Source organism: Spermophilus citellus (assembly GCF_964194105.1).
Source record: "Spermophilus citellus genome assembly, chromosome: 1".
NCBI lineage: Eukaryota > Metazoa > Chordata > Mammalia > Rodentia > Sciuridae > Spermophilus > Spermophilus citellus.
Genome location: NC_138182.1, coordinates 23980816 through 24124994, shown reverse-complemented (window position 1 = coordinate 24124994; position 144179 = coordinate 23980816). Strand labels below are relative to the sequence as shown.

The window sequence follows — 144179 nt, the reverse complement described above, 5'->3', positions numbered from 1 at the left end:
CCAAGACTAAAAAGCTGAAAAACACTGCATTGGTCTACATTCTATGCCACTACTATGTTACTTGACTCTGCTAGAGCAAAGCCAGGGGTGCCATTGGTTATTCCTGAGATGTTCTCTGCCCCCCCCCCCACCTTTTTTTAGAAAACTTTTGACTAATTTACTATTTGGATGAGTCCTTGACCAAAATACCATGTTCCCATAGTGATCTTGGCTTTTGCAAAATTTTCTATGAATATGGGCTCAGGATTATTTCCATTTTCCTTTGTGAATTCAGGATAAGTCATACTATAACTTTGCTGGATTACCTCAGGATTAAGGTTTTGAATTTTCTCCTTTGATTTGTCCTGTTATTATTGCTGATTTTTCTTCAATATTATTCTGTCAGGTTCTGAGATTTTTAGTAAAACTACTTATAAACCAACCAGGTCAAATTTTATGGGGAATCAGATAAGGAACTAGCATTTATCAATGCTTGTTAAAATTTATCTCAGGAGCAGTTTTTAAATAAGATTCACAAAAAGTGTCCTCAAAATAGTCAAATGAAATAGGTGAGCAATTAAGCTTCTATCTGAGTATATTATAAAATTTCTGCTGACTGGTCCTGTATCTTGTCTCTACCTCTGAGCTATCATTCAGGTATTTGGCTATACTCCGACAGAATAATAACAATCTGTAGTTGAAATAGTTGGACTATAGTACTTGCTGATAAAAGACTAAAACCATTTTAGCCATTAGGAAAATTACTCTGGCTGAAGTTTCATATTGCCAGAATTTTTAAAAATAGATCTTTTTGGGGAAACTTGACAATAACCATTATAATGAATCATAATGACATCAAAATATTTCTGCAAAATATTTGATATAAAATGCTTTTAAAATTTTTAGCACCTGGCTTGCTGGCGCATGTCTATAATCATAGCAGCTTAAGAGGCTGAGACAGAAGGATCGTGATTTCAAAGCTAGCCTCAGCAGTGGCGAGTTGCTAATCAACTCAGTGAGACCCTGTCTCTAAATAAAATACAAAGTAGGGCTGGGGATGTGGCTCAGTGGTTGAGTGTCCCTGAGTTCAATCCTTGGTACCAAAAAAAAAAAAGTTTTAGCACTGGAATTTGTAGCTGATATATAAAATGTAATGTGAAGAACATGTGTTAGATATTAATGCTGCTAATTTGTACTATGCTTCCAAATTCTATAGATGCAACTCTACTGCCAACTGTTCTCTTCAAACTGGTTTTCAAATATTTTTGGTGCTTCAAATTTAGTTTCTTTACTATCTGAAACTGATTCATGTGCATGAGATTGTCAAGGTTTAATTAAAATTGATAGAATTTTATTGTAGTTATCTTGAAGATGCTTGAAACTGGGAAGGAAATGATAGGAAACTTCTGGGGCTGTGGTTAGATTACTTTGGCAGAGTGAATTTCAAAAAATTATATGGCAGGTTTCATAAGGATAGGAATTCTGTCATAGGCTTAGCACTTATTGATCAGCTAGTATGTGACAATCAGTGATCTAGTGCTGGAAATACACAGGGAAAAATATCACTGTATTCTTGAAGTTTATGTTCTAGTGAGGAAAGACAGATAATAAATATAGTAATAGGCAGGGTGTGGTAGATCACACCTGTAATTCCAGTTACTCAGGATGCTGAGGCAGGAAGATCGAAAGTTCAAGGCTAGCACTGACAACTTGGTGAGACCTTGTCTCAAAATAAAAACTAAAAAGGGCCCGGGATGTAATTCAGTGGTAGAGTGCCCTTGGATTCAATCCCTGGTACCACAAACAACAACAACAACAAAATTAAACAGGCAAAAGACTTTTATAAAAGATATACAAATGGCCAGTGAATACATGAAAAGATGCCTAACTTTATGAATAACTGAGGAAAAAGTCAAAACCACAGTAAGATACCACTTTAGCAATAGTGACATTATGTCAAAAAGACAACAATAAATGTTTGCAAGGGTATAGAGAAAATGGAGCCCTCATATGCTGCTGGAGAGAATGTAAAATCACGCAGCCAATTTGGAAAATGCTTTGGCAATTTGTGAAAAGGTTAAATGGTAGCTAACATATGACTTAGCAATCTCACTCCTAGATAAGGTTTTTTGTTTTTGTTTTTTAACTAGGGATTGAACCCAGGGGCCCTCTATCACTGAAGTACAGCTACATCCCTTTTTATTTTTTATTTTTTAAATAAATAAATAAATATATATATATATATATATATATATATATATATTAGTTATAGGTAAATATAATATCTTTATTTATGTATTTTATTTTACCTTTTATTTTATTGAACCCAGTGCCTCATGCGTGTTAGGCAAGTGCTCTATCACTGAGCCCCAGCCCCAGCCCTCCTTTTTATTTTTTGACGGGTCTCATTGCTGAGGCTGGCCTTGAACTTGAAATCCTCATGCCTAAGCCTCCAGAGTCAGGATTATAGGCATGCACCCTTGCACCTTATACAAAGATTTTTATATGAATGTTAAGAGCAGCAACATTCATAATAGGCAAAAAGTGGAAGCTACTCAAATGTCAATCAATTGGTGAATGGACAAACAAAATGTAGTATATCCATATAATGCAATATTATTTGACAGAGAAAGTAATGAAGTACTGAGATGTATAAATAAACCTCAGAAATGTTATGCTAGTGAAAGAAGCTAGACACAAAATAAATACTGTATGATTCTACTTCTATGAAAAACTGGAATAGATAAACATACAGACCAGGAAGTAGATTCGTAGTTGTCAAAAGCTAGGATGAGACAGGAATAAGGATTGACCCTGTTCTCTATAGAAACCAGAAACATGACCATTTAAAAAAAAGAAAAAAAAGATTTTTTTCTTCACAAAAAGCTCTATGTGTAACATTTATTCATTAACCTTTTATTAAGCAATTCATTGCCTGTCTCCTTGATACCAGGACCCATTCCTGAGATAAGAGCAAAGTCCATTCCTATAAGGAAATTATATCATCTCCAGGGAGACAGATCCTAACCTAGTAATTAGAAGATTATTTAACAATACTTTTCATGTGTGCCTGAAGGACCAATGTGGCTCTGAGACCATCAGTAACATGATCTTTAATCAAGGAGCTCAGGAAAGACATCCCAGAATTGGAGGCATCAAACAAGGAGAGAAAGAGAAGAGCATGGGGCACACAGAGCCAATACATTTTGAATTGTTTCCTGGAATAAATGATTACATCCATACCCATGAGCAGTCTTCATTTATTGGAGAATACAAAATTGTCAAGTTGGCCTGGGATTGTAGCTCAGAGGTAGAGTGCTTGCCTAGCATGTGTGAGGCACTGGGTTTGATCCTCAGCACCACATAAAAATAAAAAATATAGGCATTCTGTCCATCTACAACAAGAAAAAAAATTGTTTTTAATTGTCAAGTTAGGGGCTAGAGTTATAGCTCAGCAGTAGAGCTTGTATCTGTGAGGTACCGCATTCCATTCCCAGCTCCACTTATAAATAAGCAAATAAAATAAAGGTCCATCAACAACTAAAAAAATGTTTTAAAAAAATTATCAAGTTTTTCTTTTTTAGGGGTGGGGTGGTACTGGGGATTAAACTCGGGGTACTCAACTACTGAGCCACATCCCTAGCCCAACTTTTTGTATTTTATTAGAGACAGGGTCTCACTGAGTTGCTTAGTTTCTCGCCATTGCTGAGGCTGGTCAAGTTATTCTTATTGATCAATGATATGTGGAATAGGAAAAAAACAAATTTCTATAAAACAGAGGCAGATTTTTTAAAATAAATTTTTATATAAATAATAAAAGATAACTTTCAGTTTTAGTAATAAAAAAATTTCTAGGTTGTTGATCATCTTTTTTTTTTTTCCAGCAACAACAGAAATTTCATTAAACCCAGTACAGACATAATTCATCTTGGAGTTCAGTGATATGTTCAAGGAATCACTGAACTGTAATAGTAGACAGCTACCATAATCTCTTTGCTTGCTACTTCACCAGTGAATAACAACTGCAGACTCCACAGCTTCTGGTGAAGGCATTTGGCAAATTCTTTTCACAAACAACACCATCAGGATTGTTTCATCCTATTTTTCACAGCAGTTGTCTCAAAACCTGGGACCTAAATGTTCATAAAACAAGGGAACACGAGATGGACCAAGAGAGACTCTCCTGAGACCAATGTTACAAAAATTCAGGCAAGCAATTCAGGAAAGTGGCCCGTTCATAAGCTGACAAAAATTGAACCTCTTGAATACAAAATTCCAAGTATCAGAAGTAAAAAACAACAAAACCAGGGAGTTAAGCAAAAGCTATGTGACTTACTCTCTGAATGTAGAATCACTGTACTTAGCAGAAGATAAAGGGTGAATTGCTATCCAATCTGCGGTTCACTGTCCCCAAGTACCGTTAGAAGTTAGGGACAATGCTAAAGAAAAAAGGACAGGCATCACCAAAGACCCATCAAGCCAAGCCAGTGGTTCCCTCCATGAGGGTGTGGTCTCTCCACGATGTCAGAAAAGACTAAAACCATAACTGGGATTTGCCACACTGGGATCCTATGGTTTTTCTGATGTGGTCAATCATCTTTTATTCTTACTGGTAGGTGTGACACCATTTTAATGTGTACCTTTCCTATTTTGTTTATATGTTCATGTACTTGACTATGTTTAGAATGAAATACAGAACCATAAACTAAGGAAAATATATCTTTCTGTTCAACATGAAGCACACTATACTTCTTTATGCACTTTTATACTAAGTCAGGCTGGAGACATAGCTCAGTGATAGTACACTTGCATAGCATGTGTGAGGCCCTGGGTTTGATGCCTAGAACTACAAAATTATGATGATGATGATGATGATTATGAAGAAGAAGAAGAAGGAGGAGGAGGAGGAGGAGGAGGAGGAGAAATCATTCAGAATAGGTACAAATTAGGGTTTTATTTGTTGGTTGGATAAATGTGTAACCTACAAAAGTACTGCTGTGGTTTAAATGTTTGTCCCACAGGATTCATGGGTTGGAAACTTAATCCCCAAAGTCATATGTTAATGGTATTTGGAAGTGGGGCCTTTGGAGGGAGGGCTCTGTCCTCATGAATGAATTAATCCACTCAGGGGCTAATGGACTAATGGATCATCAAGGAGTGGCTTTGTTATACAAGCATGTTCTCTTGGCAAGTTTACTCTCTCTTACCATGTGATGCCCTGCACAATCTGCTCTGGACAGCAAGAAGGTCTTCCTGAGGTGAGGCTCCTTGATCTTGGATTTCCCAGTCTCTAGAATTATAAGGAATTTATTATTTTGGGGGGAGTGGGGTTTATCAGGGGTTGAACCCAGAGGATGGCATTCCAGCCTTTTTTACTTTTTTTTATTTTAAGATAAAGTCTCACTAAGTTACTTAGGGCCTTGCTAAGTTGCTGAGACTGGCCTCAAACTTGCAATCCTCCTGTCTCAGACTCCCAAATTGCTGGGATTATACCACTGTACCCAGAAGAATTCATTCTTCATAAATTACCCAGTCTCAAGTATTCTGTTATAGCAACAAAAAACAGACTAAGAAAAGTACTAATCCTGGAGTCCTTTTCAAATGGGTGAATTTCCTGCTTTAGTTCTTCCTTTTAAATTGCGATAAAATTCACATAACATAAAATTCACTATAGAAACCATTTTATATAGTTGGGTTTTGTTTATTTTGAGAAGGGGTTTCACTCTCTTTCCTAGATTGGGCTTGAACTCCTGATCCTCCTGCCTCAGCCTCCCTGATAGCTAGGATTTCAGGTACATCCTATTATACCTGTAATCTGCCCTAGAACTATTTTAAGTGTATAGTTTTGTACTATGTAAGTTCACAAATTTGTGCAACCATCACTACTATCAAGTTCCAAAACATTTACATCACCCCAAAAGGAAACCCTGTACCCATTAAGCAGTCATTCTCTACTGTCCTCACGCTCCCAAACCCTGGAAACCACCTATGTGCTTTCTGTCTCTTTTGGTTTGCCTATTCTGAATTTTTAATATGAATGGAACCATACTATGTCCTTTTTGTTTATCTGCCTTCTTTTTTTGTTTTTTTGTACCATAGATTGAACCCAGGGGCACTTACCACCGAGCCACATGCCCAGCCCTTTTTAAATTATATTTTATTTTGAGACAGGGTTTCTCTAAGTTGCTTAGGGCCTTACAAAATTGCTGACGCTGGCTTTGAACTTGTGATCTTCCTGCCTCAGCCTCCAGATTTGCTGGGATTATAGGCATGTACCACCATTCCTTAGAGAATGAATTAGGATGTACTCCATTCTGCTCTTATTTTTTGGAAGAGTTTGAAAATGATTGGTGTTAATTCTTTTTTTAAACCTTTGATATAATTCACCAGTGCAGCTATCTGTTCCTCACCTTTTTGGGGGAGTTTCAAACAGCAATCAAATTTCTTTACTTATTAGATTTATTAAAACTTTCTATTTCTTCTTGAGCCAATTTTGGTACTTTTTGTATTTCAAAGAATTGCCATGTTTTGTCTAGGTTCTCTTATAATTTTTTAAAAATTTCTATGGTATTGTAGTAATGCCCCCACTTTTATGTCTGATTTTATTAATTTGAGCCTACTTTCTTTTTATCTTGGATATTTACATGAAAGTTTATTCTTTTTTTTTCATCTTTTCCAAGAGCCAAATTGTTTTCCTTGATTCTCTGGTGTTTTTTCCATTTTGTTTATCTCCGCTCTATCTTTACTATTCCATCCTTCAGCTTTTGTTTAGTTTGCTTTCATTTATCTAGTTTCCAAATGTATACAGTTAGGTTATTGATTTGAGATTTTTATTTCTTTAGCATCTTAAAATAATTATAGAGGTCTTCTTTTTTAATATAGGCATTTGCAGCTATAAATTTTCCTCTGAGGATTATTTAGCAGTATCACATAAGTTTTAGAGTGTTGTGTTTTCATTTCCATTCACCTCAAAGTATTTTCTAGTTTCTCTTGTGATTTATTCATTGACCCATTCATTGTTTCAGAGTGTATTGTTTAATTTTCACATATTACTTTCCAGACTTTCTTCTGTCATTTATTTCTAGTTTCAGTCCATCATAGTCAGTGAAGATACATGTTTGATTTCAAAAAATTTTAATTTTGTAATTGTTTTGTGGCCTAACCTATGGTCTGTCTTGAGGAATGTTTCATATACACTTGAGAAGAATGTATTTTCTTTTTGGGGATGGAGTGTTCTATAGATGTCAGGTCGAGTAAGAATAGGGTGGTGTTTAAGTTTTTTTGTTTATTGGGGAATCTTTGGTCTAATCATTCTGTTATTGAGATTGGTATATTGAAATCTCCAACTATTACTGAAGCTTACTTTTTTTGTTCATTATACAAAAATAATGGAGGCAAGAAAACAGTGAGATAGTATATTCAAGGTGTTCATAAAAAAATACTGCTAAATAAGAGTTGTATGTCTAGTGAAACTTTTTAAAAATAAAGGCCAAATAAAGACGTTCCCAAGGTAAACAAAAACTGAGAGAATTGTTAGAAGACCCACCTTATAATAATACTGAAGAAAGTTCTTTAGACTGAAAGCAAGTGACCCTAAGAGTAATTCAAATTTATATACACATACATAAATAGTGGTAAATATAATTAGGTAATTATAGGTAAATGCCTATTTCTTCTACTTGATTAATTTAAAAGAATATTATACAGTTGTATTGAAAGGGCTACCCACAGAAATGCATATTGGTTAATAACAGCATAAAGGAAGTGTGTGGGGTCAAAGATATATTGAACTAAAGAAATTACACCAGGTGGAAACAGAAGTCCACGTGAACTAGTGAGGAAAACTAGAAATAATAAAAAAGAGGGTAACATGACAAATTATAAAATATATGCAAGTGTGTGTATATGTATTTATACCTTTTCCTCTCTAAGCTTCTTTAAAAGACATAAAATTATATAAAGCAATAATTTAAAAATGATGTATTACTGGGTTTGTAATATACATAGATAGTATAAATAAGTTCGTATAAATCAAAAGGAGATTTGATTAATTGAGATACATATGGTAATATAGCTGGGCACAATGGTGCATGCCTATAATCCCAGCAGCTTGGGAGGCTTAGGCAGGAGGATCATGAGTTCAAAGCCAGCCTCAGCAAAAGTGAAGCGCTAAGGAACTCAGTGAGACTCTGTCTCTAAATAAAATACAAAATAGTGCTGGAGATGTGGCTCAGTTAATTTAAAGCATATTCTTTGTTATATGTGTCCACTGAAGTCTCTAGTCCATTAGCTTAGTGATCATCTAGTGGTTTGGCACGGATTTCCTTAAATGTTTGGAGCTAAACAAAACAAAAAGCCCCAAAGACAAATGCATCCTCTTTTCAAACTGGTCCTGTGTTGGGGTACACCAGGACATAGCCAGGTCATTTACTTCCTGCTAGTAGGGCCTGGAGGTCAGCCAGCAGTGAGAGCTCAGGGTCTTCTTAGGTATTTTCTGAGCATGTGTCCAGCTCAAGGCATGCACGTGGCTTCTAGATTCCCTGGAATACAAGGGAGCCTTTCAAAACATTTCTTCCCTGAAATATGTCCTTCTCTAGCCTTTTTCTCCCCTGGATTTTTAGTGTGTTTATTCTTTGTCCAACTGTATTCCTTTGCCACAGGAAGCAGTAAGTAATACATTTGCCTCTAAATGTTTTTGACAAATGTCACCCCGAAAGTGACCTCAACCCTGGGAAAGAACCAAGACAAATGAAGGCCCTTGAGCACATCCTTCATAGAGTTGTCCAGGTCAAAACATAGAACCATAATACCTTGAGAATAAGATCTGTGTTGTCCCTGAACCAGAAAAGTGGGCTTCTGTCTTCAAGTCTGCCGCTGAGTTGTTCAACTGGGAAATAGTAACTAGATAAATTAAAATGCCACAGAGCTCTCTAGCTTTTTCTCTCCGTTAAGCTTTCCTTTGGCTGTTATAAGTTTTGACTTAGATTCTAGAGTTCTGGAAAAGTTCTGAAAAAGTTCTGAACTTGACCATTTTTACAAGCTTATTCATTGCTTTTGTGGAGATACAAGATTTTGAAGATCTCTACTCAGCTATTTTTGCTGGTATCTGTACTAAGGATGGAGTTGTGTGTGGTATCATCCAATAAAGGCACAGTAGCATCTGATACCCATCTCATCAGATTTGGTTGAGAGTCTTGTGTAGTAGTGCACTCTAATAGCCAATAACCCAACAAGTCCACTTGCATGTACCCTACAACTTCCACACATGTGGATAAGGAGACATCCATGAGGACATTCATAAGAAGACAGAAATTTTGTTTTTCTACCCTTTCTAAAAATATTGGGTGCAAAGGTCTACATCTTTGGCCCTTTGCTGAAGTCACCTAGGAGTTTAGTTATATGAATTATTTCCTTGTGAAGTACTTGAGAAAGAATAGAGTTTAAATAACTACTCATTCTTTTTTTATTCTGGATAATTTTAACATATCATCTGACTGGCAAGTCACCTCTAATAAAATATAAACTGAAAATAGACTTTTTTCTTCCTTGTCTAGACTACTTAATTTTGTTTTCCTTTGTGATTGTCTAGTTCCAAAAGGAGCAACATAGTGTGAAATTTGTGGGAAGGATGCTATTCAGAGTTTCATTTTATTATGAAGTATCCCAGTGAAAACTCAGCAGAAAGAAGGTAGAAATTTCTAGAAGATGCTAAAAACTTTGAAAAATGGAGAATTCATAGACATGATTTCTCTAAAATCAACTATTCAATTGGGTTAAAATTGAACAAACGAATGAATGATTGAATAAATGATCGATTTAATGCATCATTAATGAATTGGAAATAATTGACTATGTCACTTGATCCTAAAAATATTCCTCCAAGGAATCATTAGCACTATTTGGAAGATTTTTGAAAAATGATATCCAAGCCCCAGTTAAACTGAATTCAGAAAATCTGGGAGAGGGGCTTAGCCATTAGAATTTTTTAAAGCCCCCAGATAATTGATTTTAAAGTATAAGAAGTCTGTGAAACACAGTTCTATATATTCAAAAGTGAGGCTAGAAGACAGCATTACCTGAAAGTTGTTAGAATTCAGAATCTTGACCACAAGCTGGACGTACTGAATCAGAACCTGCAGTTTAGCAAAGTCCCCAGGAGATGTGTATGCATGATTAAAGTCTGAGAAACACTGGATAGTCAGAGTTGCTTTTTATCCTGTGTGGCACTTCAGTACATTTGGAGATAGGTCTATTCCCCCGCCCTTTTTCTTTCTTTGTTTGTGATAGGATTGAACCCAGGGTCTTGTATGTGTTAGGCAAATACTCTCCCACTGAGCCATATCTCCAGCCCCCTGTTTTTCTCTTTAAGATTCTTGTTCGAGCTTTAGCCTGGAAGCAGCTCAAATCACCATTTGGGTAGATCCAGTCATAATGAAATAATTGAACATCTGTCTCCCACTGGGAATAGTTTTTCCACTTAATCCTGACCAAGAGTGAAGTGGTGAGCATTCTATCCTTCTGCACTGCATCCTGCATCTCGTCACAGGACTTTGCTCTGAACCCATTTTCAAGTCCCAATGCTTCAGACTCTCATACTACTTGCTTTCTAAACTTTTTTTTTTTAATTACAGAAAACTTCAAACACATATAAATTAGACCAGTATAACATACATGTACTAATGACTCATGTCTAGCTTTAGTAACTACCATTTATGGTTATTTCATCCATGCCGGCACCCACTTCCTCCTCTTCTAAATTATTCTAAAGCAAATTCCAGTTATCAGCTCATTCCATCTCTATATATTTTTGTGTGTATCTCTTAAAACAACCAAAATATCAGTATGACAATTTGGGGGTGGAATACTGGAGATTAAACCCAAGAGTATTCTACCTCTGAGCTACATCCCCAACCCTTCTTATTTATTTATTTATTTATTTTTATTGAGACAGGGTCTCTAAGTTGCTGAGACTGGCCTAGAACTTGTAGTCCTTCAGCCTCAGCCTCCCAAGTAACTGGCCATTTTGACAATTTAAAAATTTCACAAAAGTTCCTTTAGTATTGTCAAATATTCAGTTACTGATCACATTTCACTTGTCCTGTGATTATTTTTATCTGTGTTTTAGATCTCTTTTAATCTATAGGTTTCTTCAAAACCTTTTGCTTTCTTGAAACTTATTTGTGAAATAAACCATAGTTTGGATTTTGCTGATTCTAACTCTATGATGTTATTTAATATGGTCCTCTGCCATCTCCATTTCCATAGACTCTTAGTCTGATAAAGATCAGGAAAAGCAAACTTATTAAATGTTAACAGTAGGACTGGAGATGTGGCTCAATGATAGAGTGCTTACCTAGCATACATGAAGGCTTGGGTTTGATGCCCAGCACCAAAAAAAAAAAAAAAAAAAAAAAATTCTGAGCCAGTGGCACACACTTGTAATACTGCAACTTGTGGGGCTGAGGCAAGAGGAGCCATAAGTTCAAATCCAGACTCAGAAACTTAATGAGGCCCTAAGCAACAACCCTGTCTGAAAATAAAAAAGGGTGGGGTATGTAGCTCAGTGCTTATATGCTCCTGGGTTCAATCCCTGGTACAAAAAAATAATAATAACATTAACAGCCCATTGTATTACAACTCCTTGGTAGGAGAGTAAGAGAGGTGCTACCTTCAGGAAGAGATCAAGTGAGTTGAGGCTGCCAAGTTCTGGTTAGAAAAGGGTACACGGTGGAGGTCATGATCATCATTGTCAAGCAGGGTGATATAGAAGATAGGTCTCAAAATGGCAAGGAACTTCCTCTTTGCCTCACCTCTTGCAGTCTCTGTTCCAGGTTTACTTTGATGAAACCATAATACCTGAAATTCTGCTTCCCAGGTATACGTTGAGGGAGGAGCAATGAAACAGCAGGAAGGTACTATGGAGCCTAAACCACCTGCTCCTGAAGTTTGTGGTTTCAGACCTGCCAGAGCTTGGTCTCATCACAGGTGTTCCTTATCACATCCTGACTAATCCATCATAAGTCAAAAATATCATAAGTGAAAAATGCAGTTAATCCAACTAAACAACCTACGGAGCATCACAGTTCAGCAACATATCACACTACAGAACGTTGTTTAGATGCATTCATGATTGCAGGTCTGACTGGGAGCTGTGGTTATGGGAGCTGTGGTCACTGCTGTTGGCCAGAATGGTAAAAGAGGATGGGACCACATAGCAGTAGCCTTGGAAAAGATCCAAATACTGAATTCCAACTACAGTGTCTACTAAATATATATTGCTTTTGTATCACTATAAAGATGAAAACTGTGATTTGAATCACACTGAGGGAAACACTACCCCAAATATGGCACCTTGGCATTTGCAGAAACAGAAGAAGCAACCACAGAAACTGAAGAATTTTCCTTGCCCCTTCTCTCCTGAACTGTCCATACACTTAACTAACTTACCATTTTTTTTTAAGTGGTGCTGGGGTTTGAACCCAGGGCCTTGGCCATGTGAGGCAAGCACTCTAGCAACTAAGCTATACCCCCAGCCCTTGGGTTCTCATTTCTGTAGAAATTAAATGTTACATAAAGCCTGGAATGGTGGCGCACACGTTGTAATCCCAGTGGCTCAAGAGGCTGAGACGGGAAGATCATAAATTCAAAGCCAGTCTCAGCAACAGCAAGGTGCCAAGCAACTCAGTGAGACCCTGTCTCTAAATAAGATACAAAATAGGACTGTGGATGTGGCTCAGTGGTTGAGTGCCCCTAAATTCAATCCTTGGTACCCACCCCCCATCACCAGCTAGCTGGGCTGGGGACCTATGCTAGGTTCACAAAAGCTGGCTGCATCAATAACTTAAGAAAATGGCAAAGAAAGCACGCAAGCACACAGAAAACCTTTTCAAAATCTGGGATGACTTTGACCTTAGAGGTTCATTGGAAAGACAGAGAGCCACCTGAATTCTTTATTTTTGTAGAGTGGAGCCACAAAGCGAGGTTCAATGGAATATTCGTTCCAAATAAGGCAAGGTGTCAGATTTCAGGGAGTTGAGTCTAGCTTCATGATGTTTTATGGTCAGTAGATTGATTGACATCTTGGCAAGTCACACCCATCTCAGGAGCTGTGTGGGAACACAGGCAGAGCAAGAGGAAAGAGGACTCAAATGTTGCATGGCCCAAAGAGCACACAACACCAGGCCAGTCCTCCCATATGCTCAAGTGCCCATAGCTCACACGCACAGCCCATGGCTGGCCCACAAACAAGACCCCTAACCCTGTAAAAAAAAAAAAAAAAACTTAAGTAAATCTGTATGTTTTTCTGTTGTTAATCTGTCTTTCATTGTAAAGTCCTCAGCCATGAACCTTGTGATGGGTGAGGGAAAGATACTTCTTTTTCTCCCTACAATATCATTCATACTTTACAATGAATGTTGCTGAGTATGTCCACGTCACAATGGGTAGTTTATGTCAGCCAGTCATTTGTGGCTTAGGGTCAGATATTCAGACTCTGTTAAGTCCTCTAACAACCCAGGGCTGCTTTTCAAGTGGAAAAAAGTTAACCAGAGAAGAGATCATAGCTTTTTTTGATTACATTAGACCTTGCCAGTGTTCCTATAAAGCACTTCTGTTTCCCAGACTCTTCTACCCTATGGGTTCTTTTGGTCGACTTGCATGTGATGCAGTCTGGACCTGTTTCAAAGCCTCTTTGTACTCTATGCCACTCAAAAATGGCCCTGTAAATTGCCCTGGAATCAAGTTGGAGCAGCAACCAAAATATGGTTTAAGTTGCCTCTAAAATTCAAAGAAACCCAGTAAACATTGTGCCTCCTACATGATAGGTGGGGAAAAGTGCCCCACTTTTAGAAAGAGATCCCCACAGATCACTGGACCTCAAGAAATGTCCTCAATGTAGGACCTCTTTGGCATGTGTGTGCTTTACCAATGGACCTGAGGTACATGGTCCTTCCTGCTCACTAGATCCAATCAGCATAAGGCCAGCAGCATAATGGACCAGTGTGATTGTAAAATATCAAGATAAACAAATGCTCCTCAAAATTATGACAGAAGGAGTTGATTTAGCCCTGAGGCATGACAGTTAAGATATATTGTTGTCCTTGACACATGAAGGCAAACTTCCTTTAGTTATTCCTGCTGATAGAGGGGATAATAAAAGCATTTTCTAGGTCATTAGCTGCAAACTAGGTGCCAGAAAGTGTTGCCTTTAGAGCAACCAACCCTCAGTATTCCAACGGAGAGAAATCCAGAGTAATAAACACATAGTCTCTCTTGTTTACCTACCACCTTTCAGTTTCTTTCTGGTACTTGCAATTTACCAAACCCAGCTGGAAGTCAATTCTTCAGTTCAGACTATGGGACACAAAGCAAATGTAGAAGGTGGAGATTAGTCAGGACATACAAATGGAAAACACCACCATGTTGGTATTAACATAGCATATTTAATAAATAAATAAATAAATAAATAAATAAATAAATAACGTATCTGTGTTCATTCTCCAATGCTGTGGAGAACAATTCAGAAGAGGAAAATTTATTCTGGGCTTACAGGTTCAGTCCCTGGTCGCCAAGTTCCATTGCTTTAGGCCTGAATAAGGCAGAACATCATGGCAAAAGGGTATGGTGGAGGAACTGCTTAGCTTATGGCATGCAGAAAACAGTAAGTGAAGCCAGAGATAAAATATAATCCCCAAGGGCATGCCCCCAGTGACCTATTTCCTCCATCCATGCCCACCTGCCTAGAGTTACCACGCAGTAATTCATTCAAGTTATTAATCCATTAAGTGGATTAATCCACTGATTAGGTTACAGCTCTTATAATTTCATCTCTGAACATTCCTGCATTACCACATGAGCTCTCAGAGAACATCTCATATCCAAACCATAACAATAATAAAATGGAAAAATGTGTCGGGCACTGTGGCGAATGCCTGTGATTTCAGTGGCTTGGGAGGCTGAGGCAGGAGGATTACAAATTCAAAGCCAGCCTCAGCATCTCAGCGATGCCCTAAGTGACTCAGAAGACCCTATCTGTAAATACAATATAAAAAGAACTGGGGATGTGATTCAGTGGTTAACAACTCCTGGGTTCAATTCCCATTCCAAAAAATAAATAAATAAAAATAAGTAAATAAATGGAAAAATGAGAGAGAAAGAGAGAGATATTCTTCCTAGACTCAAGTCTGCTTACCTCTCAAAAGCAAATACTTGAGAGACAAGAGTGGGAAGGAAATCAGCTTTATTCAAGGGGAAGCATCCTGAGAAGATGAGGGGATATTATCTCAGAGGGTTATCATCATAAGGAGCTCAGGTACACAAATGGGCTTTTATGGAGAAGAAAAGAGGTTAATGGGGTAATACAGAGGAAGAGAGTCTGCTGAGTCTCACACCTAAACTGGAAAGCCATCTCCATCACTCAGGGGATGTTTTTCTTTCTTTTTCTGGAACATCCTTGTGGTAACAATTACCTTCGCTTCCTGGATCAGTCCCTATCATTCTTTGGACAAACACACTTTCCTGCAAATCAAATATTATTCCACTTTTAATTAAAGAACAGGATTAGCAAGTCCTTGGCCCACACTTTGATGTTATCTGAAGACCATCAGATGTTCTAGGTTCTGAAAAACTGAAGGAAGATTACGGGTTAGGAGGTCTTAGGACCAGTGTTTCCTCATTTCTTTTGCTACAATAGATGTCTCCAGCAGTTAGTATCTCAGTCATTGAAAGGTCATTTTGTTTAGAATTGCAATGTTGGGTAAGGGAGTGGGGGGAAACAAGGATTAACTTTACTTGGGCCAATTTGCAAAGGAAACTAATCCAGAACTTGGTGGCACAGGACAAAATGGTGAATCCCCTATTGCTGTGACCATGTGGGTGCTTCCTGTTGGAAAGCAAGTTGGGCTCTGGACATGCCCAGATTAAAACCCCAACATTACCACTCTCAAGTTGTGTGACCTTGCCTTAACCTCTCTGAGCTCCAGTTTCCTCTCTTCTTAACTGGTAAGGACAATGCCTATCTCTGAGGTGTTCTGGGAAAATTAAGGAAGGTATTATATGTAGGCATTTCCAGCAGAAGTCCTTTCACATGATGACTCCCACATCCTTGGAAACAAAAGTGACAGTGGAGGGAAAGTCTCTGGTGAACAGGGTGTCAGCTTTCAGAGGCAACTTGTTTGGGCCTCTCTTCCACTTGTTCCTTGTCAGTCCTGCTCCAGGAGCCATGAGGAAGTTCAGGTCCCACTCTCACCTTCCCAGGAACAGCACACTTTCATGTGTTTCTCCCTCAAGCTGGAATGCTCTTCCTCCTTCCGGTTCTACACACACACCTCCTCTTCCCCCAATGTACTACCAGTTCATTCTTCAGATCTTAGCTTAGACACCCTTTGTGTGTGTGTGTGTGGGGGGGGGATATGATATAGAATATTTTTGGTCTTTGTCCCTGTTCTTGTCATGGAGCTTCTGAAACACTTGGAGTTTTCTGAATGATAGGAGGCTAAACGGAGGGTGAAGTATTATTATTTTTTCTTTTCTTTTGGTACTGGAAATTGAACCCAGGGGCACTTTACTACATTCTGAGCCCTTTTTATTTATTTTATTTTATTTTTGTGGTGCTGGGGAGCAAACCAAGGGCCTTGTGCATGCAAGGCAAGCACTCTACCAACTGAGCTATATCCCCAGCTCCCCTTTTTATTTTTTATTTTGAGACAGGATCTCACTAAGTGGCTTAGGACCTCACTAAATTATGGAGCTGGTGATCCTCCTGCCTCAGCCTCCTGGGCCACTGGGATTAGAGACATGTGTCACCACACCAGCTAAAGTGTTAATAAAACCTTTGATAACACCTGAGTTTACTCTAATAAGGTGACTAAGCGTGGGCCCTCTAGATGGCTTCAGTGTGAGGCCGGTCATTAGAAAGATCAAGTGATTGAGGATTAGAGGGTTGTAACTTTCAGCTCCACACATCAAACTCCAGGAAAGGGTGTGGGAGCCCGGAGATCAGTTATATAAAAACTCTTGGACAACAAGATTTGATGAGGGTTGGGGCTGTAGCTCAGTGGTACAGTGTTTGCCTAAGCATGTGTGAGGCACTGGCTTTGATCTTCAACACCATATGAAAATACATAAATATAATAAAGGTATTGGGTCCATCTACAACTTAAAAAAATAGATTTGATGAGCTTCCAGGCTATAGAATGCATGGAGGTTCCTGGAGGGTGCGTGGAAGGAAGCCCAAGCCACCTCTCACAGCCCTTCCTCCATGCATTCTTCACATGGCTGCTCATCCTTTGTCATATCCTTTATAATAAATCAATAAATGTGTTTCTCTGAGTTCTGTGAGCTTTCCTAGCATTCGTGGGACTCCCTATTTACAGCTAGTTGGTCAGAAATATAGACGACACCCGCTAGCTGCTGGTGTCTGAATCTTTCAACTTGTGGGATTTGACTCTGACCCAGCTAGATGGTGTCAGAATTGAATTAGTCCTAGACATACAGCTGGTGTCTGCGGGAGACCTGCTTGGTGTGTGGGAGAGACCTCCATACATCTGGTGTCAAAAGCATTGTGAGAGTATAATATTGTCACAGGAGGAGATACATACAAATTCTCTTCTCTCTCTTCCCACACACACACACACACACACACACACACACAATCGGAACCAGAAACTCTGGGGAAAACAAATGCCCTGTAAGAAAGTCAGAATCTGAAGCTAAATAAAACCATGTTATGTTGAGTTAAATATAGAACTTAGAAAAAATGTTCTATTTAATCATGACACAGCCTTAATAACATAGAATACTTTCCCTTTTCTATGGTTTCAGTCACATCACTTTCTGCAACAAACTCATGGACAAAGCACAACAGACTTAATTATAGTTAAAGAACAGAATGACGATGCAAGAGCAGTGGCACAATTGAATGGAAATAGAGAAAGGGGAAGAGAGGTGGAAAGCCCTGTAGATGCCACAATGTCCTCCTCCTACAGAGGCCATCTGGAAAACCAAGCAGGGGGAGTGGTTATCCCTGGGAAGTGGGGTTTGTATAGAAGGAAGGAGTTTTATGACCCAGCCCCTGGCTGGTTGTGATGGTACATGTCTGTAATCCCAGCAGCTCAGGAGGCTGAGGCAGAAGGATCGAAAGCTCAAGGCCAGTCTCAGCAATTTAGTAAGGCCCTAAGAAATTTAGTGAGACCTTGTCTCAAAATAAAAAAAATAACCAGGGTTGGGAATGTTGCTCAGTGGTTAAGCCCCCTGGGTTCAATCTCTGATACCAAAAGCAAAACAAATGTCCAGCTGTAACAGTGGTCCACTTTATGCTTTGAAAATAACACTTGCCGCTCTGCCACTACAACTTTTATTTATTTATTTATTTATTTATTATTACAACTTATTTTTTAAATGGGCATATTTCTTTCTCTTCCTCACTCCCTGCTCCTCCCTAAACTCTCCTCCTCCCTAGTCTCAGGGGAGACCTTAAGGTCCATGTTTAGCATCTGGATGGCCATCTTAAGTGACAGGTGCCATTTTAAGAAAAATTTCACTTTCCTGCCCATTTCTGAGAAAGGCTCACCACTCCCTCATACTAACCCCACCCTTAACTGACAACATTGGTACCCTCCTGACTCTAATCCCTGAACCTGCCCCATAAAAGTCCTCAACCCCAAGCCTGTTTTGCCTCTCTCCCTGTATGGAGAGATGGCCTTTATTTGTCAGCTCTGACAAATAAACTCTTGTGTGTATCTCTGTCTGGTCTCCATCTTTCATTTCTCACTCGCCTGTCTCCCAGATCCTCTCTTTCCTTTCAAAACAGGATTACCTTTTTTCTCCCTCCTGAGGCAGAGATATCTGTCCTTGAGTACACACCTACCATAGGAATGAATTAATCCAGACTTTGGGGATGGTACTAGAAGATCTCAGAAATGACTATCTCCCAGGGGCTGGGGCTGGGGCTGAGGTGGGGCTCAGTGGTAGAGTGCTCACCTAGCACATGTGAGGCATTGGGTTTGATTCTTAGTACCACATAAGAATTTAAAAAACAAAGGTATTGTGTCCGTCTACAACCAAAAATAAATGATTATCCCCCAAATTAACAAGTGAATTATCACTCCAGCAGAGAACCTGAGGAATGTAGCCTTAGAGTCACCTCTTGGGAAGCCTGATGATATGCAGAATCACAGCCTTTGGGCCAGGAGTCCCCTATGTTTCTCCTTTGCTACCAAAGCAAAACACCTTCTTTTTCCTTTTTCTAAAAACTGTGTCTTCATTATTGGATTGGCATCAGGGACAAGGACTGAGCTTTCAGCTACACAGTCTCTGGCTTCTCCAGTGAGTCACCATTTACCCTAAAGAAGCCAGACTCTCAGCTAGCCCTGCCTATTTTGAGATCACAGCCATACATTCCAATTTCTGCCTCACTTGGCTCTTTCTGTTTCTGTTTTATTTTAGGTCCTCATAGTAATTATCTTGTTTGAGTCATGACATATCTTTTCTGTTTTCTCTTCGTGTCTTAGTTTATTTTGTGTTACTATAACAAATTATCCACGCCTGTATACTTTACAAAGAAAGGAGGTTACTTAGCTCATAGTTTTGAAGGCTAAAAGTCCAAGCCCCATCTAGTTAGCCTCTGGTGAGGCACTACTGGCTGCATCATAACATGGCAGATGGCATTACATGGTGGGAGCAAGTGCAAAAGAGATCATATGGAAAGGGAAGAATTGAGAGAGAAATCCTGAAAGCCAAACTCGCTTTATAGTGACTGGATCCAATGGTAACAAATTCTGTCCCAGGAGACCTAACTCACTTCCCCAAGATGGAAATTATTCCTTTCCCAGGCAGTGCACCAAGACCTAATTATCTCCTTTAAAGTCCTACTACCTCATACCATTACATTGGGGAATGAAGCCTCCATATGAGTTTTGGCAAGAACGAACTACATTCAAATCAAAGCACTTTTTAAATTTTGCTTGGCATTGCTTAATGTTTACAGCAGATGAAATGTCATCTTGACTGGAAGGGCACTCTATTACTTTTATAATTTAAAAAATCATGAGATAGAAAATGCATTCCTCTCTACTCATAAGATCTCTTCTGTGATGTGCGGACATTGTTTGGTTATTATTTTCTGTACACATACAAACCCCAAACTTACCTTTCAAACCAATATAGTATCTCTTTTGTAAACTTCGAAGCATAGTTACCCCATGCCAAAAAACATCTCTGAATGTGCTCTCCTCCCTGGGGTGGGGCCTAGGGGATTGTAGGGGCAGGGCGCAGGCATGGGAAGAACAACCTGGATATCTATGGTTTTCGTTCCTTGGCTCAATTTCCCTCATGGAATAGCTGTGTTATGCAGTATTTTAACAGCCAACCCCACCAGCACATTTGTCTTTCCATGTTACCTAAGTCACTTTTTTTTTTTTTCTCTTTTTTTGCAACATTGGGGATAGACCCCAGGGCCTCCTGCAGGCTCTACCTGTGCACTTCCACTGGTCCACACTCTTCTCTTCCACTTCACTTTTCCTTCTCTTAGTTCCTACTGGAGATAACAGTTGATGTGCCTCCTGCTTCTCCTCCTCCCCCTCCCTCTGTGACCGAGTCCTTTCTGTAGCAGGAGATCATTATTTAGTCACCCTCCATCCATCTCTTTCCCTGGCTGACTCATGCCTGTTCCTGAATGGTGATTGTTTGGAACTATTAGTCATCCTGGTGGCTTTTCTTTGAAATCTTTCTCAAGTCCCTTACATTATCTTTAAGCCACAGCTATCAGAATGGGAAACAGACTCAGCTGGGCATTTCAGAAGAGCTGGGGACATAATCCTTTTTATGATTCTCAAAAACACAGTAAGAAAAATAGTTGGCAAGTCTGCCTTAGCAAACAAATAAAGAAATCTGGGGTTGCCCTCAAGTCTTTGAACTGTATAGTGTTTCTCGCTCAGAGCCAGTTTATAGTCCACTAGGCTGTGTTGAGGAATGCTGTTTTCTTCCCTAATATCTATGCTCTCCTTTGTTCTAGACACCCAATTATTAGCTGGTCACATGACCACCCAGATCAAAGACTAGTTCCTACCCACCCCATTGCTGGATATGACTATGAGGCCAGTGGAATGTTAATGGAAGTGTTGGACATAATCACAAGTTATTTGAAAAGGCCCATTTTTGCACAATCTCTCTTTGTGTGTGTGTGTGTGTGTATGTGTGTGTACAGGGGATTATACCCAGGGCACCTAACTACTGAGCCACATCCGCAACTCTTTTTATTTTTTGAGACTCGGTCTTCCTAAGTTGCTTAGAACCTTGTAAGTTGCTGAGGCTGGCCTCAAATTTGTGATGATCCTTTTGCCTCAGCCTCCCAAACTGCTGGGATTACAGGCATGCTCCAATGCACCAGGCCACAATTCTCCTTTTTACCACCTGGTAAAGGGCAGGACTATAGCAGTCCAGCACTAAGAGGCAGATGCAGAAGGGGCAATGAATAGAACAATGGAAAGGAACCTGGGTCCAGAAAATCATGTACCCATGATAGTAGCCCTGAACTGCCCACTTTGTGACTTCCTTTATGTGCAAAAGAAATTTCTGTTTTTCTAAACTGCTGGAGGTTGGAAGATTTGGTGTGTGTGTGTGTGTGTGTGTGTGTGTGTGTGTGTGTGAGAGAGAGAGAGAGAGAGAGAGAGAGAAAGAAAGAGTGAATGTGTGGTAGGTGAGTATTTGTTTTTCATGCAGCAAAACTCAATCCTAACTGATTCAATGAAGTTTTGTTTTACTTGCTAGGATGATGAAGATATGAATACCTATCTGGTTATGCTTCTCTTTCCTCTGTGTATGAATAGCTGAAGTAGACCAAATTCTACCAAGCACTCTTTCTGCCTTCTCTTACTAAACCTTGTCATAAACCTATGATATCATTTAAAAAAAAAAAAACAACAGTGATTTAACCGAGGGGCACTTTACCACTAAACTATATCCCCAGTACTTTTTGTTTTTTATTTTGACACAGTTTTTCTCAGTTGCTTAGGACCTCTCTAAATTGCTGAGGCTGGCCTTAAATTTGAAATCCTCCTGCTTCAGTCTCCAGTCACTGGGATTACAGGTATGGGCCACTGGCTGCTCTTGGAGGTCAAGTCACTCAGAATTTGCATCAGGGGTAGCTGACTTCAGTGCTCACCCTCTTGAGTCCACACTAACTTTTTTTGAGGGTGGGAGGGGACTGGGGTTTGAACTCAGGTGTGCTGTACCACCTAGATATACCCCTAGGTCTTTTTATTTTTTATTCTGATACAATGTCTTATTAAATTGCTGAGGCTGGCCTTGAATTTGCAATCTTCTTGCCTCAGCCTCCTGAGTAGCTGGGATTACAGATGTGCACTACCATGCCTGTCCACAGCGTAACTCTTTTTGGACACTGATCCTGTTCCCCAAAGACCTATTGAAAAGGCATTAATGATAGCAATACTGAGTCCCTACTATGTGCAGGTACTGCAAAGGTACAGAAAGCAAATTTGAGAAAGGCTGGCTGAATGGAGCACAGAGAGAGTACATGAAGTAGTAAGGATCTTGCACGTTCCCAGCACCTTTCAGTGATGTTGGTTGGTCCATTTTTCCTCCTCTTTTTTTTTTTTTATTGTGATTGATAATTGAATTCTTTTTGAAGTTCAGTAATCCAGAACTCTTTTTTTTTTTTTTACTTTTGTCTAAATTATTCTTTTAAATTGCTTCATCTGAACTTTCCCTTTGTTTTATGTTGACAATTTTTGGTACCATAACAATCTCATTCATCACAGGCTTATACTAATTCTGGAAAGCAGTTATACTGAAGTACATCTTGTCTTATTGACTCACATCCAAACTCACTATGAAACAAAGGGATATGCAGTATAATAAAAAATACAGTAATTTATCAGCTTTAGGATAACATCTGAAGGAATTATGGCTATAAATAAAGTTAAATGATTAAAAGATTTTTTCAAATATCACTTTCCTAAATAATGGGCTAACATTAAAAAATCATCCCTTTTTAGGAATCCCAAAAGCCTTTAGAAAATTTAATACTCAATAAAAACTGCTGATGGCCATAGAAACAACTCTTGTCCTCTTTACTTTTTAGTTATTTTTAAACAGGAGATAACACTTTTCTATTTCCATTTCAAACTATGGCATGGTGAACATTGTGTCCAAATTAGACTATCTTTCCCTGAGTATCCATCATAAATTTTTGTTTCTATGTGATTCTCAAATATCAGGCTCATCATCCTTTTAATTTTGTCTTATGGATGGAAATATGACTCAGAACCTAGTCTAAATCCTACATATTGTAACTTTGAACCAATATTTTTATAACATAATTTTTTTGTAAAGAGAGAGTGATAGAGGGGAGAGAGAGAGAGAGAGAGAGAGAGAATTTTTTAAAAAATATTTATTATTTTTTAGTTCTCGGCAGACACAACATCTTTGTTGGTACGTGGTGCTGAGGATCGAACCCGGGCCTCACGCATGCCAGGCGAGCGCGCTACCGCTTGAGCCACATCCCCAGCCCCTACTTTGAACCAATATTTCAAATTAGATTCTGAGTCATTTTTTTCTTATTGATGCTTTGTGAGAAAACAAACAGCACCAGTTTCAAGGTATAAGAACCATCTTTATAGGAATATAAGTTGCACAAATGATAGGTTATGAACTCCTCAACTAATTCTTGAATATAGAATCTAGATAGATAGTTTCTATAGTACTATAAAATACTATAAGAAAAAAATTTTTTTTCTACTCAGGAGACTGAGGATTGCAAGCTTGAGACAAGCCTGGACAATTTAGTAAGAACCCTGTCTCAAAATAAAAATTAAAACCAAAAGGGCCAGGGTCTGGGGTTGTAGCTCAGTAGAAGAGCGTTTGCCTAGCACGTGTGAGGCACAGGTTTAGATTCTCAGCATCACATAAAGATTAATTAATTAATTAATTAAAGTTATCATGTCCATATACAACAAATATATATATTTATTTATATATATATAAAGGGTTGGGACTGGGGTATGGGCCAATGTTTGAGCACTTGCCTAGCATGTGCAGGGTCCTGGGTTCAATACTCCCAAAATGCACACACACACAAGGGCTGGGATGTTGCTCAGTGGTAAAGCACTTGCCTAGCAAGCCCTCAGTTCAATTCCCAGTATGGGGGATGGGGTGGAAGAAACAGTTAAGAATAAAAGCAATTTTAAAAGAGACAAAATAGTTTTGTTTACAGAAGATAAAAATAAACCTCTATGGCAAAATCTTGGCATACCAAAAAGAAAAGGCAAACTATAAATTTGCAGAAATATTTAAGACAAAAATAGCTCACAGAAATAAAAAACCCTAGGACAACAGAAGCATGAGCAAAGATTACAGATATGCAATTCTCACAAGAGGAGTGCAAATTGCTAATAAACATAAAAGTTACTCTCACAAGCAAAAAAATGCAAATTGAAAATGCAGAGTGGTTTTAAATCTATTAGCAAAATTTAAAAAAATAACACACTGTTGATGAGAAGTGATGTGAGTGGACATCTGTCTTTGTCCTTGATCACAGGAAAATCATTTCAGTTTGTCACCATTACAGGACAGAGGCCTGCCTCGAAACTGAGGCAACATGAAGGACTCCCTTCACCCCAGTTCTTGCAATCATGCCAGAATGATTTCAGATACTTAGTTCAGAGAAACAGGCATGAATTTATTATAACAGATGGGAAAAGGGGAAGGGGACACTCTCAAGGGAGAGAGTGGGTTCCCTCAGAGAGGAACAGGACTATGTGCCCCTCCTGCTTTCCAGTTTTATTGAGGGGGCGGTGCCCCAGGGAAGTTACCAGATAGTACTGCCCAGGTCCACCACCTCTTGATTTTTGACTGACAGCAGGATGACATCAGACTTTCAACTCACAACTCACAGTCACTTTGGCCCATGCTGACTGGTTCTAATTGGAACCGGCTCTTACAGATGCTATGGTTAGGGATAGTTATTCTTATCTCCTTGAGTTCTGGGATCTGTTCTGTGTAAGGGTCACAAAGTTCCCCCACTTCAGGATAACTTGCATTCTTTTTATCAGCATTTCATCCTTCATTTCTCCTGCAGATAACAGGTTGTTTGCTGAGGAATGTAACACATCCTGTCAACTTAAGCCAGGCAGGGCTGCAGATAAATTGCTTTTTAAAAGAGGAAGCATGTGGGGGCAGCACAGTGGGCCCGGTTTGTAGAATTATTCCCTTAACTTATGTTCTCACTGCTGTGTCTATGCCCTGTCATCAATATTATCATGCTCCAGTAGGATAATTACAGTTGACAACAATTAATGAAATATTTCCAAGTAGTTAGTAGGGATGGTTTTGAATGTTCCCAGCACACACACACACACACACACACACACACACACACACACACGATATATCCTTGAGATAAGAGGTATCCAATTACCTGGATCTATTCATTACATACTGCATACATGTACTGAAATGTCACACTGTAGCCATAAATATATATGATTATTATAAGTCAATTAAAAATAAATAAATAAATATATATATATATATATATATATATATATATATATATATACACACACACACACATATATACATCTTAAAAATGCACCATACTGCCAGGCATGGTGGCGCATGCCTGTAATCCCAGCAATTCAGGAGGCTGACATAGGAAGATTGCAAGTTCAAGGCCAGACTCAGCAACTTAGTGAGATCCTGTCTCAAAAATAAATAAATAAATAAATAAATAAATAGGGCTGGAGATGTGGCTCTGTATACAGTGCTTGCCTAGCATGTGTGAGGACTTTGGTTCAATCCCTAATACCTCAAAACAAAAGAACAAACTTCAGGTCTGGTGGAAGAACTTGCCTTCAGAATCAAGGAGACTAGGTAAATGGGTGTAAGGTGATGGGCCTTGGGAATTCTGATCAGAGATGTGATGTTGTGATCAGAAATGGAACTGAAAACTCAAGTTGCAGTCACAAGACCAGAAATCCAGGTTTTAGGGAGAAAGGGCTAGAACAAAACAAGAAGAAAAAAGAGAGTGAGGGTCATCATTGAGGAAAGGCAAACAGAGAGGAGGAAAGAACACACACACAACCTTAATAAGAAAAAAAAAATATTACAGTATGGAGGTCAATGTAAGCTCAGATCTACCATGAAACCCAGTTCTCTGAAGCAGACTCTCTTTTCTTTCCTTTTCTTTTCTCTCCTTCCTTCCTTCCTTCCTTCCTTCCTTCCTTCCTTCCTTCCTTCCTTCCTTCCTTCCTTCCTTCCTTCTCCTAGACATTGAACCCAGGACCTCATACATGCTAGGCAAAGGCTTTACTACTGAGCTACAAATCTAACACTTTTTACTTTTTTTTTTTAGTTGTCAATGGACCTCTCTTTTATTTATTTATATGTGGTGCTGAGGATTGAACCCAGTGCTTCACACATGCTAGGCAAGTGCTCTACCACTGAGCCACAATCCAGCCCCCATTTTTTACTTTGTATTTTGAGAGAGGATCTTGCTAAATTGTGAAGCTGATGTGGAATTTGCAATTCTCCTGCCTAAGCCTCCTGAGTAGCTGTGATGACAGGCAGGCACCACCATGCTGGACTAGCAGCCCTTTTCTAAGCAGAGAAAAAAGATGGGAAGGAAGTGCACCAAAACATCCAGTGATTTTGTCTGAACGGTGGGTTATGGGTGACTCTAACTTTCTTCTGTATGTCTTTTTATGTTTTCATATTTTTATAATGGCACAGAAATATTTTTAAGAAATTCTGACTTCGGGAAATCAGTTTTTTATTTGTCCTGCCAAATTCAGTAGCATGCCATAAAGAAACAAGATAACCAAAAGAAGGAAAAGATTTCAAGGTCTTTTAATCTACAGATCAATTTTTAATTGCTCCATAAATGGGCTTTTCCTCCAAGTCTTCTCAGTGTACCACAATCACTTATATTGATATAAGAATGTTTTTTTAACTGTTGGATCAGGTTTGGCAGTCAGTGGGTAATTTTTTTCCTTGATATCAGCTTTTAAATTATTCATTCATCTGAGATCTGATATTCTATAGCACAGAAGGGTGATTGTAATTAACAATAATTTATTTGCATACTTCAAAATAGCTAGAAGGAAGGATTTTGAATGTTCCAAACACAAAGAAATGATAAATGTTTGAGGTGATAGATATGCCATTGCCTTGATTTTATCATTGCATATTGTGTGCATGTATTAAAATATCACAATATACCTTAAAATATGTACAATTATGGTGTGGCTTTTAAAAATAATAAATAATAAAAAATAATAAAAATCCATTCATCCATTCATTCACTGTTTCCATTAAATGTTGAGGACCTTAGAGAGATGAAGTTATTCTATGTGTCCTATGTTCAAATCCCTATGTGGTACATACTATGGGAACATTTACAAGCAAAGAAAAGCAAAAGTCTTGGAGGAACAAGAGAATATTTCTGCACGCGATATCAAGGTGTACTTAGTACAGCTGACATTTGAACTTCTTCTTAAGTAAATGGAATTCCAACAGGTAGAGAAGGGATAATGCCAAGATCTCCCTGAGTACCTACTTCTGGTTCCTAGTAGGTGTTCCATAGATATTTATTTAATGAACATTTGTGAGCAGGGTAGAGGGAAGAGACAAAATAACTAAATTCTCAGAGGTAAAGAAACAAGGTTATTCATACAAAAGCTCATTGAGCTGGGAATGGTGGGACACGCCTTTAATCCTAGCAGTTTGGGAGGCTGAGGCAAGGAGGATTGCGAGTTCAAAGCCTGCCTCAGCAAAAGTGAGGAGCTAAGCAACTCAGTGAGACCTTGTCTCTAAATAAAATACAAAATAGGGCTGGGGATGTGGCTCAGTGGCCTAGTGTCCCTGGATTCAATCCCCAGTAGAAAGAAAGAAAGAAAGAAAGAAAGAAAGAAAGAAAGAGAGAAACAAAACAAGCTAGTTGACTCTTGCCAATGGGTAAGCACTTAAAGAGGAACATTTAGAAATTTAAACTGGAGGGGGCTGGAGTCGTGGTGGTAGAGTGCACGTCTAGCACGTGCGAGGCCCTAGGTTCAATCCTCAGCACCACATAAAAATAAAATACAGGTATTGCGTCCAACTCAACTAAAAATAAACTATTAAAAAATAAATTTAAACTGGAAAATTACAATGAGTCAAGATTATGCTAGACTAAGAAGTAGTCAGTTAATTGATAATCATAATAGTGCATTGGAAATAGTAACCTGCTGTTCTTCAAAATCAATGAGATAGATCAAAGTGGAAGAAACAGATTACAAATCCATTAAAAGAATTAAGAAAATGTACATAGGGATTGCATATTTGACAATGTGGTTTATTTCAGTGTGATAATAATATTTTGGCTATCTTTTAGAGAAATATAAGGAAATATCTATAGAAAGACAAACTGGATGTCTGGATTTGCTTTGAAATCATCTTGGGGGTTGTGAGGTAAGGACAGAAAAAGACTGCTACATAAGGATACATGCTCAGTCTGGGGAGTGGCAAAGGAATGTTAATGATGATGAAATTGTTCTCTGTGTTGTCTGGGAGTGGCAGTTAAAAAATTATATGCAGGGGCTGGGGATGTGGCTCAAGCAGTAGCGCGCTCACCTGGCATGTGTGCGGCCTGAGGTTCGATCCTCAGCACCACATACAAACAAAGATGTTGTGTCTGCTGATAACTAAAAAATAAATATTAAAATTCTCTCTCTCTCTTTAAAAAATTATTAAAAATATTTTTTAAAAAAGCTATATGCAATTATAAAAAACTATGAATTTTATGTAGAAAAACTGCATGATTGATAGATTGGGTTTATTTTATTATTCTCCAATTTTTTATATGCCTCAAAATTTCCATAATAAAAAATAAAAGAAAGAAAGAAAGAGAGGAGGGAAGAAATCTATTGCAATCTTGAAATCAGGAAAATTATTTAAATTACAGTGGTGGCCTGGAATAAAAAGAGACAGATTAAGAGTGACAGTTTTGAGGCTAAAACAGTAAGGTTCTGCCTCTTCAGAACACTAAACCCAGCATCACAGAAACGGGGCTCAGTTCCGTTGATCCAAGCAGGAAAAGAAGAGAGCACAAAAGAATTCATTCCACTTTTCTCCAGTCCAATTCCCATTTTCTCCAACCAACTTCATTGTTAGCATCAGAAGGTGCCCACTTGATATTTTTATCCATTGGCTCACTATTCCATCATCTGTCTCTTGAGGGAAAAAAAAATGACAAGGAGAAATTTTCTTTGATGTACTTTTGGTTATAAGTTTGAGACTTTCTGGGACTTCTTAATAATACACCCAGAAGCAAAGGTATTTAGAGCTCTCCAGGACGGGACCTACTTGCTAAGAAATCTAGCAACGAGATTAGTGTTCTGCTTCTGTCAGAACTATGTCCATGGAACATATCATATTGCCATTTTCAAATCTATAGAGTTCTGTTTTTATTTTAATATGTATTTATTATATATGTAGTTTTTCTGTATATTTGATATCCTGGTGGCTAAAACAAATCATTATTGGTGGCAGTTGGTATAAAAGTTAAGAGAATTTCCATGGGAAGGCTGATTGACCTTGACAGTATATAAATACAGACAACCGATTCCAAGGTGGTGTGAATTACATCCCAGGTTAGGTTCAAATGGGGTTGACATGTGTCAACCTAGAAAAAACAATCAGAGGAGAGGTTCCCCAAAGAATAATGGTGTTTATTTAGGAATAACATTGCAATGGGAATCCCAGAGCACTGGCCATGGAAACACATGAGCTATTTTAAAGTATGGGTGCATTCAAAGGGATTGGGGCAAAGGGAAGATTTTGAAGACAAAAAAATGAAGATGATTACATCACATAATTTGTGTGTGTGTGTGTGTGTGTGTGTGTGTGTGTTATTGAAAATTGAACCAAGGGTCTTGCATATGGTAAGAAAATGTTACTATTGAGCTATATCCCCAGCCCTTTTTTTTTGGGGGGGGGTGTACCAGAGATTGAACTCAGGGGCACTCAACCACTAAGCCCTATCCCCAGCCCCATTTTTTTGTTATTTTTTGTATTTTATTTAGAGATAGGGTTTCATTCGGTTGTTTAGCACCCAGCTTTTGCTGAGGCTGGCTTTGAACTTGTGATCCTCCTATCTCAACCTCCCACGCTGCTGGGATTACAGGTGTGTACCCTCGTGCTCAGCTCCTAGCCTTTTAGTTTTTTTATTCTGACTTAGGGTCTCACTAAGTTGTCCAAGGTGGCCTTGAACTTGAGATCTTCCTGCCTCAGCCTCCCAACTGACTAGGATTATAGGCATGGACCATGATGTCCAGCTCACCAGATAATTTGAAACAATAATCCTGGACCATTATTAATAGCAAGAATGGCCCTAATCCCAGCTTTAACTGACAGTAGTTGGCAAATATCCTTGTAGAAGTACTTTTATATAAGGTCATGGTGGCTTGTATGTGAGCTTGTGGTCTGGCAGTCTTTTTTTTTTTTTCTTTAAGAGAGAGAGAGAGAGAGAGAGAGAGAGAGAGAGAGAGAGAGAGAGAGAGAGAGAATTTTTTAGTTTTCGGTGGACACAACATCTTTGTTTGTATGTGGTGCTGAGGATTGAACCCAGCCAATCGCATGCCAGGCGAGCGAGCTACTGCTTGAGCCACATCCCAGTCCTCTGGCAGTCTTTTGTGATAGTTATTACCATACAATCATGAGTTAGAACTCTCCCTCCATACCTTTGTAACCTTACTTACTTTTTTTTTTTTTTTTGGTTTGTTTTGTTCTGTTAAGGTTGACACAAGTGACTATTTAAATTCTGACAACTTTCACATTTCTTTCATATCACAAAGATACTCTGACTAGTTGAAAGAACACATTACCAGAGGCAGCTCTGACCTGGATATGAATAGCTTCCCCATCCTACCTCAAATGAACATTGTTACCCAGCATCCATTTCTTGATTCTTTCTTATAACAGAAAATTTGATGTGCTTGGGTGGCCCTCATCCCTCAAACAGCCTCCTGCCTTGAAGGAGCTGACCCTTCAAGGAAACACCCTCCTGAATCTTTACCAGTGATATGTTCAGAAATAAATTTCTCTTTCCCTCACTTAAATGTAAACTGCATGAAAATTTGTTCAACTATTTCCCAAGAACTTTGTGCTAGTACCTGTTCCTACTTAATAAAGTATTTATAGATTCATTTTGTTTTTCGTTCATTTTTAGCAAATATTCAATGAGTGAGTGTCTACTACATGTCAGGAATTCTTCTGAGTATTGGAGATACAAAAAATATGTAAAGCTCAACAAGTCTAGCAGGAGTTGGATACAGTAGTGCATGCTTGTGATCCCAGTGACTCAGGTGGCTGAGGCAAGAGGATCACAAGTTGAACTGAGACCCTGTCTCAAAATAAAAAAAATAAAAAGAGCTAAAGGGTGATAGAGCACCCCTGGGCTCAATCCCCAGTATCAGGACAAAAAAGAAAAGTCTAGTAGGGAAGAACATAAGACAAGTAAACAAATGTCTAACAGTGCACTGTCATGAAATTACATATATAAAGGCTGAGGGGACTCAGAAGGTACAAATCGTTTTCCCTGAAGGACATGTCAAAGATTTCTAGAACTTCTAACATTAGAGCATATTGTGAAAGATGAGCAGAGATTTGCCAAGTGAAGAATGGGGCAAATACAGCTTGATCATGTAACCTCTTTCCCAAACCAAAACACTCTGGAGAGCGAAAGGAACTATTAATAATTATACTGGACAACAGGTAACATACTGTTTTGGGCAAACCAAGTCACATGATCACTCTTGGCAGAATAATATGGAGACAGGTGGAGAAAGGTGGAAACACCTAGGGAGACCTCCAGTGTGCTGGATTGAGGAGCATGGTGCATAGGAGGAGGGGTGAGGCTGGAGTGGGGGGTGGGGAACTATTCTGGCTGGCAATGGTCCTCGGGCAATGGGGACCTGTGGAGGATTTTTGAAGGGAGGGGGCGCCATGATCAGATTTGCACTTGGGGACAATAGCTCTGCAGGACTAGAGAGGAGCACCGGGCAAGAGGATTGTGCAATGGGTCATGGGTGGTGGTGGTGGGTGGATCTCAAGCATTATGAAGGTGAGAATTCAGAGGAAATTCATACACCAGGCCCCCCGAGGTGGAATCTACTGGACTGCAAAGAGATGGGGACCTGAAGGGAAGAAAAGAAATGAATGATACTAAAAATTTCCAGCATGGTGGCTTCTGCTCTTCTTCCTCTGAGCTGGTGACAAGTAGAGAGTGACTTTTGCTGTTCTGCTGTCTCAGAGAGTTGACAGGGATCAGATGGAGGAAACTGAATCTTTCAGAAAGGATGTGGTCAATTCAAAAACTCAGTCACTTAATCGAAGGGGTCAGTCCTGAGGGAAAAGAAGGAGTCAAGGTGTCTGTCAGGGAGCAGGAAGGTCCAGGAACAAGAAATATGGGAGCAGATGGGCAGGGAAGCAGGTATCTGAAGACTGGGTTTATGTTGATTCACAAACACAGCTCATGTATTTACATCTTCTGCACCTACAGAGCCACGATTCAGAATGAAGCAGGGGTTAGGGACAGATACATGGAAGGATCAGAAAGACGTGGCTCCTAGAAGGGAGAAGTAGACTGAGGTGATAGAAGAAGTGGGTCTATTAGCAAGTCCAAGTACTGGAAGTAACTGGTGTTCTGAGTACCCAGAGGAGGAATAAAACACAGTATAAATTAATAAATTAGCATTCTGTTTGGTCTACAAGTCCCTTGTGAGTTTTTTAAGATTTTATTATTTTTTATAATAGAATTTCATAATACTTATCATTTTATCTAATTGTCAATGTACAAAGTCAGTGGTTTAAAATATATCCTCCATGTTGTGCAACATAACCAGTATCTACACCCTGAAGTCTCCATCATCCCCAACAGAAATTCTGTACCGATTAAACACGAACTTCCCATTCTATGCTCCCTTCAGCTTCTGGTAACCTGGATTCTACTTTCCATCTTTATAAATTTGATTATTTTTTAAAATTGCTTAATAACTTATTTATTTAGTTATTTATTATGTGGTGCTGAGGATTGAATCCAATGCCTCACACATGCTAGGCAAATGCTCTACCACTAAGCCACAACCCCAACCCTAAATTTGACTATTTTAGCTCTTTTGTATAAGTGCAATCAAACAGTATTAGTCTTTCTGTGTCTGTCTTATTTTACTTAGCATAATGTTCTCCAGGTTCATTTATCATGGCATGTGCCAGAATGTTATTTCTTTTAAGTAAGTACTGAATGGGTAGAACACATTTTGTTTATCCAGTTATCCATCCCTGGACACTTGGGTTGCTTCCACCTTTTGACTATTGCGAAGATTGCTGCTTCAACTATGGTTATACAAATATCTCTTCAATTTTCTGCATTTAATTTTTTTAAATATACCCTCAAAATGGAATTGCTGGAACATTTGGGTAATTTTATATTTAACATTTTTGGGATCATCATACTGTTTTCCATTGTGCATCATTTTGCATTTCACCAGCAATGTACAAGGATTTCCATTTCTTTTATCCTCACAACTGGTTTTTTTTATTATTTTTATTATTATTTCTGTTGTTATTCTATAGCCATCAGAGTAGATCTTTGTGAGTTTTCATTAGAGTTAAGTCTGTCTCCCTTGTAACAAATGTGCTTTTTGATAAAAGAAAAATTGAGTTTCAGGTTTGATGACTGAGAATCTGACTCTGGACCCTTTGACATTTCTGTGAGGCCCACTCTGACCTGGCCTCTCTCTGTGCCATGGGTACACAGCATCAGCAAAATTATTTATGAAGGAGTTTTCACTGATGAGTCCTATTACACTTTTTACATATTATATGTTGGTAAGTCTTAAGTAGGGCACTGTGATGATAAATGGGAGAGCCGAGAATAGACCCCAAGGAGACTCAATTTAGATCATGTTTCACCATTTTACAAAGTTGTTCGTAGATGTTAGCACCAAATGAGTGAACTGGGTGCAAACTTCATGAATCAGCACAGCCTTTATTCAGCAGTGGAGTCATGCCTCTGATGGACCCACTTTCCTGGTGGAAAATGAGCCATTGGCCAGAGGAGGAGTCTGTGCTTATATAGGTTACACTGAGAAGTGACTTAATTATTGACAGAGCATGTCAGTTTGGGCACTCAGGAAACATGTTTGTGAGAATTTGAGATTTGTTTTTACTGGGCAACATTTTTACTTGGGGAAGAATGGAGAGTCTGAGATCAGCGTTCAGTACTTACCTCTTCCCTTGAGGAACCCTGACAATCATGAGGTGAACAGACCTTTTCCACCCCATGCTACCACAGGGCCAAAGCAAGAGGGCCAAGTAATGTGAAACCTCTGAATCTGTGAGCTAAAGTAAATCTTTCCCCCTTATAAGGTGATTATCTCAGGAATTTTGTTGTGATGATGGAAAGCTAATATAGGCTTTAACTTTTAAATGCTTTACTTTTTTAATAAAAGTAATACATTTTCAATATGAAATTTTAAACAAAAACGAAAAAACAAAAAAGAAACGGAATACCTAACCTCTATAATTCTACACTCCAGAGGTGATCATCATTAACAGTAAAACTCATAACCCTCCAAATTTCAGGTGTAAAATTATACCTATTATCTTACATGTTATCTTGAATATTGCAGAGAGGAGTGGCTATGTGTACATGTGTCTCAGTCTGCAGCAGGTGAGTTTGAGAAGCAGCCCTGGAATTGAGCTGAGGGGATTTTACCTGAAAGTTCTATTGAAAACAAACAAACAGCAAACAAAAAACCTGGTATAATCTGTCATTTGTGTTTTCACAAAGTTTGTGCCAGAAAGCAGATATAACTGCTCCTGTGTGTAACTGAAGTTTTTTTTTTTAAAGTAATTTCAGAGAAAATTGGGAAAGACTAAAGCAAATTCCCCTAAAAACAAAACCACAATCAAGAAAAGGTTAAGATGAGAAGTGTTTATAGGACAAGTGCTCTTCCTCTGTTGAGAAAAAGGCAGACACAGGGCTGCTCTGTGTTCAGTTGGTGGGCGTATGATCATATGATCTTCTGATGGACTAGTGATCATTGAATCTCTTTTCTGATTGGATCTTGAGGATGAAGCACTAAAAGCATGAGGATAAAGAGAAATTTCTGGGTGCACTTCCTTTCTTCCCACCTTTCACTTCCCCCATGACTTCTTCCTTTTGGCAGCATAAGAAAAAATAACCCATGACTAACCCTTTTAAAGGAGGCAAATCAATGCTTGCTCTTGATTCATGTGTAAAGAGACCGCAGTCTTTCTTTACTAGGAGAGTCAGAGCCAAGGAGGGCAGAAGATTAGAGCACGAAGAGTCCTAAAGAAGGAATACTCCTGTCCAAGTTCACGTTCAACTTAGGTAGAGGGAAATCAGATATAAACTAGGTTCACACAGATAAGATATATTCAAAAAGAAAAAATTATATTCAAAAAGCTTCCAGTAGTAATTTTAAAATATTGTCATCCAAATATAGTTTTTAATTTTTAAAAATATTCCATTTACCTAATCTTTAAAAGAGTTATACATTCATCTGTATGGTTCAAAATTCAAAAAGTATAAGAAAGAATCCAGTAAAAACTCTTCTTTACATCTTGTCTCCTAGTTTACCCACTCCCACAATCTTGATTCCAGGAAATCAGCATTTGGAACATCTCGTGTATCTGAAAGTGTTTTCTGTCTGCTAACTATATTTTGGAAGTTTTGTTTTTGTTTGGTATCCGTATGCTTTTCTATTTCAATAGAGTATTTTGAAAGAAAAAAAAAAGAGAGAGCCATGACTATTTCTCACAACTGAGGATGGAGCTTGAACATTTTAGGAAACCCCAAGGTAGTACACTGCTCCTCATGAGTTGCCCTTGGTAGGCAGATGAAGGTCAAGTGGCCAGGAGGCCTTGTGAGTATTGACATGAAATCTCAATATGAAATGCGGGAAAAATCTACAACAAGAATGCCAAACATAAGGTTCAACTCTGCTGAAGCATATAGAAAAAAATTTTATTTGCTCTGGAGTTGGACATACTTACAGCGTAGGTGTTTATCAATTTTGACCTCATTCAGTAACAAGTGTTTATTGAGCATTTGATATTCTTTCCCAGACTTCAGGCACAGAGCTGTGTAAACAAAAAGACAAGCTCCCAGTTCTCATGAGGTTACACTTAGGAAGGGGACCAGGCAAACAGGCCAGGCTGGATGTCTACCAGGCTAGTGGGAGAGTGTTCCAGGAAGAAGGAACAGGCAGTATAAAGGCTCAGAAGTGCCCTCATCTTGCTGATATTTGAAGAATAGTAGATGAGAGGAGAGGGGTATGCAGTAGAGGTGGAGGGAGAGAGAGGAGGGGGAGGGCTGGGAGTGTTCTCAGTGGCAGAATACTTACCTAGTATATGTAGGCCCTGGGTTCCATGCCCAGCACTAGTAAAATGGAAAAAAGGAGGAAGGGGAGGTGGTTATGGTGGGTAAGATGCTCTAGGATGTGGCAGTATTTTTGATGATCTAAAATTTTAGAAAAAAATTACTATCTTCTCTGAACCCTTTCATAAGTCATCACACAGCATTATGACTGTAAATCACACAACTGACTCTCATCTAATTGAATTTCTCTCAACTGACTAAATAGCTTGACTCTTTCAGGAAACCCCCAAGGTGTCACAGGACCCTTTCAAGTTGTGTACTCATCATCTCTTTTCAACTAATTGACAAAGTTTTGAAGGTAGGACTCTTGTTCCTTAAGAGTCTGCCACAAAGCCTTCATGTATCAGAGATACTCAGCAGCTATTAGACTAAATAAATATAATTCTAATTTACATTGCTGAATGATTGAGGCCCCCAAGAATTGAGTTTGTGGTCAAGATTATCAACCTGTTTTGGCTTTTTCTCTCTTCCCCTCTTGTAACAGTGCCTACTTTTTTTTTTTAAGAGTGCCTAATGAAAGCATTTGAAAAGGTCAAATCTAAGGTCAGCCACTTTTGTGGTACTGGAGCTTGAACCCAGCGGTGCACTGCCACTGAGCTACATCCCCAACCCTTTTTGAGATCACTAGCCTTGAGCTAGTGCACCATCATATCTAGCAAATTCAGCTACTTTTGAACCTGTTCTAGATAGTTGAAATGACTGCATTATCTTTATCAGTATCTTTTTGGTCTCCTTTAGGCAGACTTTGTTTAGTGAGGAGGTAAATAACAGAGAGAATATTCTAGTTTATATTTATGCTCATGAGAAACAAGGTTATCTCCACAGTGATAGACCTATTGCTTTGGCATCTTTTTGAAATTCTCTGTAATGTTTAATCTCAGCAAATTGCAAGATTAGGACTCCAGATTGTTATAAAAAACAAAATACAAGGAAAGAGGTTGAAGATAGGCAAATTCCTCCACTTATTACTGGTGGATATGACAGTGGAGACCCAGAGACCATAATCTTTGCTTGTGTGGCTGTGGATCAGATTGTCCTCTTGATTTTCCACACTTAGGTCCACACACTTCATGAAAGACACCCTGTGATACTGCCAAAGACATCCTACACTCCTTACAGTCTGGGTTCTGTCAGGCAGCTTTCTTTCTTCTGGGAAATCACAAGATCCCCCTCTCCACCGTTCATCCTGTTCTTTCAGATTATGAAGCTGTCCTCATCCAGTTGGTCTTGCAGGCAGAGATAGTTTTCCCCTCTTTCAGAGCTGACAGTACTTGGTTCTTCTTTTTCTCCATTTTCTCTTTTTTGTGCTACTGGAAATTGAACTGAAGGATACTCTACCAGTTATCTTCAGCTCTTTTTATTTTTTATTTTGAGACAGTGTCTCACCAAGTTGCTTAGGACCTTACTAAATTGCTGAGGCTGGCCTTGAACTTGCAATCATCGTATCTCAGCCTCTGGAGTTGCTGGGATATTATAAAAATTGAGGGACAGGTCTGAAGGTAGATAAAATGGCTCTTAGTTCACTGTCCATAAAAATAATCTGTCCGAGTGGAGTGAATGGTGTCCTTCCTGAGGGCACAGATTTCTCTGTTCATCAGTAGATGATCAGTAGGTATTTTTAAACCACATTTTAGTTTTAGTGTTAAATACAGTATGAAAGAGGGTCCTTGACCTTCCTTTAGGTGAACTATGAGACTCTGGTGTTTTTATTATTATTTTTGCACTGGCGGGGATTGAATTCTGGACCTTATACATGCTAAGCATGTGCTTTAAGGCTGAACCATACCTCAGTACCCATCCCTGCCCTTTTCTTCTCTTTTTCACATTTTCTTTTGTTTCTTTTTATTTATTTTTGTAATACTGGGGGGTTGAATCCAGGGGTGCTATACCACTGAGTTATATTCTATGTTTTTTGTTATTTTTGTTTTGGGACAGTCTCAAGACCAGATTGCCCAGGCTGTCCTCGAATGTGTGATCCTGCTCCTCAATTTCCAAGGTGCTGGAATTACAGGTTTGTGCTACTATGTCCGGCCCAGCTCTGTTCTTTTAAATCTGTGTTTAAATAATGACAAAATTTGGGGCTTATTGGCTATATGCCATCCTGTCTAGCCTGTGTGAGGCATATATCTCTTGTGCAGATGACTTGACTTTACTTGTCTGAACTAAGATAGCCTTAAAAAGTAAGTAACTAGCCTGGCATGGTGGTATCCACCATCCTAGTGACTCAGGTGGCTGAGGTATGAAAATTGCAAGTTCCAGGCTAGTCTCAGCGCTTAAGTGAGACCCTTAGCAACTTCATAAGAACATGTCTCAAAATAAAAAATAAAAAGAACTGGAATGTAGCTCATTGGTAGAGCTTCTATGAGTTCAATCTCCAGCATGATCCCCACCTGCCAAAAATAAAATGAAATACAATAAAATGTTACTAAATTGATTTAAACCAATTCAAAAAAGTGCTGCTGTTTTGATTGACATTTGCTGGATGGCTAGATGATATTAGTGCAATAAAGAAGGTTGATTCATTCAGTTCTCAAGAGGCAGAGTAGAGAAGGGAAGAGCCTATGAGTTATACAGTTGGAGTATCTGGGTATGGATCCTGGCCCTGTATTCTTGGGCAGTGCAATGATGAATGTCATACTCCTTTGTATATAACAAGAGCATGAAATGATAGATCTAAGGTCATCTTTTGGGTTACATTTATGTATCTAAGAGATTGATTAGGAACCTGGCAAATGGCAGGGACTCTGAAGGAGCAAACTGGCAATGTGAAGAGTGTATTTGCCCTCCCTGACTTTTAAAATGTGGACTTTGCCCATTCAAAGCTTTGCACTTTGCACTAGTGTCAGGCACTATTCTAAACATGTCTCCATGATTTATCCTCTAACACAATTGTTACCCTTCTTTTCCAGATGAGGAAATAGAGACAAAGAAATATCTACTTGAGTATATTTTCTAGATAAAGCCTGATGTGAATCCTAAAGGAGTCAGTGAAGAGCATAGAAACACTGGGACCAAGTCCAGGTAGGCTATAGAAATCTTAGATGTAAAAGTCCTTGTCCAAACAGGAGGAAGACAAGAATGAGAAAGAATCTAGTTGGGTAAAGCTTGTGAATCTAGAGAAGAAAACAAGGAGCAAGCACTCTATTGACCTGAAAGTACAGTGGTGAAAACTAGAGTACTAGCTTACTGGCTTGGTTTCAGTGGTAAAGAAGGAGGGCCCCAGGCTTCTATGGGGGGAGGAACCTAGAGGACCAGGCAGCATCATGTGACTTCACTATATTTAATCTGTATTTTTTCCTCAGCCAAGATTATAATGGAATCACTATGGAAACAGCATTCATGTATGAGAAATCTATTTGTCACCCAAATTTTGTTTGAATATTTTGTTTTTTTTTTTTTTTTTTGAATGCTTTGAACCTATGAGGTGAGGCATACCTGGTTTTGGAGCTTTGTCTGAATTAGACCCTCAAATCCATATAAATGGGGGAATCCACGGCTGGGACTGTACCTCAGTGGTAAAGCGCTTGTCTTGCAGGTGTGAGGCACTAGGTTAAATTCTCAGCACCACATATAAATAAATAAAGGTCCATCGACAATGACCACAAAAAAGCGTTTGGGGGAGGACCCAGGAAAGCACTCTACCACTAGTTCATTAGTCAAAAACATGTTTCTAATATAGTGGCTTATGAAGTTACTCTACTATTTTGCAAATAGAAAAAAAGGATGAGCTGCTAGACATGAAAAACAAGGTGCAATGATGAATTTTGTAAAAGAGAAAACAAACTGCATCTACTAGCTAACATTGCTTAGGTATTTCTCATAGGAGCTTCTCATCTCTAGTAACATCGTTATCAGCGCTGGTTAAGATTTTTTCTTACTTTGCAGCTATTTTAAATTTATGACCAGCAGGCAGGCAGGAATGCAGGATTCATCCTCCACCTCCAATTCCATTACTTTTCTACTTCGAAAATGTAAACATATATACATATATTCCTTTTCATTCGATTACTCTTAGAATTTCTAAGTTTGGGGGATCTAACTCAGATGGTTTACCCAAATTATGTAAAAGGAAAGAAACCAAGTGTTTGGGACATTTCCCCTCACCCCACCTAGAATTATCCAGGTGACGGTCTCTGTTCTTTGTGTCGGGAGCAGGGTCTCCTAGCTCATGGCAGGGTGCTGCAAGTCAGTCCTTTCCAGGGTTTCCCCTAGTCGCAGCACAACGCGCCTACCCACAAAACCCCTCCAGCAGCCAGAGCTCTGCGGGAGCGGAGACTCTAGGACCGCGCAGCGCGCGGGAGTGAGCCAATGCCCATCCTCGGCACCGCCCCCGACACGCAAAGGGGTGGGGCCGGGCCAGAGTTCCGCCGCTCGCGCACCCAGGCCTGGGAGGCGGGCGCCGAGCAGTGGGCGGGGTCGTACGCTGGCCAGGGAGGGGCTGGAGTTTTGTGGCTGCAGCTACAGAACCGCGGAGGCGGGCACCGACGGGCGGGTTGGGCAGTGCTGCCGTGCAGCGCAACTGCCGGGCTTTAGGGCCTCCGCGGAGCCCACTTCCCGGCGCGCTGGGCGGGGTGTGCGGCGAGCGGCTTCGCGGGCAGGCGCGGGCCCGGAGGCAGCGGCTGCGCCCTGCGCCGGGGCGGAGCCGGGGGCGGGCGGCCGGCAGGCGGGGGCTAGGGCCGAGGCCGAGAGTGCCTGAGCGCCGGCGGCTACGACGGCAGCGGAGGCCCAGCAGGCTCTGTGCGTGGGTCCGCGGCGGCTCGGGGTCCGCCCGCGGGTTGCGGTGCGAGCGGGGGGCCCGGCTGCCCTCCTCCCCCGCCCGCCGCCGCCGCTGTGATTGGGTGGAAGATGGCGCTGGGCGGATGGAAATCCTAATGACAGTCTCCAAATTCGCTTCCATCTGTACCATGGTAGGTGCGGCGGGAGGGCGGCGGGGGTGGCGCGGAGCCCTCGGTCCGGCGGCGGACGACCCGGGTTCTTGACACTCGGGGCGCTGCCTGAAGGGCCTAGCGCGGGGGCGGTTGGACTGCGCGCCGCGGGCGGCGCGGGGGATGAGCGGCCCGCGCAGCGGGGGAGGGGAGGGGAGGCGGCCGGGGCGGCTCGCGCGTGGCCAAGAGGGGAGATCATGCTGGACGTGGCGGGGGCCGGCTCTGGCCTTTGGGAGCTCCGGGCCAAACGGCTCGAGCCTTCCCGCGGCGCACCAGCCGGCGGGGCGCGGGGTGTGTGCGCGCCCGTCGGAGCGCGGCCGTGGGCCGGGGTCGCTGGAGAAGGGACGCCGAGCTGCGCGTCTCCATTTCCGTCTGGCCGAGCGCCCCGCGGGGAGCTGCCCCTGGCGAGTGTGGGGGTCTGCGGGCAGGAAGGAAAGGTCTCATTCCTACCCGGGGAGGGGACGGAAGTCAAGTGCAGATTTCCTCCACGCGCTTCTGGCTAGGCGGAGCCCCCGACCCCATGCTGGGGGAAGGGGGTGTGTGAGAAGGTGGAAACTTTTAGTGCTGTTGAAATTTTCTCTATTTTCTACTCTCCGAAAGGAACGAGCTCTCGGATTTCCAACTTGTGTCCAGGTGGCAGTCTTGTCATTGGAAATCCACGTTAATCTTGAAAAGCAGCGTTAGCTTTCCTGTCATTTGTTTATTTGACTACACCAGACTCCTACGTGTGAGGGACTGACTGTAAGGGCGATTGTATTGTTTTATTTAGGACTTTTAAACAGACTTTAGGGGGAAAGTATTAATGCTCCTTAAAAGTTCCGAATTAAGCAAAGTGTGGGTGGATTTAAAACTTGTTTTTGTGCTTGGCCAGACGATCACTGTTTTCCGTACGTGACAGATTCCTTTCATTAGATCTTTTATGTAGGGATTGTAATTTGAGTCATCACCAGCAAAAAGTTATTCTTTGCAATGTGGGCCTGGTGTTATGTTACTAAGACTTCCAAAATCATTTTCATCTCTCTTCACCCTGTTTCATATAGGAGATCCCCAAGCAGTTTTCCATCAGAGCGTGGTACATTTTATATATTTAAGGAGTGGTGATTCAGATCGCAAAAGTGTGCTAAAAGCTGATTGTCTACGACATGCTATGGAACAATATTAAAAATGGCTGAAATCAGGTGGGCTTAAAATCTACAGGATTAAAGAAGAATGAATCATTGAGAATCCATTTCCCCATGTGGATGATTGTTCTTTCTCACAATTTACATTTTAGGAAAGCATTGGTATTAAGGGGACTCTACTAAAATAATTTCTCAGAATTGGGCTAATTATTTTTAGAAATCGTAGTTATTATTGATTTCGAAACAGATGTAATGATTAAATCTTTTAACAGTGATAATTTTGCCAGATTGCTGGGCTACACAGACTTTGTGGGGCATAGTTCATTGTCAAAGTCTAGGGCTTTAGGAGTGGTGATATTCTTTACTATTAATTCACTTACACAAAGATATGAAGTATTCCCACAGAATGGCACAGACTACTGATGCAGAGGTGGTTAAGGCAGTTTCTGCTCTTACTGTTTACATTCTAGTTGAAGGAGACAAACAATATTTAAATATGTTAATAAATATAATCAGATTAGAACAAGGAAGCATAGAGAGATTTGCCAATGCCACACACTGAGTAAGTGGGATTCTCATCTCAAGGATGTCAGACTGAAGCTCTTTCTAGGGCTTCCACTCAGGTGCATTGATTAATTGCATGCAGTGTGTATTTTGTCACTGGCAATACCGAATTTTCTGTGCCTGGTCAAATGAGATCATTCCAAAGATACTATTAAAATTGGTTATATCCTTTCATATTTAAATAAATTCTAATGCACTTCCAGAATATGGCTAAATATCTCAAGGTAATTTGAAGTGTTATTTTCTAAAGAAAATTGCCATCCCATCTTCTAAGAATTACAAAGTCAAGAAAAGCAAAGATAATTACTCTGTTCTTTTGTAGATGCTCTGTGCTAGGCTTGGAACACTTCCCATCCGTAGCTGGCCAGTTTGTACCTGTCTTTTTGATCAGGTTGTCTTACCTGAATAATTCTATCTCTATTTATCTGCTTCTGTAGTTTCACAGTATCTTTTGTAATTTCATACTTAATCTTGTAGTTTTTTTGCTTCTTTCTATTATTATTATTATTGTTATTATTATTTTTTTTTAAAGGGAGAGAATTTTTTTAATATTTATTTTTTAGTTTCCGGCGGATACAACATCTTTGTTTGTATGTGGTGCTGAGGATCGAACCCGGGCCTCATGCATGCCAGGCAAGTGGGCTATCGCTTGAGCCACATCCCCAGCCCTGTTATTATTATTATTGTTATTATTATTATTTTGAGATGGGTCTCACTGTGTTGCCCAGACCTGACTTGACCTTGTGAACCCAAGTGATCTTCTCACTTCAATCTTCTATGTAGCTGGAACTATAGGTGTGTGCCACCATGCCTGGCTTCTTATCTCTTAGATTGTTAGGGTTTTAAAGTAAAGGACTGTCATTTCTTTCTGCAGTTTGATCAGGAGCACTGCCTTTTGCATATAAGAAAAAAAGTTCTCCAAATCCTTTATTTCACTTTTTGACATCCCAAAGTGAATGATTAGTAGGGGTAAGATTGAGTCAGCATGTGGAATAGAGAAGAGAGGCTGGGCTTAACAAAATTATACTTTTCAGAGAGTCAGCAGCTGTGAAAACATTTAGGGTGAGTTGAAATTTAATTCTATAAATATCAAAGTTTACATAATTTATTCATTTGTCAAAATAAGGTATAGGGCATGTCTACAATAAACACCTTAATTGGATAAGGTAACTTAAAAATAAATGTCTATCTGGCTTTGGTGGTGCACCCTGTAATCCCAGTGATTGGGGAAGAAGCTCAGGAGAATTGCAAATTGGACACCAGCAATTTATCTGGGCAATTTCTTGAGACCCTGTCTCAAAATAAGAAGCTCCAAGGTAGAGTGCCCCTGGGTTCAATCTCCAGTACCAAGACCCGCCCCCCATCCCCCAGTGCTTTTGATGTGTCTTATTCTATATCACTGGTATTCTGCTTACATGTGAAATTAGTAAAATTCATTTTTCTTAACTTAGTATTATAGCCTGACCCAAACAACTGACTATGTTTAGATTGTAATGTGTAATTTGTAAAGGTACCTCTTCACATACATAGACATACAAGCCTTTTGTATGTCTACGAGGTAGTATATTTTCAGTTTCATGTAATGTTTGTTTTACCTTTTAAGTAGTTTCAGACTTCAGGGCCTGGTTCAGAGTAGCTACCGAATATTTAGTATTATACTTAATTGTGAAAGAATGGGAAAAGTGGTAGAATACCTGAAGAGGGGCTCTGGTTTGAAACTGAGGAGGAGGTAGTAGAATAGACTTTGGTGACAGTGGGTTGTCCATCATGGCTATTACATGGAGACTGATACTGCTTAATATTAGCTCCATAGATGATATCTCTGACTCTGGTTGTGATTGTCTCTTCAGCTTTGGGTTGTTGGAGTCCTGGGTGGGAAGGACTTGTTGTGGAAGGAGTTGAGTATGAGAATTCCTTATAGGAGGTTGGTCAGATTGTCACCAGCTGGCCCACCCCTTGTCACAAGGCAGTGAGATAGACCGTTAGGAACTGTGGTGTTAATGAGGCCAGGCCACAAGGTTAGGTGAGTTTGACAAGTTGTATTTCTGGAGGAAAAAAACCCAAAACCAAAAAACAAGAAAATTTCCCTGTGTCTAGCATAGTACCCTATAGGTGACTTTAAACTGCTTATTGAAGAAGTCCCAGATTAAGCTGGCTATTTGCCTTTTCTTATTGCTTGAGTCTCAGCCAGGTAAGAGACTTTGTGGTCGGTGCAGTCTAGCATCATTCCAGAAGAAAAGGTGGAAACAATGCTCGTGTTTAGTCGGAGGGGAGTATGGAGACGAGGGGGTTCTCAGTCTCTTGTTATTATAGTCAGAATATTGTATTAAATAATAAAATTTTATCTATTTTTTATCTATTTTTGGCTGTTTTTCCTGTAAATGTTAATTTAAGAAGGAAAAAAAACTGTAAAAAAATAGGGAGTTTTCTGTTATTTAAGTGATTGGTTAAACATTTGAGTATGCTGAGGCTTATCGGAAGGAGAACATTCAGAAAAAGTATTGCAAATGTATTACTTAAGCCTTCTGATGTTTTAGCTTTGGCTAAAATACACTTTGGGTCCTTAAAATTTCTCATTACAAGCCTGGTGTCGTTGCACAGGCCTGTAATCCTAGTGGCTTGGAAAGCTGAGGCAGGAAAACTGCAAGTTCAGAGCCATCCTCAGCAACTCAGTGAGGCCCTGTCTCTAAATAAAATATTAAAAAGGGCTTGGGATGTGGCTCAGTGGTTAAGCGCCTCTGGGTCTAACCCCCAGCACGCGCTCCCCCCATCCCCCCAAAAAATCTCATTACAGAAAATCCAGCAAATAATAGGATAAACAGTGCGAAAATCACCTATTACCTTCAGTATACTTTCTTTGTTAAAAACACTTAATTGAGTTTATACCCTAGAAACAGTTTTACATTGTTTTCTCCTTAAGAGATTGTCATGTTCATTTTAAAATTTGTTCAATTTTAAGATAAGCATGGAGAGTTTGATAATATAAAATGATGATATGGTAAGATTATTAACTCAGGCATAGGGATAGGGTGCTAGCTAGGTCATTGACATGTCATGTGTTTATAATTATTAGAGGGTAAAGTTATACAGTTAGTAGAAATGAAATTTAATATTAGATTTTTTTCCTATTTTAGGCACTTATTTATCACAAATAAAGGTAAGACTATTGGGATCTAAAACTTAATTGTTGAAAAACTACAGTATTCAGTGTCATACTCAGTTATGTGTAGTCTGCATAAATATAGTCTTCATATCATCTGGCTTTACTTACTTTCTGACTTTCTCCTACCTCTGGCTAATCTTTTTATAATAGATGAAAAGAAGGTTAATTATCTACTCTATAAAAAATCCATGTTCTCCAGTTTTAGCCAGATTTTATCACAACATATCTTATTGACTTGTTTGATTCTAAGCTTTTGAGCAAGTCCCTAAAGATCCAGTCTACTTTTTGTCACTGATCATATTCCTTTTCTTCTTGCCTGTGAAACCATATTTATTCTGGCTGTCTTGAACCTTGTTCTGTCTCAGGATGGATTTTTTTTAAGCATTTGTATACTTTGTATAATTCCTTTTCAAAAATTTTAATTTTTTAGATTTAAATAATTTCATTTTGTTTTTTTTCTTTCAGTAACCCTATTCCAGAAACTTAGATTTTTTTTTTTTTTTTTAACCTGGGATTGAACCCAGAGGTGCTTAACCACTAAGCTACATCCCCAGCCCTTTTTCATATTTTATTTAGAGACGTGGTCTTACTGAGTTGGTTAGGGCCTGGCTAAGTTGCTGAGGCTGGCTTTGAACTCTTGTTCCTCCTGCTTCAGCCTCCTGAGCTGCTGGGATTACTGGCGTGCACCACCATGCCTGGCTAAATATAGTATTTTATTATGTGTCCTGCCTTATGGTATAATAAAAAGAGCAGTTGGACCAGAAAATAAATTCTAGTCCAGATTTTGACATTTAGATGTATTTGGGAAAATCTTTTAAAACTGAATTGGTTTTTCCTCATTTGTGAAATACAGGGATTGAACTAGACAATCTTTAATTACTGTTCTTTTATTGTTTTAGATATGAAATTCAGTTCTTGATTCCTTGAAAGTTTATAAATGATTATTAATATATTGTTCTCATTTTGGGAACTCATGTTTTAGATAATATAAAGTGAGCATGGAATTAGACATAGTTAATGTGTATTAAGCCTAGTTTCCCAGTTTCTTTAAAGTTATTGAATTTTTGGAAAATTACAATCCAAAGTGAATGTATGTATTTTCCTTTAAAAACATTTAGTGAGGGTTGGTGATATCATCATTTTAGTCATTAAGACTAGACACATAGCTGTTTACATGTTTTGACAGCCTTTTTTTTTTTTTTTTGCTAATACCACTTAAGGAAAAAAAAAGATTTGAATTGGTTTCCTTTTTTGAGACTCAATATTTTATTCCCCTCCCTGTGAATATGGACAAGTTACTTTTCTGTGCCACAGTTGCCTTATCTGTAAAATGGGGATAAAACAATATGTAGTTAATAGGGTTGGCCCATGGATCTTATTATCATTACTCTTCTGAATTCATTTGTTTCCTTTTTTGGATTTGTTTCCTTTTTTTGATGTTAATTGCTGGCTCAAAAAATGCTGACCAAAATCAAAATTTGTTTTATTTATAAGATAACTTCATTTTTATTATAAGAAGTATTAATTTATTAGTATATACCTCTAAGGAAGCACTAACTTATTTTGAAATTAAGTATTAAATTATTAAAGCTAAGAGTGTAATTGATTATCTTTTTATGTTTTGATAGTTTGTAGAAAGACATCTGCTTTATTTTTCTGGGAACAAAATATAATTGGTCTAATTTATGACATTCCCAAACATATTTTAAAAATTAGACAATTTGGAGCCCAGGAATGGTAGTATATGCCTTTAATCTTAGACACTTGGGCGGCCGAGGCAGAAGGATCCCAAGTTTGAGGCCAGCCTTGGCAAGTTGGAAGCCAGCTTGGGTAACTTAGAAAACCCTGTCTGAAAATAAAATATAACAAGGGGTTGAGGTTGTAGCTTAGTGGTAAAACACCCTTGGGTTTAATCTCCAGTACTTAAAAAAGAAAGTTTAGGGTTTGGGGATTTAGCTCAGTGGCAGAGTGCTTGCCTAGTATGTACAAGAAAGCCCTGAGTTGGGTCCTCCACAACCTGAAGGGAAAAAAAAAGTTTAGACAATTTGGGAATACTGCTTTTAGAAGAAGTCTTATTTGATGATTGATTTTTCCCTGTGCTGGCGGTTAAACCCAGAGTTTTGTGAATGTTTTTAGCTTTTGCTGTGCCACTGAGGTACATACTCAGCCCTTAATTTTTTTTTACTAAGTGTACACACCAGTTTTTTGGTCATTATTAGAACTAAAAGTGTGTATGTTTAAGTTAGCTTCATACTTTATTCCCTTTAAGATTTTCCCACTATTTATTGTGGACTTATTAGTAGACTTTATTCCTATTGTTCCCCTATCCATCATCCTTTACTGGAATAAACATTAAAAAAATTATTATTTTTTAGTTGTAGATGGACACAATATCTTTATTTTATTCATTTATTTTTATGTAGTGCTGAGTATTGAACCCAGTGCCTCATGCGTGCATGGCAAGTGCTCTGCCACTGAGCCACAACCCCAGGCCTCAAATAAATATTTTGTTGGTTGGTTTACAGACCCTTAGTCTGCTCTTAGGTATCTTGTCTAGAAACTGCTCTCTTCCTGTCTTCTGGGTTGGAAGAGGGTGATTTAAACGTCTACTATATACATCTTAAGGCGTTGGAAGAAAAATGTGTTAGATACAAAGAATTAAGGGGTGCTAAATTGAAAACTCAGAAAGGCATAGTCTTGTGGAAAAACTTGTGAGATTTGTTCACTTAATATCTCATGCATATAATTTGTATTAGAAGGAGGTACAATAGACAATTTATGTAAATAACTTGTTTTGAAGGAAAAACTATTAGATCTTTGATTTCACAAAAGACAATCCAGAAGATTTAATAGTATGTAGGGTAAGATATTTTATGTTGACCATGATTTTAGTAGATGCTATAGCTCCTTTTAATCTTCACTTCATTGGATTGTGCTTTTCTGTTGTTTCTGTACAAGAAGAACCATTGCTTTTTCTAATTTAAATTTGCTTATATTCTCCATTTGTAGTGATCCATATGTCTTAAGCTGTCAACCACTGAAAATTTATTTCCACCTTAAAAGAAGTAGACATTTGTTTCTGTGAAAATGGACAGATGTTCTTATTGAAATGCTTCATAGGTGCAGGGACCATTCATGCATTTTCTATTTGTAAACAGTGGTTTCAGTTGTCACAACTTCCAGTGGAGTGTTGTTGTCTTTGATTTTATTTTAATACTACTTGTTTCAGTGATTAATAATCCTCTGCCTAACGACAGCAGTTGACTGTAATTTTTAGCCAATAGTTTTTTTTTTTTTTTTTTTTTTTTTTTGTTTGTTTGTTTTTTTCCTTTCCTTTTTTGGAAGTGAGTGCCTTTCTTCTGTAAGGAATTTAAGGAAGTACTAGTGGAGACCTACTTTATATCAGGGTGTATATAGGTTCTTATAAAATGACTATGATAAGCTCTAGTCTTAAGGAGCTTACCATTTAGTGTGTCCTGAATGTGTTACACTTGCACTGAGAAAGTAATCCTCTTGGCCCCTGGGCAGCCAGGTGGTGTCTGGGTGGATCAGAGATCCTTTCTGCCAGTCCCACTTAATGACAGCTGACTTATGTGTATATTCTTGTGGGCTCTACACATATTATTTTCTATTCAAAGTTGGCCAAATTAGGTATTATTAGTCTCACTTTCACAAAATGAAATAACAAGGTTAATGCCATCCTTACATAAACTAGTGATAGGGTCCATATTTCTTGACTCTCAAATCCATTGTGATATCTACTAGCCAAAATGTTGCAGCTTTGATGGTTGAGATACAATTGTTTCTTTTTTTTTTTTTAAATTTTTTTTTTTAGTTGTCAATGGGCCTTTATTTTAACTATTTAAATGTTGTGCTGAGAATCAAACCCAGTGCCTCACACATGCCAGGTAAGTGCTCTACTACTGAGCCACAACCCTGGCCCCCAATTGTTTCTTTATAAATGAGAATTTGGGAATTTTTATCCCTAACTTAGCCATGTGTGTGTGTGTGTGAGAGAGAGAGAGAGAGAAATGGAATAATGGAATAATACACATTATTATAATGTAATATATGTAAAATATATAGCATATGTGTAATTATATAACTATATAATATGTGTAATATAAAAATATCGTAATATAATACATAGTATTATAATTAGTTCAATTATTGAATAATAATTTTCCCATTATCCGGTGAGATGATATATGTAAAAGTCCCCCCCTTTTTTTTAATCATTATTGGTAGAGTTGCTTGTCCTTTTAAGGGAAGGATTAGAGGCATGCTAAGATATCATGGATAAAACAACTCACAAGTTATCTTTGACAAAGTGTAGTTAGTCAATTTAAAGATTGAAATATGAATATTTTAATCATTCTGGTTTAGATGCTCAGGTAGTTGATAAAGCAAAGTTTTAGATTATCCTTTAAAGAAACACCTCTGCCCAGTACTGGAGACTGAACCTGAACCCAGGGGTTCTCTAAGTACTTCACTATATCCCCAGCCCTTTTTATTTTTTATATTATTGAGATAGGGTCTCACTAAGTTGTGAGGCTGGCCTTGAATTTGTAATCCTTCTGCCTCAGCCTCCTGAGACACTGGGATTACAGGCGTGTGCCACTACATCTAGTTAAGAAAAATCTTTTTGGCTATGTTAGGAATTTATGGTTCAAAGAACTGCTGTCTTTTTTTAAATTCCCTTTTAAGGACGGTTTCTATTGGTTTGGTTCTCATTCTAATATACAGTTCTTTGCCAAATTGTTTATGCTATGAGGAAGCAGTTAACTTTTGATGTCAGCAAACTCTCTGTACTTTTATTCTAGTAATTTTTTTTTTGAAGCTCTAAAACTGTAAGTATTTGTGCTAATATTTGAAGTATTGGTCTGCCTGGTGTTTTTAGGGATCCTTGAAAAGAGAGCTTTCGTAATTCTTTCAAATTAAAAGGCCTTCTAGGCATAAGTAAGCAATAAAATAAGTCCTAAGATCAAGGAGAAAATAAAAGCTTTCTGTTCTTTGGAATGGAAAATATGTTTATAGTTTGGGATTTTGTAGATTAAAGTATGTTTTGTATGCGATTATCTTAGTTTAAAAAGTTAGCCATTATAACTTTTTAGAATTCCCCCCCCCCCCCCCCGAATATTTTCCCATGGTTTTTCTTTGCTGAGGTTGCAAGGATTTGTGTGTGTGTGTGTGTGTGTGTGTGTGTGTGTGTGTGTAGTTTGCTTTATGGAAATATTAATTTGCAGGATGATTAAAGATGGTACCTTGGAGGAAGCAGCTAGTACTTTGAAGTTTGCATAAGGAAGTATGTTTTGGGAGGGCGTTCTCTTTCTGTGAAGCAATGTTATGTTTAGAAGGTTTCATATTTAATGGCCCCAAGGAAGAAGCCTTGGTTCTTCTAGGAACTAGTAAGGAATTAGGATCAGATGTTTTCACCATTCAATATTTGATGGACTTAAGGGTGTGACACTGATAATTTCCTCTAACTGATGTAATCAGGGTTATTTGGGGAATGTGAAAAAATTTGGAATACTTTGGAAAATGTCAGAGGCTCAAAACTGGACATAAGTAACCAAAGCCAAAAATATTGTCTTTTGATTATGCTAGACAATTTTTTTTAGATTTGCATATGCTTCTTCAAAAAGAGTTCACTTTTTAAAAAAAAATTATTAGTCTCATTTGGTTTTTTTTTTTTTTTTTTTTTTTTTTTTTTTTTTTTTTTTGCATTTTTAAATTGGAGGAGGCTTCTCTCTCTCCTATAGGGAACCCAACTGAACAAGGACCTTCCCTGTTCTATGACTGAGTACAGAAGGGTTTTGACTTAATCAACTTTGCCTGTGACTGAAAAGAAGCAATTTTCAACTTCTAGGGTTTTTTTCCCTCAATAAAAACCAAGCCTTATCCTGATAAGCATACTTGCTTATTTGCATCATTGTCTTATTTGAAGTCATCACAGGGGTGCCCTTTAGCTAAAAAGATGTAAGTGTAATCTGTAACTATTTTTGTTCTCTATGTAGTTTATTACTTTCTTATTGTTCCCTCTCATTATTATTTTCTTATTGTTGAGGTATAATTGCCAAATACAATTGTCAGTATTTAAGGAATTGTGTTTTAAGGACTTGCTCAGGTTACTGCTCCTTCTAAGCTTTCTATTGTTCAAGAGTCATTATTGCCTTATATCCTTTAAGCCTTTTTTGTGTTTGTTACACTTTTTTTTCACCCTAGTTGTTTGTTGACTTAATAGCTTCTTTCTTCTATTCTTTTCTCCTCCCTCCCTCCTTCCCTTCCCTTCCCTTTCCTTCCTTCCTTCCTTCCTTCCTTCCTTCCTTCCTTCCTTCCTTCCTTCCTTCCTTCCTTCCTTCCTTCCTTCTTTTTCTTTCTTTCTCCCCCCCCCCCTTGTGTTATTTTAGCACTTTAGTGCTAATAGTCTGGGTCTATTGTGATGTTCTTGATTTTTTTTTAAAGCTAATTACTCATGTTGTCATTAACTGATTTTATAAAGTTGAATGTGACTTCTGTAATTTTTGGTTTTGCAAGATACTTAGGGATCTAACATTGTGGTTACTTGGTGGTACTGTTGCTAGTACTTCACCCATTGAAATCTCACATAGTCCAAAATAAAGGCATAGAAGGATTTGCCCTCTTAAACTATTTCATTTAATATAGTTCTTGAAACACTGACCAGCACAATTAGATGAAAGAAATGAAAGGGATACACATAGGAAAAGAAGAACTCAAATTGGCACTATTTGCTGATGATATGATTCTATACCTAGAAGACCCTAAAAGTTCCACCAGAAAACTTCGGGAACTAGTAAATAAATTCAGCAAAATAGCAGGATATAAAATCAACACCCATAAATCAAAGGCATTTCTGTATATCAGTGACAAATTCTCATAAAGGGAAATGAGGAAAACTATCCCATTTATGATAGCCTTAAAAAAAAAAAACCTTGGGAATCAATTTAACAAAAGAGGTGAAAGATCTATATAATGAAAATTACAGAACCCTAAAAAAAGAAATCAAAGACCTTAGAAGATGGAAAGATCTGCTTTGCTCTTGGATAGGCAGAATTAATATTATCAAAATGACCATACTTCCAAAAGCACTATACAGATTTAATGCAATTCCAATAAAAATTCCAATGGCATTCCTCATAGAAATAGAAAAAGCAATCATAAAGTTCATCTGGAAAAATAAGAGACCCAGAATAGCTAAAGCAATCCTTAACAGGAAGAGTGAAGCAGGTGGCATCACTATACCAGACCTTAAACTATACTACAGAGCAATAGTAACAAAAACAACATGATATTGGCACCAAAGAGAGTGGTAGAACAATGGTACAGAATAGAGGACACAGAGACTAACCCACAAAACTATAATTAGCATGTATTAGACAAAGGTGCCCAGAATATGCATTGGAGAAAAGATAGCCTCTTCAACCACTGGTGCTGGGAAAACTGGAAATCCATACGCAACAAGATGAAATTAAAGACCTATCTCTCACCATGCACAAAACTCAACTCAAAATGGATAGGACTTAGGAATACAACCAGAGACCCTGCATCTAATAAGTTTCTTCTCAGCAGAAGAAACAGATTATCTGTGTGGTGAATAGAGAGCCTACATCTTGGGAGCAAATCTTTACCCCTCACACATCAGATAGAGTACTAATCTCTAGGGTATATAAAGAACTCAAAAAGCTAAACACCAAAAATGCAAATATCCCAATAATAAATGGACTAAGGATCTGAATAGACACTTATCAGAAGAGGATATATAATCAATCAACAAACATATCAGTAAATGAATTCAGCAAAATATATATTGGCATATATATATATACACATACACACACACAGTGGAATATTACTCAGCAATAAATGTTCATCATCGCTAGCAATTAGAGAAATGCAAATCAAAACTGCTCTTAAGATTCCATCTCACTCCAGTCAGAATGGCAGCTATTATGAATACAAACAATAATAAGTGTTTACTAGGATGTGGGGAAAAAGGTACACTCGTACATTCCTGGTGGGACTGCAAATTGGTGCAGCCAATATGGAAAGCAATATGGAGATTTCTGGGAAAATTGGGAATGGAACCACCATTTCACCCAGCTATCTCTCTCCTTGGTGTATACCCAAAGGACTTAAAAAGAGCATATTACAGGGACACAGCCACATCAATGTTTATAGCAGCACAATTCACAATAGCTAAACTGTAGAGCCAACCTAGATGCCCTTCAATAGATGAGTGGATAAAAAAAAATGTGGCACATATATACAGTGGAATATTACTCAGCAATAAAAGAGAATAAAACCTCTCTGCCATTTTGGGGAACAATCCACGTTTAACATCAACTCTGGAATTGTATGATGACAAGATCAGTTTCAGAAGTAGAGTAGAATTAAAAAATCAATTAAATTATCCATTGTATTGTTAAATAAATATGTGACATCTGATTACCTTGGAAATAATACTTATTTTTAATCCTACTTCTATTTTTGTATGAGAGATTAAACCAGGGGTGCTTAACCACTGACCCATATCCTCAGCCCCTTTAAAATTATATTTTATTTGGAGATGGGGACTCACTGAGTTGCTTAGGGCCAAGCTAAGTTGCTGAAGTTACATTTGATCTCCCTGCCTCAGCCTCCCTAGTTGCTGGGATTACAGGCTGGCACCACCATGCCCAGCTTTAATTCTACATTTTTAAAAGTTTATTTATTTACTTGAAACATGGTCTCACTGTTGCCTAGTCTGATCATCTCTTGGACTCAAGTGATCCTCCCACTTTAGCCTCCCAAGTAACTGGTACAGGTGTGTGTCACTGTGTCCTTGTACTTCACTTACTTTAGAAAGTACAAAATTGTGTGGAATAAAAAAATCCATCTACAGAGGTGAGGAGCAATCCTTTCCAAGAGGTAATTGATTGCTAAGAGCCACAGCCAAGTAATATGATGCATGGCATTTTTGGTTGAAAGGTGACACCAGCAAGCCATTGAGATGATATGATTATGTTAAGATCTGCATTCATATGGATATTGGACTCCTGCTGTCCACCTCGGCCTGCTAGGGGACTCCTGGAGAGTTCCCATTGGTTGGGGAAGTGTGGTAGGAGGGAATTCCGGAGGAGGGACTTCCTGTTGGGGTCCGGTCCGGGAGCGTACAGGGCATTGGCTGGCGGCAGTTTCAAAAATAAAGTTTGTTCCTGCTTGAGTGGCTCGTGATTTTGTGCCCAGCCAGACTGCGGCAATTGATAGTAAAAGTTGGGGTATGTATAGGTTGCCAGACATTACCTGTGCATACACAAATGCATCCCTACCCCCCAAATAAAATCAGTTCTGCAGGTTTATTTGCAACTTGCCTTTTAAACTTAATGTATAGTGGATTGTCTATGTCCAAATTTTCCATTTTATAAAAACACCAGTCAAATTGAGTTAGAGCCAAACCTACTTATTTAATTTTAACTTGATTACCTTTGTAAAGACCCTGTTTCCAAATAAAGTAACATTCTGAGATACACTCATACATTGCTGGTGGGACTGCAAATTGGTGCAGCCAATATGGAAAGCAATATGGAGATTTCTGGGAAAATTGGGATAAAATATTCTGAGGTACTGAGGGTTAGTTCTTCAAATTATCTTTATTAGGGGGTACAATTCTCTAACATGAGTGGAGCAGTCAGGTCCGTTATTACAGTCAGTATCATTGATTGTTCATTAAGTAGGGTTGTGTTCTAGACATTATAGATGTGTAGCTATTTAAGTTTCAGTTCACATGGCTTGAAGTGTAGTCTGGGAGACCAGACTCATCCATACTAAGGTAAACAGTGATACATACTTAGTATGCTAAGGATTCTGACTTTTTTTGAGTGAAGCCTAGATTAATGGGAGAAAGCTTGTGGAAGTAAGTAGGAAGGAAAACTTGTTGCGATTTCAGAGGCAGTTTGAAAGAAAAGGAGGAAGGGAAAGGCAATGGAGAGAAGGTAAGAATGTGAATTAAAACAACTAACATGAAAAAAAAGTTAAAATTACTTAAGTAGTTTGATGTTTGGTAATTTTGAAACTTGTTAATTACACTTGAGCAAAAATCTATAAAGGTCTGACAGTTTGAAAAGAGGAATGTATTCTTAAAATTCACATTCATAACCTACAGAACTGATTTTGCTAAAATGGGTTAATGAAAAGTGCTTTAAAATACTCAACTTTTCTTTCTAAAGTAATCACAGGGAAAAAGGTCTGTTGTGGGAGGCCATCACAACATGTGACCAGCATTTTCCCCTCCTGATTGGTTTGAGGCACTGTCTGTCACCCCGGTGATCTGGCCACTTTTAAGTAGCTGAAGGCAGTAGCCCTGATCTTGAGAGGAGTAAAAATGCAACCAAATGTGTCTTCATGCATAGGCGTGCCTTCCTACAGCCCCATGCGTCAAGCTACGCTAACCTGTTCCTCTGTAATACTACCCTCTTGCCCAGTTTGGGATAGAATGTTCCACGGAAATGCCCTTGGTGTGTCCCCTTCTCTTACTGTGCACTTGGGTGTGGCCTTCCTAGATGTCAATCAACCTGCTGACAACAGATATCTTGCAGCTAGACTCAGCCCCTTGAAACCTGACCCCTTGCCTCATTTGAATGGCTTCTGCTCAATAAAAGGGGTCAGCACATGCTTCCTCTCTTTTTGTAGACTCTTAAGATCAGAAGAGCCGTTACAGCACCCCCCAAAGAAAAAGGTCTCTCTCTCTCTTGTGGTTATTTCAGTCCAGTCCAGTTATTTCGTGGAGTGACCCTGAGTGTTTTAGTAGCGATCAATGGGACAGTCTATAAAGTCTTAAGTCTGTGTCAGCTAGGGCACTTACGTTTTGTAGCTTAATATTAAAATCTATCAAGTGAAAAGGGAAGTAGTTTTCAAAAAAAAAAATGTATTTAAAAAGTCAAAACATCATTACTGTGGGTCATTTCATTAGTAAAAATAACTTATGCAGGATATATTTTTGTAGTGTGCTTGCTGTGACCGAATCAATGTGATTTGTTTCAAACTGCTTTATTATTTTTTACCCCAAATGATAAGTGCAAAATCTATGGAATGGGCCCATTTTCTAGAAGAGGACACATAGAAAAATTGAGTTTAGGATTTGGCCTGAAATCTATGTTCAGTATAGTGCTTTTGCCACTGGGCCTCACGGCTGCTAATGTAGATATAAACACTTCTAAACCAGTGTCATTCACTCATTTCACTCTCCACTTCAGTCCCTCCCTCCCTCTTTTCTTTCTCTCCCCACTCTTTCCTTTTTCTCTTTCTTACACACACATACACAATTTCTTAATACCCTTGGATTTTTCATCTTTGTTGAAATTACTTGACTAGATCAATAGATTGTATTGGTTGGTTAGTCCCTACTTTTTTCTTTCTTTCCTTTTTTATTTTTTGTAGTATTGGGGATCAAATCCAGGACCCTGCAAATGCTTAGACAAGTGCTCTACCACATCCACAGCCCTAGAATCTCTCATCTTTTATTACATTTATCTTTTGAAAAAATCAGAGTGTCCCATAGTTTTTTCTATTTTCTGCACATTGCTGATTTCATCCCTTAGTTTAACATCTTCTCTCCTGTGTATTTGGTGTAAACTGGTGGAGGTAGAGACTTAATCCACATTCCTTGATTTTTGTTTGTTTGGGGTAGAGGAGGAACAGTAGTAGTGAAAAAATAGGCGATGTGTATTCCCTATTGCATCACGTTACGGCAGTATGTCTTCTTTTTATAATGTTAAGGTGACAGGCATTGTCAGCATGTCTTTTCTATTACGTAGTCCCTGGCAGCCCCTGGCAGCGGTTCACCTAGTGGTTTTTTGCAGCTGTTGATGATGATTGCCTAGATCCAGTATTTCATTAGTGGTTCAAGATAACTGCTTTTATAGGTTTTTATTTTTTTAAATTTTATTTTACTAAAAAATTTTTTGAATAGTTGTAGATGGATGCAATACCATTATTTTATTTATTTTTATTTGGCTCTAAGGATCAAACCTAGTGCCTTACATATGCTAGGCAAGCACACTATTGCTGAGCCACAACCCCAGCCCAGGTTTTTATTTATTTAAAATTTAAAATTTTTAAATTTGTTTTAAGTAATTATACATGACGGTAGAATGCATTAATGCACTTTGGTATACATAGATGGAATATAATTTCTCATTTTTCTGAGTATACATGTTGTAGAATCATTGGTCATGTAGTCACATACATACATAAAGCAATAATGTCTGTTTCACTCTACTATCCTTCCTATCCCCACATTCCTCCCCTCTTCTCCCATCACTTCCCTCTACCTAATCTAAGGTAACTCTTCTCTAGTGTCTAGCCTCCCTTATTGTCAGTTAACATCTGCATATTAGAGAAAATGGCCTTTGGTTTTTTGGGATTAGCTTATTGGCTTATTTTGTTTAGCATGATAGTCTCCAACTCCATTTACTGGCAAATGCCATAATTTCTTTCTTCTTTAAAGCTGAATAATGTTCCATTGAGTATATATACCACATTTTTTTTTATCCTTTCTTCTATTGAAGGACATCTAGGTTGGTTTCATAGTTTAGTTATTATGAATTGAGCTGCTATAAATATTGATGTAGCTGCATTACTGTAGTATGCTGATTTTAAATCCTTTGGGTATAAACTGAGGAGTGGGATGGCTGAATGAAATGGTGGTTCCATTCCAAGTTTTCCAAGGAATCTCCATACTGCTTTCCATAGTGGTTGTACCAGTTTGCAGTCCCGCCAGCAATGTATGAGTGTACTCCCCCCCCCCACCCCGCCACATGCTTGTCAACATTATTGTTGCCTGTATTCTTGTTGAGTGCCGTTTTGACTGGAGTGAGATGAAATTTTAACATTTCTCTAATTGCCATAGACGTTGAACACTTTTTTGATATATTTGTTGATCAGTTATATTTCTTCTCTGAAGTGTCTGTTCAGTTCCTTAGCCCATTTATTGATTGGGTTATTTGTTTGATGTTAAATTTTCGGAGTTCTTTATCTATCCTAGAGGCTAATGCTTTATTGGAGGTGCATGTGGTAAAGATTTTCTCCCAATCTGTAGGCTCTCTTCTCACATTATTGTTTTCTCTGATGAGAAGCAGCTTTTTAATTTGAGTCCATCCCATTCAGATTTTTATTTATTTATTTGAATATTTATTTTTTAGTTGTAATTGGACATAATACCTTTATTTCACTTATTTATTTTTATGTGGTGCTGAGGATTGAACTCAAGGTCTTGCACATGCGAGGCAAGTGCTCTACCGCTGAGCCCCAATCTCAGCCTTAGGTTTTTATTTAAAAAAAAAAAATAAAAATTTAATGTACATGTATTATTATATTTGAAGTTATAGATATAAATTTTGCATTTGCAGAATATTTTCATAGTTGTATTCCTGAAATAGGATAATACCTCTGACAGTGACTCTTTTGCCTCCCTCTTAAACTTATAAGAGCCTTGTGATTACATTGGGCCCACCTGGATAATCCAGGATAATCGCCCCAAATCAAGGCCATTTGATTTTAGCAACCTTAATTCCTTTTGTAACCTTAATTCCTGTTTGCCATGTAACATAACATATTCATTAGGGATTAGAAGGTGGACATTTGGGGGTGGTATTATTTTTCTACTATCACAATGTGTGTACCATTTTTAACTTTAACAAAGAAACAACCTCATATTTGATGTGGAAAATTGATTCCTGATCTGCCTGTAATGAATTTTGGGCTGTAGTGAAGGAACTGGGAGGAAGTTGAGTGGATTTGTGAACATGCAGCTTTTGCACTAAGTAAATGTTAAGAGGTAGTTATCTGTTCTAGTTATAGGAGTAATACAGTGGGAACTTTTACTTCAAGTACTATTAACATACCACCACCAGTTATTACAAGAGAGAAGTAGGGATGCAGTGGAGCAGAATCTTCAGGAAAATTAGCTACTAGTTCTTCTGTAACTATTATAAATAAGGAAATTCAGACTTTGTAGCATGAGAGGTTATGAAAATGGATAAATGGGTTACACCTATATTGTATGGCTTTTGTTCAACAGAGAATATGTAGAATTTTAAGATTTTAAGATTGGATCAAAACCTTTCATAGTTTAGTAATCATAATGGTAGTTTGGTTTCATTAAAATATAATCTGTGAGGTTTAGAGAGGAAACTTTAAATTATGCCTCCTAAGGAAGAAAGGACAGGAAAGGGTACCTGAGCTATGCAAAATAGAAGATATGGAGATTGCTGTGGGACAGGAGAGATTTTATTGACTAAATATAATATCAATGGGGCTGGGGATGTGGCTCAAGCGGTAGCGCTTGCCTTGCATGCTTGCGGCCCGGTTTCGATCCTCAGCACCACATACAAAGATGTTGTGCCTGCCGAAAACTAAATAATAAATATTAAAATTCTCTCTTTAAAAAAATAATATCAGAAGAAACCCTTAATTTGAGGAATCTTAAAAAAATTTTGTTTGTAAGTTGTTAAATAACTGTCATAATTAGATTTTGAAATCTCAGTAAACTTAGGAGAAATAAAGCCAGACATTTAGAGACTTTAATTCTTTTCATTTGCTTGTGAGTCTAGAAGAAAATCAACAGAGCAGGAGAGGCTAAGAAAGAAGAGACAAGTGTCTGAACTGTGCTGGGTAAACAAGAATGGTTCTTGTTCCTATGGCTGACTGGGACATGTTGGGGAAATGAGATTTAAATTCACATCCAGCAGAGAGCAGTGCCCAAAAAGTGTGGGTATAAGCTTCATGAGGGTGGTCTATGGAATGGAAAGGTTGAACAGTTAATTCTCAAACATTAGCAAGATCTGTAATCTAATGTTTTAATTAGTGGATGGTAGCACACCTTTTTACTGTTAAAAGAAGTGAAGGATCCAGTCTTGTCATTCTCATTTTTTTTCTTCACATTTTTTTGGAGGGGAGTTATTGGGGATTGAATTTAGGGGCACTTGACCACTGAGCTACATCCCAAGCCCTATTTTGTATTTTTATTTTAGAGGCAGGATCTCACTGAGTTGCTTAGCACCTCGCCTTTGCTGAGGTTGGCTTTGAAATCAGGATCTTCTGCCTCAGCCTCCCGACTGCCATGATTACAGTGGAATTGCATGCGCCACCACATCCGGCCTCCACATTTTTTTTTTAATATTTATTTTTTAGCTTTAGGTGGACACAATATCTTTATTTTATTTTTATGTGGTGCTGAGGATTGAACCCAGTGCCTCACGCATGCTAGGCGAGCGTGCTACTATACTTGAGCCACATCCCCAGCCCCTCCACATTTTTTTTTATTGGTGCACTATAGTTGTACATAATGGTGAGATTTATTGTTATATTTGTATACGCACACAACATATGATATAATTGGGCCAGTATCATTCCCTAGTACTTTACCTTGTCCTATCCATTTTTGGAATAGTTTATCATTTTTAGATTTACAGAATTTATTATTTGAGACTAGAAAGTATTTTGTTACTTTGTATATAATTGTATGCATTTATGTATGATATCCATTTTGTGTTAAACAACTGTAAATTTATATCAAAGACTTTAAAGTGAATTTTATCTTTGAACACTATATATTTAAATGTTGAACATCAAAAATACATCAAAAGAGACTAAGTTCAGGCATGGTTGTGCAGGCCTGTAATTTTAGCAACTCTGCAGGCTGAGGCAGGAGAATCACAAATTCGAAGCTAGCCTCAGCAACTTAGATCCCGTTTTAAGGTGATGCAGCTTAGTGATTAAGTACCCCTGGGTTCAATTCATAGCATCAAAACAAAAATAAAAAAACTGAAACCCAAAGTTGACATATATATTTTTTCTTTTTTTAAATTTATTTTTTAGTTGTAGTTGGACACAATACCTTTATTTCATTTATTTATTTTTATGTGGTGCTGAGGATCAAACCCCGGGCCCCGTGCATGTTAGGCAAGTGCTCTACCACTGAGCCACAATCCCAGCCCCATATTTTTTCTTAAAATTGCTTTCCTGAGATGTAATTAATATATCATACAGTTCACCCATTTAAGGTACACTTTAATGGTTTTTAGTATATTGATAAGAGTCAATTTTAGAACATTTTTATCATATCAAAAGATACTTTATAACATTTGACTATCATCTCTTCTGCACTCCTTCCTCTTTCCCTTTACTTTCCTGCTCTAGGCAACCACTTACAAACAAGTTTAGATTTTCCCTGTATTTATTTTCTGACTTCTTGCTTTCATTTAGTGTGTTGTTTCCAAGGTTCATTATGTTGTAACATGTATCAGTACTTCATCACTGTTAATGGACCAATATTTTATGGTCTATATTTACTACATTTTGTTTAATTGTTTGTCCATTAATGAACATTTGGGTTATTTGTACCTTTTAGTTATTGGGAATAATGCTGGCATGAACCTTGGGGTGCAAGATTTTCTGTGAATGGTTTTCTTTCTTTTGGGTATGTACTTAGAATTGCTGGATCATATGGTAACTCTGTATTCAATCATTTGAGGATCTGTTTTGTTTTCCAAAGAAGCTACACAGTTCCTGTCAGTAGAATATGCATATTCTGTTTTTTTGTACATCCTTATGAGTGTTTATTGTTATCTGACTTTTGATTCTAGCCATCCTCTTTGGTATGAAATAGTATTTTGTGGTTTTAATTTATATTTCCCTAATGATTAATGGTGTTGAACACCCTTTCATGTATTAATTGGTCATTTGTATTATTTTCCATGGAAAAATAATCTATATATTTGTCTCTTTTTAAATTGGGTTGTCTTTTAATTGTCTCAGTCCTGGGGATTAAACCTGGGGGTTTTACCACTAAACCCACACCCCCAGTTCCTTTTATTTTTATTTTGGTACCAGGGATTGAACTCAGGGGCACTCAACCACTGAGCCACATCCCCAGCCCTGTTTTTTATTTAATTTAGAGTTGCTAAGCTCTCATAAGCATCTCACTGTTGCTGAGGCTGGCTCTGAACTACTGATCCTTCTGTCGTAGCTTCCCAAGCTGCTAGGATTATAGATGTCTTTTTAAATTTTGAGACAGGGTTTCCCTAAGTTGCTCAGGTTGGCCTCAAATTTGAGATCCTCCTGCATCATCTTTCTGAGTTGCTGGGATTATAGGTATGCACCATCATACCATCATGTCTGGTCTCCATTTTCTTTCTTCCTTCCTTCCTTTTCTTTTCTTTTCTTTTCTTTTCTTTTCTTTTCTTTTCTTTTCTTTTCTTTTCTTTCTTCCTTTCTTTCTTTTCTTTTCCTTCCTTCCTTCCTTTCTTTTCCCTCCCTCCCTCCCTCCCTCCCTCCCTTCCTTCCTTTTCTTTTCTTTTTTCTTTTCTTTTCTTTTCTTTTCTTTTCTTTTCTTTTCTTTCTTCCTTTCTTTCTTTTCTTTTCCTTCCTTCCTTCCTTTCTTTCTTTTCCCTCCCTCCCTCCCTTCCTTCCTTCCTTCCTTCCTTCCTACCTACCTACCCACCCAGGGTGCTTAACCACTGAGTCACATCCCCATCCTTTTTTATTTTGAGACAGGGTCTCACTAAGTTGCTTAGGTCCTGGCTAAGTTGTTGAGGTTGGTAGAATTTGCAATCCTCCTGCTTCAGCCTCCTGAGCTGTTGGAATTCCATTTTCTTTTTTCAGGTGATCTTTTAGGGGGTTGCTGTAAGAATTTACTGTGTACATTTTAACTTATTTGAAACAGATTCATTCAGATACTAGTTTAATTCTAGTAGTATATAAGAACATTATAGGTTTATTCTTTTGCCCTCCTTTTAATGGTATTGTTCTTGAACATATAACATCTGCTGTTATAAACTTAATAATACATTCTTGTGATTAGTACTTCACTATTTTATTTCTGTGCTCACTACCACCCACCTCTTCATGCTGTTATTGGTAAACATCTTACAGATTACTTAATCTTTATCTGAAATGCTTGAGACATAAGAGTTTTGATTTTATTTTTTGAATTTTGAAATATTACTATTTATACAATGAGATATCTTGGAGGATGAGACCCAAATCCAATATAGAATTCATTTATGTTTCATATACACCTTATGCACACATTCTGAAGTTAATGGTATACAGTATTTTTAGTGTGTTTATGTTTTGCTTGTGAACTCATCATATGGGTCAGGTATAGAATTTCCCACTTGTTAAATCATGTTAGTGCTGAAAGAAGTTTTGGATTTTGGAGCACTTTGGGCTTTGGATATTCAAATTAGGGTTGCACAATCTGTAACTATTACTACATTTCTGTATGTTATAGTCTATTATATGCATCTGTATTATACATTTGATTTTTTAAATCAGTGAAGAAAAGAAAGGAGAAAAAAAGTGTGGTGTCTTTTATAATTAAACACTTGTTGTTACAGGTGTTCTTTCTTTTGGGGATGGTGGTAACAGGGATTGAACTCAGGGCAATCCATGACTGAGCCACATCCCCAGCCCCATTTTGTAATTTTATTTAGAGACAGGGTCTCACTCAGTTTCTTTAGTACCTTGCTTTTGCTGAGGCTGGATTTGAATTTACAATCCTTCTGCCCTTGCCTCCTGAGCTGCTGGGCCCTGGGATTACAGGTGTGCCAACCATGACCTACAGGTGTTCTTTTTTGTTTCTTTGTTTCATGAGGACTTGAATTATTGAAGTTATTTCTGGCCTGAACAATTTCCTTTAGTATTTCTTGTAAGATGTGTCAGTTATTTTCTTTTTTTTGGGGGGGGGGTGGTCGGGAGAGTCTTCATTTCACATTTAGATTGAAATCTTTGTCAGAATTAGTAGCCTTGATTAACAGGTTTCTTTGAGTACTTTGAATATCTTACTTTGCCTTCCAGCTACCTTGGTTTTTGCTAACAAGTCAGCCTTTTGTCCTATTGGAGTTCCTTTGTAAATGATACACCTGTTTCCTTCAAGAGTTTCTTTTTGGGCTGAGGATGTGTAGCTCAATGGTGGAGCACATGCTTAACATGAGAGAGGCCCTAAGTTCTGTCCTCAGCATTGCCCTCCTCCCTCACCATTTTTTTTCCTTGTTTGACTTAAAATTTTTATTATCATATGTCTTATTTATTCTCTGTGTATTTATGACATAATATTCTTAAATTTTGGTACTTTTTCAATTGAAAGTTTTTTTATTTCAACATTTCATTTATAGCATATTAACTTTATAAGTCATAATGATTAAATTAGTTGTTTTTTTAATGTTTCAGCTGAGAATATATTGCTGTAATTAAATATTACAAACCTTTACACAGAAGACATTTTTAGGAAAATTTAAAAAAAAAACAACTAAGATGAAGTGGTAGTATGAATTCCTTTCATGTCTTATTGTTGTGCCTTTAGGTGATAAGCACTGCTGGCTCTTTCAAAAGAAGGTGGCTATTGAAGTGTCAGGCTGCATGGAGTTTATGTGGTGGCGTATTGGTTTCCTAGAGCTTCCTGAAGGTATCATAAACTGGGTGGCTTAGAATAACAGAAATTTATTGTCTTCAATCCTGGGTGCCAGAATTCCAAAACCCAGATGTTGGCTTGGCTATGTTATCTCTGAAGATGCTGGGGAAGGATCTGCTCAGGCCCTTTCCTAGTGTTTCAGAAGCCTCAGACATTCCTTGGCTTTAGATGGTCTGTCATCTTCTGCCTTATGTCTTGGCTTCCTTTGTGTGTTTGTGTCCAAATTTCCTAGTTTTCCACCAGTTCCATTGGATTGGGATTCGCTCTTTTGACCTCATTTTAACTTGTTTATATCTATGAAGATTCTGAAATGGATACATTGTGAAGTTTTGTGGGTGAGGACCTCAATGTATTTTTTCCCAGTGCCAGGTGCACAGTTCCGCCTGTAATAGATGGGTTAAAGTAATATTGCCATCCTTAGTCCTTTTAGAAATGGGGTAGGGAACTAAGGAACTTTACCTTTTCAAGGGGAGTAGCAATTGGTTTATTTAGGTATCTTTTCATTTTTATGCTACTGACTGTTAAACCCAGGGCCTTGCACATGGTAAGCAAGTGTTTTTTATTGTACCTAGAGACAGGTATGGCTGAGTTGCTCAGGCTGGCTTTGAACTTGTGATTCTCTTGCCTCAGTCTCTTGAGTAGCTGAGATTACTGACACACACTGCTGTGCCCATCCTAGGTAACTTTTAAACTAAATCATTTAAATATCTCTCAACCCGCTTAACAAATTTAAATTTTGCATTGGAATTTAGCAGTGGTGGAATTTACACTTAATTTTGCATTAATCTTACAATGACTGTCATTTTCTGGAAGTGGATGTAGTTAACTGGTTGATTTTTCTCCTTAACTTCTCATTCCTTTCCCTACCTTTCCTGTAGCCTTTTTCCAGTGTGATACTTTCTTCTAGTTACATGGATACTTTTAAAGAAATTGTAGTGTTTTACTGTTATCAAAGGAATGCATATTTATGATAGAAATGTGTGAAGAAGACTGTATTTAATCAGTCACTTTTAACCTTTATGTATATTCTTTTTAGCTTTTCCATACATGGCAAGCCTAATTTTTAGAACAAAATTTGGGTCATTATATATTCTTTTTACCATTTTTAAAATTATCTATAGATAATTTAAATAAATTGTAATTGGTATTACTTTCAAAATCAGACACTTTTTGTGGATTCTGTAATTGCTTAGGACCTAAGACTTTTTTTTCATTGTTTCTCATTTTGTTAATTGATAACAAAAATATAGCGTTTTAGAATTAGAGTTTTGTTGTTAAGGGACCTTGGGACAACTAGCCCTCAGTGACAAATAAGTGTTATAGGAGAACTAAATCTGAGGTCCTATTTCAAGAGTGATGAGCAGATTCTGAATGAACTCTTTTTGCATAGTAATTTAGATTGAAGTTATGTGGGAGCTGGTTTATGTTTAAGTTATTATTAATTTGTCTTTCCTTTTGAAAAGCTACTAAACCAGAATAACAAGCTTTGGAAAAAAATGGTTATGCAGGAAGCCATCAGCTAACAGGCTGACTTCCAAAGATTGTTGTTTTGAGCTTATTACTCATTTTCCATAGAAACAATATCTAAATTTAGCTCCTTTGTCAAATGGACAAGGTACATTTTATCACTATTATTCCCTTTCTTCAACATTTTTATGGGGGGAAATTGACTCTTAGGGGCTTGCCTTGCCATAAGGAGAAAATGTGGCCGAGAATTTCATGTCTTTTGCCACATGTCCTTCAAGAGGGAAGTTCACTAGGAAAGACATACTTTGGTAGTTATTTGAGGAGAAGGAAGGGAGGGAAGTGTAGTGAAGAGTGCAAGGTCTGTGTTTGACACACAGTTTCAAGACCTGTGTTCAAATTTCCCTCTGCCATTTGTTAGTTATCATTGTGGGCAAATTATCTTAACCTCTTTGACTTTATTTCATGTATAAAAGGGGTCAAAAATAAAATTGCTAACAGTGGAGTAGTTGCTGTGTGCTTGATATTATTCTAAGCCGTTACATGTATTATCTAATTTTTTTTTAAAGATAGAGTGAGAGAGGAGAGAGAGAGAGAGAGAGAGAGAGAGAGAGAGAGAGAGAGAGAGAGAGAGAATTTTTAATATTTATTTTTTAGTTTTCGGCGGACACAACATCTTTGTTGGTATGTGGTGCTGAGGATCGAACCCGGGCCGCGCGCATGCCAGGTGAGCGCGCTACCGCTTGAGCCACATCCCCAGCCCTGTATTATCTAATTTTATCCCCAGAACAACCTTATGAGGTTAACACAAATAACTTAAGAAAACTGAGGCACAAAAAGGAATTTCCCTAAGGTCACACGATGATTAAGCTGATTAAGCTCGTAGAGCTAGGATTTGAATCCCTATGGTCTGGATCTAGAGTGTTTACATATAACAGTCATGCTCTGCTGATTGTCCAAAAATATGCTTTAAGAGTTATTGGGATGAATAAATAAATGAGTGCTCTATGAAGGCAAGGGCTCAGTTTAGTAAATGTCAGTTTCCTTCTTTAGCTCTTTAATTCTCTGCTAGGAACCCTGTATTTTCATGCCTACTACATACCCGTCATTACAAACTGTGAATTCCCTGTATTAGCAGAAGGTTTAACAACATCTTAACCTTTCTTGATTTGACTACTACATACTACCATATTTGTAAAGATGAAAATCCTGGGTGAAAATTTAGGGCAGTTTTGGAGAAGGGAGGACATGGGAGTGTATGGTAGCAGTATCACTTTAAGCCAGAGACTTTTATCTGGGGACTGAGTGCCTTTTCTGTATTTTTGAATTGTATTTACTTATCTCTTTTTCTTCTGTTCCAATGAAACATTTTAACCTTTAGATTAAAAGATATTTGAAGAGGGAATTGAATACTAAGGAATGAATTGGTGGGTAGTCCCTAGATGAGTCATCTGAAAGTAAGGGCATATTTCTATATAGCAATTCCATTTTCTTAGTCAAAGAAAGTAATTTACTAATATCATTTAGTTGCCCCAGTTGTTGTGGAAAAAAAAAAAGTCTTCTGTGGTGTTTTTCCTTTGAACCACAGCCCAGTCAAGATGCATGCTTTTCATCTGGTTGTGATGTCTCTTTTTAAATATAGAGCAGCCTCTTAAGTTTTCTCCACAACAGTGACTTTTTGAACAGATGGACTGGTTATCTCTGAATAACCCTATCTGAACTTGTCTGAATGCTTTCTTATAGTGTATTCTACTTTGTTTCTTTTTTTTTTTTTTTAAGAGAGAGTGGGGGGGGGGAGAGAGAGAGGGAGAGAATTTTAATATTTATTTTTTAGTTTTCAGCGGACACAACATCTTTGTTTGTATGTGGTGCTGAGGATCGAACCCGGGCCGCACGCATGCCAGGCGAGTGCGCTACAGCTTGAGCCACATCCCCAGCCCTACTTTGTTTCTTTATCCTTCTATATGCTGTAAAAGAAATTAGGTCTAAAGGCTTGATTAGGCTGAGGTTAAATAATTGTGTGAGAATGCTTGTCAAGTGATTCTGTGAATTTCAGATTGTGGAACATAATGGCAGTTGTATCACTATGTGGTGCTGAGTTTGCTAACCCAATTAAAGTGGAACCAACCAGATACCTTCACTGTAAGTTAAATACTTTGCAGTTGCCAAGAATTCTGAGAGATTTGTCAGTTTGTTGATATCTTGTTCCTCAGTGCACCTGTTGATGACTAGGGCATTTTTTTAGTTCTTTCATTTGGGCTTGCAAAATGGTATATTTCTTACTCTGTTATTTGTTCCATATTTATTAGTAGACATTATTCCATAAAGAACTTTGTCTTGTTAATTGGGATTTAACCTTAAATATTTCATTCTCTAATTACTAGTTTTTGGAACAAGGAATTGGGATTGATACTCCCTACCATTGGAGTGAATGATTTCCCCTTTATTGTTGTTCTACTCTTCTCTGTTTTGAATGTTCCAGATTTTTTTTTTTTTTTTTTTTTGTACTGGGGATTGAACCCAGCATGACTTTACCACTGTGCTACATCCCCAGCCTCTATTATTTATTTTGAGACAGGGTCTCACTTAGTTTCTGAGGTTGGCCTTGAATTTAATATCTCCTGCCTCAGCTTCCTGAGTCACTGGGATTACTGGTGTGCACTTCCATGCCTGGCTGGATTATTATTTTTTAAGTGTTATAATCCACTATAGTTGGTTTGATAATTAATTTCAATCATGTTACAATCTTTTTTTTTTTTTTTTTGGTAGTACTAAGGATTGAATTCAGGTGCTCTATCACTGAGCCACTTCCCCAGCCCTTTAAAAAATTCTTTTTATTGTGAGATAGGTCCAGTATGGCTTCGAACTGAGATCCTCTTGCACCAGCCTTCCAGGATTATAGGCATGTGGCACCACATCTGGCCATGATCATTCTTTGTATATGCTCAAGTTATTCCAGGTTTTGTGAGTGGAAGCCCCTCCAAGTTGGCTACTATGATTTTGTTAATTTTTAAAAAAAATATATTTTCAGTTGTTGATGGACCGTTATTTTATTTATTCATTTATAGATGGTGCTGAGAATCGAACCCAGTGCTTCACAGGTGCTAGGCAAGTGCTCTACCACTCTGCCACAATTTTGTTAATTTAATTTTGATTTTTAGAAAAATTGGAAGGATAATAAAAAGAAATCCCCAAATATCCTTGGCCCGAATCCATTGGTTGTTTACATTTTGCTTTGCAAATGTATGTTTGATTTTATTTGAACCATTTGAGAGTAAGTTGGATAACTATGTCACCTTATCTTGAATTCAAGCCCCGGCACTAAAGAAGAAGAAAAAAAAAAACACTCCTAAATTCTTTACCGTGTGTTTTCAAGCAACATGGATATTTTCTTTCATAAACAGTATTATTTAAAAAATCAATACCATTATCTAATCCATAGTCCATTTCTAAATTTAGTCAGTTTCCCTAGTAATATCCAAAATCAAATGAAAGATTATTATGCAGTGTATTTGACACATTTTTAGTGTCCTTTTGTAACCATTTTTGAGCTGTTCTTGTCTTTGTCAACTGATCTTTCTAGAGGTGTTCAAGGCAGTTATTTTGCAAACTGTTACTGAAGTTAGGTGTGGCTGATGTTTCTTCATGATTAGAGTCAGGTTATGCCTAGTTTTTCTTTTTAAAGCAGTGATACATTTTACTTGAATTTTGGAGGGGATACTTCTGAGTCTGATTGACATACTGTTCTTTATTAAATTTCATTTATTTTTAGGAGTTTCTGTGTCTCAGTTGATATATTACTGAAAGAAAAATTTATTCCTTTATTTGTGCATGTATTTATTTATGTCAACATTGACTTATATTTTGTTCAGTGGATTACGACCCATTATTGTTATTAATTTTGATGTTCAAATTATTCTTGGTCAGTAGACTTCAAGTTGGTTCCTGTCCCTTTGCCAGGCACTTGTCATTCTTTGAGTACTTCCTAACTTCTTGTTCTGGATGTGCCCATTTCTATTGGGGTATCATGGTTAATAGGCTGTTTTAGTGGACATAGCAAGGAACTTTTTCTTTTCCTTTGAAGTGAGTTCACCATCATAGTTGCAAATTGAATTAATGTTAGAGGTTTTTTTCCTTTTTTCTTCTTTGAACATTAACTTCTATCTTTTAAATTGGACTAGCTACAGAAAGCTTTAGAGAAATTTTCGTGTGGCATTAATGAAGTTAGTGATACTGTGTAGTTTTAGTTTGTTTTGGCTGGATATGCTGTCAACCTGCTTGGATATAATTGTGAATAATGATCTCAAGAGCAGATGAATATTTGCAGTTTGAAAATATGAATTTCAAGTTAAAAATCTTTGGATTTAGTATATCTAGATATTGCTTTATTTACATGTGAAGAAGGACTAACAATCAAATTTATTGGGATTCAAAGTGTTACAGAAAAGACTTCAATCTCTAAATAAAATACAAAATAGGGCTGGGGGATATGGCTCAGTGGTTGAGTGCTTTGAGTTCAATCCCCCCCTACCCCCCAAAAAAGACAAGACTTCAGTTTTGTTATCTATAAAATTTGGCTGTTACCTGAAAAGATTACATTGAGGATAGAATTATTTAATTTTAAGATCATGTATGTAAAATTCTCAATATAGTCCTTGGCCCATCATAGGTTCTTAATAAATGGTACTTATTCTGTTAAAAATGAATATTGTGCTTATAATCATAATAAGTATGAAAATATTGTTTGATTAATAAAATATCATATTCTAAAACTTGACTTCCTTTGTGTTTTCATAACTATACTGATTTGAAAATGAAGATTTTACATAAGTAATCCTCATGAGTTTTCTGAATAAGTAAATGTGTGTGACAACAGAACATTATCAGCCCTCCTCAAGCTTTCCCCATCACTATGCACCATCTTCTGTAACAGGTCAGTGTGTGCATTATTTTTATTTTTGCTCTATTATGTCCTATCCAAAATGTAAAAGAATCCGTTTTCAAGATGAGAATTGCATTAGATAAGAAACTTGAAATGGGTTTTGTAAATAGCTTATTATGTTATATAGTGATTTTTAATGTAAGTATTCCAGTCATGTATTTTGTAGATAGGGAATATGCTTAATTTGCATTGTATCTATTACAGAGTAACCACTTGGACCTTTTTTGATGAGCAAGAGTATCTTTTCATTATCATCTGTTCTTTAGTTATGAACAACAAAGATGGAATTATAGTTTCCTTGCCTTTTTTCCCCCCTGTAAGGATAAGTCATAACTGTCCTTAGCACATATAAGCCATGTAAATACATATGTGAATCAGTCGAGGCAAGAACATTTAACACTTGTATGTGACTTCACCTGCACATTTATTTATATTCCCCCTCTGTGAAAGAGCTTTGGGTGCGACTTACATGCATGAAATTTCTGTAGAACTCTTTCTAAAGAAATGTCAAGTATTACAAATTGATTAGTAACTATTTATAGAAGCAGTTTTATATAAGTATGTAGCATAAGTTGTAGGAAACTTACAATAGTCGCAGGCATATTAGAGTATGTTGGCATTATAGAAAGAAATCACTCCTTTTAGACGTAAGGTAAGCTGTGACTATGTAGAGAGCTTATAAGTGGTTCTGCATCTTAGGTATTGTGTCTTGATTTGTATGTTGAACTTCTTGCCCAAAGAAACCATAAATCTAGGAAAAGTGCAACAAAATGTTTCTGAAATATTTATAGGTTATGAAGTGGATGCCATAGGAATAAACTGAAAATAACTGGATGAAGTTGCCTAGAAAGATAATGGTTAATATATAGGATATGATTATAAGACTGAGTGGTCATGTGATTTATTGTCTAAAATGGGGCACTTTGGGAATGCAAAGCCATGCTTTGAGTTATGTCATGGCAATTGGTGCATACTGTTCAGGCAAATTGGAATATCTGGTTACCGTGTTAGTGGGTAGACATGAATTTCTCTGTCATCTCCTAGAGCTCTAGAGTTAATATGTCTTTAAAATTTAAGCAAAGGAAGTAATAGTAGCATAACACTACACAAATTATGGCAAATGTGAATCTTCTTTTTTTTTTTAATTGGTTGTTCACAACATTACAAAGCTCTTGACATATCATATTTCATACATTAGAATCAAGTGGGTTATGAACTCCCATTTTTACCCCAAATACAGATTGCAGAATCACATCGGTTACACATCACATTTTTACATACTGCCATATTAGTGACTGTTGTATTCTGCTACCTTTCCTATCCTCTACTATCCCCCCTCCCCTCCCCTCCCATCTTCTCTCTCTACCCCATCTACTGTAATTCATTTCCCTCCATGTTTGTTATCCCATTCCCCTCATAACCTCTTATATGTAATTTTGTATAACAATGAGGGTCTCCCTCCATTTCCATGTGATTTCCCTTTTTTTCTCCCTTTCCCTCCCACCTCATGTCTCTGTTTAATGTTAATCTTTTCTTCCTGCTCTTCCTCCCTGTTCTGTTCTTAGTTGCTCTCATTATATCAAAGAAGACATTTGGTATTTGTTTTTTAGGGATTGGCTAGCTTCACTAAGCATAATCTGCTCTAGTGCCATCCATTTCCCTGCAAATTCCGTGATTTTGTAATTTTTTAGTGCTGCGTAATACTCCATGGTGTATAAATGCCACATTTTTTTTTTATCCATTCATCTATTGAAGGGCATCTGGGTTGATTCCACAGTCTAGCAATTGTGAATTGTGCTGCTATGAACATCGATGTGGCAGTATCCCTCTAGTGTGCTCTTTTAAGGTCTTCAGGAAATAGTCCGAGAAGGGCAATAGCTGGGTCAAATGGTGGTTCCATTCCCAGCTTTCCCAGGAATCTCCATACTGCTTTCCAAATTGGCCGCACCCGTTTGCAGTCCCACCAGCAGTATACAAGAGTACTCTTTTCCCCACATCCTCGCCAGCACTCGTTGTTGTTTGACTTCATCATGGCTGCCAATCTTACTGGGGTGAGGTGGTATCTTAGGGTGGTTTTGATTTGCATTTCCTTGACTGCTAGAGATGGTGAGCATTTTTTCATGTACTTGTTGATTGATTGTATGTCCTCCTCTGTGAAGTGTTTGTTCATGTCCTTGGCCCATTTGTTGATTGGGTTATTTGTTTTCATGTTGTCTAATTTTTTTGAGTTCTTTGTATACTCTGGATATTAGGGCTCTATCTGAAGTGTGAGGAGTAAAAATTTGTTCCCAGGATGTAGGCTCCCTATTTACCTCTCTTATTGTTTCTCTTGCTGAGAAAAAACTTTTCAGTTTAAGAAAGTCCCATTTGTTGATTCTTGTTATTAACTCTTGTGCTATGGGTGTCCTATTAAGGAATTTTGAGCCCGACCCCACAATCTGTAGATCGGAGTCAACTTTTTCTTCTATCAGACGGAGAGTCTCTGATTTGATATCTAGCTCCTTGATCCACTTTGAGTTGACTTTTGTGCATGGCGAGAGGAGGGGATTCAGTTTCATTTTGTTGCATATGGATTTCCAGTTTTCCCAACACCATTTGTTGAAGATGCTATCCTTTCTTCATTGCATGTTTTTAGCTCCTTTATCAAATATAAGATAGTTGTAGCTTTGTGGATTAGTCTCTGTATCCTCTATTCTGTACCATTGGTCCACCCGCCTGTTTTGGTACCAGTACCATGCTGTTTTTATTACTATTGCTCTGTAATATAGTTTGAAATCTGGTATCGCTATACCACCTGATTCACACTTCCTGCTTAGAATTGTTTTTGCTATTCTGGGTCTTTTATTTTTCCATATGAATTTCACGATTGCTTTATCTATTTCTACAAGAAATGCCATTGGGATTTTGATTGGCATTGCATTAAACCTATAGAGAACTTTTGGTAATATCGCCATTTTGATGATGTTAGTTCTGCCTATCCATGAACAAGGTATATTTTTCCATCTTCTAAGATCCTCTTCTATTTCTCTCTTTAGGGTTCTGTAGTTTTCATTGTATAGTTCTTTCACCTCTTTTGTTAGGTTGATTCCCAAGTATTTTATTTTTTTTGAGGATATTGTGAATGGAGTGTTTTTCCTCATTTCCGTTTCAGAAGTTTTGTCGCTGATATACAGAAATGCCTTTGATTTATGTGTGTTGATTTTATATCCTGCCACTTTGCTGAATTCATTTATTAGTTCTAGTAGTTTTTTTGTAGACCCTTTTGGGTCTTCTAGGTATAGAATCATGTCATCCGCAAATAGTGATAATTTAAGTTCTTCTTTTCCTATTTTTATGCCTTTAATTTCTTTCGTCTGTCTAATTGCTCTGGCCAGTGTTTCGAGAACTATATTGAACAGAAGTGGTGATGGGGGCATCCCTGTCTTGTACCAGATCTTAGAGGGAATGCCTTCAATTTTTCTCCATTCAGAATGATGCTAGCCTGAGGCTTAGCATAGATAGCTTTTACAATGTCGAGGTAAGTTCCTGTTATCCCTAGTTTTTCTAATGTTTTGAACATAAAGGGATGCTGTACTTTGTTAAATGCTTTTTCTGCGTCTATCGAGGTGATCATATGGTTCTTATCTTTAAGTCTATTGATGTGGTGAATAACATTTATTGATTTCCGTATATTGAACCATCCTTGCATCCCAGGGATGAATCCTACTTGATCATGGTGCACAATTTTTTTGATGTGCCTTTGTATCCGATTCGCCAGAATTTTATTGAGGATTTTTGCATCTAGGTTCATCAGAGACATTGGTCTGTAGTTTTCTTTCTTTGAGGTGTCTTTGTCTGGTTTCGGAATCAGGGTGATGTTGGCCTCATAGAATGAATTTGGCAGAGCTCCCTCTTTTTCTATTTCCCGAAATAACTTGAAAAGTATTGGTATTAATTCTTCTTTAAAAGTTTTGTAAAACTCCGCTGTATACCCATCCGGTCCTGGGCTTTTCTTGGTTGGAAGTCTTTTGATTGCTTCTTTTATTTCATCTATTGATATTGGTCTGTTTAAGTTGTGAGTATCCTCCTGACTCAGTCTGGGCAAATCATATGACTTAAGGAATTTATCGATGTCTTCACTATCTTCTATTTTATTGGAATATAGGTTTTCAAAATAATTTCTAATTGTCTTCTGTGTTTCTGACGCGTCTGTTGTAATATTGCCTTTTTCATCCCGTATGTTAGTAATGTGAGTTCTCTCTCTTCTTCTCTTCGTTAGTATGGCTAGGGGTCTGTCGATCTTATTTATTTTTTCAAAGAACCAACTTTTAGTTTTGTTAATTTTTTCAATAGTTTCTTTTGTTTCAATTTCATTGATTTCTGCTCTGATTTTAATTAATTCTTGCCTTCTGCTACATTTGCTGTTGTTTTGCTCTTCCTTTTCTAGGGCTTTGAGATGAAGTGTGAGCTCATTTATTTGTTGGTTTTTCCTTTTTTTGAGGAATGACCTCCAGGCGATGAATTTCCCTCTTAAAACTGCTTTCATTGTGTCCCATAGATTCCGATATGTTGTGTCTGTATTTTCATTTATCTCTAATAATTTTTTGATTTCCTCCTTTATGTCTTCTGTAACCCATTGATCATTCAGTAACGTATTGTTCATTGTCCATGTGATGTAGGATTTTTTCTTCCTTCTTTTATCATTGATTTCCAGTTTCATTCCATTATGATCTGATAAAGTGCATGGTATTATCTCCACCCCTTTATATTTACTGAGGGTTGCCCTATGGCATAATATATGGTCTATTTTTGAGAAGGATCCATGTGCTGCTGAGAAAAACGTATATCCATGTGATGATGGTTGATATATTCTATATATGTCAGTTAAGTCTAGGTTATTGATTGTGATATTGAGGTCAATAGTTTCTTTATTCAACTTTTGTTTGGTGAGAGAGGTGTGTTGAAGTCACCCATGATTATTGTGTTGTGGTCTATTTGATTCTTGAACTTGAGGAGAGTTTGTTTTATGAACGTCGCAGCGCCATTATTTGGTGCATAAATATTGATAATTGTTATGTCTTGTTGGTGAATGATTCCTTTTAACAGTATATAATGTCCTTCCTTATCTCTTTTGATTAACTTAGTCTTGAAGTCGATTTTATTCGATATGAGAATGGCCACCCCTGCTTGCTTACGAGGACCGTGTGCGTGGTATATTTTTTCCCAACCTTTTACCTTGAGCCTGTGTATGTCTTTTCCAATCAGGTGTGTCTCCTGGAGGCAGCATATTGTTGGATTTGTTTTTTTAATCCATGTTACCAGCCTGTGTCGCTTTATTGGAGAGTTTAAGCCATTAACGTTTAGAGTTACTATTGATATATGGTTTGTACTTCCTGCCATGTTGGATTATTTATCTCTTTTTTTTTTTTTTCTAATTTAGTTTGTTTCTCCATGATTAGCTTTCCCCCCGTCCTCTGTCTTTACCGAGGCACTTCCCGCTGATGGTTTTGGTTATTGTTTTTCATTTCTTCCTCGTGTAGAGTTTTGCTCAAGACGCTTTGCAATGCTGGTTTTCTGGCTACAAATTCTTTTAGCTTTTGTTTATCATGAAAGATTTTTATTTTGTTGTCGTATCTGAAGCTTAATTTTGCTGGATACAGAATTCTTGGTTGGCATCCATTGTCTTTCAGTGTTTGAAATACGTTGTTCCAGGATCTTCTCGCTTTCAGCGTCTGTGATGAAAAATCCGTTGTTAACCTTATTGGTTTACCCCTAAATGTAATCTGCCTCTTTTCTCTTGTAGCTTTTAATATTTTCTCTTTGTTCTGTATATTGGATAGCTTCATAACAATGTGTCTTGGCGTTGGTCTACTGTGATTTTGTGTGCTCGGTGTCCTGTATGCATCTACAATTTGTATATCTGTTTCCTTTTTTATTTCTGGAAAGTTTTCTGTAATTATTTCATTCAGCAAGTTACTCATTCCCTTGGCATGAATCTCTGTGCCTTCCTCTATCCCGATGACTCGTAAGTTTGTTTTTTTTAAGTTATACCAAATCTCTTGGATGTTTTTCTTGTGATTTTTTACCAGCCTATCTGAGTTGGCTAGACTCTTTTCAAGATGATATATTTTGTCTTCATTATCTGACGTTCTGGCTTCTACTTGCTCCACTCTGTTAGTGATACTCTCGATTGAGTTTTTAATTTGGTTTATCGTTTCCTTCATTTCTAGAATTATTGTTTGATTTTTTTTTATAATCTCTATCTCCTGATAAAGATGCTTAACTTCTTCTTTTATCTGTTTATGTAATTCATTTTCAATGTGATCTTTAAGGTTCCTTTCCATCTGTCTAAGGTGTTCCTTGAGTTCTTTATATGGCCATTTTTCTGATGACTCCAGGTCCTCCTGAATATTTAGGCTGTCCTTCATTGTTTGTACTCCTTTTCTTCCTTGCTTTTTTATGCTCATGATACTTCTTGTTCTGTTTGACTGCTAAGTTACTGTTTACTCTTATAAATTTATTTGATGCTTGGGAGGAGAGGTATTAGAAGGGAAGGGAAGAAGTCACTAAAGAGAGTGAGTGTAGGCAGGTAGAATTCAAGAAAGGGGGAATAAGAAAATTGAAAAGAAATGAAAAGACAAAAGAAATAAAGTGAAAAAAATAAAGTGAAAAGAAAGAAAAAATGAAAAAATAAAAATTTAAAACCAAAAAATAAATTATAATGATAATAAACAAATGGAAATTAAAGTTTAAAAAATAATAGTAATAATAATAGAATAAGAAGAATTAAAAAAATTGAAACCATTAATAAGAAAGTTGAAGAGCAACAACAACATCAACAACAAAAAGTGAAAATAAAATTAAAAAAAATACCAATAATAATCATTAAAAAAATAATAATAATAAATGCAGTCATAGAGCTCAATTAACTTCTCTTCCAGTAGGTGGGAACTGGGCCAGGCTTCTCTTCTTGATGGGTGGGAACCAATCACTGTTCCTCAGCTCTTCTTCCCAGACTGTGCGGGTCTCCAATCCTGAGTGCCTAGGGCCTTGTGGTTCCTCAAGCCAGGCCCCGCTCACCTGTGAAGCTCGCCACAATACTGGCTACACGCCGGGTCTGCTGCTCCTGGGAGCCCTGTTTCTACGGATGCCTGGGCACACCCTTTCTGTTTGCCTCCCTCAGACCCTAAGTTTGTAGGGCTTGGGGCTGAGGACCCCCAGCGAATTTGTTTGCCCTCAGGTAGCAACTCCCCTGGTAGCTGGTGCAAGGGACCTCTATTGTCAGCAGAGGGATACCCTGGGTCTGACTATCGTGCTCAGTTGGCTTTTACCTCTGTGAGTTCAGGTGGGCCGACTAGTTATTTCAGCGGGATCATTAGTGCTGAGTCACTAGAAGCAGGCGAACCAGAACTAGAATGCAGCCCAATCCGGGCTCGGTGTGTTCTGAGAGGGGCAGACTGTTCCGCCCGGGATCCCCTTCAAGCTCAACAGTGCCTAGTAGTTCTGAGCGAACAGTATTTTGACAGTTTACTTCTCCCTATGCTCGGGCAGCTGAAGGGGTTAGAGACTTGATCTCTCCGCGTCTGCCGCCATGTTGGATCACTTAGATTTTAAATTGCCACTCGTCTTATCAGCTGTTCCATTTAACTCGGCAGCTCACTCGCGCGGTGAAGAGTCTGCTCTATGGTGCTCCGTGGGAAGCGGCGGCGGCAGCGCGGTGGCGGCCCAGCTGTGGCCTTCGGGACCCCCGGGGAGGGGGTGCGGGCTGGGGGAGGGGAGGCTGCGCCTCGGGCCCGCGCGGGCCGGGTACTGGACACGCGGGAGAGCGGGCGGGGTGGGGGAAAGAAATTGAGATCTAGATTTAGGGACGGGGGGGGGGGGGGAGAAGCAAAGCGGAAAGGCGGAGAGGAAAAGGAGAAGGGGCTGAGGGAGCTGGGCAGCTCAGGCTGCAGCCTTACTGCTCGCGCTGAAGTCGTGATGGACTCACTCCACCTTGGCTGGAGTCGTGGCGGATTCACTCCACCTAGGCCCCTTTCTTGACATGGTGCTGAGTCTTTGTTGACAGATCTCCTTTAATGATCTTTACTTCATCTTTTAAGACGCGGCAACATACACTGTGGGCGCGGCGGCGCGGAGCACGGAGTGGCTTACTCACTTCCCGCCGCCATCTTCCCACCTGCATCCTCATCTGAAATGTGAATCTTCTTACCAGAAAACATGTGTTTATAAGTAAATGGATTATTGTCTTATTATTGTATGCTTTATATTATCACAGTTTTAGGGACTTAAGCCAAGTCACACTTATAATATTCCCCCCTCCAATATTGGGGATTTGACCTCAGGGGCATTTTACCACTGAGATATACCCCCAACCCTTTTTTATTTTTAAGACAGGGGTCTCACTAAGTTGCTGAGGCTAGCCTTAAACTTTATTCCTCTTGCCTCAGAGTTGCAAGTTGCTGGGATTACAAGTTTATGCCACCTTGCACTGCACACTTTCCAATCATAATGTAACTATTAAAATTAATTCTTTAATTTAGAACAAAATTTTGAAATGAATCTGAAATAGATAATTGATATTTAGATTTCTTTTGTAATATTTTGGAAAGTATTGGAAATTGTTTCATGAAGTAGTATCAAAATGAAACCAGCTTTGCTATGGGGTGAGTTTCTGATGAGATTGGTTTAGCATCAGGTACTCCTTCTGTAAGTGTAGCTTAGAGATATTTGTTAAAAAAAAAAACTTATTTATATGACTTAGACAATATGAAGTGATATTTTGCTTGTTAAATGATCATGTTTTATAAGAATTTTATAAAATTATTTATATTTTATAAGAAGTATGTTAAAAAGCAATCTTAGGCATTTTATGTAATTATACATAAGCCATTCTAGGGCAGCCTAAGCAGGTACACATGCCATCTTGTAAAATTAATTCCATGGAAACAACAGAAAATGTGATGTGGGAGAGTGGTGAGGATGGTGTAACAGAGCTAGAGATGAATGATGCTATCAACAGGTCAGATATTTTCGAGAACTTCTCAAGGGACTGAGAAATAGTAGATAGGATTAAGAAGACTGGTGAGAGCAGTAAAAGTTACAGCAGGAAAGAAAACCAGTAAGCCTCACAGTTGATCCTAGTCTTCTCATGAGCATTAATGGGAGCCTAAATTTGGTTTTTGACTAAACCTATAGATGCAGCATGAACAATTTCACATGTAAATGTTATAATTCCTGAATATATAAAGAAGTAATTCGGAGGTGGAGTTTTAGGACTAGTAGAAGAAAAGGTGGATGTTGTCATTTCCTTTGTTTCACATAAGAGATTTCTTAATACTGTATAAGATTAGTATATCTAGCTAGAGATTTAGATGTGTAGCCACTAGACGTTCCCAAATAATACTGTGCCCAGTAATACCTAATAAAATTTTCGAGGTGGCCTGGAAAGGAGAGTAGGAAGTGCACGCACTGAGTTTCTCACCTTACAAAGCTGTTGACTGAGTTGTGTAATCTGCTAAAAGTTATTATAATAATTATGGTAAAACCATTAACCAGGTTGTCTCAGGGGAAAAGGACCTTTAAAGGAAGGAGTGATGAATAATATTTTGATTTTTAAACTTTATACCCTCTATGATTTAATTATTTTTAGGTTGTTAGATTGCAGTATTTATATAAATAAGGTCTTGTTCTAGTACTTATAACAACTGTTGACAGGGAGCTAATTTCAGATTTTTACATGGGTTAAAGATAGAGTCTTTTTTATTTTTTATTTTATTGGTTCTTTTTAGTTATATATGACAGTTGAATCCATTTTTTATATAATTATAAAACACGGATATGTCTTATTCTAATTAGCACCTACTCTTGTGGATGTACATGATGGTGGAATTCACTGTTGAATTCATATATGTACATAGGAAAATTATTTTCGAATCATTCCTTTTCCTGTCCCCCTTCCCTGCCCTTCATTCTCCTTTGTCTAATTTTCTGAATTTCTTAGAATCTTTGCTTTATACCTACACAGCACAGTTCAACAAGATACTTTACTATCTTCTGGAATTTTCCCTTGTGTTGTTCAGTTTTGTTAAAATGATCACTTAGAATATTTTAAATGACTAATATTTCTAGTAATACCTTTACATAGTGTCTTAGATTTTATAGTACTTTCACATTCATCATGTGATTTCCATAACAACAGGATGAGGTAGGCAATTTAGTTGTTTTCCTAGATTACAAAGTGAAGAAACTTAAGACTGATGAGTAACTTGCCCAAAGTAAGTGATTTGTGAATTGGTGATAGTTTGGAGGCATACTCCTGTTTCATGCTCAGCCACTTGTTCCATAATGATTCTATTCCTGCTCCAGGCTTTTCCTGACCTGAAACAGCTGCAGTCTGTCTTACTAGTTTGTTTGTTTGTTTTTTTTTTTTTTTACTTCGACTTGAATACAAATTCCAGAATGTAGGAAGAAATCAGTGTCCCGTTTTAAAAATGAATTTTACCACACATGTTACTGCAATCTGAAAATGCCTCACAGAGACATTGGATATCTCGGCCATGTTATTTTCATAGGTAGGCTAATACTTATTCCTTACCGTGCAGAACTGATCTTTTCTCATTATGTAGGTGCCTTCTGGAATTTTCCTGATATGCTTGTTTTGAATTGTCATGGTTTGCTGAAGCAAAGCAGTACAATTCAAATATTGGTTCCAGTGATTAATCTTTTTTAGCTTGTGGTGTGGTAGCAACACTTGACCTCATCTGAACCTTGCACATGTGGTGTTCACCCAGGAAATTTTGGGTTTTAACACGTGAGTTGCTTTCCAGAAGAACAGTTGATGAGGAAGTATGTTCAGCTCTTGTGTTGGGAGCCCAGTGTAACACCCTTTATTTTTTTGTTTCTTGGGGTTTTTTGGTGGTGAAATATGTGAAATAAGTTTGCCAGTTAACCAGTACAATTTATCAGGTTATCTATTTCTAAAATGCTTTTCATTATCCTAAAAGGATATTCAGTAGTATCTCCTTATTCTTCCCTCCCTGGAAATTCTGGTAACCTCTAAGCTCTTTATTGACATTTCCTGTATGTTCATGTGGCATTCTCCTGATTTCCTTCAGAGGTACTTTTCATTAGACCCCCCCCCCCAAAACACTATATTTTGCTGTTTCTTTATATGTTTTGTGATTTGGGCGGATGTGGGTGTGTGGGGTGGATGGATAAGAACTGGGCAGTTTGGATATTACAGTGTGGTAACTCTGGAAGTCAGACTGTCTTCCTACTCAGTTATTGCTTTTGAGGGTTGAAGTTCCCTGTTTGTATAATAACTTTTTCAAATTAATTTGCAAAGTTTGAATTCCTTGTTTTGGGTGGTCAGTGAAGTTTCTGTTTTAATATTCCTGATTATCTTCTGACCTGATGAAGATTTACTTAAATGCCTGTCCCCCAACCTCCCTAAAAGAAAGACAAACAAAAGAGAAGTTGTTGCAGCGCAGGATGTTAGAAACTTAGGCAGGCATCTATGCTGTTCTTCCAGGCCACTGCGAGACAACAAAGTACAAAACCCTAGATATTGGAGGGCAAGGTCCTCGCCGATTTCCTTGGCACTAGGCAGCCAGCCACTCAAGGGGGTAGTCCTGTCCCCACCTCCGTAGGGTAGTGGCACTGAGGAGTAGGGGTGGTAACAGATTTGTATAGATGCTCTCTTACCTTTCCCTCCTTCAGCACCCTTCTGGGTGTTTGGTGTCTGCTTCAGTTCCCGAGTTCAGAACAGCTGATTTTGATGATGTTTTCAGCTTAATGGTTTTGGTGTAGGAACTGACCTTTGGAGCTTCCTATTCTGTTTTCTGTGATGTCACTTCAGCCTTGAATTATTTGGATGTGACTACACTTGGTGGCAACTGCAGTCAGTTCTTTTCTCTTTCCCCACCATTGTTTGAAAGGTGGTGGTGGTGGTGTGGTGTGATTGTTCTTCAAGGAACTGAAACTACATTGTTGTGGGAAGTCCCTCATAGGACTTGCCTAGCACCCTTCACAAAAATGATGCACAGCTTTAGAGTGACACTCAGTTTCTGGGATGTTGACCATGTAGTTGCTCAAAATCATCTTTACTTGTGCAGAACTTAAGTTGGTTTCCATTCTTTCCGTTGTATAGCTGGAAAAATGGTTAAGAGTTAACCAAATTTTATAGGTCAAGGAAATTGAGACCCGGCAAACAGAAGTGGTAGTGATGATTCCTTTTTTCTTTCTGCTTTACTCTGGTTTACTATATTAAAAAAAAAAAAAAGCCAAAATAACTATTTTTAAAAAATTGTGATAAGAATTAAGAACTCTTTCTGAGACAGCATTGTGATACATTATGTATTTGAAGCATGTGGAATATTTTTATTATTTGACAAAACAGTATATAAGTTTAATGATAATTTCACTTTAATTAGATTGGCCTGGAATTAGCTTTTGGAATCTGGGGTATGAATTTGGCAATCTAAGCCAGTCAGTAATTTACTTTGCCACTTTTGATTTCACTTAAACTTAATAATAATACTTTGTATTTGTATAGTTATTTTCTTTCCAGCAGTGGGAGGTACTTTATGAATACATTATAGGAGTTGGGAAAAGTAGAAATGTTCGTGTTTTCTTAAGTGGAACAGAATTAAACACAGGTTTTCTGATCGAGCATCCTCAGTCAGGTCAGTAACCCAGACAGGTTTCCAGTGGGTATACCTGATAGCCATCCAGGATTCTTGTTTTCTATGATGTGGAAGCATTATTTGGTCAAACTGTCAAATATGATTATAAAGGTTAAAATGATGAAATGCTGGGGCTGGGGCTGGGGTTGTGGCTCAGTGGTGGAGTGCTCACCTTGCACCACATAAAAAAATGAATAAATAGAAAAATGAGGGTATTGTGTCCAACTACCACTAAAAAATAAATACAAAAAAATGCTGAAATACTACTTGTAACTTGTTCATCTCTGTTGAGTAGGTAGAGTGCTTGCCTAGCATGTGCAAAGCCCCTGGGTTCAGTCCCCAGTATTGCAAAAATCTTGTCCATTCTCTGCCCTAGGTAAAGTACCAGTAATACATTTCAGGTACTAGCTATCTATTAAGAGTATTATATTTTTGGAGAATGGTTTTGGTATTGATAGAAGAACAGGATTTGTAAATTTCATTGTGCACACTCAAATTGTTAAGTGTGTCGTTACGCTAAGTTTGGTCATAGTTGAGAATTTTCTGTTATTTTAAGCCAGATATGAAGGGTTGGCAGAGTAATTTTTAGCAAGCCTGATATTATTAGTACTTACTGACAAGGGTAAAGGAAAAATCTCCTTTAGGTAGCTCATTGTCTCATTGAGGATATTTACAGGTCAAAAACATGTTTTTTTTGGGGGGGGGCGTGAGAGCACCCAGTTAGTGTTTTTTTGTTGTTGTTGACGACTTTGATATAATTTCAGGATACACACACATATTTTCTATAACAGATATGGGGGTTAGGCCTTCTCTTTGATTTTCACCTTTTCCTCACTTAAGAGATACAAACTTATTTCTTGAAATGTCTTTTATACTTTGGATTCATCTCTTTTACTACCTGCATTTGCTTCTTTGTGATGTTTATGCCCTCATACCCTCATTGGCTGCTTCCTGTACTCCAGAACAATTCTTAGTTTACCAAGGTTTCTTGCTTTTCTCACCTCTGGGAAGAGTTCCTGCCTGATCAATATTCAACTTGGAATGACAAATTCCAGCTTCTAAAATGTGACTTGAAAAGTGAAAGTGGAAAAAATATATTGAATCTCATGTATTTGTATTAAACAACAACAAAAACTCTTTGGTAAGAGTTTGTCATAACTTTAATACAACACAAGAGGAAATATTACTAATAATTTCATTTTCTAGATATTATAGGTTCATGAAATTTTTTTTTTTTTAGTTGTAGATGCCTCACACATGCAAGGCAAGTGCTCTACTGCTGCTACACCCAGCCCCATTATTTTGTTTTAAGCATTTTTATTTCTTACTGAAGTATATTTTCTACATTCGTAAACAGTATATACTGAACCCACTTAACTTCAAAATATGTCCTCATGGTTACCTTTAGAAAAAAATTTCTATCTTTAGATGCGGATGTTTGCAGGCCAGGAAATTGCTAAATTAAGGAAATAAGTTAATTCCAAAATAAATTATTTTCTTGCAAACATCCATGGTTATTAGTTTGCTTTGGTATAATTTATATCTTAAGTGGCAGAGTTAAAGCTAGTCCATTGTATGTTTTTCATGTTTGACTGTATAAAAATTATTTATGAGAGAACAGCTGTCTCCTATATTACTTCCTTTTTTCCCAGTTGCAGATATTATCTTAGGTTTGCCAACAACATTTAATATGTAATTTTTAAATTATCAAAACAATAGACCCAAGGTATGCTTGCAGTTTTAACTTGCAAATTGCAAGTTCACTTGATTGGTGATTCTTGGTATGGGAAGAACCAGGCCTTTATGTTTTCAATAATTCATAAACTAGGTAGATTTAAGGAGGTACACACAGCATTACACAGTTCTTGCTGTTGGCTGACTGTGTCTAACACTGTGATACTGTATCCTGACTTCATTCAGGACTTGTTAATGTTTTGTCTTTAATAGACTGTCCAACATTTTATTATTGTTTTAACGAGGTGGGATGAGCTGATGGATTCACATTTTGATGGCAATGTGGGAATGGTAAGACATAAGGTTGTGTGTCTGAGGAAACCAAGGTTCTGACCAGGACCAGACTCAAGCCTATAGCTTTGCCAGGTTACTATCATCCCTGTATAACACTTGTATAATGGATCAGTTCTGTCATGGAATCTTTGTTTGGTAAAACATTTTCCTTCCCTGGTTACCTGAGGCTTAATGTATGCTAGGCAAGCATCTGCCACTGTGCTACATCCTCTGCCCTTTTTAAAAATTTATTTTGATGTGGATGAATTACTGAGGCTGGCCTTGAATTTGGAATACTCATGCCGCAGCCTCCCAAGTACCTGTGAATACAGGTGGGCACCGCAGCACCTGGCTAGACATCTCCTTTTTAAATTATTTATATATTTACTTATTTATTTTAAAAATATATATTTATTTTTTAGGTGTAGATGGACACAGCACAATGCCTTTATTTTTATGTGGTGCTGAGGATTGAACCCGGGTCCTGCCCGTGCTAGGCGAGCGCTCTACCGCTGAGCCACAATTCCAGCCCCTAGACATTTCCTTTTAAAATGAAACTTCAGTAGTAATGTTATATTGACAGGAATATTGACTAAAAAAAATACTTCCCAATGTTAACTTCTAATTCTTAAGCACACCATTGATTTTTTACCTTAACTATTGGAGACTTTATGTTTAGATGTTTTATGGTTCTTTTAAAAAATCTGCTTAGAGGCCAGAGATGTGGTTCAGTGGTAGAGTGTTTGCTTAGCACGCACAAGGCCTTGTTCTGTCTTCAGCACTAGGAAAAAAACACAATCTTATGACAAAACCAAAAAAATCTGCTTGGATTATTTCTTGTTCTTTCTTAAACTGAAGGTATAACTCAAGAGTGTCCCAGTTCCATGCTGGGATTTCCTGTTGTGATCCAGGTCTTGGGTGGGCCTCATGTTTTAGCACCTGTTTCCTGTACTTCATTCCATTCAGCTGTTAAAAGAGACACTAAAAGTCACTGGCATTGAAAAATATTCTTAGTGTGAAATTTGTATTTGCTGATTACTTACGTTCTCCTGGTTTCCCATCACTTTGTTTTTTGGTTTCTATGGATTCCTTCTTTTGCTGGCTTAATTTTTTTTCAAAGTTTCATTTTGTTTTTGTATGTTTTGTTTTCATCAGGAGGTCAGAAGTATGTAATTGCTTCTTCATTATGAATTCTGTAACACTAATAGGTATTAAGTCTAAAATTATCATTTGCCTAAGTTACAAAAATAGGAGCAAAACAATCAGAAAAAAACAGATGTCTTCTCTGTGTCATGTTCTCAGACAAAAACCAAGGAATCCTGCTAGAGCAGGGATTCTGCATACCACCATTTTTTAATCTTTATCCCAGTTAAGAATAGCAGATTTCATAAGCTATTGTTAGTTTTGGTGGGGTCATTCATATTTTTAAGTGTGGAGATGGAAATTATTCAGAGCCTTTTCTGTTGAATGTTTATTTGTTCTACGCTCATTTTAAATCCAAGGGTGCTTGATTGCCATTATTTGACATGATGAAATTTGTCAGCCTTAAGTGAAATCCTTGAAGAATTTGTTTGTAAACTTTTCTAAGATGTTAAAAAGTATACAGCAAGGGCTGGGGATGTGGCTCAAGCGGTAGCGCGCTCACCTGGCATGCGTGCGGCCCGGGTTCAATCCTCAGCACCACATACCAACAAAGATGTTGTGTCCGCCGAGAACTAAAAAATAAATATTAAAAAAAAAAAAAGTATACAGAGAAAGTTTGGTTTGGCAGTTGATTTCTAGCAGCTATATCTATTTTAGTGTTAAAAACACTTTTGAAAACCACTCATTGGGCTGGGCACGGTGGCGCATGCCTGTTATCCCAGCAGCTCAGGAGGCTGAGGCAGGAGGGTCATGAGTTCAAAGCCAGCATCAACAACTGTGAGGAACTAAGCAACTTAGTGAGACCCTGCCTGTAAATAAAATGGAAAAATGGGGCTGGGGATGTGGCTCAGTGTACAAGTGCCCCTGAGTTCGATCCCTGGTATCCACCTCCCCCCCAAAAAAAACCCACACGAACTCATTAGAAACCAGATTGTTTAGCATAATCACTTTCAATTAGTGTTAGGCTAGAAATTGGAGTTATTATGATTATTTTGACAGAGAAAATTTTGAATATATTCCATAGGAATGCTTCTTTTGTCTCTGGAGTTCTGGGCCAGGGAGGACTCTGACTTTGGGAAGTCTCAACAGACCAGGCCTGACCACTTGCCTTAGAAATCAAATTAAAAAGTAATGAAGTAGGGCTGGGGATGTGGCTCAAGCGGTAGCGCGCTCGCCTGGCATGCGTGCCGCCCGGGTTCGATCCTCAGCACCACATACCAACAAAGATGTTATGTCCGCCGAGAACTAAAAAATAAATATTAAAAATTCTCTCTCTCTCTCTCTCTCTCTCTCTCTCTCTCTCTCTCTCTCTCTCCTCTCTCACTCTCTCTTTAAAAAAAAAAAAAAAAAAAAAAAAAAAAAAAAAAAAAAAAAAGTAATGAAGTAGGGAAGGAGTTCATTCAGTATAGCCACACTGGAAAGACAAGCGTAGACCAAGTGTCCTTAGCTCTGTCTTTGGGGGTGGATTTAAATAGGGGAAGGAACTAAAGTGGGACCAAGAAGTGTGCACCCTAATTAAGCAGTCTTTATCAAAACTGTGGTCTGGTTCATAGTTTTTCAGGTCTGGTTCTGTGAAGTCCTGATGGCTTCTGGGTAATGGCTCCAGGGGAGTCATTACCACTTGAGGGTGCAATCTGGTTCCCATCAGAGATGGGAAATATTTAGGGGGGTGTTTCTCATCATGGAGAAATTTGCCTGAAAGGCTCACTTTTCTTGGAATCTTGAAAATATCTTAGTTACACTTGTCTCAGTGTCTTCAATCTAGAAGAGGAATGAGAGAAGCTAGATAAATTTAGGACTAGTTAACATTGTATTACCAGTTTTTAGAGACTTCTAAGTGATTAACACGTGTACATTAATTGTGTTAGGGTGGAGAGGAGACAGATAAAATGAAGGCAGAAATGTCAAGCTTTTGTCCTGCTTTTAGTTACCATCATACATCTCTAGGCCTGAGTGAACAGTTGGTACTTTAGCAAAAGCAGCCTCTAAGAAGGTCCCTATTATACTTTGCCTTTGCAGAAATCTGTATAGCAGCAACATTACCATAGTAAGGTGTAGTTTACTGTGATATACTTAGTTTAGATTTATAATAAGGCAATTTTTTTTTTTTCTGTTTTGATCTACTGTATTCCCTCTCTCCATAACTGTAATCCATGAGCTGTTGAATTGTGTTGCTTGGCATGTACTGGCTAGGATTTCCCTAGAGTTTTGTGTTCATTATAGTCGTCTTCAGAGGCATTGATAAATATGCTGGAAAATAATAGAATATTAGATTAGAAGGGACTTTTAAAAAATGACATAATCTTTTAATATCCTGAATAGTTTTAGTTGTGAAAATCTAAATTTGTATACAGGCTTTTTTGAAAACCTGATAGACTTGGAACTGAGGGTTTAGAAAAATCACCGAAGATTCTTAAATCCAGAAAGATTAAATGACGGTGATCTATAACTGTTTTTATTTTTGCATTCTTGGCTTTCTCTTTCCAGCCTTCTGAATTGGCTTATGGTTCTGCTTTGTTGTTGGGATTTCGGGGCAGTACAGTGATGATAACTCTGGGACCTCTGTGCTAGTGCTTGCCAAACCAAGAAAGGGTCTTATTTTTTTGTTTTATGGCTGCCCCCCCCCCTCTGTTTTTTGTTTTTTTCTCCTGTTATTTCTTAGCTTTTACATAGGGCAGATTAGATTTATTAGTGTGATTATATATCTGGGAAACTGAGGCACAGTGAAACTAATACTTGACCCATAGTTGAAGCTGTGAGGTTAAGGATGAAAGTACATGTAGGTACATGTATATGTAAGTACAAATGGACATCTGGGGCGATTAGAATACAGAATGTGTTGCTGGAGAAATAATGTTCATGTCATTCTGTTCTTATTTCATTTTTATCCATTATATCTCATCCTACGTATGGGACACTATAAAACCTTAAATTGAGCAATTTCATAGGTGTCTTATAAAAAAGTTTTTAGGTTTTTTATAGGTGTCCTATATCTAAGATGGTGGGACATAATAGGTTAAGGGTCAGAAATGCTTTCCTAAGGTGTGTGTGCTGGTATTTTGTTTTTCTAGAGCGATTGAGGGTGTATTTTATTTATTTATTTTCATTGTTTTATTTTATTAGGCAGTGAAGTTAATACTTGATGTTTTATGTAATAATAGTTATACATAATAGCTGAGTTCATCCTGACAAAATCATACATGCATGGAATCTCACCCATTCCATTTCAGTCTCTTCTCTCTCAACCCCCTCCACTCCACTGCTCCTCTTGCTCCTCCATTATTCATTCTTGATTGGTGCTTTCTACACACACATAAAGGTGAAGTGCCCTGGGGCATTTATATCTACACATAACATAATTTTGTTAAATTCACTGTGCATTTTGAAGTGTATTTCATATGATAGTTCCTTCTATTTTAGTGGGGAAGGGGTTTGACTTATTCAAATGAATAATATTATCAATTTGAATTTTTAAGAACAGGTGGTAAAAACATGGGTTTATTGATTATTTTCTACATACATTAGGAAGTTTTGTGGCAAGTGCTTGAGCTGTCAGGAGTGGAAGGGGAGGACTTAACAGCATTCCACCAGTTTTGCTCAGTGCATTTTGAAGTTGGTTCTAATAATTGTAGTTGTTATAAAATGTGAACTGATACCCAGTTTTAGAAATAAATTGTATTCATTAACTAGTGATTATATCAAGATTTTTACATAAAACATCAAGATTTTACGTAAAACCAAAAGTAATTTCTAAATTCAAAATTTAAGATGTTATCCTTTTATATAACAAGTGCCTACCTGTTAGCTGAAGGATATTAGAGGAAATATTTTGGGTGGGACTTGACCACCAACTCATCAGGTACCTTTAATCCATGCTTATTTTCAGTCTGGACCTGTCAGGAAGTTGACGACAGGTGCCTAACAAAGGTTTGGGCTTCCCTGGTTCAGAAGCAAGCTCAGTAAGGAAGCAGCAGGTGTGAGATTCTGAGCACTGATGTGTTGTTAACCATGCTTAGTGAGTGGAGAAGGCAGGTTGTGTGTGCTGGGTCTATATAACTCTTTCAGGTGTCATTTGTAGATTTTTTTTTTTTTTTGCGGGGTGGGGGTAGGTTTGTATTTACCTGGTAGTATGCTTTCTTGGGAGTTTTCAAGATAAATGTATCTAGAGTTTTCTCATTCTCAGAATTGCTTTCATTTCCCTTTCAAACTTCTTTGAGAGTCCAGGTAGTGGTATTCATATGTGTGATTATCTAGACTGGTGCTCTTGGCCCTGGTTCTTCCTTCTCACTTTCACAAGTTCTTCGGGGACCTCAGGTGCACAGAACTGAGTTGATCCTACTTTTAAGGCCATGGCACATTGTGGAAGATTCTTTTATTGGATTTTATTTTATTTTTTCCTTCTTGTCCTCCATCTCCAATTCCATGTCCCATTCCTCTTCTAACACGCACTCAGATGTGTTGAATGTGTGTAGATAGAATAGTGTTTTGTTAATTTTTAAAATTTAATTACATTCTTGAAATTTATTCATATACGTCTATGTAAGTCTATTTTTTTTTTAATTCTGGCTTTTCCATGTAGTATGTTGTCAGATCTTATAAATCTCTTTCCCCAATGGTTAGTTCTTGAGTCATAAATGATATTGCAATCAACATTCTTGCTACCTTTGACTCTGGGTGAAAACTTCTCAGTTAAAAACTTATTAGCCTACAGAATTGCTAGCCCATTGCATAAGTGCTTATTTCATTTCACAAAGTTTCAGCTCTTGAGATGGCTACTATCAAATTCTGCTCCTGTTTGAATACATGATTCAGTAGGAGCTTTCATTCATACTTAGAGAAAAGGAACACATTAGGAATAAAATTCCTTGACTGAGGTTTTGGTTTCATGGCAAAGTTCCTGTAAGCTAGTTTTCAGTCATATTAAAAACCATTATTCTTCTCTTCAATATCATCCTTTATTTTCTTTCAATAATGTGAGGTTAGTATGATAGGAGAATAGATGCAGTCTTTTAAAGGATATCTCTGTAATGCCTATATGATTGGACAAGGTTATGGAAATGCTGTAAGTACTAAGATTTTTTTAAAATTTTCATTTTACAGGGCGCCAATGCCTCGGCATTAGAGAAAGAGATTGGTCCAGAACAGTTTCCAGTAAATGAGCACTATTTTGGATTAGTCAATGTAAGTATCCATTGATACTTAGCTTTCAGAATCATGTTTGGAAGCCAGTTAAGAAATAATGAATGTTCTTCATAATTTATTACAGAAAAAATGATGATTGGTATTATTAGAATTTTATGCCAAGAGACTTGATTTACAGTTGTAAACTGATGAATGGAAAGGAAAGTTGCCTGAAATTTTAGAATAGTTTCTTGTTAGCTTCATTTTTCCTATTTTGTGAAAAAAGTTTCTCGTAACCAAACTTGCATCTATAGTGTAGACCAGGTGACCTCTTGATTTTTTTTTTTTTGAGAATTATTTAACTAGAAATAGTATACATGTACAGGTTCATAAATATAGCTATGTAAATGCCTCCATGCGTCCAAAGGGTATTTGTTAGTTTACTTCTGGCATAACCAGTGCTAGCTAGATATATATGAAGGTGCAAAGTAAAGGGAAAGTATGCATTCCTATCTTTGTGGTAATAATTGTAATTATGCATTATTAAAATTCTGGAAGAACTTTAGAATTTTTAACTTTGAATGTTGTTGATTCTGAATCATTGGAGATTACCACATATCTGTTATATAATTGTTGTGTTAGTTTATTTAATACTGTTGTATATCCTGTTAGGTGGAGCCATAGAGAATGTTTTAAAAATTACCAGTTTTACTAAAACTGGTAATGGGTTCTATTGAATAAGTTGGTGTTTCATTAAATATGAGTATGTAATTAGGATGTGTATGAGATGAATTTGTCTTGGAGTTTCCCTCTTGCTTTGGGAATCATCTGCGTGTGCTTTGTGTATAGAGTTTGTAAGGAAGGGCTGGGGATGTGGCTCAAGCGGTAGCGCGCTCGCCTGGCATGCGTGCGGCCCCGGGTTCGATTCTCAGCACCACATACAAACAAGGATGTTGTGTCCGCCGATAACTAAAAAATAAATATTAAAATTCTCTCTCTCTCTTTCTCTCTCTCCCTCTCTCTTTAAAAAAAAAAAAAAAAAAAGAGTTTGTAAGGAAGAATCCACAGTCCCTATCCTTCTTTCCCCTCCACAGAACACGCTGCTCATTACTCCTAGCTGGTTCTTTTCTAAAACTTCTTGTAATGTTCTGAATAAAGTGCTTATACTGCTGCCCCTCCCCCAATAAATATATTGATTTCAGAAATTTTGTTCTCTCCTCTACCTAAAATTTCACTATCTTCTTCTATATGTTTATATAGTAATTTTTAGTTAAACCAGTGTTCAGTGTTTTTTTTTAAATATTTTTTGGATGTTGATGGACTTTTATTTCATTCATTTTATATGCGGTTCTGAGAATTGAATCCAATGCCTCACACATGCTAGGTAAGTGTACTACCATTGAGTCCCAGCCTCAGCCCCAGTGTTCAGTGTTTGAGCTAAGTTATACATGATTGTATTTTCTTCCCTTTTGAATGACTTTGTTTTCTTAGAACCTAGTAATCCGTACTTTATTTTTCTATGTTCTTAATTTTTGTTTGTTCTTCCCAAAGTCATCAACAGAACTAAAATATACAAATAAAAAACCCACCACCGCTGAACAGTTCTCACCACCAGTTTACACTGAGTCCTACCCACCAGATAAATTCTCAGTACTCAGATGCCCTTGCTCTGGATCCTTCTGTCCTGTTCCTGCTGGGTGGACCCTGTGCCTGCTTGGAAGTCTTTTCTCCCACTCTAGATGTTCCCTGTACCTTTTCCTTTTTTCTTAGATTCCCTGTTTGCCTTTTTGATTTTCTTCCTTGCTTTGTAGAACACATTCTGAAATCGCTTCTTTAGGAAATATGCATGGGAGATAAACTTTGATGTAATGTATATTTAAAAATTTTTCGGTTATTGTTATGGCTAGGTATGGATTCCCAGAATTTTTAAGGTATTACTTTTGCTTTTTGGCTTCTTACTGTCAAAAGGTCTGATATCATTCTGATTCTTGATGTCTTCTGATTATGACTTTTTTGTTTTAAAACTTCTTGGGGCTTTTAGCATTTCCATCATCTATAATATTTTATAGTTTGATGATGTGTCTGTGTCTCCCTCCCCATTATTGTGATGAGTATTTATGGTCCCATTTAGACTAAAGACTCATTTTCTTCAGTTCTAGAATATTTCTGATACTATTGTTTGGCTGATTTCCTCCCTGTCAATATAATTCCTTTGTGCTTTTTAGATGTCCTGTTAGTTGCATGTTGAAATGTTTAGACTTGATTTCTCCAGTTGCTTATTTTGCTCCCATTTTGATCATTTGCCTTTTTGTTCTACATTTTAGATAGTTTATTCTGCTTCCCCCCCCCCAACTCTGCACTTTTTATTTCTTAGAATGTTACTTTTATTTTTTAGTGTTTTGCAAAGGTGATGTTATTATTTTTCTCTGGATATCATTGCTGAGATTTTTGTTATGATTACAGGATTATTCTTGAGACCTCTGAGCTTTTCCCTGTTTTAAGCAGTTTTATTTATTAAGCTTTCCATAAGTTTTATTCATGTAGAAAAGTGCTATTCTGAGAAGCTGATTGGAGGCTTTGTGCATTAGGTTGGTGCTTGTTCAGCATGGGTTTCACTCTAGGGTAACTTCCTAGCAAAAAGGGCTTTAACAACAACAACAAAAAAATAGCTCCTGAGCTACTTTGTCCCCTTCCCTTTTCAGTACTAGAGACCATTTTTCTGAGGCTTTCTTCCCCTTCTGTTGGGAGGATTCCTCCACTATATGCCTAGAAGTAGCTTAATTCTAGGTTTTATTAATACTCTTTGCTGCTCAGTGTGTCTCTCTGCCATCCTCTGTCATGGAACCGAAAGGCTCTTGCTCAGCTTCTGTAGAGACTAAACCTACAATTGTCTTCTGCGGCACTGAAAGAAGGTTTAAAGTGGATTTGTGTTTTTAAGACACCTTTCACTCCCAGTTCCTAAGCCTTCAAGTGTCAATCTACTTTCTCACTTCTCTCCCCCTTCCAGGCACTTGGGATTCGTTTTCCCTCCTGTCTGCCTTCTACTGAAGTTTGCTGACCTCTGTAGTCTGTAGTTGTTTTCTTTATTGCAGTCTTTGGACTTTTGAGTTTTTACCTAATATCCCTTTACTATCATTTTACTGGGATTTCACAAGGAGTAGAGTTAAGTGATATGGTTTAAAATTTCTGTTATTTAACAAGAAGTCTGGCCTCTACTTCTAATGTTTAAATTGTTCATGCTTACAGATATGCTTATGAACAGAACTGTCTAGTGATCAAAAGTCTTATTTAAATTCTGGGGATGGCAAAACCCTCTCATTATTATTTCCCTGTGACTAACCACTTTTATTAGATTTAGACTCCAAAGCTAATATGTGTTTTAAATTGTACTAAATCCTATAAAACTCTTGTTTGAAATTTAATTGCAATTTTAATAGTGTTGAGAGGTAGGATGTTAAGGAGGTGACTAAGAGCCTTCATGAATGGATTGTTGCCCTTACTTTGGGAGTGGGTTGGTTATTGTGGGAGTGGGCTAGTTGTATCCTGATAAAAGGGGACATTTGGCCTCTGTCCTCCCTCTATCTTGTGTACTTGCTTGCGTTTTTGGCCCTCAGATGATGGAGCATGGAGACCTTTACCAGACGCTGGCACCATGCTTGGGTTTCCCAGCCTCTAGAACTAACAAATAAACGTCTTTTCTTTATAAATTACCAGTCTGTGGGATTCAGTTATAGCAGTAGAAAATAGACTAAGGTAGTATCCCAGAAGAGCTTATTTTCTTTGGAAAGAAATCAAATAGAAGAGCTTATTTTCTTTGGAACAAGAATACTTTGTATAACAAAGCCTGTTTAATTTTCTCCCATGTAAATATTTCAGTTTTCTTCATTTTATACCCAGCTATTTTTTTTACAGATAGCCTGAGAACAAGTAAAATCAATCTTAGAAATAATTAGATAAAATGAGTTCTAAGCTGATAAAATATTTTTCTGCTGTTTTTAACATATGAGCTCAGTATCACTGATGATCAGTAGTACTAGTACATTCTCATTAAACTGACATTCAGTAATACTAGTGTTAATTACATAAAATAAGGATTTTGTAAAAGGCATCCTTTTTATTACTCCCCATGGATCAGTCTATACAAAGGGTAGTGTTTGTGTGTTTCCAAAAAGCCAAGTAATAGTAAAACCAAGAGAAGCAGAGGGAATAAAGTTAGGAAGAGACAACCACCAGAGGAAACTTGATTTTCTTCCTCAGAGAGATTAATTTCATTTCACGATTTTTTTTTTTTTAAACCAGGAATTGAACTCAGGGGCACTTGACCCCTGAGCCACATCTCCAGCCCTATTTTATATTTTATTTAGAGACAGAGTCTCACTGAGTTGCTTAGTGCCTTGCTTTTTCAGAGGCTAGCTTTGAACTCATGATCCTCCTGCCTCAGCCTCCTGCGCCGATGGGATTACAGGCATGTGCCAATATGCCCAGCTGATTTTTTTTTTTAACAAAATATAATTTCTGGTTTTTACATCTTGTTATTGTACAAAATCCTGAGATCTCTCAGGACCATCTATTACAGATGGATGAGTGCCTTGAATGTGCTCAGAAAGTAACTAGTCACCAGAGGACATGTGCTGAAGTGGTAGTGGGATTAACTTTGATTTATACTGTCAGGCTTCTTTGCAATTGTGTTCTTTGCCTTTAACCATTTCTCTATAATAGTCTTTAAAAATTTTATCTTTTTAGTCGTAGGTGGACACAGTACCTTTATTTTATTTTTATGTGGTGCTGAAGATTGAACCCAGTGTCTCACGCATGCTATGGGAGTGCTCTTTCTCTGAGCCACAACCCCAGCCCCTCTATAAGTCTTTATTTTTCTGCTTCTGAATTATCGCCATGTTCTTTCTTCTCTTACCTATCCCTTTATTTGAAGGTTATCACACTACTTAACTCAAGGTTATAACTTTTTTCAGGGGAGAGTGCCTTAGTTAAATCAGAGGTCAACATTTTAAGTCATTTTCATCCTGTCCTTTTACCTGTCTGCCAAATGGCATTATAAACAATAACTGTATGTAGGTACTTTAAGAAACTTTGTGGTTGATCTTTTCTAACAACTGGATTTTGTTAAAGTAAAGAGTATATATATTTGTTTCATCAATCTGTTAATATCTAATTGTACATTTCCAGGCTTAATTTCTTTTATAAAAAGTATATACAGAAAGGTGGTGTTAAATTTGCCTGATTATATCCCTTTTTTTTAGCCAGTGAGTGGTAGGATCACTCAAAAGCATTGCCTTTGGGAACTTTGGGAGCATGCATTTGGGCAGTTTTGTTTTGTTTGGTTTTTAGTGGAGAGAAGAAAAGATAGTTATAGTTCAACTGACTTAGCATAAAATTAAATAGTGTTACTATGAGCATTAATGACAACCTGTTTTCCTTTAGTTTCAATTGCATGTGTTTTTATCTGGGAGGAATATTTTCACAGATAATAACTTTTATGGCAGCTAATTATTTTCTCCAGCTAATTCTTAATGAGTAGTAGTTCCTATATCTATTACTATTATTTATGTCATACATAGAGTGTAGTTTTCTATTGGTTTATCTAAGTTTTTTGGTACTGGGGATTGAACCCAGGGGCACTGAACCACATCCCTAGCCCCCCGACCTTTTAAAAAATATTTTATATAGAGACAGGGTCTCACTGTGTTACTTAGGGCCTCACTGTGTTGCTGAGGCTGGCTTTATACTTTTGATCCCCCTTCCTAGCCTCCTGAGCTGCTGGGATTACAGGCGTGCACCACTCACTGCTTATCTGTTTTCTATTAATATATTCAAATATTCATTAATATTTCTAATATTATTGGAAGTCAGAGAATAGAAATAGTAGTTTGGCTTAAGGACCTTTGGATAGGCAAAGGAACCTTTTCTGGCTGTGAAACATCCCCCTTACATGCCAGTTGTTTATATAGTTCTCTAAAGTTTTTGAAAACATTGCTTTAATCTGATAAGTCAGATTGCCTCCTTGTATCTGGTTAGTACTTGCAGACATGCTGTATGATATTTTGGTCAAGAATGAACAGCATACAGGTCAAGGATGGATGTTATTTATGAAATTAGTCCCAGGAGATTATAATGCAGCTAAAAAATTCTATTGCCTACCTAGCTACATCTGTGATATAATGCAGTACATTGCTTACCCATCCATGGTGATACTGGTTTTAACCAACTTATTGGCTGCACTGCTAACAGCATAAAAATGTAACCCACTATGTGGAAAATATAATACTTGATATTAAAAATAAGTTGACTGTTAACTGGTTTATGTACTACTACACTTTTAGTCATAATTTTAGGATGTAATCCTACTTAAACAAAAAAGTTGACAGTAAAATAGTATGCTGGATTTTGCTGGCAGCAGTCTCGTACATTTTGTTTACTTTGTCTCTTGATTGCATCAAGAGGCAACATCAGATGATTGACCTGCACCATCAGGGTCTGTGTTAAGTATGTTCTTTGGTGCTTGCATAGTGACAGAATCACCTGGCAGTGCCCTTTGCAGAATATATCCTCTGTGTTAAGCAGCACATGACTGTGTTTTAGTATAGTTGGCAGAGTGATTTGAACTATTTGAATACCCTTCTTTCATTGTTTTACTGTATAGTTCTTTATTATAATATTCTCATCCAACTAGGTCCCAATATATATGTATATGTATCTGTGTATGTGTATGTGTATGTGTGTTGGTCTCAGTAAATTGTTTTGTGAGGCTCCTATGGAATGTCCTCCTCCCTCCCAGAGGGTCTTTTGATTTTCTTCCCAGACCATGTTATAAAAGGCCATTTAACTTGAATTCCTCCTAGTCACTTGTTGGAGCAGGGTTCATTATGGAGGAGATAGAGAAATAAAATGAAGTTTTCTATTTGTGGTTATAAAGTTGATGAAGGAAATGTCTCTTGATTTCTTTTTTTTTTTTTTTGGGGGGGCATTGAGTTTATTCTCATCTAGTTTCTCTCCACAGCCATAGCCTACTTAAGATTTAGGTTGTCAGAGATCACAGAGAGTACCTGTATCAAACTCAGTGATGGATTTCTTGTCCAAGTATTCTGTCTGACTAGATTGAAATGTCACATCTGTTGCAGGGTCTGTGAAAGGGCTTGTGATGAACAGCCTGACGGAATTTGCATGGAGAAGTCAGTTTCCACAAGAAAGCATGGGGCAGCAGAATGAGTATGGGGTGAGGAGTTGTTCTTGAGCATACTGAAAGCCTAATTTTGGATCAGCTGCTCAAGTTTGGTCCACTTGGGTGAATTGAGAGTGGTGGGTTGGGGTCCAGCTTGGGGACAGTGGAAGAAGTTGCACTTCTTCAAAAGTGCAAAAAAAGTGGTTCCTATAATAGTTTTTAAAGGTCATACTGTTAACATGATGTTTAAATTGGTTGTCTCTAAGTGAAGTAAGATGAACCATTGGGTGTAGGAAGAAAATTATTAAGTTTCTAATGTTTGTTTTCATCTACAAATGATAGCTTAAGTTTTACTAATCAGACCACTGTTTTAAAATCTAAAACCCATGGTTTACAAACAAACATCTCAGTTTGATTACTCTCATTTAAATGTTAATTAGTAGAAATAATTTTTTTAAATAATAAATTTAAGATAAAACTTTAAATGTCATATATATATATATATATAGGTACCCAGGATTGAACTCATGGCCACTCGACCACTGAGCCACATCCCCAGCCCTTTTATTTCTATTTTATTTAGAGACAGGGTCTCATTGAGTTGCTTAGCGCCTCGCCATTGCTGACACTGGGATTACAGCATGTACCATCACACCCAGCTGATTTAATCTTAATTATACTCTTATATTTAAACATACGTAGTATAGTAGTACATAAATATTTTATAAATAAATACATTGTATTAGGGATATGAGCTCAAATAATCTTTCTGGTGGAGATATGATAAAAATATTTGTGGTGGTGTAATTTTTAAGATTTGGAAAAGGCAATTTGAAAGGATGAGATTGTATTCACTCATCAATTGAAAAATCAGTAGTCAGAAGCTGAGGATGTAGCTTAGTGGTATAGCATATGCTTAGCATATGCAAGACTCTGGGTTCAGTCCCAGGCACCCTGTCCACCTTAAAAAGATCAAAAAAGAAAAGAAAAGGAAGAAAGATGAAATGCCTAGAACTTGAGAAGAGTGGCAGCTTTTACAATTTACTTCCTCTGATTTTAAACGTGGCTACATCTTTGTTCTTCAAACCAGCTGAGATAACAAAGGATAGGTTTCAATTCTAAAGCTATGTCTTGTTTAGAAATGAGTAGAAAGAAAATCATTCTATACCTTTTGCACAAAAGCTATACATTTGAAAGATTTTTAGTTTTCAGGAACTTGAATGAAAATTAATATTAAAAAGCAAGGCAATTAAACAAGTTTCAAAATTATTAAAAAGACCGAAAGTTATCTAATTCTGGAGAAATAGTAGTTTCATTCTTTTTCTTTAATGGGATTAATTAAAGTAAGTAAAAGAAGACTATAGTAGTGGACTTAAGGGAATTGATTATAATATTACCTATTGCTTTATAGTCAGATCAGCAGGTTGTATGGACAGTAGTGCAAGGCTGACTTCATTAATCTGTACAAAATAGAGATTCCTTTTAATTTTTTCTTTCCCCACTTGTTGCTTATATTTTATGGGTAGATCATTCTTCACTATCATAATAGTTCTGATATAACTTTGAGTTGATATCTTTTGTTTTTATCTACCTACTATAGGAGTTAATGTTAGATTTCCCTATTTCCTTTTCTTTAATAAAGATGCCCAGATTATGGAAATTCTATCTTTTAAGACAGAACCAAAGTTTGTTGGTCATTAGATTCCTTAGGTTTATAATGTAAATGCTAAAAATTTTCAGATGAGCTTATACTATAAAATGGAAAATGGTAAATTAACTTTTATAAGCATAGATTCTTTTTTAAAAAATTGTTTTAGTTGACAGTGGATCTTTATTTATTTATGTGGTGCTGAGAATCGAACCCTGTGCCTCACACATGCCAGGCAAGTGCTCTACCACTGAGCCACAACCCAGCCCTATGAGTATAGATTCTATTGTAGCTATGCTTAGTCACTGGGGAAGCTTTATTGAAGTAATCCGGAGTTACCTGATCACCAATATCAGTAAGTTAGGATCACACACTTCTTTTAACCTTTCTCTAGAAACCCTTTACAGCATCTCTCTCTGAAACCAGTGCTTTGTTTTTTTTGTTTTGTTTTGTTTTGTTTTCCATTTTATTTTTTTTAATTTATTTTTTATTTATTTATTTTTTTATTGGTTGTTCACAACATTACAAAGCTCTTGACATATCATATTTCATACATTAGATTGAAGTGGGTTATGAACCCCCAATTTTACCCCAAACTTTGTTTTGACTAGCAGTGTGAATGTGAAGTCACACATTCTCATTGGGTCTCATTCTCATCTGGAGAGGTCATGCTCTCCCAAGTGTTTTCAAAAATGTCAGTAAGTCCTGCTTTCATTTGAGATTTCTATTAATACTGTACTTCTTACTGGGGTAGAGAGGTCTATTGGTTTAATATATGTGGAAGAAAACGTGTTCAGACAGGAGGTCATTGGAGATGCTTTTGAGGTTTTTTTCCCATGGAATTATTGGCTGTGCCTAGTTTCCATCTTCCCTCTGAATTTAGACTAGTTGTATCTTACATTTGCTATGAATTTGACACACGATGATACAGTCTACCTCAAAGATTAAACACTTAGTGCTCGCCTACTTCGGCAGCACTTACACTAAAATTGGAACGAGACAGAGAAGATTAGCATGGCCCCTGCTGAAGGATGACACGCAAATTCATGTAGCATTGCTTATTTAAAAACAAAACAAACCACTTAAAATCATTTTTTAGAAACAAAAGGCGGTGAGTAATGTGAATCCCCATATAAACCCATCAATTTAGCTTTAATGCTTACCAGTATTTGGCTAATTTCTTTATTCTCTTCCAGTTATTTCCCCCAAACCTTCAAGAAGAAGAATCCTAGTCATTTATGTCATTTTGGGCATAAGATTTTTTTTAAATTATGCTCTTCCAACTGATAGGGATGCTTTAAAATTGTAACCCTCTCATTCTCATATCAAGATTATCTCAAGGTCATCTAGTATTAGTGTACACATTCCAATGTCTTCTCTTGTCTACAGGTAATTTTTTTATTTTTATTTTATTTCATTTTTTGGTACCAGGGATGCTTAACACTGAGCCACATCCGCAGCCCTTTTTATTTTTGTTTTTTATTTTGAGACAGGGTCCAGCTAACTTTTTATAGGTGATTTGTTCAGGTCAGGATCTGGGTGAATCCCTCTCCCCCTCTTCCTCCTTTTTCTTTTAAATAGACACAATACCTTTATTTCATTGATTTATTTTTATGTGGTGCTAAGGATAGAACCCAGGGCCTCAAATGTGCTAGGCAAGCGCTCTACCACTGACCTACAACCCCCCAGTTCCAGGATCTGGGTAAATTCTGTGTGTAACTGTTGTGATTTGAATGTGATGTGTCTTGAGTTCTTCCCAGCCTTTTTCTTTGTCATAACTGATTTGTGCAGAAACCTGATCATTTGTCCTGGAACTATCCAACATTTTAAAACTTGGCCTACTCCTTCTTTGTGGTATTGTCTAGCTTGTTCCTCCATTATCTAAATTATAATACTAATTTATAAGATATTTAGAGAAACTTGATTTAAGTTTAGTTTTTTTTTTACGGTAAAGAGTATTTCATAGGAGGTTTATCACAAGTTACAATAAATTACTTATTCACTGCCATTTATGCTGAAATGCATTGGGGGTTGATCCCTCTGTTTTAAGGATCCCCATCAACCTTTAGCCTAATACTTTTAGTTAGCATCTGTTGATAATTGTTGCCTACTCCATTATTTATAACCATTTCTTCTCATTTTATTTGTTGGAATAATCCTATAAATGAGATTTCTTTCATTAATTATTTAGTGCCCCTGAAATGTGGTTCTTATAAAAAAGGCAAAGTAAAACTTGGATGTTTCTATTGCATATGATAGTTTGTAGCCTCTAATGGATACTAATGAGGGTTTATTCCTTTTTTCTTTATAATGGCATTTTAAATTCCTGGATCCATTTCAGTAATTTCTTTTGAGTGAAAGTTAATTCTTATATTCATACAAATAGATCCCAGGCTAATCCTGTACATTGTGTATTTCTTGTCTTAGATACCATCCAGCCATACTCCAAGGCATCCTGGTTCCTTTAAGTAGGAAAAAGTATTCAGAGATCACAGTCTGGGTGAAGGGGAAGCTCACTGCTTCCCTGCCTGTCCTTCCATTGGATAGAGTTTGAAAGCACACATGCACACTACGTACACATTCACACGTGTGCATGAGTTTATATAGATATTTCCAATTTAAATTTACAGGCCTTTCACTTCTCTGATTGTTATTACAGTATCTTTTTTTCTTTTATATTAGAATGTTTGGCTCCTAAGGGTATAAACATAATTTCTTGCTTACTTTATTCTATATGTATTTTAATTTCCAAATGATGGTATCAATAGATTTCTTTGTGGTTCTTTTTATTCTTAGATGATATCTTTTGGTTTCTTATATTACTGCTTGTTTTCTCTTTTTTATTTTTTTAATTTGTTCTAGTTAGTTACATGACATTAGAATTCATTTTTCTACATTGTTACTGCTTATTTTCAATTTTAAGAGGCCCACCCCTCCCATTTTGTACTAGGGACTGAACCCAGGATACTCAACCACTGAGTCAGTGGCCCTCCTCCCTTCCTCCTTTGAGACAGGGTCTTGCTAAATTGCTTAGGGCCTCCCAAGCTGCTGGGATTACTTGTATGCACTACTGTGTGGGCCCTCCTCTTTTTTTCCCCTCTGATATGGTTTCTTTCTTTCTTTTTTTTAAATAGGGGTACCTAGTAAGCTTTTTGTACATAAACACTCTACCACCGAGCTACATCCCCATCTTGTTGTCTATTTTTTTTAACTTTATCTGTGATCTCACTCTGTAGAAATTATTTGAGAATTATTTTGTTCCAGTTTTAAAGTGTTCCTCAAGTCCTCATTAATTGACTTTTGAGTATTCTATTAACTGATTTTTGGAACCAATGTCTCTTAATACGAAAAATAAGGGTAATAAATACTTATCAGGCTATGCTTTACTTTATAAGGTGGGGTTAACCCTCCCTGCATTTTTAAAGAGGAGGAAATTAAAGTTCAGTAAGATGTAGAGACATACTCCCCTTAGATAGATCCATAGTTCAGGTTTTAACTGATGCTTATAAAGCAAGAATCATGCAATCTGACTTTTTAGTGGTTGTTAGATTGCCAGTTGATGACTTTTCAACATTTCAAGGGATCTTGTTAATTTTTGTTTTATGTTTTTGCTTAATGTATTTATTTTGGTTGTGCCTCAGAACTTAATAGAAAAGTCTTATTTTTTGTGTTGTTCTTAAAGAATTTTTATGAGTTATTTAAAATGTATAATATATAAAATGTTTAGTATGCCATTATAACAATGGGAATTTAAGGAAAAATTAGAGTCCTATGCCCTAATATTTGTTCATAACTATATAGTGTTTTAAATCAGTTTTCATAGAGTCCAAGTTTATTGCATATATTTTATTTCACTTTTAACCTGAAGTCGATGCCCAAAGCATCTATTTAATATTAAAATGGCTAATTTGCCAAATAATTATTTCTATGTTTTCAGATATTTTTATGTGGATTTTAAGTTCCCTTTCTTCCCCTTTTGTTCTAACTAATCATAGAAAAATTCTTTCTCTTGAAATGCATTGCCCTAAATTTAACTTTTTTTTTTTTTCCTCGTTCTAGTTTGGGAATACCTGCTACTGCAATTCAGTTCTTCAAGCACTTTATTTTTGTCGGCCATTTCGGGAAAAAGTTCTAGCATACAAGAGTCAGCCTAGGAAGAAGGAGAACCTTCTTACTTGCTTAGCAGATCTCTTCCATAGCATAGCCACTCAGAAGAAAAAGGTTGGAGTAATACCTCCGAAGAAGTTCATAACAAGATTACGGAAAGAAAATGGTAATTCTTCTACTTCTCTATATTATTGCTTATATAACAGGAAGGCTAAATATAGCATATCTTAACCCACGTGTTTATTGAGCATCATCTTTATGCCTGACAATATATTGCCATTGAGGAAACAGAGGTGATATCCTGTCTTTAAGGAGGTACTAGTTTAATGGAAGAAATAATTTCACAGTAATTAATATGAGGTGTACTTGGCATTTGAAAGTGTGTTATATAAATATAAAATTTCATATGTCAGGATACTTTATCTTTTCTGCCTACTTGGCTTTTCTATCGAGAATGAAGTTTTTTTCCAGTAGGATTGTGATTTTTTGTGTGCATAGTACTTGCGTATCATTAACTCATGTGATCTATTCAGTAATTTTAATACATTATTTTCCCACTGTAGCCAAGGGGGAAAAGTACAGAAGCCAAAAACTTGCCAGAAGTCAGGGAAAGGAGAGAAAATAAGAACTGAGAACTTCTGGTTAAGTTTTAATCCTTCCTCACTTTTGAAAACATTTACTGAGTAAGCTTCACCTTTGATTTTTACAAGCCTTTAGCTTAGATATTGCCTTATTTTCCATGAGGTATTTTTTATTTTGAGATTGTAGCAATTTTTATTTACTTAATCCTGCTTTTTTGCATTTTTTCCAAATATTAAGCATTTGTATTTTTTAAAAATTCTTTTTAGTTTTATATGGCAGTAGAATATTTTAGTTTACTTATATGAACATGGAATACATTGTATTCTAGTTAGGACCTCAGTCTTGCATATGTATACACGATGGTGAGATTCACTTTATTATATACATGAGTTTTTAACTAAGGCTCAGAGAAGTGAATCAGTTTGTCCCAGGTCATAAAGAGTTAATAAGTAACATATCTAGTTTTCACCTTATTCCTAATAAGCCTAGTATTCTATCTCCTGGTATGTTGCCTCAAAAATTCAAATGGAATTTAGATAATTTGGAAATCTGGGTTTTGTTTGATGTAGGTATTTAAGTCATGTAAAAATAAAGTCATATTATTAGATTGAATTGTTTGATATCATTAGAAAAATATCCACAGAAGTATGAGATGTGTTTAAGATTGATTATTAAATACATTGATGTGTAATCTTGCCCTTAAAATAATCAGCTTTACTGATCATTATCATGTGGATTGAGATAAGCCTGAATCATATCTGGTGCCATGAAATACAAGACCCTGAAATATGACATATCTATAGACTATTATAGGCTTATTATATAGGCTTTATTCTGATATGCATTAAAGATTTGTACATTTACACATACACCCTGTGCAAATATATAACAATTGATTATTGCTCATGAAACCACATCTTTTTCTGTAATGAAGAGAAAATATGTTTACTTTCTTAGATTACATACAGATCTATAGTAGTATCTTGTTTTCAAGAAAGCCAAAAGCAACCTTTTGGAATGTGATTGAGCAATTCCAGTCCTAGTCTTTTTGTCTATGTTTGTATGAGATATGAACCTTTAAAGAATTTATCCTGAAAATTATTGTGCATATAAGTTGAACTTGACATCTCGGTGACTCTTAGTAATTTAGAAATGTTCAATATCAGAAGTTTGTAACTTAAACAGAATACATGTTATTTTCCTTTTCATTTAATAGAATATTTTTCTAGCCCATACTTATTAATCTACTGGATATGCTTTTTAAATGTATAGTTTTTTTTTCCCTCCTTCTTTGTTTTAAGTTAGACTTACTCGTGCTAAATACAGAGTTCAAGTTACTGTGTCATGTGTGTGTTTCCCCGGGCCCTGTGCTGGATATTGAAACCAGAATCTTGCCAATGCTAGGCAAGTATTCTGTAACTGAGCTTTATATTCATCCCCTCAAGTTACTGTGTTTTGAATTCTATGCAGTTATATACTTAGGATTTTATATTTTCTTTTCAAAATGTTTTTTTTTAAAAAATTTATATTTTTTAGAAGTAGTTGGACACAATACCTTTATTTTGTTTATTTATTTTTCTTATGTGGTGCTGAGGATTGAATCCAAGGCCTCACATGTGCTAGATGAGCACTCTACCGCTGAGCCACAATCTCAGCCCCTCAAAATGTTTTTATAGTGTTTATTGGTTCTTAAATTTTTTATTGGTGCCTTATAATAGTGAGATTCATTGTGGAATATTCCTGTATGCACAAAACTTAATTTGGTCCAGTTTTATTCCCCAGGATCTCCCCTTTTCCTTCCCTCCTCTCTTGCCCTGTCCCCTTCCTCTACTCTACTGATCCTCCCTTCTATTTTCATGAGATTCCTTCCCCTGCCCTCTTTTTTCTCTATATCCTCCCTCTAGCTTTCACATATGAGAAAAAAACATATACAACCCTCGACTTTCAGAATCTGACTTATTTTGTCTCTTTTATGGCTGAATAAAACTTCATTGTGTATACATGCTACATTTCTTTATTCATCTGTTGACAGACACGTAGCTGGTTCTATACCCTGGCTATTGTGAATTGTACTGCTATAAACTTGGGGATGCATGTATTGCTATAATATGCTGACTTTAACTCTTTAGGATAAATATTGAGGAGTGGTATAGCTGGGCATATAGTAGTTCCATTCCTAGTCTTTTGAGGAACCTCAATACTGATGTAAGTGTTCCTTGTTCCTCAAGTTTATTCTAATAAATAATGGAACATTTTTTCCAAAATATTCTTTTCCAAAAGTGTTTTTTTTTTTTTGTATTTAGACAGAATGAACATAATACAATAGATTGCTTAAATTTTTTGAGTGAAACTAATTCTAGAATAAATATTAATTTATTCCAAGCCCATCTTCTCATGAGTTTTTTCCCTTAATTTCAGAAATAATATTTAGTAGAAAAGTATTTTTGTTACTATATATTGCTAGCATTTGTAAATATGTTTTGAAATATATTATTTTTTTGGCTTTTGAACTTTTTCCCTGAAATTGTATAGAGAAGTGCGTACAAATCAAAGAGGATTTAATATATTCTCCATTGTGTCTTTCCTTTCATATTATATTTCAATCTGTAAAAATGTTATCTATTTTATTATTTAACACCAGCCGACTGTTGGATAGTTTTTCGTAAATCATTATTTCCTTCCATACTGTGTTAAAAAAACCTTTGATATCCTTTGGAAAGAAACAATTGTAATTTCTGTTCATTAATGAATTTTGTTTAAAAAGTTTTAATGCAGCATAAGAAACTGTTGAACAGTATTCTTCCATTCTGTGTGAAACACTAGCTTCACAACTGTACCATCTTGGATGATGGGATGGTACTAGTTGATTGATTAATTATTACATATCCATTTTCTGTTGTGTGCCAGGCACTGTCTCTGCATTACCGATATAGAAATAAGCCATCAGGGAACTGACAGTCTAGTGTGGAGGAAATCAACAGTGATGTTATATAGTGTGTCATTGTTAGAAAAATAAAGCAGGGAAAGGGTGTGGAGAAGGAGGGAGTGGTCTATATAGAAGTGTGTGGTTGTGAAAGTTGTCACCTCTTATAGGTGACATTGGGATTTGAAGTAAGAAAAAAGCCATTTGAAGATCTAAAATAAAAATGTTATCTTTAGAAAGAACAGAAAGTGTAGTAAAGGATGGCTTGACAGTTAGCGTGGTGTGACTGGAGTAGGATAAAGATGCAATGAGAGAGAAGGGCAGAGACTTAGAGCTAGGGTTTTATTTTGAAAGACATGGGAAGCCATTAACAGTTCTGAACAGGTGAGTGATAACGTCCTGATTTGCATCAGGAGAAGATCCCTCCAGATGGGAAAGGGTGGGCATGAGCAGTGTGATAGCAGAAACAGGAAGTCTAGCCAGAGGCTACTGTATTAAAGTCATCTGTTTAGAGTACTTCTATAGGCTCTGCTGTTATTTTGGAAGAAAGAAAAACACAGGTGGTGATCTAATTGTGTTAGCTAGAGTTGATTGCCAGCTGGACATTTAATTTAGAGTTATTTAAAGTGGGCTTCAGAATCATATCAATTGGAATTTATAGCTGTGTGCCCCTACACACTAATTTTTGGCAATACATGTAGTTCAAATTGTTGTTTTGGGTCAAATATGTCAAATATGCTTGTCTCATATCATCTTAACTGTCAACTCCTATTGTTTATTCATTTGTTCATTCAAAAATTGTCAAGCACATCTTAATACATGGCAAGTACTATGGTAAGTGCTAGGTATATACCAGTGCATGAGATAAAAATGATTCTAGTTCTTAAGGAATCTGCACATGTATGTTTCGGAGCTGTATCTCTGTAGGAGGGGTACAGATCATATGGGTTACATCACACATGCAAACACACACATATGTCTTGGTCTTCCTCAAATGAGGAAATATTAGTCATTTATAAATAACACCTATAAAATAGATTTGAGTAAATAATTTATTGTATGTATTTCAATAAGTTCTTTACCCCCCCAATTTTTTATGATTTATAGAGTATTGTGTAATAGAAGCTATAGTTATTTCAGAATTATGAAAAAAAATCTATTTTTAGGCAGTGACTTAATTTATTCTTTTGCATTAATGTTGGAGCTGTATCAGGATTATAAATGGTTTATAATTATACATTTATTTAATAATGAAATTGTCTGTCTCTCCTAATAGACTGTCAGTTCCATGACGAAGGGAACCCATTTGTTTTTGTTCACCATTGTTTTCTCAGCATATAATCCAGTTCCTGGCACATAGTAGGTGCTTACTAAATACTTGTTGAATGAGGGAATGAATGAGTGAATTGGTTTAATTTACCAAAGCAATTTTAAAATCCATCTTTCCCATTATGCTCTTTAGAGTAGAGAGCCAACCATAAGAAAAAATTAAACATAATACCATTGACAGGGGTTGTTACAAAGTCATCATATTGATATTTTGATTTTTATATTGTCCTAGTACTTGTAAAGCTATCATGTCTGCTTTCAGGCATTGCAATATTCTATTATATTGACTATGTTTACATAAAAGGACTGTAAATTACTTAGAATCACCTCAACAGAAGTTTAAAGAAAATTTTCTGATTTACTTTGCATCTCATTTCCAGAGATTTCAAGTCAGCTGAGGTATTTCTGTGGATATGAAGTCATTGTTCTAGAGCAAAGGAACACCCTCCTAACCCCCCCCACACACACACACACATACACACCAGGGTAAAACCCCAGAACAAGAAACATCTGTACCTTTTACTATACCCTCTCCCCCAAAAAGGCATTTATTTTTTAAAAAACACATATGTATGCTAAAATGATTTTTTAACAGAAAAATTAAGCTGTTTTAGATTATGACATTGAGCTAGGATATTATTATAATGTAGTGAATTAATCATCACCAATTCAAACTAGGGGCCCCAGGAGTGCTTTCATAAAGTCTTTTACTAGTCCTCCCTCATTATCTCTGGATTCTTCCATGACTTTCAGTTTAGTTTTACTTTTCTTAAATCCTTTATCAACTCTAGCACGATTATATGTTGGTCTTTATGACGGAAAGATGAAGGTGTACTTAAGGAAGCTGCCTTAAGTTTAGGGCATCAGGATTACTGGAAATTAGGCCCTCAGTAGATGGTGGGTGGGTTGGCAGGCAGATGGCCTCAAAGAAAAGAGGACCAAGGGTCACAATATGGCCAGATCTTGTACGCTGTTCATTGATGGCAGAAGTGGAACAATTTTGAAATGGTAGCAGAGAGCTAGAAAGGTTCAAGAAGGTTTAGAATGTGGTTCCTAGAAGCAGCAGAAAGTGTTGAGAATGAAGAAAATCCCAAGGATGAGGAAGAAAATAGGGTGTAATAAGTAAATTAGTATAGTAGTGGATAGGAGATTGAGATTGAGGATTGAAGGATTTATTATTTTCAGGAAGGGAGACTTATTGCATTGAGAAACAAGGTTAAAGTTGATTGTATTCCATTTTCTGAACTTTGGTCTAGACCTTTTCATGGTGGAACCATCTGAAGGTTCTAAGCCTGACAGATTGGCTTCAAACAGGTAGAATGGACCACCAAGAAGGTTTGCCGAGCTAACAACCTGCCTCACAGTGTTGGCCGTGGTAGCTACAATGGCTTTTGCTGTGAGCTGGGATTGGAGAATGGTAGCACAGAGCTTTGGATTTACTATCTCTCATGGGAAAAAACCAGTGGACACATAGTATACCAGATTCAAGATCAAATAAATATTAAGTCCACATGGGCTGAATTCATAGGCTAAAGGTAACAGGGAATTTGTTTAAGGCTAATGGAATCCTTAATGCTAAGCTTATAGCAGGGAAATTAAGTGTGGCTCCAATTATATTGTTAGGGTGTTTGATTTGAGAGCAGAATTTGCGGCATGAATTTTGGGTATGTAAATGTAATGAAATAATAAACAAGAAAAGTTTATGTGGATTTTACCATGCAATGTAGGAGATGTTTGTTAGGGAAAAATCTTTGGTAGGATCCATGAATCACACTTTTATTCTTTCACAGTGAAATTGAATAAGGGGACCTGACTTGAACCAGATAGATCATAAAAGAAATGGTGCAGACTAGACAGATGTAGGAATGATTTTTTAAAATTGAGAAAGCGTAGGAAGTAACTGGATATGAAGAATGTGCAACAGGCAGTGATGTTGAGCAGGAAAGTGGACATTTTGTACAAAAAGCCCTTGTTTATTGGTGCATATGCAAATAATAGATGCATACATTCTTTTAGTAAAATCTCTGTACAGCAAAATAGAAGTTCCTGTGGATGCTCTACCCCTCTCTCCCAACTCCTAAGTTTCCTCTTCCTTAGAAATAACTTGGTCCTGGTCTGGGGTTGTAGCTCAGTGAAAGAGTGCTTGCCTATCATGTGGGAAGAAGCCCCGCCCCCTAAAAAAAAGGAAAAGAAAAAAGAAAATTTGATCTTAACAACCCTTTTTTAATGCACTTTAAAAAATGTGTGTGAATATATATATGTTGTCTCCAAATAGTGATAGTTAAATTTTGTGAAGTCTTTTGGTTGGTTATTTTGCATAAATGGGGAGGTCTCTTACACATTTTCAGCATCTTTGTTTTACTTAATATCTTAGAAATTTTGCCATATTAATTCATATAGAATGAACCAACCAACCTACCCACCCACCCATCCTTCCATCTCTCTCCCTACTTCCCTCCCTTCCCCTCCCTTTCTCCCTCTTTTTGTTACTGAAGATTGAATTCAGGGGCACTTTCCCACTGAGCTACATCACTTCTTATTTTTTGAGATAGGGTCTTGCTAAGGTGCTGGGGTTGGTCTTGATTTTGGCAATCTTCTGCTCAGCCTTCTGAATTGCTAGGATTGTAGGCTTGTGTTACTGTGCCCATCTATGGAACTACTTTCTTTTTAACCATTTCTTAGTATTTCCTAACCAAATTATACCATAATTAAAACCATTCTGTTGTTAACATTTAAGATATGTTGATACATGCACAGATATTTACTTGGCACTACTATCTAGGAGAACTAGGTTGCATTCTGTTAAAAGCATTAATTAAAACTGCCCTTTAAAATATGCTATATTAAGTGACAGCCGCAGTAGTAGTGGGTGAGAATGTTCATTTCTCCTCATTCAAGCCAGCTTTGAACAGTAAGTCATTTTAGTAAGTTACTTTTTATTTTGTCAAAGTGATGGGGAAAATGATTTGTTTTAATTTTTATCTCTCAACTACTTGTCATATATTATTTGGGCATTTGTATTTCTATTCTGAATTGCCTATCTTTTCCCTAGTTTTCGCTTGTCTTCATTTATGTTGTCTTTGCCATGCAGAAGCACTTAATTTTTATGTAGCTGGTCTTTCTGTGTCTTAGATCTGTTCAGTATCATCAGCAATAATAATAGCAATTGCTCATGACCTTTGAATACTTACAGTGTTGTGTTCTAAGCACTTTTAATCGTCATAACAGCCGTGTGAGGTAGGTACTATTATTAGCCCCAGTTTTTGGATGAGAAACTGTGGCTTAGGGAGGTTCAGTAAATTACCTACGATGTAGATATATGTAGAGATAGAACTGCAAGAACTACAGTACCACTCCAAATAGTGTTGCCCTAGCATCTGCACCTTAAATTGGTATTTTTAAAGTCTTTTTGATATCAAGATTAAAATTATTATTTACTTATTTTAAATATACCTCTCTAATTAATAACTTTTTACTTGTTCTCATTTATACGGTAATTTTGCAAAGGAAGATGGTGTCCTTATTTTATAGGCAGGATAGGCAAAGGTTGAACATTTTCTCATGTTTCCTGACCTTTTGAATCTTGTACAAATCATTGATTTTAAGCCCTTTTTAGTTTTCTTTGGTATGAGAAATTGTTTTCTATTGCATTATGGAAGATTTTCATAATTTTCAGGTTTCATTTTTTTTAAATTTCTAAAATGATTTCTAATGCATAGAACTTAATTTTGTGCAGTCATATCTGTAGCTCTTTTAAAATGTAATTTTTACTTCTCTTTGCTTTGACTTTCCCTAATTTTTCTTCTAAATTATATGTGCATTCATTTAAACAGTATAATTTTAGTCCTTCTGGAACTTACTGTGTTCATTGAAGATCTAAAAATTTCCTAAATAGGTAATTTTGTTTCAATGCAATTCATTTAATAATGCATAGGTGTTCTTGTTTAGTTAAGTTAGGTTCACACTGTTCATTAGTACACATATGTTGCCTGGTGGAGTCAGGCTGCCTGATGTGAATCTTGTGCTCTGCCTTTCCTGGTAGTGTAACTTTACTCTTTCTGATCTCAATTTCTAACTGAAAAATAAGGTTACTAACAATATCATATTGTTGTTAAGAGGATCAAACGAGATACTGCCTCTGAAGTTCTTACAGAGTTCTATGATAGGGTTGTGTCATGTCAAAGCCCAGTGCTTGATATTAGCACTGTCAGTGTTTCCATTTTATGTCCTCATTTTTATAAGTACAGGGAACATTCATGAAATTATAAAATCTCACAGTTGGAGGACACTCTAGAGATGATCTGGTTTAAATAGATAATTCCTAATATGACATCAAAACCTGACTTCATAGCAGTGTTACCCAGAGGAGCTTTCAAAAGCTCCCAAGTTCTGGGCTTCACCCCTCACCTACTAAATCAAACTCTGGGTATATGGCCCAGTAATCAAATAATTAGTTAATTAATCAATTATTTTTTACTGGAGATAGAACTCACGGGCACTTTACCATTAAGCTACATCCCCAATCCTTTTTATTTTTGTGTTTTAATTTTGAGTCAGAGTCTTGGTTGCTGAGGGCCTTGCTAACTTACTGAGGCTGGCCTCTAACTTGTTATCTCCTGCTTCAGCCTTCTGAGTTGCTGGGATTTCAGGCATGCACTACCATGCTGGCTTCAGTAAATTTACATTTAATAAACTGTGGCTCTTAAGCAGTTGGCTTATTCTTGGCAAATGGTTGTCTAGCTTCTACTTTAAAGCTTACCTTATAGAATAATTGATTCTTATCTTTCCATTATCTACTGTGCAAATGTGTGAGAATAGGTTTTATCCTTTTCTCATGGATCAGTATTTTTTTAAAAACAATTTTCATCTTTATTTTCCTCTAATCCAGTCATAATTTTTAGATGCAAGAGTTTTGTTTTCTTGTACATTACAGATAATATTACACATTTGTCCTTTTAGTTCTGATAAAATTACTGTTTTAAAATTTGTTATGAAGGTATTAATTCTGAAATAATTCTCTAATTCCATTTATATTTTTAGAGCTTTTTGACAACTACATGCAGCAAGATGCCCATGAATTCTTAAATTACCTACTAAATACAATTGCTGATATTTTACAAGAAGAGAGAAAGCAGGAAAAACAAAATGGTCGTTTACCTAATGGTAATATTGATAGTGAAAATAATAACAGCACACCAGACCCAACGTGGGTACATGAGATTTTTCAGGGAACATTAACTAATGAAACCAGATGTCTTACTTGTGAAACTGTAAGTATATCATTAAATTTTGTATGGAAAAAACATTTAATTCTTTATGTTAAAAGTTCTTTGAGGATGAGAGTATAGAAGATAAACTTAAAAGCTAAAATTCTTAGGTATAATGTAATGTTAAAGATGTACTTTTAATTGTACAGGAATCTGCTTTTATGTAATGCTGCTTATTAACAGTGAATACCTGAGATGATAGGAGAATACTTGCAGTCTGAAGTGTTTGATTTTGTTTCAGTTTAGGAGGTCAGAAGAACCATGTTGTGGAAATTGTCTTAATTTGAAAGCCATTGGAAACCTAATAGGTCAGGGGGGTAGAGTTATCCATCTCTTAATGATATACATTCTGAGAAAAGCACTGTGTTAATCAGCTTTGCGTTACTATGACCAACATGCTTGACAAGAAAACTTGGAGGAGTAGAAATTTTATTTTGGGTCCATGATTTCAGAGGTTCAGTCCATGATTGGCCAACTCCATTGCTCTAGGTCTGAGGTGAGACAGAACATCATGGTAGAAGGGGGTAAAAGGAAAGGAACTCAGCTCATGACAGCTGGAAAACACAGAGAAAGAGGGAGAGAAAGGGAGGAGACAAAATATGATCTGTAAGGACATGTCCCCAGTAACCTACTTCTTCCAGCCATGTCCCACCTGCGTACAGTTACCACCCAGTAATCCATTCAAATTATTACCCATCAAATGGGTAGGTGTGCTTCAGTATTTGAATACATTAATAGTAGTCTGTGAAGATGTTTTGGGTTAGAGTAAGCATCTCTAGTGATTAGGTTACCACTCATAATCTAATCGTTTCATGTCTGAGCATTCCTACATTGTCTATCACATGAGCTTATTGGGAGACACCTCATATCCAAACCATAATAGTGGCATTAGGTGACTTTGTCATTGTAGAACATCCTAGAGGGTACTTACACAAACTAGATACCATCAGTCAATTATTTGACATGACCTCAAGAGATATGGTAAACACATGGTGTATGAGGCTGCTGCCAGTGTAATAAAGCATACTTTTTTTAAAAAAATGTTATTTTTTAGTTGTAGTTGGAAACAATACCTTTATTTACTTATTTTTATGTGGTGCTGAGGATGGAACCCAGGGCCTCACACATGCTAGGCGAGCGCTCTGCCACTGAGCCACAACCCCAGCCCACAAAGCATACTTTTTACAATAACCTTTTCCTGTGGAAAGAAAATACTCTGCATAGTGATGACGACTATAGTAAATACATAAAATAGTAACAAAACCACCATCAAGTGTTCTGTACTGTTTCTAAAACAGCTGACATCACAGTAGGTTTGTTGACAACTAGCATCATCACAAATACATGAATATTGTGTTGTATCACAGTAAGATGGCTATGACATCATTAGGCAATAGAAAATTTTCAGTTCTGTTATAATCTGATGGGACCACCATTCTGCGTATAGTCAGTTGTTGATCAAGATATTATGTGGCATATGGCTGTATGTTGTTTTTCCTTTTCCTGTAATTATGTATACTGTATTATTGGGAGAAAAATTGAAGCATATTTTGTACACTTAAGGAGGGGAAGTATCCCTTTTGTTGGATACTTTGTAAAGATGAAGCTTAAAGATTGATCAGATCAGATAACCCAGCATCTCATTTTGTTCTTAAACTTGTCATCCAGTTTCTCAACTGTGGAATGACAGATCAGACTCTTTAAATAAAGCATTATCTAATTAATGATTATTGTCTATAATGTAATTTTAATTAATGAAGGACACAATACTAACAAATAAAATTCCCTTTCCTAAATAAAGTCGTAGTGGTCAACCTCATTCAAGCCAAGTGTAGGAGGTGTGCCTGAGTGTTTGAATACATTAATAGTAGTCTCTGAAGATATTTTGGGTTAGAGTAAGGATCTCTGGTATAAGCTGGTTTTCATGCTGCAGGCGTCAGTTAATTGTGGTAATGACAGCTGGACAGTGTTCAGTGTCAGGAATTGGGCTAAATACTCATCTGCATGGACTCTAGTTACTTTAGCAGGAGTTTTTAGGTGTGTTTTGTAAGAAGAAATGTTCCTATAACTGAATTTCAAGCTTTGAGAAGCATAGTGTCAGTCATTAGGATAGTATTTTATTGGAATAATAGGTGTAATCTGGAAATTTGGAAGTATCTTGATGTTTATTTTAATGTAATTTGATTTGTGTTAGAAGATGTCAGAATATGTATCATTCAGTATTGTTCAGAGAAGCAAAATAGTTGAATTTGCTTAGCATGTTAATACATGCAGTAATGGACAAGGCTAGCAAGGTATATTTGGGGCCCTCTGTATGCCTTTGGGATACTGCCAATGCCCTTAAAAGTATGTTTTGTAGTGTAGGAATGGGAGGGGTTAGAGATGCAACATTTTTGAAGGAGAAAGTTATACCAACCCTTCTCGTTCAAAGAGCTTAACTACTAATGTGACTTGTAAGGGATAGATACTGATCTTTTTGTCCATTCTTCACTAAGTCCTTCTGTAGCCTGCAGTATATATTTGCAGATCATTTTACAAGAATTAAGCATCAATTGAGAATATTTCCTCATAATTAAAATTCATCATTGTACAGATTCAGTAATTGATCATAGTGCCATGTCTCTGTCAAACTAAAATAGAGGGATAGAATCCAGGACCCCTGAAGAGTGACTATCATTTCTTTGTTCAGTATTGAACAAATATTTAAGATCTAACTATGCCAGGTAGACTATAAGTAGTGAATAAGAAGATGAATAAGAAGATGATTAAGACATTAAATCTCTGATATCAAGATGCTTGTAATATACTGAAGACCGGCCAATAATAAATAGTTCCTGCACAGTGTTATGGTAAAAGTAAGCACAAGATGCCCTGTAAGTCAGAAAATGGTAGACCAAATGTACTATGGGAATAGAAAATGTTTGGAAGGTAAGAGATGGCTTTCTGGAGGAGCTAGTACATGTATTTTACTAATGTGGCTGTTAATGTTTCAGTGGGGAGCAGACTGTCTTCTGTAACTCTATCTTCTGATATTCTTTGTTCTATGAAGGTTCCTTCTCAGTCTCAATTCTTGGCTTTTCTTTTTCCATTTTTTCTCTAGGTGTTGCTGAGGGTTTCATTGTGGGTTGCTTTTAATGCTGCATTGGACTGTTTATTTTTAATTGCCATATGTGCTAATAAATCACAAGCTCAGTCTCAGATGGAGATCATGGAGATCACTGTGTCTTCCCTGAGTTTGGGGCTGGTATCTCCTAATAACTGGATATGACATTAAGACACATTATATTAGCCCAGCAGCTATCAGGTTTCTCTCTACAACCACTTGTAAAAGTGAAATAATGCCTTGCTTGATGACTAGCTGGAACCAACATAATCATAGCCACAAACATAGAACTCAGATATTCCTAGATGATCCAGAGCAGTTTGTCAGTTTTTATGTTATCCTAAAAGTAAACATTTAAAATTCAGACCCCTGAGGCAATATCTGAGAACCTCATTCTGAGAAACAAATTTCTTAAATCCAGGCTTTTTAATATTTCTTTTTAGCCTAGACATAAATCCCTGTCTGAAGTGGCTTTAGTCTCCTGTGCTGTATTATCCCTTGTCGCCTTTGAGTTTCCTATTAATTTGGGCTAATTATTTTTCCTTAAATATATCATGTTCCCTTACTGTTTTTGAATTCTTTCTTCCCCTTTCTTTTTCACTGTTTTTTTTTTTCTTTTTGAGATTCAAATCAATTACAGTATTATTCTCTTTGTGTTGTTATAGTGGAATAGTATTTTATGTGAGAGTTTAGGTTTCAAGATTAGCTTAATGTAGAAATTAAGTAGAATAAAAACCACTCTTGAAATTCCCTTAAACTATATATTAATACAGTATACACAGTACCCTGTTTACTGCTGTCTAACTATATCATGTGTACAGCCCTCTAATCACAACGTCATGATACTGAGCTTGTAACATTGATGCTTTTTTAAAAAAAGATTTTTAAAAGATAGACACAATATCTTTACTTCACTTGTTTATTTTTATGTGATGCTGAGGATCTAACCCAGTGCCTCACATGTACAAGGCAAGTGCTCTACCACTGAGCTGTAACCCCAGCCTACATTGATGCTTTTTTAAAACAAGAAAACCTTTAATCAACTGAATGTATAGTCAGTATGGATGAGAGGCAGCAGTTAAGGCTCATGTCTCAGGCATGTCTCTGATATGCTCACTTGGGGATTAGACTTAAGGGAAAAGATAGTGAAATTTATCTCAAGTTCTTCCTGTTTTCATTCAAATAGGTAAGAGTAACTTTATAAGATGCTTCACTCATAAAACAAAACTTGTATTAGAGTTTTGGCAGAAATAAAGGTAGATTATAAATGAAGATTGTAATTTGATCTTTTGGACTAAATTTATTTTCTTAAAAAAACACTGCAGTTAACATGTCCTTTGTCAAGCATTCTGATTCAGTCTCAGCCTGTTTTTAAAGAAAGATTATATGTAGTATAATTTGTTCCATGCTTTGAAATAACACTAGGATTTTGGAAAGTAATGAAATTTTCTAGCATATTATCCTTTGGTACTAAGAGAATCAGTCACATGTTTACTTTGGTATTTTTATCTATACAGGTGACAAGGGTTATATATTCATTGACCTTTTGGAAAATCCAAATCAAGTAGTTTGCTTTTGAACTTAAAGAAAAAGAATAATTTCATGTGATTAATAGGATGCTTTAATTCTGTCAACTGGGAACCCGGGATTTCCTAATATTTTAAGAAATCAAAGATAATTGCCTATTTTTACAGATAAGCAGCAAAGATGAAGATTTTTTAGACCTTTCTGTTGACGTGGAACAAAACACATCAATTACTCATTGTTTAAGGTATGTGTAAAATTATTCATTTTGAAATTTATTGATTTTTGTTTAAAATATTTTTAAACAAATTTATGATTTTTCTGGTATTCACAAAATAAATGTATTTTGAATTTTATACAGGGGCTTTAGCAACACAGAAACTCTGTGCAGTGAATACAAATATTACTGTGAAGAGTGTCGCAGCAAGCAGGAAGCACATAAACGGTAAGTTTGTGACTTGGATGTTTTAGTGATTCTTTGGCCATGGGTGTTGGAGATGGGCTTTTCTAGATGAAAGTGATCTTTGAAATTTTGCATTGAGTAAAATTTTTAATGTTGTCACAACAGTTAAGGCTCCTTGTGTATTATTAGATAAATGATATTCTACCCAGTCATTGCTTTGGTTATAAACTCTGTAACCTCAGGTGATTTTGTATAGTTAATGATTGCATGAAAAATCAAAAACTAGTACACATAAAATGTTTGAAACTTTTTTGATTATTTGTAGACTTTTGTCTCCCTCTGGAGAAAGTGTGTCTTGCACTCCATCCAAGTTTCTGCTATTCTGCGGTAGGATATTGTATGTTCTTCTAGTGTATCATAAAAGCTGGTTTTGGTGTCAAGGAATGTAACCATCACTATCATTGTTACTTTGCTTTTTATTTTGGAGCATTCTCAAACTTAGAGAAAAGCTGTATGAATAATACTAGGAATGCTTTTCCCCCCCTCAGCCTAAATACACCATTTAAAACTATGTTACTGATATTGTGGTCCATGACCCTGGATACTTTAGTAGGTTTTTCCTACCAACAAAGAAGTTTTTCTACATGTTCATTCAAATCAGGAAAGTAATAGACATTCAACTGTTATTCAGGTCTGATTCTAGTATCATAACCTAGTTCATTAATTTCTTATAAAAGCAAGATCTATTCCAGAATCACAAATTACTTTTAAGTTTTCATGTCTCTGTAGTAAATTTGGTAAAGTTTTTTAGTCTTTTCTTGACTTTAATGATCGTAACTCTCTTGAGACCCATAGGTTCATTATTTTATAGAATAGCTCCAATGTTATCATTGCATGATTAGATTCACCTTACAATCATAAGAAACAGAAGTGAGGCTCTACTCTTCTCATTATATCCTGCTAAGCAGCATACAATTTTGATGTGTGCCATGTTTTGGAGCATCCCTATGTTTGGTGGTTTCCTAGAAGGACTTACAGTTCTCAGTAAATAATCATGCTCACAGCCAAGTTTTATCACTGGGAAAGGATACACATGTCAGCGAACAGGAAAGTCAGGCAAGCCTCCAAGAGTCATTGTCTCAGGGGAGTCATACAAACACTTATCCTCTAGCATAGCGACAATCATGGGAATCTAGTCACAGACTCATTGCCTAAGAGATATATTGGGGGCCAGTACCGTGTCGGCCTAGCACACACCAAATTCCAGACTCCCAGAAATAAAATTGTCCAACGTAAACCATATTGTTTGTTCAACTTAAAAACTTCTGCAAAGCAAAGGAAACAACAGAGTGGAAAGAACCTACAGAATGGGAGAAAATATTTGCAAACTATATATTTGAAAAGTTTTTAATATCCAGAATATTAATATATATATTAATATATTCTGGATATTAATCAACATCATAATTCAGTTCAAAAATTGATGCAGGACTCAAATAGGCATTTCTTCAAAGAAGATACACAAATGAACAGCAAGGATATGAAAAGATGTTCAACGTCATCAGACATCAGGAAAATGCAGATCAGAAACACACAATATACTGCCTCACACCTGTGAGGATGGCCACCATTAAAAAAAAAAAAGAAAAGAAAGTTTTGGTGAGGATGTGGAGAAGTTGAAACTCATGTGCACTGTTGGTAGGAATGCAAAATTTTACAGCTGCTATGGAAAATAGATTCCTGAACAATTTAAATATATCATTAATGTTTTAAAAGAATTGAAAACAGGCTCTTAAATGATATTTGCACACCCATGTTCATTGTAACATTTAGTCATAATAACCAAAAGGAGAAAGGAACCCAAGGGTCCCTCCCCAGATGAATGGATAAAGAAAATGTGGTATATACATATAACAGACAATATTCAGCCTTATAAAAGCAAGAAATCTTGTGTTATATGCCATAGCATGGATGAACCTTGAAGACATGCTAAGTGAAACAAGCCAGTCACAAAACTACAAGTACTGTATTTTCCCTTACATGGTATCAAAAGTAGTCAAAGTCTTAGAAAATAGAGTCGTGGTTGCCAGGGGCTAGGGAGGAGGAAAGGGAATAGTTGTTTAGTGTTTGAAAATAAAAAAGTCCTAGAAATATGTTGTGCCACTAATGTTCATATAGTTAGTACTGTGGTACTTACTGTACACTTAAATAGTTACGATGATACACCTTATGTTACTTTTTTTTACCACAATAAAAGTATGCACTCGAAGTACTGTGTCACTCAAAAAGGTTCAACCTGAGAACACTGAAAAATGGTTTCTGGAAATGTTAGAACACCACAAAATAAATATTACTGATGAAATGAATTTGTTATAGAATAAAATTTGCTTTTATATTGTAGACTCCTGAGGAGACTTACAGAATAAAAGAAATTTAGGTTTTATAAGGTAGCCTTTTCCAGAATGTATTTGCAAATAGGCTCCTTTCTTAAGGAGTTCCCCTTATTTGGTCTCCCAGTGCTTTGGAGTGCTTCCTTATCTAATCCTTCCTCTTTGAAGATCAGAACCGCACAATATACTGCCTCACACCCCTGGGGCTGATGGAGAAGGGAATTTGGGGGGAATTCTGGTAATTTCTTTTCAGCATTCAGAGTCCTTGATGGGTGACTGACAGGTGCTGAGAGGGTGTGAAAGCCTAGCCGCCTTGCTGTGCTTGGGAGAAATCTGAGGTGAAATTCATAGTAGTTCCCTGTAGAACTGAGTGGAAGCTGCCCTCTCTGGGATTTTTGCCTGGGACTGAACTCTTCCTCACCTTCCTTCCCTCCCCAGGGAGCACTAGCATAATTAATAAGTCACAGGCATGTTCCTTTGTCTCTGGATCTGCTTTGGGGGGAATATGACCTAAAATAGAGAGGAAATTGTATTTTTATTGTTGTCCATTTCAAAATACTCCAATTTCCCTTGTGATTTTCTGTTTGTCCCATGGTTTATTTAGATGTGTATTGCTTTGTTTGCATATTTGGAGTATTTTCTAAATTTTTGTTTGTTTTTATCAGGACATACTCTGTGATGTCAATCTTCTGACATTTATTGAGATGGCTTTTATTGTCCATTAGCTTGGTGAATGTCCTAATTGTATTTGAGAAGAATATGTGTTTTGCCATTTGGGATAGTGTTCCATAAATGTCAGTTAAATCCATAATTAGGAGTTAATGTCTTCCCTGTGTACACTGATTTTTTGTAAGTGAGAGCAGCCTGTTAAATGCTTTTTATTTTCAACAGATAGTTTTTTTTTTTTTAAGAGAGAGTGAGAGAGGGGGAGAGAGAGAATTTTACTATTTATTTTTCAGTTATCGGTGGACACAACATCTTTGTTTGTATGTGGTGCTGAGGATCGAACCCGGGCCGCACGCTTGCCAGGCGAGCGCACTACCGCTTGAGCCACATCCCCAGCCCCAATATTTAGTTCTATGAAGGTTTTATCTTTTCAATTCTGATTATATGTATTTGTCTGTTTCTTCTATAAAATTTTGATGTTTTGACATTAATTATAATTTTTAAGATTATGTCCTTTGAGTTAATTGACCCTCATTTTTTTTAAGCATCCTTCTTTGTCTCTGGTAATATTCCTTGTCTTGAAGTCTGCATTTCTGATATCAGAATAACCAGCATATTATTAATGTTTACCTGGTGTATCTTTTTCCATTCTTCTACTCTTCTTTTTTTTAAATATAATTTTAAATTATAATTAGATATTATCAGGAAAGATTAAATATCTATTGGAGTACAAACTGAATCACATTATTTTAAAGATGTAAAAGCAAGAAAAGGGGTAACTTTATAAATTGTTCATAGAAATTTTAAATAATTATGTGGTGGTAAATAATCTTTTTAGAAGGAACCAATTTAAATAGAAAATTTATTTGTAAGTCAGTTTGCAGATTATAAATTATAAATAGTAAAAAGAAAAAAAAAGTTGTTCTTACATTATTTCTTTTTTGCTTTGCTTTGGGTTTGGGGGAATGAACCTAGGGCAAGTGCTTTACCACCAAGCTACACCCATAGTTCTAAAAAATGTTACATTCTGAGACAGTCTTCTTGAAAACAGAGGCAGTGATCAAATGTGCCCTGATGTGTAACCTCTTTCCATTCAAATTTGAATGGGGGGAAACAAGAATCCTGTCAATTATTTGGTGTCTTGATGGAATTGGTTTTGAACAAAAAATAACTTCTTTTTTTCTTCTGCTGCAGGATAATAAATTTCACATTCCTAATGTATGTATATCCAAATGCTTTTCCATTTTTCTTCCAGAACCATTTAGTATGAGGGAAATTTTATTAGCTATTCTGTCTTCATTTTAAAAATATGACTCCCTAAATATGTGATAATATATTAATATCATTATATAATATGTGATAATATATTAATATAATAATAATGTGACAATCTAATGTTTATCTCTTTGGATGTTTGGTTTCTTGGTAAGAGTTGATAGTTCTTCTCTGAGAGGAACTCTGCCAAATAATATTCATAGCCTTCATGTGTTGTCTGATCAAACATATGTTATCGTTTAGATTTTTTTTTTTCTTTTGGATTCCCCCGCCTCCATTCTTTAATATCTCTCTCTCTCTCTCTCTCTCTCTCTCTCTCTCTCTCTCTCTCTCTCTCTCCCCCTCTCTCTTTTGTGGTGCTGAGGATTGAACCCAGGGCCTGTGCGAGCAAGGCAAGCACTCTACCAGCTGAGCTTCCTGGTCTTTACTGATCACCATCAATTAACACTGACATTTATTTTATGTGAAGAAAATTCTTCTGCATCTATACTCCATTGGAAATTTTCAAAGGGTACTTAGTAATTCTGTAAAGATTTTGTTTTAGCAATTCTAAATTGTTTTAATCACAAGTCTGAAGGATTATTTTATGTAAATGTTATGCCTTTATATTCTTTTACTTAAAAACTATTTTCCCCCTTAGAAACTTTCATGGTCATTGACTGAAGTTGTATGATATTCTCTGATGTTTGTTTTGTAATTTATTTCAACATTTCTTGTTGCTGAATAGTTAGAATTTTTCATATTATTCTAGAAATAGACTTTCTCATAAGTGCTATATTTGAGATGACATTCAATTTATATTAAAGAAATGAGATTTCTGAGACAAGTTCATAAAGGCTATTTATTCACATTACTAGATTGTTTTCAAGGAATGCCTAGGTGTGATTTTTGTCCTTTTTTTAAAAACAGGCAAGATTAAACAGTAAATATTGGGCTGGGGATGTGGCTCAAGCGGTAGCGCGCTCGCCTAAGCGTGCATGTGGCCCGGGTTCGATCCTCAGCACCACATACAAACGAAGATGTTGTGTCCGCCGAGAACTAAGAAAAAACAAATAATATTAAAATTCTCTCTCTCTCTCTGTCCCCCTCTCTCTCTCACTCTCTCTTTAAAAAAAAAAACAGTAAATATTTTTGGAATAATAAGTTGCCTACCATATTTAAAATTTGTAGAATGCAGATTTAATGTATTTTTATGAAATTATTTTCCCCTTCATTAGAGGCAATGACATAATTTCATTTTAAATTATGAAATTTAAAAGTTTGCTCCACTGAACCCATATCAAATTGAGTTCTGCAACATTAGGCAAGTATAGGGGCTGGGGTTGTAGCTGGGTTTGATCCGCAGCACCACATAAAAATAAATAAAAAAAATAAAAGTATTGTGTCTATCTACAACTAAAATTAAAAAATGAAAAAAAATAGGCAAGTATCTATCATGTGCTAGACATGTTGTTAGGTCATAGAGAAATAAAAATGAAAGAAAAGGTTTCTGTATGCCAGGAGTTCAGATCTTAGAAAAAGAGAATGAACCATAAGTTTTTTTACCATGTAATCTTGACATTTATAAAGAGTTGATAGAGTAGTGAGGAGTACAGTCATTTGTGCTAGAGAGCTTAACTCTAGAGCTGGCCTTAGAATCTAGAATAGACTGTTGTAGATGACATGCCAAGACAGTCTCAGGGGAGAAACAGCATTAGTGCTCATAGCAAGGATCATTAAAATGTAAAGGTAAGCCTGGTTTTACACTTAAAAACTAAAGTCCTAAATTTCCAGGTTATTTTATTCCCTTTCTAGGATATATGTCATTGTCATTCTTGATATGGAGCTATTTCTTAACTCTGGCATATACCCCTAGTTCAGTGATCTTTAATTTAATACTTCTCTTGTTTCAGTCTCCTATTGTCAGTCTGTCCTTGCTTTAACTAGATTGATAGAACACATGGGTTTCAATCTACACTCAGTCCATTGTAATTGGCAGCTTCAAGGAACATGTTTTTCCACCACTGCTCCTAGGCATTATTTTCATTTATTTAGTCTTTTTATATGGGGTCTGTGTTTGAAAAACAGATTTCTCAATGAAGGACTGGTGTCATTCCCTGTTTCCGAGCCATATTGAATGTTGTACCAAATTGTTACATGATTGGTGATGGTGACACTGCGGTTTTCCAATATAAAAATAATTGGTAGAAATATGTAAAACTGTGCAGTGCTGGACTATTATCTGTAAAGTCGAAATCATAAAGTTTGATATGAACATGGTGGATGTCTCTTGTGAAACTGTATTTTTCATCTTTATTTTAAAAATAGGATGAAAGTTAAAAAACTGCCTATGATTCTAGCTCTACACCTGAAGAGATTTAAATATATGGATCAACTTCATCGATACACAAAACTTTCTTACCGGGTAGTTTTTCCTCTAGAACTCCGTCTGTTTAACACTTCAGGTGATGCAACCAATCCTGACAGAATGTACGACCTTGTTGCTGTTGTGGTTCACTGTGGAAGGTAATTGCAGTTCTGAAGCCATATAGTGAATAGAGCAGACACGTTCAGGATGTTCATGGATGATTCTAATGGAGAGCTTTTAGACGTTCTTTATTCTTTATAAGACAAGTTTACTTACTTTAAAATGGAGTTTTACATTTTTCCTTAAAACTTTGTTATATTAAACTATTGCCTTTTATATTATTACTTTAAGGGCACTATGTCTTAACTTTAAAGTCTGTCAGTTTTGGGGTTATGTGTGTGTGTGCGAGCGTGCACGTGTGCGTGTGTGTGTGTGGGGTGTGTGTGCGCACGTGTGCATGTGTGTAGTAGTGGTTCTTGGTAAAATGATGCTGCCTAAATAGATTTTACAAAATAAATAATTTCTCAGGTGAATTGATATGGTGTTCATTTTGTTAATGGTTATGAAAAACATTTAAAATAACTTTGGAAATAATCTTGTTCACTTTTCTGATTTACCAGTGTGAGTATTTATCACTGGCTAATTTAGTGTACAGTCTTTTTTACTCATGCACCTTTCCAACACAACATGGTATACATGTATTCTCTGCATGAAGTAGGAGGAGAGAAGTTTTGGGTTGTTTTTCGTTTTTTGTTTTTTTTAAATTTATAACTCAAAAATTCTAGACTAAAGAGGATCATGTGATGAAAACTTGGATTTGGAACACACAGTTTTCAATGACTGCCCACAATTCCCTTTAATAATTTTTAAAAATAGGATACTCATCATTTTTCCCCTTGGTTTTGGAAAACTTATACTGATGGTTTGATTTTAAAATTGGATGGCATTTAAAACCAGTGTAGGTTTGTTTTAGAAAGAACAGATAATAGATATCTTTTCTAGTTTCTCTATAGAACCTGAAATTTAGGTTATGAAAGTAATATCAGTGAAGTTAATTCATACCAAATTAACTTTTCTTTCTTTTTCCATTTGTTTTAGTGGTCCCAATCGAGGCCATTATATTGCAATAGTTAAGAGTCATGATTTTTGGTTGTTGTTTGATGACGACATTGTAGAAGTAAGTAGTTTCTTATTTTTATAATTTTTTAAAAAGTTATGTGTATATTTTACTCTTCACATTTCTCAATCACATATGGCTGATGATGAATATTAGATAAATGTCCAGGTCTTTAGATTGTAAGCTGATTCCTACTTTTTAAATTCATAATGTTCAAGCCTGGAGCTTACGTGGCCAAAAAAGTTAATTTTGACTATTTGAGTATAAATGTATTTATACAGTCTTACTTTTGTAATTGACCCTTTTCACTTATTAATATAATATTAATATATTGTGCAATTCGGTTCCATTGTTGCCTATAGTGGTAGTAGTAGTTCTTTTCCATTGCTTTGATCTTTTCTATTATATGAATACACCAAGTGAGAAATTTGGCCTTTTGTCATTATTAACTATTATTGAGCAAAAGTGCTTTAAATATTCTTGCACAAATCCTTTTTTGGACAATATATACTCAACTTTTCTTGGATTTATATTTGGTCAGATCATTGGAAAATACCATTTTTTAAGTCCAAAATGATTGACAATAGTGTGTTTTATATGATTCAACCGAAACCTAGAGGTATAATTGCAGAATAAAAGGGTAGTTGCATATTCAGCTTCATAAATGTTGCTAAACATTTTTCCAAAGTGGCTATACTAATTTTACTTTCCCACTAGCCATGTGAGAGAATTCCATTTGCCTCCATTTTCACCAATACTTGATATTATTAGTCTTGTTAATTTGAGCCATTCTGGTTGTCCAGAGCTTTTTTATGTCCTGATGTTTTCATTTTTACCTTACAGAAAATAGATGCACAAGCTATTGAAGAATTCTACGGGTTGACATCAGATATCTCAAAGAACTCTGAGTCTGGTTACATCCTTTTCTATCAGTCTCGGGACTGAGGGGGAACCGTGATGAAGAGATAACTTTCTGCCTCATTTCTTCTCTAGTTATTTTGGAAAGGATCAAGCACTGATTTTTCAAGAAAAGAGAAATGCAGGAAGCTCAGGGGGCAGTAGCACACTTTGCACACAATAAAGCAAAGACTCTGGATTAACAAGCCCTTCCTATCATGGTAGTTGATTTATTTGCTCAGGTATCATGCTGTCTGTGCAGTTCCATACAACAAGGAAATGAAATCAGAGATACCAGCTCCTCTTGTAAAACAGCCTTCCAGTTGTTGATATGCATTTTCTCTTTATTAATGCACCAATAAAGATTTGAATTCCTTGGGGGTGCGGTAGAAAGAATTGGAATCTGTGCTAGATTGTACTGATGACTTAAGGAGAGGATACTGAACACACTGCACACATGCCTGTGTTTGGTATGTTTAGAAGCATATTCCATGGTCTTTTCAAGCATAAACCAGAAGTACTTTTGGGCCCAACACTTGCAGTTGCCTTCCTGATATAAAAAAAAAAAAAAACTAACAGATACTAGAATCCAGTGTCAGGAAGACAAATATGTTTTGCTTCTCTAAAGAAGCTTATAATAATATACAGTATATGTATATGTAGGGAACAATTGGTCAAAAGTGGCTTTTTGTTTCCCCAAGGGGAAAGACTGGCTTTGTAATTATAATTTTTTCCTTATTTATTTTACTTAAAACTGGTAGAGTCTTTAAGTATCGTATGAAGTGCCCATGATTCTGTCAGTAAATTTTAGCATATTTTTATTAGTTGTGTCAGCTTAAGTAGCCCTTTAGTTTGTTTCTATTTTTAAAGTGAATTTAAAATTTTATCTGAAATCACTAAGATATCTTGGAAAAATTGCAGTTAGAAAAGGTAAATATTCTTTTTCAGGAGGAACTGATATCTCTGGCTAAATATTTATTCTTTGGTCATAGTTTATAAGTCAGTTATTTTATTCTGCTTTAATTTCACTAAAAAACAAAACAAAATTAAACAAAAAACAAAAAAAAATCAACAACAACTTAAAAATTCCCTGTAGTTCTTGGAATGATAAAAGCAATTCTGGTGCAGTGGTGATATACCAGTCTTCAGAGTTCTTGGAATATTTTAATGTTCCAAGTTGAGCCACACTTGGGAAAAATTCATGTCATTGCAGTTACATTATTTTCAAATGTCTTATCTTTTAACTTGGAAAGAAGTGATATATTCATTGTAACCCTAGAAGCCTGGATAGTAGCTAAAATCCTTTTCAAGATTACATTTTGAAGAAATAGACCCGTAATCCAAAAAACAAGTCCCCTCCCCACAACCTTACAAATCTGAGTCTTCAGAAATGAAAATTTGTTTACAATCATTCTATTGAGGATTTTCAGAAGTAATAAATGTAATGTAAAATGTATGTAAACCATTGCAGTTGGCATTTTCCCATGCATCGGTAAGTTGTCTTACAGTGGCTAAATGTAACTGCAGGAAACAATTGAAAATTATATTCAAAATAATAGTAATTGGGCATTTGATTTTTTAAAATTTAATTCTTTTCAGCCATAAATTTTTTTAAAATTCTCTAAATTTTTTAAAGTTATTTTACTAAAATTGTTGACTATGGAAAAACAAACAACAAAAGAGAGAGTGGTTTTTGTGCTGCTATTTTAACAGTTATTATCTGTATCTTTTAGCTCAGGAAATGACTTCACCTATTCATCCCATAAACAGATCTTTAACAGGGTCACTTAGCTAATTGGGTTGCTTAGACAGATATGCTGGAAGAAAACTATGATATTTAATATTTAGTATTCATACTAAATATCAATATTTTGACAAATTCGTTTTTAAGATGCAGTTTCTAATGCCTTACCCTGGCTGGAGTAGTTTTATACAAATTATATATATAGCCTGCCTGGTCTACTGACACTGCACAGAGAATCACAACCAAGAATGTGAGGAAAGTCTGAGCAGTGGAAGTGCTTATATTTTGGGCTTAAACCAAATTCTCTTGGGACTTAAAACTGTACTTTTGCAGTTTTTCTGTACAGAGAAAAAAGGTAAAGTGAAGCAGAGTTAGTTTTACCACCAGCTAGGACACAACATGTGTGAGAAAGATAGATGAAGTCATTTGCATAAAGGTACAGCATCGAAATATTGTGTCGTGTTTGCTTTTGTGTCTTTGGATTATTTAAAAAAAAAAAAAAGGCAGGAAAAACCAAGCTAAATTTTATAGTAGCAAGGTCTAGCATTTGTGTTGGGTTCCATGGTAGTCACATACTTTTTTTCACATTTACACCGTTTTTCATAGTATGATTTGTCAGGGGAGGGAGTGTGGGGTGATGGTTCTAAATTTACTTTTTATTCTTGGTGCAGCTGGATCTAAGTAAAATGTTTTGAAGCTTATCAGAAACTCAGTATACTTCAAAAACATTTAGGGTTAAGATTGGGGGGAGAAAGAATAAAGATATATATAGTAAGTAAGAAAAGTGACCCACCTAGAAAGCAATTTGAGTTTGTTGGTTGGCTGTGATTAAAATGAGGGGCAGGTTCAAGCTGTAAATGGGGCGAATTGCTATATAACTATGTACATGTTTGTTGGGATAGCTATCCCATATTTTGTATATTGGAATAAAAATTTCTATAAATTATAACTAAAAGAAAATATTCTAAATTAAGTCCCACTTCCAAGTCACATGGTTTATGTCTTAGAAATTTTACTTTTAGAAGTACTTTTAAGACAGGAACCAGAAGGCTTTAGGAAAAGGGAAGGAAATGTACTATATATGGGTCTTGTGGCCTCTAACCATCAGTGTAGGGTTTTTTTTTCTTTCCTTGATGGCAGTAGAAAGACCTCATTTCATAACATACTACCCTTGATACTTTCTTTAAAGATGACTTTCATTAAAGATTGTCTCATGAGGTGTTTGGCTAGGAGCTGGGAGGCTAAGGCGCTTGGATCCTGGTTCTTCAGTGAACATAACTGTGTGACCTTGGGCAAGTCACTTAACCTCTTTGTGCTTCAGTCTCCCTGTCTTGTAAAATGGGAGTAATACCTACCTCACAGGGTTGTTGTGGGGATTAATTAGAGATAATGTCTGTAAAGCATTTAAGGTTCTTGAAGAAGGCGCTATATAAATACAAAATAATATCTATTAAAGTTGGTTTATTTGTGCTTGTGGGTTTTTAAGTGTGTTTTTTCCTTTTTGCCTGAAATATATTTTTGCAAATTAGAAATACACACTTTGGAAGTTGTGATACTCCTTTTACAAAAATTATTACTTTTTTGTTATCCGAAGAGATTTTTCCTAGGAACAGCATCGTGTGTATGTAAAACAATGTTCTGTATGTGCCTGTGTTTAATTAAGCTGGTCATCTTTCTGTTGTATGACAAAATACCAGACCATGATGGCACAATATGTGCTAGAAGAGCTGCTTACCTGGTGGCAGCCAGGAAGCAAAAAAATGGAGGGTAAGGGGCCAGTTCCAATATCTCCATCACCAGCATGCCCCCAACAACACAGCTTCCTCCCTCCCACCAGCCTCCACCTCCTTAAATTCACCACCTCCCAGTAGCCGCACAGGCTGGTCACCGTGCCTTCAACACTTGGACTTTTGGGGGACACTCTAGATTGAAACTATAATCCTTGCATTTATTTTGGCATGTCTTTTGAAAAATCCCAAATTTAAATTTTTATATTTAGAATCGTATTTCTTAGACAATAAATACCTTATAGGTCATCACTTATACTCCTCCTCCTAACAGTGTAGTGATTGTTCTATAAAATCTGTTCAACCTGTCCTTTTCACTTTTTAATAACTTGGATTTTTTACTTATGTTGCCATTTTGTAGTTCATCCTTCATTTTCTCGGAGCACCCTGTGTTCTCGACTGACCTTCATATTGTAGGGTGTTCACCTCATTCTTGGGAGCCCTGTTCTGAAAGCCCTCCTGTTTATTCAGATCTCCAAGAATGTTCTTAGAATAAACACAGCAACACGAGAACTAGACTCTCCGTCAGGACCCAAGATGACATTCTCTTTTTGTCATATTTCACATTGAACCTATAGTAAATGAAGTCCAGTGTATCCAAGAGTTCTTTATGGACTGGTGAAAAGCCAAGACTGCCCATCCCCCATGCGTTTTTCAGGTTCCTTTGTTAACATTTTAAGGTTTTTCCACCTCTTCTTGTTCATATACTGTCCCTCACCCCACCCCCGCCCTGTGGAGGAGTGATTCCAGAGCTGCTGAAGTAACCCATTATTTTTGAGTTACTTATGTGAGTGGCCATACTTGGCATTGGACTTCTTTGGATGTTAATCTCAACAGCAATATCTCTGAGGAAGTGATATCCTCATTTTACAAAAGAAGAATCTATGGCTCTTCAGAAGTACTCATTTTTTCAAAGTCACTCAACTGGGAAACTGGGTACTAAATTAAGTTCAGTGCCCAAGTTTTTAGCCCTAGCTAGCGTTGTTGAAGGATTTTTTTTTTCCTTTTTTTGTACCAGGGATTGACCCAGGGGTGTTTTACCACTGAGCCACATCCCCAACTCTTTTCTGCATTTTGAAACAGGGTCTCACTGAGTTGCTTAGCACTTCCCTTTTTCTGAGGCTGGTTTTGATCCTCCTGCTTCAGTCCCCTGAGCCTTTGGGATTACAGGTGTGCACCACTGCACCTGGCACCATTTTAACCATTTTTAATTGTACAATTAAATGAGAGTACAGACACCATGTTGCACATCTTTCACCACTGCATTCCCAGAACTCTTCATCTTCACAAATAGGAACTATACCCATTAAGCAGTAATTCTTCATTCTTCCCAATCCTCCAAGCGTCTGGTAACCTGCATTTTACCATGTGTATTTGTGAATTTGATTGTTTTGGCTACCTCATAAAGGTGGAATTATGCAATATTTGTCTTGTGGATGGCTTGTTAGCATAATATTTTCAAGGTTTATGTTGTAGCATGTTCCAGAATTTCCTATTTAAGCTTGAATAATATCTCATTGTCTCTGTATACCATATATTTTGTCTATTCATTTATCCCTTGACAATATTTGAGTTGTTTTCACTGGTTGTTTCTACCGTCTGCCAACTGTGACTAATAAGTGCTGTAACCATTGGTATTGCCAGTAGCTGTCTGAACCTCTCATATCAGTTCTAGGCATATACCTAGGAATTGCAGCCTATGTGGAATTGCACCTTTAACTTTTTGAGGAACAACCATACTGTTGTACCGTTTTACGTTTCTACAGCAGTGCATCCGCATTCCAGTTTCTCCACATCCTAACACTTGTTATTTCTGTTTGTTTGATGAATTGCCATCCTATCAGGTGTGAGTGATGTGATCTCACTGTGATCTGTCTAGTAATATTGCGTATCTTTTCTTGTGCCTATTGACTATTTATGTAGTATTGAAGAAATGGGCTGTATGAGTATTTTGTACTTTTCAGCTACAAAGTTTAAAAGCATTTTCTCCAATTTTGAGAGTTGTATTTTTAGTCTCTTCATAAATAGCATCCTTTAATGAACAAAAATTTTAAATTTTGATGCAGTCCAATTTGATCTTTCTAGGATTTTGAGGTCAGAGCTTATAAGTAAGTACCCAATTCAATGTCATGAAGATTGTGCCCTATTTTCCCTAAGAGTTTAATAAGCTCATTTCCAGGTCTTTGGTAGGGATTGCATTGAATCTCTAGATTGCTTTGGGTAGTCATCTGAACACATTAAATCTTCCAGCCCGTTGAACACTGGATGTCTTCATTTATTTATATTTTCTTTATAGTTCTTTCAGCAATGTTTTGTAGGGTTTAGTGTACAAGACTTTTACTTCCTTGGTTAAATTTATTCTTAAGTGTTTTATTACTTTTTTCATCCACATTGTTTTGTTATTTTTTGATGCTAGTGTAAATTGGATTGTTAATTTTTTTGATTGTTCATTGTTAGTCTATACAACTATAACTGATTTTCATGTATTGATTTTGTATCCTGCAACTTTGTGGAATTTATTAGCTGTAACAGGTTTTTTTTTTTTTTTGCCTTTTCCCATGAGTGTGTGTGTGTGTGTGTGTGTGTGTGTGTAAAATCTTTAGGGTTTTCCAAACATAAGCTCTGTTATGTGCAGACAGATATTTCTTTTTTTTTTTTTTTCTGATTTGGATGCCTTTTATTTTATTTTCTTGCCTAATTGCTCTTGCTAGAATTTCCTATATTACACTGAATAGAAATAGTGATGTGATTTTCTTGTTTTGTTCTTGTTTTTAGAGGAGAAGCTTTCAGTCTTTCACCACTGAGTGTGATGTTAGCTATGTGTTTTTCAACACATGGCTTTTATGACGTTAAAGATGTTTCCTCCTATCCCAGTTTGTGTGTTTTTATTGAGAAAAGGTTTTGAATCTTGTCAAATGTCCTTTCTGTATCAGCTGAGATGATCATCCCCCCCATCGTTATATCATTGTGTATAATGATGTGACCTGCTGAACCATCCTTCCATTCCTAGAATAAATCCCACTTTATTGCCATGTATAATTTTTTAGTAGGTTGGTGAATTTGGTTTGCTAGTATTTTGTTGATAATTTTTCCATCACTATTGATCAGGGATCTTGGGCTGTGGTTTCCTTTTAGTGTCTTTATGTTTGTTATCAGAGTAATGCTGGCCTCATAGAATGAGTTAGGAAGTATTTCCCCTGTAGCTTTTTGGAAGAATATGAAACTGTCAGAAGATTTTTACTTGATAACTAATACTTATATGCTTACTCTAGCTCATTATTAATAAATTTGAGGCACAGTTTTTGCTCTTGAGGAATTTATCATCTGAAAGGGAGTCAAAGGAAAAATCAGCTGTATAAATTAGCATATACACAACCAACATAATAGGTAGGAAATGTGGGTTAGGACAGTGTCATTGATACTTAAGAGAGGCACAGATTGCTAAGCCCATAAAGGGAATCTGGAAGTTAAAAATAGTCAAAGGGATTGGCAATACTAAGTATAATGAGAATTTGAAAATATTAACTTATGATTGTTTCTGTTTGATAATAGAATTTCAATTTATAAGCCTGCTTCAAACTAATTTTTCCCAACAAAAAGCTCCAAATTCTTTGTAGGAATCCTCAGTTGGCAGCCACTGTAGAGTTCTGATTCCTAGAAGACAGTCCTATGCTCTTGTACATTTTACCCATTTATTATAATTCACCGTAATATGGGTTCCTTTTTAAACATTTCCTCACCCATTGTCAGTGATTTTCTGTGTGATATGGTAGAAAACTTAGTGGAAAAAAGTTCACATACCTTCTGCTTGTGTTCAATAAGCAGAACTGTCCTTTAAGATCAAGAAAAATAGTCCTGCCCCACTAATTTTATGAGCCGTTCTTAAATCTGAATGATTGGTAAAATGTTTCAGTTACTGACTGCCATCCCCAAAGATTTTGATTTACTGGAGATGAGGAATCTTGTTTTCAAAAGCTCACAGGGAATTGCAATCGGCTTCTTGGGTTAAAACTCACCTGGAGTTCTCCACGTTTCTATAGTCACTGCCGGTCAATCAGAGTTGTGCTGTTACAAGAGAGTTGTCACAAAATGGAACCACTTAAGGAAAGGTCAAGGGAAACTTAAGGTAGTGGGGGGTGTGACACGTTTGCACATACAACATTTCAAGAGTTACCATCCTGGGGGATGGTTTGCTTCTATTCCTGAATTGGGCAGCATTGGAAAGGGCAGAGAGGCATATACCATGTACCAGGAAGAGCTTTCTGGTTGGTGAACACTGAGAGGTGCTGATATGGCTAAGAAATGAAGTGTCATACTGATGCCATTGGTCCTTCTTGACTGGCTAGAAGGCTGTGCCAGAAAACCTTACGCTTCTTCCCAGATGAAGCAGCCAAGATTGGGGGACACACCCAAGGTCATTGGTATTGCAGAGTGGGTATCTGGGCCCATATTTTCTGTTCACAAGACTTAGATCAGTTCTACATCATGCTTCCCTTTATTCTTTAAAATAGTTGAGTGTAGAATACTACAATGGACTGTAGGGAGAATGTAGGTTGATCAGGATGGGAAATGTTCCATCATCTGTCTAAAAAAGTGGGAGGTGGGTTGAACAAAGTGACAGTAGTTGAGTTTATATTGCCTTCAGTTTGAGCAGGCACGATGGTTATCAGTGGAATTACTAGTCTTCGCTCACTCTGCATGAATAAAACTCTTTGACCCATTTCTTAAAATACTTGCTTTGAAGAACATTCTGGTTCTTTAGGTTGAGGAACCCCTTGAGTTGTGGCCCACTTGATAGAAGTTTACATTGGAAAGTACCTAATACTCTCCCAATGAATTCCTGAAAATGCACAATGTGTCATTTGTGAATGAGGTTACAGGAGAATAAAATAATTTTGATTTCACTGTGCTTGGCCATGTCATTATAGTCTGTCCGCTGCAAGGCCCAGAAGCAGGACAGTAATATACTGCCTGCTCATTTGGGTACAGCAAATACAGTGACTGTGTTGTTTTTAACCTACTTACTGAAACTTTTGTTTTGCTGATAGCTTTCCCCTTTAGTTAGAAACCATTTCCCAAATGGTGTTTATTTTAGGTAGCAAAAATGAGTGTTTTGTGGCTAGGTTTTTAATAGCTATTAGTTTTTCACAACCTGCCAAGTTTTGCACTTATTTTAGGGCAAAAATAAGTGATGATAGAATGGTGTGGAAAGCAGACTTAAAAATTGGGCATCAATGGAATGGATTATTAGATGTCATCACGGAAGCCTTCAAAAATATAGCTACAGATAAGCAATTTGACTTGCTTTGCCAGCATTCCATATATTTCTCATTTCCCAAATCACCATTGTTGCACTTTCATTAACTTTATCTGTTGAGCAAATTTTTTTGGAAAAAATTTTAACCCTCTATTCCCCCAGATACATTCCTATCATGAACACAAAGTGTGAACATTGGTGTTGGATTTCTACACATTTGCTACACTCTATTTTGTGTATTAGAAATGCTTTGAAATTATATTAATTTACCTCACTGGTCATAAGTTTCAGATGAGATGAGGTTTATGTTCCTATGCCAAAGCAGGCAAGGGTGGAGAGGTTTGCACTTATGGAAGATACCCCTGAGCTGTGGTACAGAGAGGAGCTTGGAAGGGGCCAGGGTGGGCCTCACAGTGAGACCTCACAGTGGCAAGACTTGACCATCTGCTGGCCAGCTGGGGATGACTTCTTTAGTTTGCATGACTAGGTAGAAAGAGAATTCTTTTTCTGAGAATCCAGGAATAGGATCAGGTTTAAGGGTTGGAGCATGAGTATTCCATGGTAGAGATGTACAAACATTTGCCTTAGGTAAGTAAGAACATCTTGCCTAGCAATTCTGGCATGATGGCATGTGAGTGATTACAGTTCGCATGCTCAGACTCCACCTATTAGCCTCCATCCCACATACCACAAGTACAAAAGTTTCTCATGAGAATTTGATATCAGGTAGAGTTAACAGAGTCTGCAGTGACATGAAACATTTAATAATTGAGGATAGATGCTAAAACCAAATTAGGCTCATGTTGAAGAACACTGGGTAGTTTGGGGATATATAGCATGTGAAAGGGATTGTTAAGTCATTGCAAGGAATATAAAGGTGACTAAGACTATTTCTGTTTTTATGGAGTTTATGGTAGAGTATATATTTTAAAAAAGCAAGATATGCCTAGCACGGTGGCCCATGCTTGTAATCTCAGTGGCTCGAGAGGCTGAGGCAGGAGGATCGCGAGTTCAAAGCCAGCCTCAGCAAAAGTGAGGTGCTTAAGCAACTCAGTGAGACCCTGTGGCTCAGTGATAAGTGCCCGAGTTCAATCCCTGGTACCCTCCCCAACCTCCCCCCAAAAAAGGCAAGATGAAATATGATAAAACATTTGCTGGGTTGAAAGGAATTATTAGAGGTAGCCTAATGTTACAGGTGTAGAGTCCGGTGACAAGCCACCCTCACTTTCCAGCCCCCACTCCATCTGTTAACTTAGGGAAAACTCATTTACCTCAATGTCCTCATCTATGAAAGAGAGATCATTGTGGATGTCTGTTTAACTCATATGAGGATCTCATGTGTGGGAATTAAGCTGAACGTGCTAATAAGATATTAACAATGATATCTACATATTTATTGTCTACTGTAATGTCAGTTGCCAAGAACACAAAAAGTCAAATAAAATGTATATGCAGTTCCGTGGAGAAAACAGACAAAAATAAATTATAATGACAGAGGGTTAAGAGCCAAAATGGAAACATAAGTAAGATAAATAGGAAGGCCATCTAAATCAGATTGTGAGCAGAGAAGGGGTTGAGAGGACATGCCACTCAAGTCCGGCTTTAAAGATCTAGGTGCTGGTAGGGGCAGAAGGTGTTATGAGTGTGAAGACAGAAATGAGCACGTCAGAAGGCAGTGGCACACAGCACTCCATGTTTGGGAAGGATGGGTTTAGTACTCTAATCCCAGAGGGGTTCACTTATTCAGTGGAAGAGTTTGGATTTTGCCAAAGTGACATAGGGAACTTTGGAAGCATCATAAACAGAAGACTGGGTAACTTTTGGGAAGGTAGGTCAGAGGGAAGAGCTCAGCCTGCAGAGAAGGACCACTGAGAAAATGGTAGTAACCCCACCAAAGAAGACCAAAAGCCTGGTCAGGAGGTGGCACCTCTGGGAACAGGTGGGGAAACAGGACACAAGATGCTGTAGTCTAATCTGGAGGGTATGTTTGAAGAATTCACTGTGGAAGGAAGCAGTAGGAGTCTACCAGGGGTTGAATCCAAGTGTGCTCTATCTCTGAGCTACCTCCCCAGTTCTTTTATTTTGAGACAGGTTCTTGCTGAGTTGCCCAGGCTGACTGGAACTTGGCATCCTCCTGTCTCAGCCTCCTGCTGCTCTGCCCTCTTAAAGTCAATGTTCTTGGGCTCTGTTGTAAGCCACTGCTCTCTACAACTGCCCTGAACCTTCCTACCTGTTGATATCTCTAGTCCAGTGCCCCAGGGAGGCCACCATCATCATGTACCTTTAGTCAGTCTCAGGTGCACAAGCCCTTCTCCACAGGGAAATCGAGTGCTCTTTTAGAAAGTGCACACGTTTGTTGAACACATACCAGAAAGATCTCACCTGCTTAAAACACTTCAGTGACTTCAGGTTCTGAGTCAAGTCTATGTTCTTTAATAACATGGTCTCTGTTAATTTGACTCCTGAATACCTCTTTACATCATTCTAACTGTTTACCCTGTTCCAAGAACACACCTCCACAATCTAGGCTTCTACTACTTTACTTATAGTTCCTGGGATAAGACGTGCATTTTCTCTCCCAGTTACGTACACATGTTGATGATTCTCCTGCCTGTATCACTCCCACCCCAACCCCCAAATTCTTCACCTTGGCAACTCACAAGCATCCTTAAGGTTTCAACTCGTGTCACCATCTCAGTGAAATCTTTCATCTTTGCACTTTCCAAAGCCGAGGTGCAATCAGCTCCTTAGTGTTTTTGTGGCCCCCATACTCCCTCCATCACGCCCTCCACAGTGTATTGTAACTACTTGTTTCCTGGTCCACCAGCTTCCTGCTCACCACACCATCACCAGCAAACCTCCCTGTGTTGAGTATTCAGATGTGAAGTGTCCCCAAAAATCTCATGTGTGAGACAACGCAAGAACATTCAGAAAAGAAATGATTGGGTCATGAGAGCCTTGATCCAATCGGTGAATTAATCCCATGGTGGGATCAACTGAGTGGTAACTAGGTTGTTGTCAGCAGAGCTTAATGGCCTATTCTGGTAGGAGCTCAGAAGACCAGGGGCCATTCTTGTTATTTTCCTGCTAAGAAGTTGTCTGCATTTTGCCTGTATCCTTAGACTTTCTGTGAGGCTGATTTTAAAAGCTGTGGACTTAATCTGGTGAAATAAATTTCTAGGCAGCATAGTATTCAGGCAGTGGCATGGATATTGCTGGCAGCTTTTAGCCAAATTCACTGTGATAGTCAGGAGCAGAAAGCAGAGCAGAAAGATTTGAAAAAATTTGAACTTGAAAGGCTGGAGTAAAACAGGTTAAGGAAGTTGCGGTTACTGAAGCCTTTCCCACCACTAAAGAAATGCTAAAGATTTTGCCTAGAGACAATAAGAAAGATGGCCTAAGGGCAGCTCAGGAGCTGGCAAGACCACATACATCTCAAGCTCAAGGGAGTAAAAGTGAAAATTCTCTGGAGAAGAGACAGGTGGGACACCCTTCTTGCAGAAGGGGATCTAGGAAGGCTTTTCAGCATGCTCAGCCACCCAGACACTAAGAGACTGCTGCAACCAGGGTCCCTAGAAGCTTGGGTACTGCTGGAGATGGCAACAGACCTGGGCATCAACCTGGTACTGGCCTGCAGGGATGCAGGATGCTGGAGTTAAGGGTACATGGAGGCTTCCACCCACATTTCATAGGAAGGCCTGGGAGACAAAGTGCAGCAGTGTCAGAGTCCCTGCAGGCAGCCCCTGAGAATCCAAAGTATGGAGATATGAGGAAGAAGCAGAAGCTGCAGTGGAGACCTCTAGATTAAGAAATGCCCCTAACGTGGGACATCATCCTAGGAAAGCTGCAGGAATTGAGCAGAGACAAGCCAACAGAAAAGCCACTTGGGCTGCAACCAACAAGGCCACGGGGGTGGAGCTACACAAGCCCTTCGGAAAGGACATCATGCCATGTGCTCCCTATGCCGGGCACAGAACCACAGCCTGTTTGCCAGCTGGATTTCAGTCTTATCTTGATTCTATTCCTTCTTTCTATGCCCCTATTTTTGCAAGTGGGAACGTTTACTCAGTGTCTTTATATATTGAATACTTGTAAATTGCTTTTAATTTCACAGGAACTCACAATGCAAGATTGCTTTGAACCTCAGAGAAGAATTTGGACTTGAGCTTTGAGCAATCTTGGAACTGTTAAAAAACTATGGGGACTCTTACATTGTCAAATGGGTGTGAGCTTTTGGGGACCAGGGTGGAATGTTATGGTTTGAATGTGAGGCTCCCCAAAAACCAAATGTATGAGACAATGCAACAAAATTCAGAGTGGCAGTAACCCATGCACACACGATCTGCCTGAAAACCCTCCGGGCCCCCTCCTCCTGCATGCCACATTCGATGTGCTCAAGTAGCCATCCCTCCATGCTTCATCACCATGTAGATGTTGTTCTCATTGCCAATAACCTGAAGCAGCTGGACCATGTTGGGGTGCTCCAGGGTCATCAGTACCTCCACTTCAGAGAGGGCCGGCATGTTCTGCACTACCAATTCCAGGACTTTCATTGCCACCTCGGCCCCAGTGAGGTGATGGGGAGCTAGGCTCACCTCACCATACCCACCATGCCCAATGATCCCCACAAACTCAGGTGGTCCATGAAGGCTGACTCCCTGCAGGAGCTTGGCCCCCACAACGATGCTACACTACTCTCACTACTCTGGCTATACATCCTAAACAGGGACACCAACTAAGGATGCTAGCTTAAAAAAAAAAAAAAAAAAAAGAAAGAAAGAAAAAGAAACCAAAACAACAAATCAAAATCAAAAGCCAAAACAAGACAAAACAACAAACCCAAATCAAAAAAACAGTATCCAAAGACCACAACCATCAACCGCCAACCACCAATCACCAAATGCGCTAAGCTTCCTATACTTGTGGACAAAAATCTAGCCACTGCCACCATCTTATATACCTGCTGTTTGAAACTTCCTCACAATTTTCTAAAATAGTTTTTCATGGTCCCCTGGATTAGTATGTCTGTGGTGTTATCTTCTTTTTCACTTTGAATTTTGGTATTTGGGTCTTTTCTTCCTTTTAGTTAGTTTGTCTAAGTTTCTATTAGTCTTGTTTATATTTTCAAAAAATGATCTCTTTTTTCATTAATCCTGCATAAAATATTTTTTATTTTCAATTTCATTAATTTTGGCTCTGTTCTTACATATTTCTTGTATTCTGGTGGTTTTGGAATTAGTTTGTTCTTAAAGCAAATCCAAAGCAAAGTTCATTTACTTGGGATTTGTATATGGTTTTATTTATGTGTGTATGTTCTGGGGTTTTAACCGAGGAGTGCTTTACCACTTAGTCACATCCCATCCCTTTTTATTTAGTTAATTAGTTAATTACATTTTGAGACAGGGTCTCACTAAGTTACATTGGGCCTCACTACATTGTTGAGTCTGGCCTTGAACTTGTGATCCTGCTTCTCAGACTTTCGAGTAGCTGGGATTATAGGTATGTTCCACCATGCCTGGCTGGAATCTATTTTTCTAATGTAGGCATTGAATGTTACAAATTTTTCTGTTAGAACTGCTTTTATAATCACAGAGATTTTGTATGTTGTTCCTATGTT

At 37.1% G+C, this 144179-nt stretch overlaps 1 protein-coding gene across 5 annotated transcripts; it reads left to right on the top strand.

The window, feature by feature from the left end:
• Positions 1-40887: 40887 nt before the first annotated feature.
• USP12 (ubiquitin specific peptidase 12) lies at positions 40888-132988 on the top strand. Of its 5 annotated transcripts, none has more exons than XM_081307380.1 (9): positions 40888-41343; positions 80165-80294; positions 92999-93079; positions 115826-116055; positions 120850-120926; positions 121041-121124; positions 127721-127918; positions 128859-128937; positions 129721-132988. In XM_081307380.1, the coding sequence occupies exons 4-9, from the start codon at positions 115843-115845 to the stop codon at positions 129820-129822; spliced, it is 753 nt and encodes a 250-aa protein (XP_081163506.1). In that variant the 5' UTR covers positions 40888-41343; positions 80165-80294; positions 92999-93079; positions 115826-115842; the 3' UTR covers positions 129823-132988. The 5 variants fall into 5 exon arrangements, with proteins under 5 accessions (XP_081163506.1, XP_081163505.1, XP_081163504.1 ...); XM_081307378.1 differs by lacking the exon at positions 80165-80294 and adding an exon at positions 105904-106117 and having other exon boundaries at positions 40893-41343; XM_081307379.1 differs by lacking the exons at positions 80165-80294; positions 92999-93079 and adding an exon at positions 105904-106117 and having other exon boundaries at positions 40889-41343.
• The last annotated feature ends 11191 nt before the right edge of the window (positions 132989-144179 follow it).

Coding starts and splice junctions, on each gene's coding strand:
- USP12 (XM_081307378.1), top strand. CDS start 41,296: ATGGAAATCCTAATGACAGTCTCCAAATTCGCTTCCATCTGTACCATG. Junction 41,344..92,998: donor TCGCTTCCATCTGTACCATG/GTAGGTGCGGCG, acceptor TTCATTTTACAG/GGCGCCAATGCCTCGGCATT. Junction 121,125..127,720: donor AAGCAGGAAGCACATAAACG/GTAAGTTTGTGA, acceptor TTTTAAAAATAG/GATGAAAGTTAAAAAACTGC.